The sequence below is a fragment of the Melanotaenia boesemani genome, chromosome 9 (assembly GCF_017639745.1).
Source record: "Melanotaenia boesemani isolate fMelBoe1 chromosome 9, fMelBoe1.pri, whole genome shotgun sequence".
Taxonomy (NCBI): Eukaryota; Metazoa; Chordata; class Actinopteri; order Atheriniformes; family Melanotaeniidae; genus Melanotaenia; species Melanotaenia boesemani.
In genome coordinates this window covers 11753293-11875188 of record NC_055690.1, presented here as the reverse complement: position 1 = coordinate 11875188, position 121896 = coordinate 11753293, and the positions used below count along the sequence as shown (strand labels likewise).

General features: G+C 36.7%; 1 protein-coding gene across 4 annotated transcripts; it reads right to left on the bottom strand.

The window, feature by feature from the left end:
• Nucleotides 1-982: 982 nt before the first annotated feature.
• On the bottom strand, nt 983-109776 carry cntn5 (contactin 5). Of its 4 annotated transcripts, none has more exons than XM_041995789.1 (25): nt 109431-109776; nt 76225-76343; nt 65565-65774; nt 57489-57612; nt 57215-57390; nt 47104-47199; nt 43712-43915; nt 35879-35981; nt 31659-31840; nt 28703-28839; nt 28421-28550; nt 28294-28353; nt 25022-25166; nt 17236-17363; nt 16701-16888; nt 14686-14806; nt 12637-12795; nt 10922-11071; nt 10105-10175; nt 3759-3993; nt 3559-3668; nt 3226-3412; nt 2942-3054; nt 2356-2524; nt 983-1892 (listed from the first exon to the last, which is right to left on the bottom strand). In XM_041995789.1, exons 2-25 carry the CDS (start codon nt 76277-76279, stop codon nt 1789-1791), a joined length of 3357 nt encoding a protein of 1118 aa, XP_041851723.1. In that variant the 5' UTR covers nt 76280-76343; nt 109431-109776; the 3' UTR covers nt 983-1788. The 4 variants fall into 4 exon arrangements, with proteins under 4 accessions (XP_041851723.1, XP_041851724.1, XP_041851725.1 ...); XM_041995790.1 differs by having other exon boundaries at nt 16713-16888; XM_041995791.1 differs by lacking the exon at nt 28294-28353.
• Nucleotides 109777-121896: the final 12120 nt, after the last annotated feature.

Here is a 121896-nt window from a genome sequence, read left to right as displayed (position 1 = left end):
TAATGTTTCATGCTGCACATGAAAATGATCTACAAGTGAGAAACAGGAGACCAACCCCAGAATCCTCCCTTTCTGAATGTAACCAAAGCACAGAAGTCTGAAGAAAGTAACCATGGGACTAACGGTGAAACAGCGTTCCTCTCCTTCTTTGATGTGTGGTGTCATCTCTCATGGTGTCTGAACCTATACTAGTGAGGCAGGTTTTTCTGATACTGTAATGGATTCCACAAAGCTGGAAGGTAAGTAAGTGAAAGGTCTGCTAAAGCAAGAATTTCATCAGGTCTTAAAATTTCCATACTAACATTAATTACACTTCAGGCAAATTCATTTGAGTTGGAGTTCTGGCCAGCTAGAGATAAGGTTGCACTGCGGACAGGGCAGTAGAGGAGTCTGAGATATTCTTCACGTTCCCATATTGGCTCTGCAGTGGTTCTTTCTAGTTAGAAAAGGTTTTGTGGTTCTCTTTTTTGGCACATACTGTATGTGGAATCTAATTTAGTCAGAGTTACTAACATGCCAGGGACAGGCTTCTTAAAATACAGAACTTTGATAGACACTTTAAAAAATGGCATTTTCCCTCTCAGATAAATAAAGTATTTTTCATTCATTCCATTTATTCAAGTCACAAAAGCCAAATTGTATTGTTAGAAGTTTTTAGATGCAGATAATTTGTCCAAATTTTGTGTTAAAACATAGATAGATAGATAGATAGATAGATAGATAGATAGATAGATAGATAGATAGATAGATAGATAGATAGATAGATAGATAGATAGATAGATAGATAGATAGAATCAGAACATGTCATCTTGCAAATTGTAACAGACTCGCCCTTTTTTCTTTGTAAGTGTTGTACAGATAAAATGATTAGGTTCTTATGAAATCATACCTGACTGATCAGCAATGAAAAAATTGTTAATGCAGCTATTGTGTACCAACATAAATATTTTGTTTCTCAGTGTTATAAATTACAAAGAGCAAATTTAAAAATATACATCACATTTATTAGAACTGACACCAGGAGTCCGTACAGAGTTGTCTTTGTCTATGATGTGTTTGGGCACTACAGGTAAAATACCTGTTTTCCTACTTCCATACATCCAACAGTCAATAAATCGTATCACCAAGCATTGCTTAATAGCTACCAAAAACAGAGTTGGACATAGCTGACACACACCACTGTTATTTGTCTAAAGGTAACACAATGTACAAAAAGCAAGTCTGGAAATATTAAGATTCTTGGTTCCATATAAAACATTTCCTTTTTCCAATGTGTGAATAAGAAAACAATGCACTTATCTCTACTGAGCTTCTGCTGCGTTGCTTGTTAGGCAGCCATGGGGTAAATTGATGCAGATAAATAATGAAAAGAAACAGGCCGGCTGATCCCTGTATAAGTACCACAGCAGCCTTCAAGGAATTGTTCATGCTCTGTAGATCCCCAGAGCTGTAGAGGCCGTCTGGAAGTGGTTAGATCCCAGTCAATGAGAAGAACACAAAATGTGAAAGTAAGTAATTAAACAAATCTTTCCACACAAAGTACACTACAGTACAACACCATTGTGATGTTCAAAAGAACTGCAAATCAAATGTCCAGGCTCTCAAACTAAACATGGAACTGAAAAGTATGAGCTCTGCAGAGCTACGTGTCAACCAGCAGGCTCAATCCCCATCGGCACGCCTCGGGCCCTTTGAGATGGGTAAGGCCAAAGCAAGCAGGCAGTCAGAGGGAGTAAGGGAGCAGAAGACTAGTGGCTCCCTTTGTGAAAGCAGGATGGCACAGTTGCCTCACCAGGAAGCTGAAGGCACCAGAGTAACCAGGAGCAGCGCTGTCCATGTTAAGCTCTGTGGGAGTTGGTGCACTGAGCACTGGTTGCTTTTTGCTCGAACGCCTGAGGGAGAAAGGGAGAAAAGAGGTGAGTCAATACAGATGAACACAAAGATGGATTCATTTTGCAGATCAACTCCATTTATCTTTTGAGTGAGTTGATTTAATGGAGTCTGGAGGTGGAAAAAAAAAATAACAAAGAACAATGAAAAGAAAGAAAAACTGGGAGACAAACAGCAACCCGGTGCCCTAAAAAGTATCATTGTTGCACATTGCAAACTTTCTGTTTATCCTGTTGCTTAGAAGTTAATTGGCTGTGCAGGAGTTGAAAGTCTTGTTTGGTTGAGGTAATTAAAACTGAATTAACCAGAGAAAACTTGGCTCACACAACAGATGTGGCGACTCCATTAGGGCAGGACATAAGAGTGGTACAAACAGGAAACAGCTTGTGCACAGAGATTTGATTTCAGAGGTCATGCAGTGAAGTGTGACTATGAGGGAGAGTAGCTAACCAACTTTGAGCGTACCAGAGGAGGTGACGAGTCGCACTTGTGGGCTGACGGCTCCCTCTCCCCCTTCACTGAGTGAGCGCACCTCAATGATGTAAGTACCTCCTTCTGGCAGTGAGAGCATCGTGGATGGGTTAATGGTTCTTGTCACCTGATTGTGACCTCGTCCCTCTTGTTTGAGTAACACCTGCAGTACATGTGTAAACAGCCTTTTCCGGTTTACAGTGTATATACTTGAAAAAAATAGCATAATTTCCTGCATTAAAAGCCAGAGATGTGGAATAAAATGAGTGTAGAACTGAGCAAAAAATTTAATTCAGTTATTTCCTAAAGCTAACTGATGTAAAATTACATTTGCCATGTTATACTTATTGACTTGAAACTTTACATTCTGAATCAACACCAAATGAATTCACTGAACGTTATTTTCAATAAACCAAGTAAAATGCAAACACTAGTATTGATTAAACCAGCAGACATATGGATCTATGCTAAGGGAAATCAAGGACAGCAAATTCAACAGAATTTTAAGATATAAACTTTCACAAGTAGAAATACTTCTAGAACTTGTGCTTATGAAACTGAATAAGTATTAGATCATTACCATGTACCCGATGACATCAGATTCATTGTCTTTTGCCTTCACTGGATCCCAGCTTAATGTAACATTGTTGCCCTCTTGAATCCACATGAGGTTGGTTGGAGGCTGAGTGGGAGCTATGTAAAGAACATAACACCAATGGTGCATACTCAAAAGCACTTTTAAAAAAGAATTTCACACAACTAGGTCAATTAGTGCATTTCTCACAAAGAGATTTGGAACAAACTTAACAGGTAGCCTGTATTCTGAATACAGTGTTACATGATTAATGTCAACGCTGCACTCACGGGATTTCCTGGTCTTGGCTGTGACAGCAGCGCTGGCAGGACCATGGCCAATGCTGTTAAAGCCTTTTACTGTGATGAGATACAGACTGTTCCCTTCTAGTCCTGTCAAGACCATGGATGTTTCGTTTTTTTCAGTGCATTGCTTTTTTCCAGACTCCTCCTGCTCCATGTCTTTCCAGTAGCTGACCTGTTAACAGAAAATAAGGGAGGAAAAATAGTTATTCTCAAGCCTCAACCCATGCACAAAGGAACATACTCATACACAAAATGTCATAAAGTTTATGCAGATGTGTAAAGTGGAAATGCAAACAAACATTGACAGTCTATAAAAACCTCATATCCTCTTGGTTTTCCAGGGCCAGGACTGGGCGGTTTCCAGGTCAATCTGATTTCTGAGGAAGAAATGCTGTAAGCTTTAACATCAGATGGTGCTTCCCTCGGCTCTGTGAAACAACAAAATGGTGACAATCATAAAATCCACTGAACTTTAATGTACTGGACCTTCTAATTGCATCCAAACAAATATTACGCACCTCCCTCCGCTGAGTTGATGATGACAACATTGCTGAATGGTCCATCTCCCTTATTATTGTACACACCAACTTTCACTTCAAATGGAGTCAGAGGAGGGAACGTCTCATCCCTGTATTTGTACATGGTAGCATCTGCTGAGGTTACCATTTTCTCTTTCCAGCCTCTGGTCCCATTTGCACGAAATGCAACAATATACCCAAACCCCTCGCCATTTTGGAACTCCTCAGAAACAGGCTAAAAAATGGAACGAGAGAAGAGTGGTACACTAAGTTTAAATTCAAAACTATAAATACTGAATCTCTGAGATTAAACGTAAACTACTTGCACATTTTCCCATTTGAACAGCTTGTTCAGTACTAGCAGTGATCTTACTGCCACCTCCCCAAAAAAACCAAAAACATAAAAACAACAACAAAAAAAACAAACATACAAACAAACAAAAAAAAAACTTTCTCTTTCCCTTTTCATAATATGTACTGTCACTGCCTGTCAGTGTTAATAAAGTTGCAGCCAGCCTTGAGTAATGGAAACAAATCATATTTGGCTCAGTTGTGCCCATTATGTAGCTATTTATCTTTCCATGTCTGACAGGAGGATGTTTGTTACACAGGGTTTTTTGTGCTGTCTTCAGTGATTTTCTCTGGTTTTCCTGTAGTGATGAAACTGGGAGTTGTCTTCCGCAGCTGCTATGTGCTTAATCAAATCAAACGCCAATTTATTAAGTGAGCTAAAATCTAATTAAAATATGAGCTGCAGGGATTAAATCTTTGGCTAGATTTAATAAATGACAAACACCTGTACACCTGCATTTGGCAACAAGTCTGTTGCTGATGCTGTAATGTATTGATTTGCATAAGCTACAGAGTAACATTGTCCCCTGAAGGCATCACCTATATTAGCCATCTAGTCTACAGGGGAATTGCAGCTCGATGGAGATGTAGTTCATATTTCATTCAACAAAGACCAATCACCATGACTGCTTAATTACAAGGATGATGGGGGAAATAAATGAGCTTTCATCAAAATTATTATCAGTTCTGGTAATGGTTTTAAAGACATGCCAGGGAATATGAGACTTTAAAAGCGTGAATGTACAAATAAGCAAGTAGAGTTGAGAAACACTTGAGGGTTTGAGGAGTAAGATAGTCAAAGATAAGTGCAGAAACAGTGTGAACGGGCTGTTAGGTAAGTCTTCTGGATGAAATTATTGGACCTCCTGGGCTCCACAACGGTGACTATGGGGGCATCACTAATGGCCCTCCCTATGGCTCCTTGAAAAAAAGCAGTCAAATAGTAGACTCTAATGAGACGGCTGAATGAAGCTGCAGAGACTGTTTAGTCATTCATCCTGCTTAATAACCTTGCCCACCATGGCCATCTAGGCTCTGACAACTCTCCACAGATGATTGGAAAGGCAGAACTGCCACGCGGTTGCATGCCTTGACTGCCAAAAAGAGCTAACATTCCTGCACCATCTCCTTTAATATCCATCTTCATTGATCACTGACAGAGTCCTGATTTATTTCAAAAAGCATTTAGCCGAAGCAGAATAAATAGGGCAAGGCAAAAACTATTTTAAATGCCACATGCCAAAAGGAGGGTTCTGCATCTAAGTGAAGTGTGTCAGCAATTGTGATGTAACACTCTTTAAAATGACTAATTCCTGTACCCTAAAATGGCTTGAGACATAAAACATTATTGAAGAACTTTTTTTTTTTTTCCATCATAGCACAGTTACGAGGAAACTTGATCGGACTGCAAAATTATTGAGGTAAAATAGATAAGTACAGTTTAGTAAGAATACTGTTTAATTACCAGGAACAAAAATGTTCCACTTGTATACACTGCATCAAAAAGGTGTACAGTCAGGGATGAATAAAGTTTTTAATCACAGCAAATATGTGCTTAAAGTTGTTTTATTATAAATGTCTTTGCTCATTAAATTCATGCAGGACTTGGAGGATATTTTTCCTTGTCTTCTATGTTCAACCACCATGGTTTTAGGTTTCTCTTGATTGTTCTTTCAACATATACCCCTTTATCACCTAAAAGATGGTTGTTATTGTGTTGTACTGGCCAAAGTAATCACACTCAAGAGTTACAAATAGGAAATGGTTTACTTGCAAACACCATCCCACCTGGAATGGACATTATCTCCCAAAATGTGCCACTGAGGTACACTTCTCCTGATGTGAAGGTTATCTTCCCAGTGGCAGTTGGGCTGCCATACTTAATAACTACAAGAATAACTGTCAGTTGCCTCCACATCTGTTCACGGCTCCCCTGTTAATATTTCCTTCAATCAATCTCAATTGCAAATTATCAGCTTTGCTCATAGTAATTCTGTACATACCCTAAATCTGGCTGAGAGCCAAGCTGTCCTTTTGGAAATGGTCCACACTAATATCCTCTTTACTTTGTGCAAGATTTATTACATTTTCTATAACCACTGTAGCTGGAGATTACAAACACATATTCATAAACAACCCTAGATTTAGTGGGAATGGCTCTAAGAGTCAAGGTTAATCATCAATGTGCTTCTCTAGTGGGACCAAATTTTAAATTCAGTACATCTTAATCACTTGCACCGCTGATGCAGCTCTGTGTACTACAAAGCCCAGCTGGCCTTTGAGCTTCATCAGCAGATTTTACAGTTGTGACCAAGTTGCACATATCATCCTCTAACATTCTGGACGGTTAAACAAATTTCAACAGAAAAAAACATGGGACCCTGTTTAAAATGCTTTGATCTTGAGCCACTGTTGCGCTGTTGTTAATAATAAAGCAGGAGCTCTGCCCTGCTGGTAATATCTCAACAGCTGGCAGTACTCTGACAAATGTTCTATAAATCTTACAATGTGGAGCCAGTAATAGCCACTTTAACATCCTGCACAGGTGCTGGAAATAAGTGCAGAATGCATTTACAGACAAAACATAAATCTGTCAAAAGTAATTAAATTAACTCAAATAGATGTGTTTTGTAGCAATAAAATGACATTAATACACTTTCTTTGTTTATTTGCTTGTTTTTTTATTTATTTTTTGTAGATTGTGTTATTTTCCAATGTTGTGACTTAATTTATCAGAAGGAAAATAAAATTTCATTTGAGCACATCTTATTTCATGCAGGTACTTCCTCTGCACAATAATCATTTCAACCTTTGTCCTTTGGTCTTATGCCAGTGGACTGCAGACTCTTCCACAAGGTTTGCTGTGGGTTTCTCAGTTAGAGTTCAAATTAAATGAAAGCAGGTCAGAGCATTGTATGCAGAACACAGCAGATGGGTTTATCATGTATCCCTTCTGAAATGGAAAAAGGTCACTTTGCCCTAATGGTAAGCACATACCTGAGCCCCACAAGACAGCCTCAACCTTAGTGTTGTCCTCCTGGATATAATGTATATCTAATTTTTTTTTTAATCAAAAGGGTCATAACTTCCTGGGAGTTTTGGGATCATCACTGGGTAATTTTATCTTTGTTTCTACTGCTGTTTGGTATATTGTGCAAACTGCACTGTCCGCTTAAGGATACTGCGGCTGTAGTACCAATGAAGTGTTTCTTTTTTTATTTTCCCAGACTTTAGCAACACAGTTGAAAAGGTTCTGATTTTCAAAAATCTGGCAGGCTTTTGAGTCCAGCCAGCTATAGCTGTGCTAAGTATTCTTCTGTATCCTTTGACCAGATGTACCTACCAGACCCAGGGCACACTTGACAACGACTTGGGATCTGAAGGAATTTATTATCATAAGTAATAGATGTGCATGTAAGAGCTTTTGACACTCGTTCATTTAATCACATTCAATTCTAGATTTTAGGAATCCTGTTAACCTTTTCTCAGAGGAAACGTGCTGTTGTCATAAAGTCACACAAATAGTTTGAAAATATAGTATAAAAGCAACAATTTAAAGGCACTGACAAATGGTGATTTGTGGACAACTGAATAATATCCCTTTTATTGTGGTCTTCTTATCTTAATAATGAAATGTTTTAGCCATCAAACAGTGATTCATCATTGTATATAAGAATGCAAGTATATTTATAGTGTATTGCTGAGTTTATTTGTAATACATACCAAAGATAAATTTTCACACTTTTTCACAGAAAAATGTTTCTGTATTGATTCTTTTTGCTGCACTTAATGTTCTCTGATTAGCACATGGCTAATTAGCATATCAGTACAGACTTGCATTACTGAAGCTGTTTCTTAATCTTTAACAATAAGTAATTGGTAAAATACACAGAGGACATGTTTTCCTTGCATGAATGAAACAACAGCAACTCTACAACATCGTGGAATCGGTGTGAGACAGTCTGACATGGAAGACGGTCCCATGAGGGAAATTAGACAAGAAGTGTGTTCAAAGAAATAAGCGATGCTTTTCAAGAGCTTGCTCCTTAGTGTCCTTAGGGAATATGATGCTGCGTTCAATATCATTATGGAACAATTAATGATATACATTACATGTTCATTTTGCATTTGTCTGTTTTGGGTGTGTTATGACCCCTGTTGCCTCAAAGCAAGAAGGTGCCTGGTTTGAAACTTGGTTGTGGTGTTTCTGTGAGAAGTAACACTGCAGGGTGATTGTCTAGAAAAAAAAAAACAATCAAACAAACAAAAAAGTAAGTTTCACCTTTCTTTTAAAAGCTAAGATGAGCTCCGCTAAAGACATTCAGCTGATATTTTTATCCTTAAAAATAGTCCAGTTTCAGATTTCATTCAGTTTTTCAATAATATTCCTGGTGTTTCTTGAAAAGAATAACATTAATTAATTAATGTTATTAATTAATGCTATGGTTTATGTATTTACAGTACAAAATAAACAAAAGAAATCCTCCTGCATAACAGGGGGTAATAAAGTAAAAAAGGGCAGTTTTCACATGCCACAACCAAGTTAAGGGCAGAAATGTAAGCACTGTCTGGTGACATTAAAAACTGCAAGAATATGGATGTCTGGCCAAGAATAGCTCTGGTCTGACCCAATAAAGGGACTTGGGTCTATATCACAGTAGCAGTTCCTGCATCACAGCAGTTCTCTTGCTAGATGGGCTATCTGTTGCATGTTCTTCTTCTTTCTTCTTTTTCTTTTGTCTTTATCTGTTTATATCTATTTAATGAACACAAAAATAACAAAAACAATCTCTTTGAAAAAAAAAAAAATCTCACTCTGTCAGTAAATGTTTGTGAGATTTTATTCAGATGTTTCTACTCAAATGTTGTCAGTCTTATATGCTCAGTACTGTCCTTTATACTCTTTTTAATCCCTCAGTATTTTAGTTCTACCCCATTTAGAGCATCAATAAACACATTTTTAATTAGATTCAACTCTGCCTGTAGGAACAGGACAACTGGCCCCCAACATATAGAAAATGAAACTACAGTATGTTATCCTATGTCACATGAAGTGAATGCAACTAACTTCAAATGCAATCATCAGTGTAATGTAAAATCACCATTCCATTTCCTTCGAGCTTGGAACCAGTAAGTAAGTGCATCATCCATCAACCATGCTTTATCCCCCTTAAAAATGCATGGTGAGTAGTCCTAGGCAACAAAAAGTGAACGTTTTCTCAAAGAATGACACAAGCAAAAGCAAACCCTTTACCACTCACATTTACATACAGGATTTATTACTTAGTGACTTTAAATTCTGATAATGTGAAAGGTGCAGTTTCAGAGCACATGTTTGAAGTGAACTTTTTCATGGAAAATTTCTTTACACTCTTAGGTTACATTACTGATTATCAGCCTGTTGTTTCAGAAACATCTGGGTGAAGATAAATTTCCTGGACAGGATTAAACTTTGCTTCATATGTTCATTCAACAACAGGCAACTCAGAAATTACAAGATGGAGAATTAAAAATTTTAGCATTTATATTATGTTTGTGACATGAAATAACTTCACTGTATAGCATCATTGTAACGATACTGTGCAGTTCCTTTCATTCAATTGTTAGATGGGGCCTTTAACACTTCAAAATGTACTGAATATTTTGAACCAATTTATTTCTAACAGAATCCAGACAAGAAAACAGTAGGGATTGAAATGGAAATTTGAGTTTCACTACTTTAGGGTTTCTTAAAACTGCAACATAATCATCTTAAATTCTCACTGAGTAATTCTGAAAACATTACAATTTCATTGTCACGACTTGAGATTTCTAGTTAGAAAATGAAAGCTTAGTCATTTGAGTTATATTAAAGTTAAAAACTCTTACAAATGCCTGTTTATTCAAGAAAACTCTTGTGTTTTCTTAACCAGAACAGCAGAACGAATGTGACATTTGTGGTTGTTGCACATGCTGTCACACTTTTGCTACAGAGGAAAGTTGGCAAAAAACCTACCTCCCACGAGATGACCAATTCGTGCCTGCGGCCGTTTCCTCCACTAACATTCGATGGTGCCACTGATGGAACTGTGTGAAAAAAAAAGGTTAACACTGCATCACTTACCTCACACAACAAGCTTGCATAGTTCTAGTGAAAAGATGGTATTTTGGAAAAGAAAAAAAAAAAGATTTAATCTGAATTTAAGATAACTCAGTAAATTCTTGACCACATTAAGTAACACTAAATTCTTTTTATTGTGAAGTTTACTGAAATAACTGAAACGTTTAAAACGTTATAAACAACCTTTAACAGCATTAGTAAACGCACTGAAAGCTCAGATAGTGTTAAGTATCCTTGTTGAATTGAAATGTCTGTCAAGGACATTTGTGTGTTCTGAAATTGAATCTTTTTTGTTGACATTTGGCTCAAATTACTATAATTTTGTGTAGATACAGCAATTAGTCTGTTAATTATGCTGAAGAGATGCAGCAGATTATAAAAGCTACTGTGAAATAACCACTGACCTTTCCAATTATTACATTTACAGATAAGAAGTGAGCAGCTAGTGAAGCAGCAGTGGGAACGTCAGCTCACCATAAATAGTGTATCCTGATGAGTTGTTGCTTAAGGGTATTACAGGACCGACTAACAGAAAAACTAAACTTGAACTTCACGAGGTGGTGTGCAGGGGCTCCAGCTATGGCTACAGTAAAACATCAGGTGGAATTTGAACTCATTGCATTAAATAAAATATTTCTGAAATGTTCCTTAGACATCTGTCAAAAATGTAGCCATGATGTCATGTCAATCCAGCAGTGTGAGGAAACTGTACCTGCTTCCTTAGTCCTTACTCGTCTAGAAGGCGCACTGGGATCTCCGGTCCCAATCGCGTTGCTGGCCACCACTCTAAATTCATATTCCACCCATGGGCTCAGCTCCACAGCCATGGCTGACTCCATGTCACCTGTCACTGGGTCTGGATCTGCAGACAACAGTGTGGCTTGTACTTTTAGTCAGTCAAAACAAGCACCCAACACCTTCTGCAGTTTTGCTCTAATATACATAATGAAAGGTATAATTTCACATAAGTGCAAACCCTCAACTGTGAGGGGTGTCTGATTGTGTTCAGATCTACGTTGTGTAGGAATCATGGATGTTAAATAATTCTCCTGCACCTACTCTGTTACAACAATGTAGCATGGAATAAAACTAGAGTTAAAGCAACCAGGAGAGCATGAAAACTTTAGCAAAATACTCACTGACTAATTTTTTTATTTTGACTTTTTATTAAATTATTTTTAAATGTATTAGCTAAGACATACGAACAAAAATGTAAGATTTCTTATTTTTAATTGAAAAAGACAGAAGGACATCAGACTTGGTATATGGCATTTTAATGCATAAATATGACCTTAATTGCAGCAGAGCACACGTGGGGTTACATGTGATTTCAAAGTTATTCTTCAATCATTTTCTGTAGAACTGATCTGCATAATAAATCCCATTCTAAGAAAAAATAAAATCATGCTCTATAAATGCATGTAAAATAGATTTAAAAGGAGCCAATACTACTAATCTTGTTTCTTCAGGCCTCCCATAATCAAGCTTTGTCAACACATTTGATCTTGCAATAAGAAACATTAAGTGAAGGCATATCCATGTCACAAATGAACCACAGGTCTCTGAAGCAGTGGAGCTTAGTTTCTTATCACCCAAAGCAGCTCACAATGAGACCACTCTGTCAAGCAAGCTGCTCTTCAAACATGAGCTGATAGCTCTGTTTGCAAGGCATGGAGGCGAAAAGCTCCATCGCCTTTATGCAAATCTGAACAAGTTCAGCACTGACAATATATCACAGAGTCCTAATTGTGCTTTATCGAATTAAATGTAGTTGAACAGACATGATGTGAGAGGAGTGTATACAAAGTATGATTAATACATCTGTGGGGATGTATCATTATCGCACCGTAGACTCTGCTATTATTATCACATGACATATTAAGATGGATTACAATGCTTTACAAGTCCTCATCTGTTAATACTAAGTGATAATAATTGATGGTTATTCTGTAAAGTTACAGAAAAAAGAATCTAAATTGTTTCTAAGCGCTGAAATACTAAATGAACATGGATAACTCTTATAATTCAAGTCCAAAAGGTTAATTTCCCACTAAGTGCTGATCTGACAGAGAATGCAATTCACACCAGTGAAACGTGAAAAAGGCTCATATTCATTTTTTTTTAAAAGCTTTTCTGAACAACAGCCAAATTCAAGCAGAAAAATTTGAGGAACTTTCATTCAAAATTCTAAAACAGGCAGAAGAATGTGATCCTTTACTTTTGAGAGGAGACTTAATATTTTTTGTTAATGTTTAAAAATAAACGATGGAAAACATTTCAGCTATCTCTCTTCTGTAAACAGTGATCTTTTCCTGGTTGCCTTGATTATCAGCTTCTGTATGACTTTGGGCAGGATTCAAGTCTTTGTCTATGACCCAACATTAACTTCCTAGACATAGAGGCTACAGTTTGCTCCCTGTTGATTACCTGTTTTGACAGTTTGCCACCCTAATGAAAATGGGCTTCGGGCTTGTAAATTATAGGTGCTGATGGGGCTGTGGTTATCCAGGCCTCGAGTCCAAGACAGGGTTGCTGTGGTGTCTGTGATCTCTTCAACTATCATAACTCCAGGAGGTCCAGGAGGTCCTGATAGGGGAGTAATTTGGAGACACAAATTAAATATCAGGTGTGAACATCTAAACCATAAATATTTCCAAAATACAAGGACAGAAGGTAAAATAACAACCTGTTTGTTTGATTGTTTGAATCAGATCTAGGCAGGAATAAGGAAATCTAGAGACAGCTGTACTCAGAATGACTGTGAGGCAGACTTTCCTGTATTTCAATACAGCTGAACATATGTTGACGTTGCTCTTCAGAGGTACATGCAATCTGTGAGCGCAGTAAACATCTAAGGACTCCAGGGTGCAAAGCTGTAAGCTGCAGGTGATATCCTCAGTAAAAATCTGTGTACTATGTCATCTAAAGGTTCCTATTAGAGGGGTGAAATAAAGGAGCATTTACATATTTGATCCAAACAAACACCACTGAAAATGGCAACAAACCTATGTATTTCCTTGTTAAAAATTCTTGAATGCAAGTCCCACCTGAAGCATTACAGCCCTGCACTAGTTGTTTTTTGACCAGTAAAATCAGCTGACTTATTGGCTTTGACAGCTGGATAAACTGAGTGGATTTAAATAATCTAGTGACCGACAGTACATGTTTAACAGATTTTCAGTGTGACAGCATCTTCACCATGACAAGGTCAATGCAAAGGTTAAGAAATTGCACTAAAACTGAATGGGTTTGATGGTTTCAGGGCTCCCCACTAAGTTACATGAAGTTTATTTTTGCAGGCTATAGAGTGCTCAACCACATCTTGGCTTTGTATAATCTGTTAAAGGTAAAAAGTGGCTATATGATGCTCTAACCTCAAGAATTCTGGAAAAAACCCATGGCCAGTTAGACACTTTATATCTGTAGCTCATACCTTTATTTAGTTTTAATCACAAGTTAAATCATATACCAGAAAAAGGTCCAAGATTGTGAAGGTTTGACACACAGTGTTTCTTGTCGTAAATCTTCCTTAATTTTTTCTAAGGGAAAAGGCCAAAAAAAAAATACTCCAAACCACTTCTTGTCAAAAACACACCTAATTGAAATTGATCATTGTCTGTTATTTGCATAAAATGCATGATCACTATTTTGCTAAGAACAATATCGAACTGCAATGAGCTGATAATTAGGTTGTTTTGTGCATGCCGCATGCTTTGAGCTGGAGGTTAAATCCAAGCTAAAGGAATGTCACTGCCTATTTTCTCTTTTTGCCTTTCCTCTCTATCTTTTCTATCTCCATCAATAAAGGCCCAAAACAGGGATTTAAATCATCACCCAGCCATATAATAAACAATTGCTGAGTTACTCTGAGGTAAACTTTCTTGTATGAGTGTACAAAAATCTATAAATATTCATGTCATCTAAGAAAAAAAAAAACTTAAGGCTAGTAGGCATATTGTTATTCATAAAATAACAAACTGTCAAACTGTCAAAGTCAGACCTGCATAGATAATGGTGAAGACGCTTTAGAAATAACCATGATATTTTATAACTAAACTTTTTAACCAATCTGTTTTACAGCACGTATTAACCTCATTCATGCAATTTGGTCATCTGTTGAGCATGTTCATGGTGAAAATGTTTAATTAGTCCTAATAATCACAATTGGGGCTGTAATGTTGCAGCAGTCCATATAATAAATCTCATGTGTTGCATATGCATTTCTCACATTATTCCTGGCCTATATGTACACTGAAAGAAACAGTTAGTTTTTCATTCATCATTCTTCCAATTTACCTGAAACCTAGTCATTTTTACAGTGTCTTGAACTGAACTTTCCAGCAGTGATTCAGTACGAGGATAATAAGTTAGTTCTGTTCCACAGTCATGGATCACTACATGGAGAGCTGTGAGTGTCTAGTGAAGAGTGTACAAGACATCACAGTGTACTGGTGCATTGACAGATAACAAGCTTACCTCGCACAAGAAGTTCAGCCTCTGCAAATACAGTGTCAGCACTGGTCTGGGCTCTGCATCCGTACTTCCCAGCATGCTTCAACAAAATGCTCCTAATCATCAGATCCACTGTTGAGGACTGCTGCAGTTGGGAAAGGGAAATGTAAAAAAGTCAGGTATCAGGCAAGCCTAAATAAGCGTAACACAAGAAGTGTGATTCCATTACATCTTGTAGGGGCTCATGTAGCTTGAGAAATTCCTGTTTAATACGGGTGGTTACTTGGCGCTGCATTCTTCAACTACTAGTATTTTCTCCTTGCTGAAATGAGAAAAGCCTAAGGCAAGACTGGGAATAATCCAAGGTCTACAGGCAGCTGTTTAGCACAAAACCTGATTAAAATTACAAACCATGCACCAGCTTGGCCTCTGTTGTGCCTGTGAAGGATTGCCACTGCAAATACTCTCTCTCAAGAGCACAGTTCTGGCAGAGGACACCTCTAGATAGATTTGATTTTAACATCCTATGATAGTTTAAAAAAAAAAAGGCATAAATAGGTCTTCTTACGCTTTTGCAGATTTGCTTTTGCATAATATGAGCAAAAAACAAAAACAAAAAAAACAAACAAAAAAAAACATCGATGATATACATCCTCATACAATGACACTTTAATTACAAATTAAGCAGTGAAATGTTTAATGTAAAATTATGTGAAAACCTTCAATTACTGAGATTCCAAGATAAAGAATAGTTTCTATGTCTAATTTATCATTTCTGACAGCAGACTCCACTGTCCTCAGCATGCAGGATCCAGTGTTGCACAAATTCATGTCATTCAAACCCAAAAGTGACCTGCTGGACTAAAGTCAAGTGGCATACTTGCTCAGATCATAGTTTTCATGTTGATCTTTTGAGAGACTGGTTTGGTGTGCTGTGGATCGTTATGTTTATTGTCTTCTGCCAAGCTTCTGAACACTGGGAGTTACAGTGTTTTGATAAATCCACAGATGTGTTGTAAATTGTATTACCTCAACAGTTTTGGCACCATGTCATCACACTTCCAACTCTGTGCATTATTGTCTGGATTATGAATTTCTAGTCCAGAATCTCACCAAAAATACTGGACCATATCTGAATTGAACACATTTATCTTGATTTCTGGCACAGCATTTTCTCCCAGTATTCATCAAGGCCCTATTTATGTTCTTTATTAAAGTCTGATCCTGCACATTTTTATTGGGAACAAGCAATTTTTACTTTCATTTGGACAGTTCCCATAAAGGTTGATGTTATTTGGTGTCATAACTGAAACATAAACTAATTTCTACTCAGTCCTCTGCTCAGTCTGAAGCATTAACTCATCTGTTTATATACCTACTGGACATTATAAAAACAGTGCCCTGCCATTATGAGGAAAGCCGCTGCAGTATTATGGCTCTTTCTATACCTCCTGATTACTGCTTCATCTGCATTTCCTCTGATCTTCATTGAGTGTTCATCTGGCCTTTCTTTTCTATAAGGAGCAGTAATGCTAACATATATTAACACAACTCATAGGCACAACCCCATTTCTGCTTTGTTGAATCTATCAATTTAGACTTTCTTCAAAGTTCAACTGTTTTATGATGACCCTAATTTTCTTTCAAAGCCAGTACCAGTGATTCTCTGTTGACTGTTACAAAATGACTTCTTACACTAAGGTAAATCTTTAATGATACCACAGGATGTCTGATCTTTACCAGACATCAGATGAATGTAAGGGAGGGATCACATTTCTTGTGTCTCATATTAAAGTGGGGTTTATACATATAAGCACTGCAGAGTGTTAGATAAAAAGTGTAAATGGAAACCCGGAGATAACGTTAACCTTAACAGACTGAGAAGCCATTCAGAAAAAACAAAACAAAAACAAAAACAAATGAAGAAAAATAAGCACCAGAAAAATGAGCTATTATACATCTGTAAAGGATAAACAAACTGACAGGAAGAAATGATAATGGTAACAACATGGTAAAATTACTCTTAGTTTTGCTCTTACTCTTGCTCTTACTGTTTGGATGTATTCAAAGTGGCTTCCTTCTTGTTCAAAGTTGATTGGTTTTTGGTTGAAGAACCACTGGAAAGCCACATCCAGCGATTTGTCGTGTGTTGCTTTGCAGCTCAGCACCACGCTCTCCCCCACCGTGACCTCCACTCTGCTCGGGCTAAGCACCACACGCATGGCCTCTGGAAGCACAAAACTGCTGCACTGTCACCTCAGGCTAACCCAAAGCTAGCATTAAGCAGCTGCTCTTGACTAGGTAATGACGCTCACCTTTGTCAGATAAACATCCTGGTTAGCTCTGTTCTAGACTTAGTACACTGCATCTATCATACAGGCTGTTACACTGTTAAAGTCTGCCCTTGTAATATGATTCTTGAATGTGAAAGCCCTTCTTCACGGCTGAGCAAGCACAATAAATTTTCTGGCACCCAGGCAATGGTGGGGGGAAGAAATGACATTGGGGACTGTTTACTGGAGGCTGACTTGTGCTAATTTGGCAGAAAATAAAGGCCTCCAGGGCATCACTTACCTTTTACCCACAGTATGGCAGTCATCTCTGCCGAGCCCAACTGATTCTCTGCCCGGCACACATAGTTCCCTTCATCCGCTCGGCTGGAGTTAACAATTTTCAGAGTGTTGTTCCGTAGCAACATAATCCTGTAAGAAAGGACACAAAAATCAATACCGGTATGAGAAACAAATTCACGTAGCAGCAGTTGCAGTACAAGTTCAAGCATGAGGTCATGTGTTTAGATGTGTAGGGTTACAGGAATAACAATATTCGCTAGGGACGAGCACACAAAAGTTAAAACAATCTCTTGTGATATTTATATATATATTCATCCAGCTGTGGTTGCAGATATCTAAAAAAAATCCTGCTCATAGCTAACAAGTTACAACTAGTGAAGTGAAGTCTTTTGACTCCAGTTATTTCTAAAAAGCTCAAAGGACAGAGGGCGGTAACGGTAAGAACATTGTTTGCCGTTGTCGAGTCTTTGCAAAGACTGTTTTATATTTTAATGTTTTGCAAAAACTAAAATATAAAGATCAATTAACAATTTCGATGTGTTACAGTTTCTTCTTATTCACATTGGCACAAATCTTGTATTTATATATAGAGATCGATATATAGAAATCTATCCATATATTTTTTTTATATAGATTTATATATTTCTTTTAATCAAAATGGTCATTCAAATAAATTAATGGAATCTTGGCAAAAAAATAAAAAGTAATAATTGTGTATAATTTGCATAATAATCATGTGTGTGCCTTTCTGATGAGAACTAATATGCTGATTGTCAGTGGAAAATGTCATCCTCTTCACAAGTTCTTCCTTCACAGTTACCAAAAAGTCTCATGAATCCATGTGTATTCCATAAATACAGAATTTGTGATGTTTGCTGAGATGGCAAAGGCAAGGTTCAGTGACAGTAATGAACCACAGTGAAAACAAGCATAAGCCACATTTTTGTTTTTGTTGACAAGACACGATGCCAGTGAGCCTGAGCCACAACTAGCCCACCACACCGAAGTGGGGACAACATTATTCCGTGAACTGCCATCTGTTCCATAAATAGGGCCCTATAACACCAACATCTCCTGATTTGCCAAAGCACCTTATTTGCCAAATGATGGCATTGTGTGAGATCATGTCAGCTCTTGTGAAGTCATGAGTTCCGGCAAGAAGTCATGAAGTGTGTTGTTAAGAAATTATCTGCTGTGCAAAAATGAAAAATGCAATCAGTAGAGTGCCTTGTGCCATACTCTGAATCATGTAGAAGTGTTATTTTCAGCATTGACATAGACAGTTTATGGACATCCACCTCGATAACCGACAGATATTTCTGTTAGATGCCTTTTGTGCTGTTTCTGAGAACACTACAGTTAGGGGATGCATGCACATTCACAGAGGTTTTCTCTTGTGCCTCCCATAGGAGAAAACACAGGGTGTGATGAAAATCTCTGACAAGACCAAAAACAGCAAAAAGGATGTCCAACCCAAAAATAATAATAACAACAATAAAAAAGAAACCTTTAATGCATTTCCTTTTTCATTTTCTTTCCCTCATAGATGATATTTTGTGACATATTTTCTGTTCACCAAATGTGAGTTAATATAGAAGACCAGAATGGAATTCTCTGCTCACAATAAAAGCAAACTACAGGTGAATATGTGTAACTTCTTCAGTCCACTACAATGTTTTACAGTATGGACCTTTTACTTACTGCTGAAAATAAATTCTAAAAAGCTCAGTGTGAATCACAGCAGCATTCAGCCGAGCTTAGATTTATTGTGTTCAGTAGGAAGTGGAATGAGAGAGATTTGTATACAAGAAACATTTCCAAGGTTGACTTCAGATGTCAACAAACATTTTGACCCATGCAGATAACATGATAACATAATATTAAATATATATCAGCTTTCATCCAATTAACTAACACAATAACCAGTTTTTAAGCATGAATGAAACATTTAGGGCGAGTTACCACTTTTTGCAGATACACACAAGTGTTTTGGTGTTAATCTACAAGACAAAACAAACTTTTAAAACTGAAATCTGTTTCTTGTATCTAAGAAATTATTTAAAGACAGGATCAGGACAGAAAAAGTGTGTTGAGTGTAATGAGACAGAAACACACGTTTCTCTGGCTTTCATTGTGCAAAGGACAATACTGAACCATATCTGATTGTGTGCCTTTGAAAAAACGCAACAAGCTACAATTTGAATAATTTCTGTATAATTCAAAATTCATCAAAGAAAAAAAACAGTGCAACATTTATGGAGATGATGCACAATGGGAAATGAAATAGATGTAGGATTCTTTGTTTCTCTACATCAGTATTTCCATAAATCTAAATAAACAGTTCTTTAATCTTGAATAGTGCTTATGAGACCACCTGAAAAACCATAAATGTTGCTGCATTCACTGAATCTAAAGGAAAAACTGTCAAACTGATGTTTATAACAGCAAGCTGTCTAAACAGAGAAAAAGAAGTGTAACAGAGAGTAAAAACACACTTGCAAAGACCGCTCCTGCATTCATAAGTAGACCCCTTAGACATCTGAAGGACACAAACAATTTGGTAGTAACATTTTGCACTGACTTGCAACAGCTGGGGAATTAAGTGCTTGACATAAGATAGTATAGGACCTAACTATACCCAACAAGCTTGGTTGCAGCTGTGTGAGCAGATGGTTGTGGAACAGGAGCCATGTCAGTGTAAAGCCTCATGATCATGATCATAAGTTCTTATTTCCAAAGTGTCCAATACAAACTTCATTTATTGGGAAAAAAAAAAAATATAATAGTTACATTGCATTTAATTTAATATTGACTGCAGAGGTGGGGAAGAAGATATGCTAATATTTTTTGGCATTTCTGCTTGTATTACAAAGCAGGCAGGAACAAAGCAGAGAGTAAACATGAAATCACAGTGGGGGGTATGCTAAACAGAAGAATCTGACTGAAATAAAACAACAGACATTTAAGTTACAAACCAAATGAGGTGTTACCACAGAAACTCTTTTTAATTAATGTAATTTTAATTCATAGTGTTTGGCATTTATACTTAGAACAGTAAGCTCTTTCATCATGTGCAAGGTGATTGAAAATGGCTACGAGAAGCTCAGGAGGGCGTAACAAAATCCACCTACACATAGACAATTCAGAGGCAATCCACAGCCAGGAGACATTTTTCAAATTAGGGAGGAAATTCACATCCGACAAGGACACTGAGGCAGAAAGGACAAGATAGGGACTGCTGGATATACAGAATATGCAAATCAACTCAACCTTAAGAAATCTGGAGGAAAAAGCAGAAGATCATAGAGAACCTATATCATTTGAAAACATCATTTAATCTGAAACAAGGTTTTCTGTATTAACACCAAACTGATTGCAGGAAAATAATATGATAAAATAGTAAAGCATTACACAAAAAAACCCCCAAAACAACAAAAACATTTGGCAATCATGAAAATAGTTAAATTGCATTTACTTTATGAAACAAAGAGTTTGTGTATTTCAAACGAATCTCCCACGTACTTTCAACCTAATGGGATTATTACCTTCTGTTTAAGAGACAAAAACCCTGAACATTACCGGAAATCCATGTTAATTACAAACCTTCATTAAGTCAGCACAGCTGTCAATGGCAGATAAACGTGAAGCAGTTTCGATTCCTCCCTTGTTCTTCCAAGAATAGAATGTCTCTCTGTGCATGGACTCTTCACCATAGATAATGTCAGAAAATCCTTTCAGGAGTCACCCTGGCCAAGACCCGAAAATGTTCGGCTCCTCTTCTTTGTTTCAGCCGTTTCAGATAGCAATCACCCTTTCACAAGGTTGATCTCCATTTAAACAGTGACTCTCCTAAACACAGTGTCATACAGTTCATTAACTCACTACGGTGCTCTTAAGTTGCCAAAGACAACCAATTAGAAGTGTCAAATTCTAAAAGGATTTCAGTTTTAGATGACAAAAGCACTTTGTATAGCTTCTTATAGGATTACTTATTAAAAGATAACAATAATGTGTATACATCTGTAATGCTAAAACTTAATATTACTTTTTTTCACAACTTCAAGCTCTTAAAACAAATGTTACCTTTAAGTCAGAAAAAATAAATAAATAAGTCAAGCAGGTATGAATCTCTATGCTTTACACATCAACAAAAATAGAAAAAAAACAAATATTTGAAAGGAGTTTGACCAAGCTTAGGCTATTCACCACCATTTGAGTCCGACACACTGACAAACCATCCATCAGCTCCACTGAAGAAAAAGATCCAACTCATCTCAGATTTTTTTGTCTTTTAATGGAAAATGTAATCATTTTAAAATTTTTACTGTCTCACAAGATTACAATGTTAAATAAACTAAGAGGGAGATACTTTGGTTCCATTCACCTGTTGGAGACATAAAGATTTCTTGCTGCCTGTTTGAAGGAGCCCCACACTGAGAATCTGATTATCAACTCGCTTCCCTCGCTGCAAAGCTTTTGAACAGACTGCTAAATCTTAGGTGATAAAAAAACGATCCGTTCTCTCCCTTAAACTTGGGATGCTCAGCAGAGAGTGATAATTTCAGCAGCGTCACTCACTTTGATTGATGGACCCTTGCCCCACTCAGCCCCCTCCAGGTGCACTGGAGAGATGTTTCTCATAAAAAATGATGCATCAAACTGCATGTGAATTCCAAATGCAATTGCAGAGTTTAAATTGTCAGCATCCTTGAAAAGGAGGCAGAGTTCAGTACGAGTCTCCAGAGTTTTGCCACTACCTAAGGTGTTTTATTTTTGTAGTGACACTTAATTTCAGTAACGGTAATGAAAGTGTGAAACATGTCTTGTAACACAGACGCACAGAGACAAGTACAATCCCCCAAAGGCCTGGCCTGAATTGATAACAGCTGAATTTATGTAATTGACATAAGATGAATAACATTTAAAGATGTTTAGGGAAACTAACCTTTCATTCCTTAAATCTTATTTTAAAGGGTTTGTTAATATTCTATAAACTGTACAGTGAAAAACAATGTTACATTAATGACTGAGTCTGCTGCTATTTTCAAAGAAAACACACACCATTCCTCCCATTGATACTGGCAGAAAATGATCCTTTCTCAAAGACTAAAATGTTTCATTTCAGACTCTAAAACAAATCCAAAAGCCTGTTGTCATTTTTTGGTACACATTTACTTTCTAACTCCAAAGTTGTACCAGTACGCAGATTTAAACATCGTGACAGTTTACTGTGCCAAGCTAAGGTTATATTCAGTAGGAGGATCAGTGAGTACCAACTTGGGATCCCTGCCCCCATAAGGAGGACACCAAAGATCACATGAGGAGCACAATGTCACTTGGTCTACAGAGGATGTCAAAATTAGACTGGCATGCATTCAAAATCACAACAAATGTAGCTTTTCTCTGCTGTTACACACCAAGGTGTGTTTGTTTTATGTAGTTTGGAAATGCAGGAAATAATCTGATTCTCAAAGTGGATCATTTCAGTTAATTTATTTTTTAATTTAATAGGGTAGCTCTACATTAGCATCACAACGCCAAATAGGTTGCAATTATTTTAGAATGATAAGGTAAATATGCTCATTACCTGCAGGTGTGCAACAACAGATCTTTACATCGCTGTACAAACAGCTGAGAGATGCAATGTGACTAAAACATTGTACGTTGCAGACACATTCACTCTACAATGAGCCCAACAAGTTGATGCAGGGTCCTACATCAAACAAAATGCAGTGCAAAGATGCTGTTAATGTGCAAGCTGAAGCACAGAGTTGGAACTGTTTTAATGGGGAGCCACAACAACGTCTGCTGGAGATGAAACAGTCCAGTGGCACTGTGTTTGTGTGTGTGCAATTCCCTTGGCATTTGAACACGCTTTGGGTGAAAATCAGGTCTCGTTTTACCCATGTTGCTGCATACTTTTCAAATGTATCATGAGTGTTGGAGCTCTAAAAGACATGGAATACTTCAGCTGCGACAATGTGCTCATTTACCTTCAAGCTAATCATCAGTCAAATAAATGTTTACAAGAGACAGAACAAAAAGTTTTGGACAGTCAAATGACATCTGTTGCATCCAGACTGGCAAAAGACATAGTTCTGGGTTGCTCTTCCATTCATCACTGCACACCTGCAAGAGGCAGCTTTCAGCATGTCAACAATGAATTAACAAAGACAAGATCTGAGAAACATCATACCTGACATGTCTTTGTAGGGTGAAAGAATATAAGCTTAAGGTGATGTAAAAAGGAGGGCTTCTGCCGCTCCTTCATTCCCACAGCAATCAGACTCTTCAATGAGCACAAATAACCTGTAAATTATTCATCTGCACAATTACCAGATCATGGACCTGCTTATATCTGTTTGTACAGCTTGTACAGATATTGTATATAATTCCTTTAGAGCTTTTGTTTCATTCCTTGAGTTGCACTGTGTTGTGTTTCTATTGTTCTTTTTTTATATATCGATATAATTTACCATTCTTCTGGAGCTGCTAAAGCACTTTTCCCCACTGTGGGACAAATCTTATCTTATCTTATCTTATCTTATCTTATCTTATCTTATCTTATCTTATCTTATCTAGAGCAGTCGTTATCGGCTATTATTCTTTTTTTAATTGTTATCTTGAGATAACAAGTTAATTTTCTCTTTTCTCAAGATAATGAGGTCTGTTTTCTTGTGATAATGGGATAATTTATTCTGTTATCTGGAGAAAAGTAAGTTTTTTTATTTTCATAATGAGATGACTTAGGTGTGCTCAAAAGTAAATGTGACACCTGATTTCAATGATCAAAATAGACTGCATGATATTGTTGCAGTTTCAGCCTTTGTCTGACCTGATAGAAGTAAAATTGGATGGATTGATAAGTGATGGTTGTTGCTTGATCAGACGTATCCCAGTATTGACTAGCTCTGTTTCCCTGCCAACACTGACAGCCCTATAGAGCTCCTTCAGAGCCAGACTGCTGCATCCAAAGTGTGAAGAAATGCGTACATACTTAATATATCTTATTTTTATATTTTTTTATATTAACAACGAGTAGGTTTCTGGGGGGAAATGTGTGAAGTTTGTGTGTTCTCTCCCGTGTATGCACTGGTTCTTTCCTGGCTTCCTCCCACAGTCCAAAGACATGCATGTTTCCTAATTTGAGTCTCTAAATTCTCGCTGCGAGTCTGATTAATTGTGGTTCTGTGATTGACCAAGAGCAGCTCCAGCCCCTCACAACTCAGCATTTGTATAATCAGTTTTCTTGAGAAAACAAGATAAATTATCCTGTTGTCATGAGAAAACCATGTTAAAAAATACGTGAGCCCGGTCGGTGCCTATAATATTGATGGTAAGGAGAGCATTGCAACTTCGTTCTAGATACAAATCGGGGTTTCGAGCAAAATAGAATGGGAATCACCTATTTATATAAAGGAAATTTGTCTTTCATACAAAGAATTACATAAGCTATCATGATAAGAATTTACCATATGTTATTATGAGCTTTAGATGCTAGGCAGTCTTTGTAAATAAGAATTTGTTTGACTTGCACATGACAAAAGACACAATTGAGGCAAACAACCATGCATGCTCAGTCTTAGGGTCAATTTAGATCCACCAAATAACCTAAGATCCATGTTTCCAGTCTGTGGGAGGAACGCAAAGCATCAAACATGGCAAGATTCCAACCAGGAACCTTCTTGCTTCGAAGTGACAATGCTCACCAACACATTACCACGCAGCCCAAAATCAGGAATTTAGTATGTAAAAACATTTAAGAATGATCTGCAGAAATTCTGTACCTTTTACTCGGTTGTATCCGTCTGTCTCCTCTCCTCCATGTTATCTTGGGTTTGGGTGATGCCCTTGGTTTACATTCTAGAGATGCATCTTTTCCAAGTGTGGCTATGACCCGTATTGGATTGGGGACAAAGACAGGAGCCGATGCTGTGTAGGACAAACACACAACATCTTTACATGGACTACGAAAAAGGCAATATTATAGTCCAAACATTTTCTTTATATAATTATCATGTAGTTTGAAATAAATATTAATACAAATTTGAAATGTAAGTATAAACCCTGCCCAGAATTATAAAATCGCACACTCTTTTAAGCAATGTAGAATCACTGATCTAGCTCTGATACAAACTATGACCCTGTTGAATCTTGATGAAATTAATGGGCTTGAGCTTGATTTATGCTTTGTCAGATCAATGTTGTCGCATAAGTGACCAGAGCCACTGTGAGAATTTCTACCTGCATGCTGGTGTGCCTGTGTCCCTGTGCAATCAGGCAGCTAAAATGCTACTCGGTGGCAGTGTTTTATGCCTCAGTGATGACTTTCTACATTTACATCCAACAATGATTAGTTAATTACTGGATGTAACTGATTCTGTGACAATGTCAAGGTAAATGAGGATCATCTTTGAAAGATTTTTGAGTTTTAAGAAATTCAAATAAACTAAATTAAATGTGGGTATCCTACATTTGAACCAATACATTCTTAATAGAAGTTTATTTTACTTTAATCACTATAGTTCAGAACTGAAGATGTGAAAGCAGTGTGTAGGTACAGAAATAGGAAATTGTTTATTGTGTTAGCATAATGAGCAAGTTGGACAATTAAACACTATTGCATTTTACTTTTTCCCCCCACAATAGCATTAGCTACATATAAGACCATATTTCAAACCAAATCACAGCCGTGGTCCTTGTCACAGCAAGATGTGGTTGCACTTCCAGAAAGGTGGTAGATTGTAGTGAAGCATACTACAGCATCAGGCACACCACAGTGATTTAAGGCAGAAGCTTGTATTAAGCTCTACGGTTATGGTTATTGTTTCTTAATGAATGACTTGTCCAGTTTAAACTTTTAGTCAAACAAAATAACCCTGTATACATTACATACCTCTAAAACAATTTTGTCTTTTATGAAATGTGAACCAGAAAATAACCACACAGGGCACATGCATGCTACATGCACAACAGAAAATCCCAATGCAGATGGGATTCTTGTTCTAATCTGTGTGTTTAATCTGTTTAATTAACCATCCAACAACACAGCTTGGTCTGTTTATATCAGTGGTTTCATATTAGAAAAAAAAAACAAAAACAAAAGAAAACATGTAGTTTTGATAACTGTGTTGCTGAATAAATGCACAGAAATCACTTATTCTACCTTTTCAATTGTGCTATTTAAGTCTCAGGCTGATGTCATTCAAAACACAAGACAAAAAGACTAGAATATCACTTTCAAGTTACTATTATTTCCAGATATCCAATATTGTCAAGATTGCTTTTATTCATACATTTTATCAAATAAACTGTGAAATGTACCAAACTGTGCCTATTCTGTGCTAATTCAGTATGTTAAACCAGTATATAAATACACATTGTGTTTTACAGCCTAATTAGTAACTGAATGTCATGTTAATGATGACACGGTTGAATGATTTCTACAGCCTTTATGTATATTGGTATTAAACTTTATTTAACCAGACTGCTTGCACGGAAAATAAATTCATGACATAAACACTGTCAACAATTATGACTGGCTCAAGAGAAAAAATTAACTAGCAATGGTCTAACTAAGGCTTCCGGCAATTATGTTGATATGGTACTATAGTACCCAACCATGTTACACATCAAGGCCATCTACAGGCTGCAGGGCATTGTCCACTTTGATTATTTAAATCTTGAATGATGGTTTTTTGGTGACATTATCCACAATGACAATTCAATCCCATTTGTAGCTACAGGCTGACCTCTATCCCTGTAATACTTGTGTATTTTGAGCCTGAGTAGCTGTCTGAGTGGCAGAGGTCCCTTTAGACACAAAAAAGGAGGAGAAAACAGAGCAGTTGCTGTGTGTATTTGTTTTGAACAAAGCAGCAGTAGCCCATATTGCCTCACCCACCACTCTCCCTGAAGAACTGGATCTGGGACAAGATCACAGACACGAGGGCAGACGCTGCCCCCATGTAACCCCCAGTGATCGCTCATCTGCAGGCTGTTATTAGTCATGTAATCTTTCCTGATAGTGTTTGCTTCTGGACATCTACACAGAGCACAGGTCATTTGGAAGATGTGCCCAGAAGGTTAAGTTATGAAAACATTCATCAACAGCTTCCAAATATCATCAATGTGACTGTGACTCGAAGGAAAGCAAAAGTACCTCCTTATCAGTTTGGATCCAACTAAACAGAAATCTACAACTTTTAACACTTGTAGACAAACACCTTGAATTTAACAACTAAAAAGTGGTTGGTTTTTGAACCAGTGCTTTAAACAGCAAAACTTTATCCATTTGCAGGAAGATTTTCAAAATCCCAAAGATTCCTCTTCAAAAAGGGCAAGTCATGAAGACCGTAAATCAAGCTGTACCTCAGGGAAACATGGAAAGGGAATGTGTATCACCAGATGTGTCCTGGTATAGAAGATGACAAGGAGAAAATAGTGCATTGGCACAGTGGACATCTACTCAGTAACACTGTTATGTTTTGTTGCCTGAAGACTTAAGACTGAAGAGTGCATTTAAATGTCTATGAATTTCCTTGTAAACTGGCTGGTTATGCTAAATGAAAATACAAATTTTCTTTTTAAAAATTACAATAAAACGCTATGTATGCAGTCTTGACTTGGAAATTACTGATAATTGTAGTTGATTGTTAAATAATAACAGCTAAATTTGACAAAAAAAAAAAAAAAAACTAGTTGAAGAAATGTATAAAGAGAATCATTGTTTGGATAAAGGGGATTGACAGAGAATAGATAAGACCTTAATGGAGTCATGAAATCCATCAAAGAAAGCACTGATGTCTCTCTGCTAGTATTTGGTCCTATTAGTATAAACCTATAGCTCCAAGTGATGGGTTTTCACTCTCATTGGATTAATGCAAAAACGTTCAAGACTCTCCTCAACCCGATGCTTGCAGACCACTTGGTGAATATAACCACGAGAGTCCTCTCTTATTCATGCTGTCCGCTGCCTGGGTTAAATCAGGGACCATTGATTGGCAATCAGCATATCACACAGCTCAGCGTTCCCCACTTGCATTTCAATCTCCCTTACCTATCATCCTGTACCTTATTCGGACATCAGTGGTTGGATTGCAGAATATCAAGAAAAGTGCTGAAAGGAAAAGTGACCTCATAAAATTAAAGTTTAGTCTAAATTAATAAACTAAAAAAGGAACTACCTAAAATCTTGAGCTCAGCATTGGAGTAGATGGCCCCATATTTGTTTTCTGCGACACACTGGTACATTCCTGAGTCAGTCTGCTGCACTTTGTGAATGGTCAGTTCCCCATTCACTATTTCAACTCGACCCTGAGAAGAGAAAACGGTATTGAAGAACATCAAATCTAGACACACTTTTCCTGGCAATGATGAAAAAAAGTCTACATGTAATTTAAGAGGAATTATTTACATGAGTCGTGGAACAGTTACAGAAAGAAAGGGTAGAGTGCATAAAACAGTACCTGAGATGTCAAGGGCAAACCATTACGAAGCCAGCGATAGGTGGGCCGAGGCCTCCCGATGGCCTTGCACTCCCATTGGAGCTTCTCTCCACTATCCATCTGAGTGTCATTAATCATTCTGACCCACTGAGGGAGGGCTGGGGGATGGGAAAAAAGATATAAGAATAAGTAATATATCCTTGAAACACAAATGAGACCTGAGTGGTTATCTGTACTTTGTTAAGAGAAAATGTGTCTGAACAAATGTACCATTTACAATGCAGGATGCTGTAATGAACTTTAGAGCTGCAAAGGAGGGCTGGTTAATTGATTAAACAGAATGCTATTATTCTAAAATCAAGCAGAAAAGCCAACCATTGTACGTTTGGAAAAATTAACTGCTTTTCTTTAACATGTTACTAATTCAAATATGTTTAGACAGGTACAAAACAAACACAATAGATGAGACAGAAAGACTCATTTAAAATGTTTTGTTATGATGCACTTACAGCAAATGTATGCATCGCACAAAAAACAGAACAGAAAAGAATTCTCTGGGACCAAGAGTTGGACAGATGTCAAAAAGAAAGAGGCGTTTTCTCTGTTCAAATTGCTTTGATGCAGATCTCTTTTGTGTTTTTTATGTCACTGAGTAGCTTGCATGATCTAAACTGTAGGGACATAATTGTAACTATAGAAAATGAGCATGCAAAAAGCAGTCCCAGTTGGTTAACCACTGAAGTATTTCTTGCTTGTTTCCAAAGTTATTTGCCTGTTAACTCATGTTTTCTTTTTTTTCCCTTCCACTATAAGGCTGCTCCAGGATCTATGCAAACTAGACAACTGCTTTTCCTGGAGGCCCCTTTATCATCAAGCTTTTACATTTCTTTTTTTTTTTTTCATGCAGCCCACTTGCTTTCCAAAGCTCCATCCACATGTCCTGCTGAATTCAACATGCTCCAGGACATCTCTGTCACAACTCAAGATCTGAACCATATATAGGGTGTATGTTTTTGCTTTTAATCTTGCAGTCTCTTTCCATCTAGTGGCTCTTATGTGTAGTTGTGAATTCTTTTCACTTTTCACACTTTTGCAAGAGTATAAAATTTACAAAAACTAATTATAGGGGTAAGATCATTCCTTTAGTATTCTGTATTCCTTCTGTTACTCTAATCTCTTATAATAGTGATTTTTTTTTCCTATGCTATTTTTACTTTTGAATGAGACATCTGGAAATGTACACAGCCCCAGCAATACACACTGTATGTAGATATTGGAATGAAGCTGTAAAGCATAATACTTTGAAAAAAATACATCAAAATCTTATATTCAACACAATGTAAGTATACATTTTTAAACAATTTAAATGCTTGATAATGTGATATTTAGACGGAAATGTACAAATTAGGACAAAGCAGATAATGTGTATGCCTTTAAAAGCACAGCATTTGGAACGAGGCCTGCAATAACTTATAATAAGCTTTCCACACAGATTTCTGCCACATTTTTGCTTAGCATTCATGTTCTCTCTAAACTATAAAACCTATTAAAATGAATGTATACAGATCAGTGTATAAAAACACACACTTTCCAGATCTTAGCTGCACAGTCTCCTCTGTGTTGTATTTTTTGTCTGGTGTGTGAAGAAAAAGAGGACACCCTCAGTATTGAGCTGTGTCCCTAAGCAACATGCTGAGGACATTTTTTTCCCTATCCCATGCATATGCCACCTTTGGTAAAGTACTTTTTGTGCAGTTTGATTGAATGATTATGGTCAGGGAGGTCCCCCTCACCACGAAAGTTCAAACTACCAGCTGACCTGTGTAAATTACATTTAGTGTGGGAGTGCTACAAATTAGGTCCCCTATTCTCCTTGTGATGTCAACAGAATGGAGCTTGCCAAGAAGTGCAGGGCCTTGAAAATGTGTCCTACCAAGGTTGAGGCAGTCCATTATCTTGGTCCTGTGCACAAGGCACAGACAAAAAGAAATGGGAGACATGCACTAGTTTCAAGTGGTAAAAGCAGTAATTCAGGTTAATTTCTTTGTACCTTTTATTGGTGGAAAGCCAGAAACTGCTTTAAACTGAAGTCTGCCTTAAAACTGATATGCATTAATGTTCCTTAAGAAATGTACTTATTTGTACATTTTTCTCTTAGCATAAAAAAGTCTACAAGTCTAAAAACTTCCACGTTTGGTGTTGTTAAACTATTTTACCACTGTACACCCTACCTGGATTTAAAGAGATAATTTATTTTGTTAATGCAGATAAGCTTTTGGCTGAACTTATGGCATTTCCATCAAGAGATTTTTTTATAATTTATATTATGCCATTATCATTACTATTTTATATAAAATATGTTGTTGAAAAGATCAGTCTCACGGGAGTTTGGGCCCAAAGCCATAAATAAAATAAATAAATAAATACTTCTTTTTTTCTGACAAAAAAAGAAAAAAACAAACAAAAACAAACAAACAAACAAAAGAAAAAACCAAGTGCACCTTTTATATAACTACTCCTGAAAATATACATTTCTTACAACAAAACTCAGCTGACCTCTGAAGCTGCATTAAAAACAAAAAGAAAAACAAACAAATAAACAAAAAAAACCCTGCCTCTGATTATGTGGGCTGGATGAATAATTAGTCCCTGGTCTATTCAGAAACTTTCAAAGGACTGTTAACTAGCTTTGAATTTGGGAACATTACAACTAACTAAGCTCATATTATGAGAGATGCCTAGAAACTGAAAGTAGAGCACTTACATGAACTGCTATTCCTTGCTCTTGGATAATGTATGATGACTACAAAAGCAAAAAGGATCTAAACCAACCAGCAGGGAAAAAGAACATGAGGACCTGAATAGTCAAATGGTCACATTGCATGCATATGACATGTTTACAACAGAAGAAAAATATTTTATTCACAGACAGATAAAGAACAGAAAGGTATGTAAATGTTATTATACTCAGACTCACTGTAGACCTGTAGATGGCCTTTGAAAGCAGTGCCTCCTCTTGAATTCTCAGCTTTGCATTCATAAGTTCCCGAGTCTTCCAGCTGAATATTGGGAATTTCTAGTACTGCCTGAGACTTCCGAAGTCTTGCCTTTTTAGGGATGTTACCATTTATCTTCCTCCATGTGATTGTTGGCACTGGACTGTGAGAAGGACAACAGCGTTGCAATTTAAACTATGCAATACAGTGTAGAAAGAGCATATATCGTTGTACTGGATATGGTTTGAGCTGCAATGATACAATTCAGCATTTTAAAATATCAGATGCATGGTTACCTCACAAGGTGTTAACAATACATGAACATAATTGTATATTTACAACAGTTTTGTGCAAAGACATTTTAAAGTTAATTAAACCTGTTACAATTTTGCAAGTGCATACGTTTAATGAATCATTAACTAACTGATCAATTTTAAGTTTTAGATTATAATAAATTAAATCTAAGAAGACAGAAACTGCCATTAAAATTTGCAGTCCAAACCAGGCTCACAAGTACTGAGACACTGTGAGGAGATTTTCTCAGTTTTGCTTTAATAATTTATTGACCTTTTGACTACTAGTGGTTTATTTACTGCACCAACCAGCACATATATCAGACCCATTACAACCAATATATCAGTGGCACAATAAAAATGTTATCAAAAAGTCAGAGATAACTGCAAAATTACTAATAAAGTAACCCAAATTCATTCTTTTTTTTTATTAAAGAATGTCTGTGTAGATTAGTATGACAAATAACTGTGAGATGAATGACCTATAATGTGCTCAGTATCAGTAAGCTCTTGTATGACAATGAGATTTGACAGGTCTCTGAAAGATGGAAATGTGACACCAAGCAAACCTCCAGTTAAACTATCAATCATTTAGCCAGGAAGGAAATGTTACGTCACTTCGTTTTCTTATCCATTCACAAGGACACTGAATTGCCCTTCGCTGCAATAGATTCAAATTAGGCCTTGCACCATGTTTTACATTAAACCCAATATAACTTTATTTTGGACGTGTTGAATGACATTTTTCAACTAATTAATTAACTACATGTGTTTCTCTTATCGGCATGTGATGCAACATTATTAGTAACTCCCCGCCTGAAGGACAAACTGGTATTTATCTTAAAAGAGCATTAAATAAGTAATAAAAGGGTTTTGTACAAAATGACTACTGCATAACCTCTAATGCCTGAAGTTGAAACTAATTCAACCAATCTCATGAGGGACTAATTTTTCATACTCTGGATTTGTCTATTTATTAGGAAGTATTTCCTAATAAATAGACACATTTTTATTCAAATGTCTTAACTGATTCTGAGGATTGCAAATACTAAGAAGAGACTTACGTCTTTAATCAGAACTCATGAATTTGGCATGGAGTTGTTGCAAAGCACTTTATACGTTTCTAATGGAGAATGTTGGGACCTTTGCTCTGACTAAACTCTCAACAAGCCAGAGAACAGAGGAAATCTATAGAGACCTTAAGGGGGATGGAACATGACAGTGAATCTTTGACAGTTCATAGCAGGATTCTCTTTGGAGGCTAAGTAATGACTGAACATGCTTGCAGGACTGAGGGGAGCAGCCAGAAGGGAATCAGGTCCCTCGTTTGAAAGCGAAAATTCTCCATGTCAGTGTCTTCCAAAGCTGTTGGCATACAATCCTGATCTTTTGGGTCATTCTTTTCATATAGGCATTTTACACCCCAGGTACGTTAACCTGTTAGATATGTGTTGCAGTTTTCAACTGGAGTCTGTGCCTATGGGCAGGCTTTGAAGATTGCATCTTAATTAGCATTTCACACAATTGCTGTGCCCCCATCTGGACTTGTTTCATAATAGAGGTTCAAAATTAAATCTAATACCAAAATATAATGGTGAGTCAGTTTCCTTCAGATCATTAAGATCTAGATAATACTCCACCATTTACCTCATTTGCTAAGCTCTTAGCTTCCTGGTCCCTTAAGGAAATTCTTCACTATTCTGAAAAGAGCAGCTAAATGAAACACCAAGATATGTTTCACCTGCATAAGCGCAGCACAAACAAGTCTTTCAAACACATTAACCACTGCACCATGAGTATAAAATGGGCTGTGTTAAGAGGCACTTTCTAATGCTGCTGATAATGTGGTCTTGTATTGTTCAATGAGGAGAGTAACTGTATGAATTTAAGAGTTTGATTTCTGCTGAGGTCGAAACTAAAAGTATATCCACTACTCTATGGCTATTCAGATAGAAGCACCACGCACCTGCAATATATAATATTTTAAGTGGGAATGAGTGGGTTGAATGTGTAACACATGAAATATATAAGGCTTTTTGAACTACAGTAATGTGAACTTCACACTCCACTGTCCCTAGAAATAAAAACAACATTACATTTTGGTGCTTTTAGAGCAGACATTTTCTGACACGGTGCATTAATGTGATGGAGAAGATATTTTCCTAAACTTAACCAACAGTTTTGGTTTCTGAACCTAATCAAGTAGTTAACCTGCTTAACCCTAAGCATGAAAAACCAAAAACAAGTAAAAAAAAGCAATATAAACCAAAACTAAACAGCAAATGTATCAAAACAAGGAAATGAAAAAATAGATGTTTAAAGGTGATCTCAAATGCATGTCATGTTTATGGTTCCTTTGACCTCTTTCCACTCCTTCAGCCATGTTATGTGATACTGTACATGTATCCATAAAGAAATTCATTGCAGGGATGTTTTCAGTATTTACTGATGACATTTTATGTTGGCACAGCTGGTGCTTTGGGAATACACTCCAACATAGATTCTTGAAATGTCAGCAGATTTTACAGAGCACTATTTGACCTCTTGGTGATATCATAAAAAAGTGAACACAATGCAAAACTTGATCAAGAGAACAGTCTAGTCCTGCTGTCTTTGCTCTTGTATGCAGTCTCTCAAGGTACCATCACCTGATGGTCCAACAAACTCTGTTGCCAATAAGCTTTGGAAGTAACAAACAAAAAGCTCTGCCTCATACTTAGTAGTAGTGCCATCATACATACTGATCAACAGCAGAACAAAACCCATTTTAACTTCATTTTCAGCACTATATAAAGACTGACATGTCTTAATAGGGTACATTGATAAATCATTAATCTCGACGTAAAAGGGGGAGTCAGTGGGATCACTGTCTGACTGAAAGTCATCATGCACAAATTACTGCAGTAAGGGAAGCAAAAGGTAATAAGTGAAGCAGTTTGGCTCCTCAGCTAGTATCCAGAAACTCCTACTTAGCTTCACAAAAATAGAAAGGGATTGAAGGCAATAATGTAGTGTCCATATGTTTAGGAAATTACTTACCATGATATTGACAATTAATTGAGATGAAGGTGAAATCCTGTGTGGCCCTTAGTCATCATCAGATTAGAGAATGTTTGGAGTTAAGATAAGTGTGTGTCATGAATAATTTATGAGAAATAACAGTAAACAGCTGGTATTCTAAAATACTTTGTTGTAGAATCAAAGTAATTTCTTGTAAAGTCAAATCACTTCAACCAATGGAAAAGAGAAGATAAAGAAATTGTTTTCAAATCTGTTTTACACATAGACCCTATCCACATTTTAGCCATCTGAATATCTTTGATAAAGTAAAACAAAATTTACTAAAACATTTTGACTTTGAAAAGGCAGCAAGTTGAAAACCATGAAGCAAGCCTCCCATTAGCAACTGTGGTAAGTGGTTTGGATTTAGTCTCTATGGGGCAAGAGTGTTTTCCCTCCCCGGTAGGCAACTACTATCAATTTCACTTTTTTTCAACCCCATATCCTTGGCTTTCTAAATTCATAACAGACCCTGAGAGCACCCAGGAAACACAGATACATTAAGGCTCTCAATTATAAGAACACATGTGTCCCGAGGGCTGAATTCCCCATTCAGACCCCCATTCCCACCACCACCACCATGCACTAACATGCCATCTAACAGTGCAGCTACAATGCTGCACTTCCCTACACTCACTTAACATACTGCCCGAAGACAAGATATGCCTGGTTCCCATTCAGGTAATGGAATAATGACATTTAAAGAAGAGAGAACACAGGCAGCATAATCTAAAGGATCTCTCTGCTTCAGAGCAATGGTGGGCTGTATTTTACGGTACCTAGTAAGTAATATGACAGTACAGTAATAAACAACAATCTGTTTGTGTAATATGTCTTTGTTTACTTACTTCCCTAGAGCAAAGCACTCCAGCCTGACAGTCACTGCTTTAGCAGCCAGGACAGATGTAGGAAAATGTACTTCAATTTTGGGCTCATATTCACCCATGACACCTGGAAAAGGTTAAGAAAGAGGGATTGAAGACATTAGAACTCAGAAGATTGCTACAGCTACTTACTGGATCTCCCATTCCCCCATCATGCTCTTGTTTCCTTCAACATAAACTGACTATGCCTATTTCCGTTTCCAGCAGTAGCGGTTTAATCAGGATTTATGTGATAAATGCAAACAGAAAAGGAAACTAAATCTCATTTTGCTGAAGATTCCTAATGTTCAAATTTCCCCCAAATACACACAGTATAGTAAATTAAATCATTTACTATAAAAGTGTGGAAAAAGCACATTATGCACACCATCTGGCATATTTAAACTCTCCATCTTCATTTTATATTATTTACAAGAAAATGCAAATAGCAAATTACAATATAAATAGATTTAACACAGTAAATTAAATTTCAATAAAAGTATTCCACTTTTTTTGTAGCTGGAAAATGCAAAAATGTAAGCTGAACACTGTACAGACAAGAAACTGGCATCCATACACAATGACAAACTGTAAAAGAAATGGCAGAAAAGCTCAAAAGCAGTCAAAAGAGATAGAATGATGCAGTAATAAATATTCTCCAGTGACAACCGGGAGTAGGACTCTGTTGTTTTTATGAATTAATAATCCACTTGACAATTCACAAACACACTGTTAAAGACACAAGCCATAGAGCCTATCAGTCTTGTTAAGTACCACAATGCTTAACACCTTCACTGTAAGTCATAGCCAGAGGACATGCTTTCTTTGTTTATTCATCAGTTTGTTAAGCCAACCATTTATTTTCATTTGCCAGGATGATATGTCAGATGGCATTGAGCAAATTTAGACTCTCAAATGCAAACACCATCATCTAGGATCTAATTACCATTATCCATCTTACTAAATAGGAGGTTACGTGAATATTACATGAGAATTTCACGTTTTTGCAAAATATTGCATGTGAACACCATCACTGCTTACCCTTCTTGCTGCATGAATATGTGTCAAAACACATCATGACACATAGTTGGCAGTTCTACTCCATATGCATGATAACGTAACATGATCAAAAAGACAAATGACCGGCATGACATTTCAGAAACCATAATTACACTTTTTACGTGTACCTGACACTTTTTATGTTATAAAATAAATGCAGTTGAGGAGTGGAGTTATTGAATTGCAGCCCACTATATATGGAAAGAGAGTTTTATGATATTTGTTCCAAAGAACTTTTCAATTTCAATCTCATTCTCAACATTTATGGCTCCAAAGCAGCCCTTCACATATAATGAATTTGCAATATGTCATTGCCTCTTGCTATAGTATATTCAATATGATATTCAGTCTCAGTGCCTGGACTTGATAGAACTGTAAGAAATGTGGCCAACAGTCAGTATGTCCAAATATTACCACCCCTAAATTGCAGCAAAGCTATTTATTTTATGTTTCAATTTTATTTATTAATCATATGAAAATTATATTTGTCTGTTGTGCTTTGTTCTTCTTCTGACCAAATTGTAAGCCTGAGATAGTAAAAACAACAAAAAAAAAAACAAAACAAAACAAACAAACAAAAAAAAAAAAAAAACAAGTAAAAACACAGGAATACAGACAAATAATTTAGCTGTTTTTTTTTTTTTTTTTTAAATTCATCCAGCTAAATTCTGAACAGTCCTACTGGCTATCCTTTGTGTGACCATTGTCTCATACCTCACGAGGTTCCATCTAAACTACATCAACAGTGTGTGACGGTTTACATTGGGAAAATTAATAATATCACAGAAAATGATCTAATGAACCATGAGTTATCTGGTAATGTGACTTTAATTGATTTTGCTTTCATTGATCTGGTCTAATCTTATAATTAGATGTTGGAGGCAGGGAAAATTACACTTCTAAAACGGCTACATTATCTGTATTATACATTCTGTTATAAATTTGTTTATAGATTGTAAGATGATGCTTTCCTGCTCTTTAAATGTGTCGAGAAGCAATACTTATTAAAAAAAAAAAAAAAAAAAAAAGTATGGTGATTAAAGTAAGAGGTTAAATGTGAATTAAATAGCCAGGAGAGTGCATTTTTTTTTAACTCTGTGCATTTAAACATTGCCTTTAAGAATAATAAACAGATAAAAGAACTGTACAAATGGTACGTGCTCACAAAATATTATGGGTGGTATTACTGAATGAACTTTCAATATTATCTATCTACTCAGTATAACTGAAAATATTAGAGAATTTTACTCTGGCACTAATGACTGTTTATTGTTAAATTGTTGATTAATTTTTCAATCTTTAGTCGGCTTGATTATTTTATCAGTGTTTTTACACGTCTACCTAAAAAATCAGTAAAGTGGACCACATCAGTCCAGCTCTGAGGTCTTTACACTGGCTGCCTGTCCATCAGAGGATAGACTTCAAAGTTCTGCTGCTGGTCTAAAAAGCTCTGAATAGCTTATGACCAAAATACATCAGTGACTTCTTGACCCAGCATGAATCTACTAGAACCCTCAGGTCATCTGGATCCAGTTTCTTATCAGATCCTAGAGTGAGAACTAGACATGGAGAAGCTGCATTCAGCTTCTATGCTGCACATGTCTGGAACAAACTCCCAGAAAGCCTCAGATCAGCTGAAACACTCACCTGTTCTGTGCTGCATTTCAATAATTTTTATTTAAAAGTTCAAATTTTTTTTTTTTTTTACTTGATCATGCTTTAATACTGTTTTTATTCAGTGTTCTTTCATTTTCCTTTTTATTTTGTTTTTAATGCTAAATTATGATTTTATTTTCTGTAAAGCACTTTGAATCACCCTGTCGATGAATTGTGCTATACAAAAAAACTTGCCTTGCTAATCTCCACTTTATGTCAAAACAAACAAAACGAAACATTTAAAATATTTTTTCACACACACGCATTCACACACACACACACACACACACACACACACACACACACACACACACACACACACACACACACACACACACACACACAGACACACACACACACAGCAACTTAATAATTCAGAAACAATGCAGGTTGTTACGGCCCGCAGGCCCTTCAGCCTGTGGACTAATTGAATGATTGCCAGATTGCCTGGCTATGGAGATCTCCTCAGGACTCCTCCTCTCCGGCATGCTGATTGGCTACCACCTACTCCAGTTCCGGGATCCCCCCGTCCAATCAGAGAGCTGGAGCTGCCTCAAAAGAGACGATCACCAGTCATTCGGGGCAGCTGTGGACAGTGGATGCAGACTGCCTGTTTGGGAGATTTCGAGTGTGTGTGTGTTCTGATATCCAGTGTGGACTTGCGATTTGGATTTAGTGTAAAAGATAAACTTGTGAACTTGTTTGTTAAGACCTTGCAATCCCTGTCTGAGGTGATCTGCTTTTGTGTTTCCGCCAGTGTGGGTGTTGACCAGTTATTTTGGGACTCCTTTAGTTATCTTATCTGCTTTGTTGGTTAATTATGGTTTATGTTTACGTGAGCTTTTTGTTGTAACTTGTTGAAGTTTATGTTTTGGGACAATCGAAGTCTGGAACCCTATTTTGAACCCGTTTATGTGTGATTATATGTAAATAAATTGTACTACTTGATTTACTTCCGTGGTTCCGCTCTTGTGTTTGACCCCTTCATACCCGTAGACAAAAGGGGTCGAACACAAGGTATTAAAAGACAGATCACATAGACGAGAGCCACATATCAGTATATCACCATCAACAAATTATGAGCATACATCAAGTGATTATATTGTTATTATAATCATGGTAAATTAAAGAGAAGAGAAAACATCTCTGAGGCTTGCCTTCTTTTAAACAAAATCATAAGTGTTAGAAATGGACAAAACATAGGTGCTAGATGGAAAAAAGAAAACACGGTTGTGTATAATATCAGTTTCACTTGCATTCATTTGTGCAAATTTAAGTTTCCTGTCTCTTTTTTTAAATGCCGTTAAGACACTGGGAAGCTCTATAAAACCATCACTACCACTGGTAAAAATTTTTTAGTTGATTCTATTTACAATGAAGCAAACATCAGCAAACTATGTAGAACAGCAGTGCACTAGTCTGGAGTTCAGTGTTTGGCCTGAACTCCAGACAGGATTGCAATTTGATGATCAATGGCCTCCAGCTGGGTATAATGGAGCGCTGATGCTTGTTTTGATTAAGAGAGTGAGGGTTGTAACTGACAGTGGCGAGTCAAACAGATCCAGCCTGAACTGTGTGCTGTGTAATAATTGCCCACTTCCACTGAGGCACAGATTGCAGTGTCTAATTGGTCAGACTCCAATGACTGAAGGTCTACTGCTGAGGTGCAGCAGTGTAATTTTCAGATTTTACACCCAAATTCCCATCATAGACAGCTGCTGACCATCACAAGGTTTGGAAAGTGTGGAGATTTGATTTGGCTGTGTTGTGTTGTGACAAAGTCCTTTTAAACACATATGAAAAAAAACAAACAAAAAAAAAAAAAAACAAACAGAAAAAAACTACATCTCATGGTTGTGGAAACTTTTATCTTTTTGACCATTTTGACCAAGTAAACATGATTTCCAGTTTAAAACCTTTATAATGCAAAATGGAAAAAACTACAATTAGGGAAAATTAAGGCTGATTTGAATTAATCTGTTTGGAAAAAATGATTGACTGTAATGATTGTGGTAAATCTGTGTCATGAGTTGCTGCGCTGGAAAAAAAATCAATATTTGATTCCATTTGAAAAAAACAAACGAAAAAAACAAACAAACAAAAAAAAAAAACCTTTAAAACTGGTGTTAACACACGTACCACAAAGCAGGTGAGTAGTTTGAATCCTCTGTAGTCATTTTAGCGGGAGGAATAAAGTTGTTTAATTCACTATCTTAGTATAATATACCACAAAATCCAAAGTACATGTTCTGAATCCAAGCTGGAGTCAGTGATCTGATATGTCTTATATATTTATATATAAATTTCCTTTGCAAGACAATCAGATCTGGCTTTGTATTCATTAAACAGAGATTAGTTGTTCCAACAATAGTGATTAAACAAATGGGTCATATTGTGTTTTAAAAAATATTACAGGACTGCCAACAATGGAGAGGATTTTGCTGAACATCATAATTTCTGCAGCCTGGGCATTTCTGTATTGTTGATATCAGGTTTCTTTTTGCACAATAGTATTTTCCCCTTTCTTTCTTTGTCACAGTTTTTAATAATTTCGTTGCATAGCCTGAATATCACTTACTAGAATAACAAAAAATCCATGTTTCTATTGTTAATTTTAATAAATCCGCTTATCTATGTATCTTAGAGTCCTTAAGTCTGAGTATATTATATTACACTAAAAATTAGGAGTTTTTTTCTTTTTTCCTAAACTTGCTATATGACATTACAAGTGCACATCAGTGCCAGTTCTGAAACAATATATTATGCAGCCTGAATTGCATTATATTTTACAACAGTGCCTATAAATGTAGTACTAAACACAACATAAAATAAATTTGCTTTTAGATAATTTCTAAAAACAAAAAGATATCAAGATATAATTTGTCACTTAAGAAAAAACAAAAAAAACAAAAACAAAAAAAAAAACATGAGCCCACCTTGGCCTCAGAAGCTTGTTTGGCTCTTTTGTCTTTTAAGCCTCAGGAATAATTGTCCACTAGTCTCTACAGCAAGCTAACAACAGCTTGCTGTAGTTTTGGATCACTCTTCCATGCAATATTCCTTCAGCTGCAAAATGCTTGAGGGGCTTCTTTTATGTGCTGCCTCCTTCTTATTCTGACAAGATTTCTATAGAATTTAAATCTGCTTGGCCTTAGTCATTCCACATCCACCAAATTTTGTTTTTTGAGTCATTCCTTAATGGACCTAGTAGTTTTCTCAGCATTATAATTCCATTGAAACATTCAGTTCAGGGTTAAACTTAAACTTCTAGATTATAATAGATTTCTCTTTGACGGTATCCAGAACTCAGAGTTGCATAAGTGACAGCCCGATATTCACTTTCAGAGGCAGTGAAGCAACTCAAACCATAGAATTTCCACCATCGTGCTTTGCAGTTGGTAATGGGATTCTTGTCCTGAATATTTGGATTTGGTCTGCACTAAACATTTCCACTCTGTCCGTCCACGGTGCATTGTTTTAACAGGCCTGATCTGGTCTTTGTCTAAGCTTTCATTGGCAAACTGTAGCTTTACTCTGATGTTCTTTCGTGGTAGCGATATTTTTTTCTTGGCACGTCTCAAATGTAGGTGCAGTGCGTGCAGTGTCGCTGACTGTAGAGGCACGGACTTTGACACCAACGTCTTTTTACATTAAAGCGTTTGCTCTTGGGCTGAATTTGAAGGGGCAGCAAGTCCTGAATAAATTGGCAGTATTCTGGAATTTAATCATTTGTAAGTGGTTTTCTTTCAGTGAATATTTATTTTTCAATCTGAAATTATTGACAGATCTTTTAAATACTCTTTCCTGATTTATAAGCATCCACAACTACTGTTTCTGAAATTCTGAAAAAAACATTTTAGATATTTGTAAAAACAGACAATTCATAGATCTCAATAGCAAAGAGAGCACAGTTATAGATGTCAGACTTTAAATGAGAACAGTGGCATCTGCCACTCCCAAAGGAGTTTCTAATCATTTGTGCTTAATTTGAATCCCATTATTCTCATTTCATGGATTTGAGGGTGTAATAAATGCAGGGGCATAGCTTCTTTTAATTATGATTGATCCATCTTTTATCTATTTGGATAATGTAAATGACTTTTATGTATTATGTTTCATTAAAAATCACAGTTTCAAATGGCATTAAATATTTGCTATTCCAAATAAATCAATAATAAAAAACTATATGGGTTATGGTTATATTTCCACAGTTGCATCCCATCAGTGCTGCAAAATTGAATTCTTAATTCTTAGTTGGAAAAATAACCACAAGGTCCCTTTCTGCACATTACAGTGCTGATAGCAGACTGACCACATGCCCTACTGACTGCATTTTGCATCTCATTTACCGAGAGACACAAAACAATTTAGCATGGTTATGTGCTAAGTATTATGTATGTCTCAGAGGGCAACTTCATACGGCGTTATGCAATTATGGAGCAACAATCCTGCTGGAAGGGATGTAATCCTTAAGAGTTGTGTTGCAACATTTAAAAACAGGGAAATAAAAGAAAAAATGAGAAAGCTTGACAATGACCAACATTTGTATGATGGACATTTTTTTTTTGTGAAGTTTGACAGAAAAGCCTGTAGGTGAAATCCACACCTGAATCCAACAAACAGCTCTGCACCATCTAACTCCTGAGAGACAAGTATAAAAGAACAGACTCCCATCCACAGCAAGGGCCATTGATTCAGTTAATTTTATGCAGGAAAATGATTTCCCTGATGGCCGGTTTCACTAAACACATTGTGAGCAAAGAAGCCTCCCCACACAAACGTTAAACGCATTGCACACCATCTATTTACAGTGTGTACGGTATTCAAAATGTCTTCTGCCAACATAAGGCTCAGTGGAAAGAAGGAGTCTGTCCCATTTTTATTAACCAATCTGATCTGAAAAATTCTCTCCAAATACATTATCATAAAATAAAGTGCAACAATGTAATATAAAATCTACTCTTAGATTTTCATCTGTGTTAAACAAGTTCATTGGGGGAAGCCAGCTCTGCAATAGATAAAAAAAAACCCATGTAGACTGATGAGACGAGCAAAGAGAGGACTGCAGTTTTCTGTTTATGATTTAACTGATGAAAACCTCACCGTCAGTTTTCAATGTTAAAGGAGTTGGTGGACTCAGAACTCTTGCATTCGTCACTGTGTTCTTCACCAGACAGATGTAGCTTCCAACGTCTGAGGGCTGCACCTTGGAAATATACAGGTTTCCTGTATCCTGCGAGATGAAGCGCCGACTGTCCTCAGCAACAAATGAGGGGAACTCATTAAACACCCAGCTGTAAATAATATCTGGAAAAATGAGGGAAAAAGGGGTGAATGTATATTTAATACCCATTTCCATGCTGACCTGCTTTTTACATTTGTAAATGTTACCTAACTTGGATGAAAATCATGTACAGTATTTTCAGTTTTTCTGCTGATCCTTGGAGATATAGAGAAAACATAAAAAAAAAAAAAAAAAAACATACAAGCAAACAAAAAGAAAAGAATACTTTTGCACTTTTACATCCTGTCACTACCTTTCAACTATCAATAGCAGTCTTACTGGTCAAGTTTTGTGAACCACTAATAGGCAGTTGTTGATTCACTTTCTGGCAAAGGATGGTAAATAATTACTGAAACATCGAAAAGGTTCTTTTGTTCTTATCTGACATGTGGACTATTTCTTTGCTCTGAAATTTTACAGCAAATGTGCAGCAACAAAAGATCTTGCTTGTCATTACAAAGTCTAGTAAATTCATATTGAGGTCCCCTCTGATAAAAAAAAACAAAAAACAAAAACAAAAAAAACAAAATAAACAAAAAACTGAAAAGAGGTTATTTTAATTAACCGGTGATAGCATCAGGAGGTAAACTAGCATACAGATAAATTGATTCCAGAAAGCTTGTTTGTGTATGGATGTGGGCGCGCATGTGTTTAGGGTTATTAAACGGCAGATGCAGCTTTCTGGTGTATAACAAGACCAACAGAAACATGCACAGAAAGGGATTATTTGACTTCCTATCTAATAACCTTTGAATAATTATGAAGGTATTTGGGTAGATAGAATCCTTTATATTTTATTCATGAATAAAAGTTTGTAGGAGCCTTGCATATATCTTGATTCCTCCAAGAATAAATATGGTTTTGTGTTTTGCATACTTCACAAACCATGGTCAGATACAAACTGAACATGAGTAGATCTAAGAAATTTGATCACTTTAAAAATAGTAGGAGTGTCTTTAATATTAAGCTGTTTGCCTTGAGACTGCTGAGCATGTGTCTACAGAGCCACATCCATCATTGTATTAAAAGCAGGATGCTGTCAACCATAGAGAAATTAATCTGTTTACCATTCCTAACAAAATGTCACAACTCTTTGATCTGCATTCATAATCCCTTACAATAATTATAATAATAAGGAAAAATATCAACAGACATGCTAACCTCTCATCCTCTTGGTAAACAATAAATAAATTAATGGATTTTATAGCCCATATCTGGATTCGGTTCAACATTTAATTTATTATTAAAGTTAGGGAGTGCAATAAAAAGGACATACATAGAAATAAATAAATAAATAAAAAAAAAGAAAGAAAAATAATAAGAAAAATAAGATAAGAAAAATAAAAAGATTGACAGATTTTCATCATTTTGCTCAGTCTACTGAGAAGACTGCCCAAATTTCCCTGAGGACTCTCCATAAAGTATTTCTATTCTATTCTATTCTATTCTAATAACTGCTGCATGTTAACTTAATACTGACAGTATGTCGTTCTTAAAAATGTCACAAAGACATCACAGTTCTAATAGTTGTTGTTCAAAGCTCATTATTTTTCATCTTCATAGAAGTGAAAACTACTTACCAAAATACACATGAAAAATAGAAAGAAAAAAAAACAAACAAACAAAAAAAGGAAAAAAAAAAAAAAAAACGACCAGAGCCATGGAATGGAAAATAATAAACTTTTCACATCTCAGTGACTGCAAATCATTTTCACTCATGAGACCTATCTAATTTAAGTGGTGTTTTAATGTCTTTGAGTCCTCCGACAACCAATTTAACCCACAAACAGTTTAAACTCCAAATGTAATATGAATTTCAACAGTGATTCAGCAAAGCATTCATCAAGGCAGCAAACTCTATGCCTGTGGCATTTAAAAATAGAAAAATTTATTTGATTCTGTACTTGAAATCATTATCCAAGGCCATGTCAGTAATGCTGAGGAGGCAAATTATAATCTCACCAGTGCTGTGTGTTTGAGAATTAACTGTACAGATGAAATTGTAAGTATTAAAACTTAAGCTCAATAGCCATTTACCAGTTCATAAACTGTTCTATCACAGCATCACTCTGCGATAGTGATGGTAACAAAGATATTTTAAGTGAAGGTGATTTATCAACATATAATTTGAATCATATTGATGTTTGCAGTTAAATAAATAAATAAATAAAAGCTAAGATGTTGTACATGTGGTTGTTTCTAGGTTTAATCTTTTTTTTTCTTTAGGTCCTTTAATGCCTATTTGGCTGAATTAATCTCAAAACTGTCTGTGACTTTCTGTAACAGACAGCATGGAATTGAAATCTACTCTTCCTATTCTAAGCTCCCTTTTATCTGTTTAAGTGATTTTATATGTATGATATGTTGATCCAATTAGCCAACATAATGCAACTGATGTAACCTAAAGGTCTTACACTTAGTTATTATGGCTGAAATCTGGGTCAGTTACAGTTTATAGGTGCAGAGCAGCAGCAAAATACAAAAGACAGAAAATCCATATTTCCATCATGCTGCTCTCACTCTACATCACCTCTACATCTCCAGAGCTTGATTTTTATCAAAACACATTTCTAACCATTAAAAAAAAATCATGTACATATGATGCTGTGATTTCTAAATTCTGTGCAGAGAATTGTTCATACCTAGCCAGGACAATTTATGTAACAATTTTATGATTTAAAGTAATAAACATCTGTGCTACAGTTTAATCTGTCAGTCATCACATATTCTAGTTATTTAATCATTGACCTTCATGTAAAATGGCATCCGGAGCATGGCCAGGGTAATAAGGGGCCCTTTGCAATCATTCCTAGGACACCTGTAGAGGGAAATATTCAAGATGTGCTGCTGAAGACGTGCCTTCATTCTATCTTTGTGAAGGAACAGGCTGTGTAACATTTCTTTCCGTTTCTAATGATCCAGGAAATTTCATCTTCAAGAATCTGCATTCTGGCTCAGCTATTTTCACTCATTATCACAATAAGCATCTGTGCGTCATGGCTGGGTGGACAGGACGGCTACAATACTTAATCATAGAATACAAAACAATGAATGAATAAATAAATAAAGAGGGCAATCATTCACCTTGGCAGTGCAAACAGAACACATTACCTGATGAGATAAAAGCTGTGATCAACACTGATGAGCTTCTTCTTGATAATGAAGAAAAAGTGTTTTTCTTTTGCTCTTGATTCAGTATCTAAACTCTTACCTGGTGAGTGAGGAGGAGGTGTACACATAAGAACCACACCTTGGCCTTCACGCACAGAAACTCCACCCCGGTTCCTTGGACTGAAATCACCAAGATCTGAAAGAGCATGGAAATACCAATTTTCTCAGTCATACCGAGTTAATAAGAGATCACATACAGAGCTTGAATGCTTGTAATCTCTGCTGAGTCCTCTGCTTTCAAATAGTTTAATAACAATGTAAACAAACAGTCGCACATGCTCCTGACAGAGAAAAATCTGCAGCCAGACACTGCCTGGGGGTCTATGATTTGACCAACTGCACAATTATGACAGCAAGTCCATTTAGAAAGATTCTGTTTTTTTTCTGTTTATTAAATAACTGTGAAATTATTATTTTTCTCTTTTTGCTTTTAATATTTTTTTATACTTAGATTAACGTCAAAGGGGTTGTACACCTTAAAATGTGTTTTTAGGTTGTAAACAACATAGTATTACTTAATTGTGATGAAAACCATTTTTACTTTTGATAAAATTAGTAACTTTTTTAATTCCCTAAAAAAAGAAAAAAAAAAAAATGGGATTTTGCAGGTCAAAAGGGGCTCATAAAGTCCCCTACTGGGTAAAACCATGGTTTTGTTTTTTCGTGATGTAGAGCCGTATTTGAGCTGTACTGGTGCTTCTCTACATCACAAGAAACTTTTAAAAGCCCCTCCCTCCAGATGCAGATAGACGGGTCCTCGCCTAGCAGGCAGAGAAAACCATGCCCACCAACGCATATGATGTGATGCAAACTCATATGTTGTAGATTTGCTAGTTTCAAAGTTCTATTCTTTCACGGATTTTCTGATGAAATATTCCTGCAATGGGACGGATTTGTGCGTTTGAGGGATGTAAAAGTAACACCAGCCTTTATGCTTTACCTGCTGATCTTCATCTGGCAACAGAGCACCTCAAATCGTAGCAGAAGCAACTTCCAGCGGCACTTCCTGCAGCTGCCACAACCTGCTGCGAGTCTCCACAGCTTTCCAGAGCTGCTGGAGCTGCTGGAGCTGCTGACAGGTTGGCATAACACCTCTAACGGCTCAGATTGATACGGTTCAGGACCACCTTGTTCTTGTGTAATTGAGGTGATTCTGGAGGGTCAAAGGCCGCTCTGTGGTGTAGGTGCTTTGCAAATCTCACTTTCCATCTTGCAAGTGGCTAGTTGCTGTCTGTCAATCATATCTGCCTGTGTATCCCAAACCGCCCACTGTCTGCTCCCTGATCACCACAAACCTCCTACCCCAGCCCTTGCAGTTTCAGAGGCAAAACTGTGACAGCACATGGAGACCACATGACGAATACAAGACATGGAGACTACAATGAAATGATGAACTGGTAAGGTGAAAAGGAAACCAAGGGGTATATACAGATGGAATAACGAGGAACAGGTGAAGTGAATAAGCAAATCAAACCAGATGTACCAAGAAACATAAAGCAGAAAGCAGAACACAGTACAGGGAAAACATACAAAATAAAACAAAAAACAGAACTAAACATGAAAAGAAAACCCCACAGATCATGACACAAATAAATAATAAACAAAACAATGTAGGTGTTTTTACTTCAGATACAGTTTTGTGAGAATAAAAGAAACTGACATGTTAGGCATGTTGTATAAACTGCTTGGCCAAATTGAGGAAATCAAATAATGGTCTATTGATCCTCTGTTGATATTCATGTCTCCACCACATTACTCAATTACTTTGAGGTGTAAGATCTACTGTTGTCATGGAACTGTAGGTAAAGCATTCTTAAAAAACTCTCAAATTTTGCATTTTTGACACATTTAAGATTGCAGTTTATGGCCTTCACTTTAAAGACTACCATACACTACTGCGTGATGGTGAGTGCTTGTGGGTATGGCACAGGGGAGTGTGTGAGTGTGGAGTTATATGGGGTGCAGATTAGAATAGGTGGGGGGTGGGGGTCGATGGCGCCCTGGTTCCTGGGGTATGCGGCTGGAACATTGGGGTGTGTGCTAGCCCCTCGGTTTGGGCTGACCCGGGTGGCCGGTCCCTGGCGGGGCCGGCGGCTGCTGATCTTGGCCCACTGGGACCTGTGCCCCAAGACTGTTGGGGGCTCTAGCTAGGACTCTCCTCTGCCACCCTGGAGTCATCTTCGTGGTGGGGTAGCTTGGGATAGTGCTTCGGGGCTGCTGCTGAGGCCCCGGGTCTCTCTTTTTTTATTCAATGTAATGTACTGATCAGAGAAGCATTTTTATATTCAGCTCTTGGTAATTCAATTCTATTCATCATTATCTTCAATGAATAGAAAATCTACAACATAGAGAAATTTAAAGCACAAAGGGTGAACCATTAGCAAAAGAAAGAAAAAATGGAGTCTGCAGTTAAAGGAGATGGAATATGCTGAAAAATGATAGAAGGGAATAAATATTTCATTTGGTATGTTGCACCTTCACAATAGACTCAGCTGAGTAGCCAACCATGCAACCTGGATTTGCAAGCAATCAATCCATTCCACAAATCTATTTGCCATGCTTACAGCTTCCTGTGCTTAAAACAAACCAAATGCAGCACCAAGCAGACAGGTTAGCTCTTGATTGTCGGAAATGTTGAAGAAGGTGTACACAGGCTAGAAGTCTGAAATGCAGATTAAATGAAACTCAAGTAGACGTTTAATGATTAGATCTTTTTCCTCATATATACCCTGATTGTCTGGTGTTTGGCCTTTAACTGCTGCATTTTGTCACATCCATTTCCCACAATGTTAAAGTCACTCAGTCACTAAAGTCACAAATTCTGTTGTCATGACTCTGGTCCAATGGTTTCCTTGGCTCCTACTTTTCCAACCAATCAATCTGATCCCCATTCTTAAAATAGTCATACTGCAAGTTCCCTTTCGGGCTGACACAACCTGCCTCCCTATTCTTACCTTGTCCTGCTGCCAGGTGAACCTCATCAGAAGTATTTACCACATCCTAACTACTAATTCACTGCCAGTTTCTTGATTTGGAAGGGACTTCTGTCCCTATACCTTCCTTTATGCATGTAACCATTCCCATGAGTTGACGTCTAATGGCCAAACAAAATAGTTTCAAATTCAGTTCTTGTAGATCAATAAAATATTACATTTTTTTGATTTCATCTCTCCTTATTGAGCTATCTAAAACTTCTCTTATGACACTGAATGAACCTCCTAGTCATGGTTGATTCCCCACACACTAGAGTGCCAATCTAATGTCAGCTGTTACAACTCAAATTAGGGCCAGTTAGCTTGTCAATATTACAAAATGAATTCTTAAATTTTGGCTGCCTTTCTGTTTTGCATCACAGCTGTGTTGGATTACCATCCTGCAGATACTTCCCATCAACTTGACCCATTTTGTCTATTTGTGCTGACAACACGACACCAGAGTAAGGATCGAAAGCAAATGATTGTCACCATGTTCACTAATGATTTAAAATCAGCCATCACCGCTCTGCCATTTATGTCAGTGTAAACTATTTGTGCAGTGACTCTTCTTCTCTTTCATTTCAAACACACAATATGTGCTATCAATGATCAATATCTTTAATAAAAAAAATGGATAGTAGGTAAGCTATGCAGATTTTGCACTGATTGATAAACAGGGTAAAGCATAAAAAATAGCTTAACAAATTGGATTGTCTTTCACTGTAGATATTTCTTTCCCTTAAGCTATTCTGCATGGTAAAGAGTCTTCATGGACAGGTTGGCTAATTTTAATAAAAATTAAATGTTTCTCACTTCATGCATTTCCATTGTGCATCCACATAAAGCTGTTATAGCATGATAAGAATTCAGATGGCTGCACAGTAGCTATATCCTGTCTTAGAGACTCATTAAAACAGCCAGTAATGGATGACATTTTTTTCTCCTCGCAAACATTTCCAGGCACCAAGAAAATTATACATTTTACATTTAATGTAGCAACACTGTTAATTAGAGAATGCTGACATGATGATCATTTATAAAATGTCTAAGTAAAATAAAAGCCAAGTGGGCATTTTGGCAATCAAAAAACAAGAGAATGAGAAAAAGTTATGTATTTTTTGAGTTCAAATGAATTCCTTAACTAACCAAGAAGTTTGCTTTGCAAACCAAAGTTATGCAGCTGAATTAATATTAATTACATTTTAATAATGTAAAAACTGCATGATTATTAAATCTTCCTTACAAGTTTCAAGTCAACATATGTCCATATAAATGTAAAAAAATATTGTGTTAAATTTTGAAGCCAGCATTTGAGAAAATGCTTAATACAAATCATTAGTTTCAGGGTCTGTATGAATTTAAAAAAAGACATTAACAAATGATGCAAAAGAACATATCAGATTGGTTTGTGTATGTGTGGATCATTCAACACTTAAGTCAAAGCATCACTTCAATTTTATTACTACTGTACTGCTCGAAGTGGCTCGATACCTGAGCCTTAGCCAGACTCACGTCTGCAGAGAGAACTCTTTGGGGAAAAAGATCAGAGGCCCTCCTTTCTGCCTGCTGCCTTCAAAGTCACGGCTGAAAAGCAGCCCAAGTTTGAGTTCAGCAGCTCAGAATTTCAAAACAAAAAGGGGAAAAAAGTATCCTACCGAAACATGTTCTGAGCAGAGTACACGACCCAGAAGGTTTTTACAATATAATATGGAGAGCCTTGACTGAACCTTTCCTGATGGACTCTGTTTCTTATCTTGCATGGAAAAGGTGTGTGCAGCACACTCATCTAGACCAAATGTTATAATTAAATACTTCTAAAATAATTTCAGTCATTTTCTCACATGCTTTAAAATAGGACCATCAAGATTCAGTTTACCTTAAATTTGGCATCAGCTCCAGCTGAGAGAAGGCAAAATATTTGAAAACCTCAACCAACGAAATGGTAATATAGTCTTATTAGACAATATATTAGACGTGTAAAGAAGGAAAAATAATTTATAATCCTAAATAAAACTTGAAACTGCACTATTTTCTTTTTTTATAAAAAACTGGAAACTGCATAGCAAACTTCTAGGATTTCTGTGTTTCATATTCTAGTAGATGCAGTTTGTAATTGGGGCAATATTACTCCCCATCTAAAGCAGAGAAACAAGAAGTCTGCTAACTCTGCATAATATCTTAATTTAGATAAACTGCAGAGTACAAGTCAAAACTTGTTTTAAGTCAAAAGAGCATGCAATTACTGCTTTAAAATATTCAGAGGAAACATACTGTTCATGTGTATCTGAACTAGGTAAAGCAATCAACCACTGTGCAACTGCATTAAAATGTGCAGCGCCGACATAAAAAGGGAAGAAAAAGTTGGACTCCATGCTGAGTGATAAATACCCACCATTTGATATGTGGAAAGAGCGAGGGGAGGTTCTGCATTCAAATGTGTGCTGCAGGGCACCTTTCTTTGTTTCAGTGGAAGCTTCTGAAGAGTCTCGTTTGAAAGAAATGTAGACTATAGCACACTGATGCTGCTGAATACTTGTACAGCATGAAGCTAAAAAAAAAAAAAAATTACACAAGTGTGTAAATTCAAAGGATAAATGTGGAGAAATTTTTGAAAAAAATAGATAAGATTAAATTTGCAGATGCTTTCAGCATATAAATATGTAAAGCTCAAACTATTGAACTCTACTGTCAAGTTGAGCAACAAAATAAACAACCCCTATAGGATGTTTGTTAGATTTTATTTATTTGAACCTTTTTTCTTATTGCTGATTTGCAAAACAGCCAATGCTGTTTATACCAATGACGCATCCCACGACCGTTTCCTAAACATACATGTATTTCAGGAATGAATGATAAGACATGAGTGGCAGATAAAGAAGATAATTACATTAGCGTTACTTTTCTGATAATGGAATTTGAACTAATAATTCATTAAATGATGCAACATACGTATAACCATGGACACTAAAAACTGCTGTGAGTGTTGACTTTTGTGTCTCTACCCTCTGTGTCTATATACATGGGCTCTTCACAATCATCCAGAGTAGAGGACACACAATTGAGGCAGAAAAGCTGACATGACGTTCAATCTCAAGAATTTAGCACTCGAGTTAAAGCCAGCAATACTTGTTATCCCTTAGTCCAACAAAACCCAAAAGGAAGCGCCAACACAGGCAATTTATCAAACAACTGTTGAACATGCAGAACACAAACCTCCAGTAACACGATGTTCCTTCTACAGTCAACCCACTGCTCCTTCAGCATCCACAACCCTTTTGTTTGACACATAAATATGAATGAGCTACAGAGGAACACCAATTACATGGCTGAGCTCCAGTATGTATCCCACACATAAGCAGTACCTGCAGAGCAGTGTGTCTCATCATATCAGCAGTAATGCAAGCATGATGAAGAGGATGAAAGTTGCCAGAGGGCTGTCTAGACAGTGAAGTCCAAGGATTTCAGCTCTTAATCAGTTACCTTAAGTCAAAAGTTTGTCTTGTAAGTTTTCCATGGCTTACATATGCATTTCAGTAAGATAATATAACACAGAAAAATACCTGCATTGGCCCTAAATGAAGAGTAAATTTTCTTTAATACGGCGATGACTCTGTTTGCTGCTACTACACAAAAAATAATCAATTCTCCCACATGGACCTTCTTGGATCCTTTTTCTCTTAGCACCATAACAACAGTTGTGACAGGTGAGCCGTGGGCTTTGTTGCTGACTCCACAGTCTGACTGAGCTGCACGTTTACTCAGTGAATGATATTTTAAGGCTGTGGTCCCAAACCTCAAGGCCACAGAACATTTGCTACAGTCCAGCACAGCAAGTGAACATAGAGTTTGGTTAAAAAAAGTTGAATAATAACCACTGAGCATCGTAAGCAATTTCTAGAGAAACAATGGGATCTTGGTGCAGTGTTTCTCCTGTATCTTTCCACATTACTCCCTGTCAGGCCTCCTACAACAAGATACCGGCTGACCTGTCTGCCAGAAAATGGCCTGTCTGCTAGAAAATCCAATTTTGTGTAAAGGTGGCTTAGGTGAAGCTGATGTGTGACAATCGGCCATCGTATGGGCTGTCACGCCTGTCAGTCAACCAAGCATGACCGCAAACATATCTGCACATCCCAGCATATGCTCAATGATTTAATTTCTAATGTGTGTACCAAGGAAAAAGACTCCAATAACTGCAATCACAACACATAGATGTGTATCTGTTCGTACACACTTATATGGTCAAAAAAATAAGCTCTCGAATGGTAGTACTTAATGATCTACATATATATATAAAATACTAAACCAAAACATTTCTGTACATTTCAAACCTTCTTACAGCAGAATCAAACCATTTTTCTGTAAGATGACCACCTCACACTCAGTCAATATTGAAATTAAGTGGTTAAGTTTTTATGAAAGTACAGCTGATGTAAAGAAACTTAACATCCACTAGTATTAAAAATGATAAAAACAGCTCAAACTGAGACCCTTATCAACTGTAACCACTATCTTCCAGACAGATGCAGAAGTGACACTTATCCAAAAGTGGTGAGTGGTGACTGCCAGTATCTGATGTGAGTTGCAGCTTGATGTGAGCTGCCCATGCGTGTCAAAATCACACATCAACTTCAAGCAGACTGACGAAGGAGATATCTGAGTGTTCAGCTCAGCCAAAGACAGAACTGAAAAACTTCCACAGAGGGTGTAAACAGAGCACTAAGTACATCCATTTTATATCCCCTGTATACACAGACCCCGCCTCTACCCTGCTTCTCGCCTCCAGCTTCCCTGCGACCCTGAATTGAACTAGGCAGTATAGAAAATGGATAGATAGATGGATGGATACACAGATAGTTGTGTGCTTTTGTAGTACATGCATGTGTGCAGTATGAGAATTCCACAGTGCAAAATCTGATAAATATATTGTTGAATAAAACCAGAAAAATAAATTAAATCCAGTAGTTTACAGATAGATGCCCATTAATGTTGTAAAGCATTTAACCTCCTGAAGAAACAAATCACATCTAGCAGTGGCACACATCAGGATGCAACAGTGACTCGGCCAGTCCAGAAAAGACATAATGGGAAATGAAGGCTATTGCAACAGCCTGTATTTATTACACTGCCCATCTACGGTCTCAGGCTGTCCCCCACCCCTCACCCAACATTTGTCTGTCAGGTTGGAAATGACGTCTTGTGGAAAGCTACGGGTTGCATGGCAACTAGAAATCACTTCAGTCCTGCCAATAATACAAACACTGTAAGCTAAAGCTATCTGTTTCAGTGGATAACTCAGCAGTTTCACAGGGAAATCAAATAAAAAGACACTACAGGAAAAAAAAAACACTGTGTGGTTGGGAGGATAGGGGATTTCAGGGAAGAATGGATGTACTCTTCTTTTTTCTGACCTCATGGGGACAGATAAAGACACCTGCCTGATCTGCAAAAAGAATTTAATATTAAATGCAGTTATAAGACGAATAAATCCTAAAGTTCATGAGTGCAAATGTGATGTTGGACAGTTTGAACAAGACTCATACCAGTCAGTCTTCACAAATCATGTGAAAAGTAGTGACACAGGCGAGCTGTGTTGCAGCTCATGAAATCATTAAGTGCAGTAAGCTGTTTCAGTGATGAGAACATTTGTATGAGCTGGTTTATGGCTGCATTTTTCCTGGATTTCAGTCAAATGCTGAGGTGTAGCTGAGCACTAAAATTTTGAGACTCACTGGATTAAACTGTGGAATGAATGAATGAATGAATGAATGAATGAATGAATTGGTAATTACTGAGACACACACAGTAAAAACTTCCGGTATTATTCAAGTATATTTAGGAATTTAGTGCAAACTTTAATCATAATAATGATTACCATAATTAGTTTGACTGAAAAATTTAAAATACCTACCTCAAAGCTTATCATTGAATCAAGAAGCGTCATTGTAAAATGTATACTGTCAGTTAAATCACATAAAATATTTCTTAGGTCTAACTGTAATAAATTTGATGGATAATACAAGTCAAGCCAATGCATAATATTTATGCTAAACTACAAATAGCCATGTCTTAGGCTGAGACTAATAAATGAGGGTCCTAATGTTACATTGCTCATTTTCAGGCAATTTTTCAAGCTCAGTTCTTCATTATATGCATATGCAACCATTAAGGAGAAAGAGGGGGAGGAAAAGATCTGGACAGTTGAAAGGACAGAAGTGGGTACATGTTGAAATGGGACTTATGTTGCTCATAAACTAGCAGAATTTTTTTTTTTTGTAGCTTGTGTATGTGCTTTACCATCTGGGCATTTCATCCTGCCAGTGTAGCCTGGCTTACAAAATACCAAATTTTATCTTATTTATTTATTTTCCCACTACTTCTAATTACATTGACATACTGTACATGAATGAAAAAAAACAACAAAAAAAAAAAAACTCCTATTCTGGTAGCTTTTAGATAATAATGGTTTTACTGAAGAAAAGTCCATCCCTTTCCCCTGCCTGTACAGTTTCAGGCTAATCTGGCCATTTGTTTCCTAAGTAATGCTATTACAACTGTAAGTCCCCATAACGACACAGGAGACCATGTACTTTTCTTTCTAGCAACAGCTCAGTGACTGAGAGCAGTAAGTTCCCTGTAGACATGCCAATAAGGCTGTTATGGTCATTGCTCCCTGAGAAAACTGCAGCGTACACCAGCAATGCGTTTTCCTCTCAACATAGTACACTCATTTTTTCCGTGTGTCCTGCCTTAGCTTGAGATGATGCTTTGGAGGTAAGCCAGGGGATTACTGGGAGAAAGAAAATGTGCTTTTTGCACTCATTTAACACTGAGAAACAGCATTTAAGGGCACAGACCCTGTTAACAGTACTATAGAGTATTAAGAAGAGCCAGTGCAAATTAACTTCAGCATCAAAACCAAACTGTGGACAGCGCCATGTTTATTTACCCCAGAGACAATACAGATTAACTTTGAATTAAAAGGACAAATGGGTTAAAGCTAATTATTTATTTATTATTTGGGCTATGTCAGTTTGAAAATAATTGAATAACATTTTTTTTAAATTTCCAACACAGAATGACATTAGAATGAGTTTCTGCTTACTTTATATTGTGCAGGCAGAGCTGCAGAAGTACTGAAGAGGAAAAAACATCATTTAAAAAAACTCTACTTACATGCAAACTGCAGTAGAGCATCTCGACTAAGGATGGTTCCAAAGCTGTTCTCTGCTCGACACTGGTACTTCCCATAGTCAATGATTTCACTTGCATTGGTAATAATTAGGTCTCCATCAATGAAGGTGTAACGGTAGTCTGTCTCTGAATCCACCTTGGTCCCATTGATGTACCAACTGAAAAACATAAAAAGCAGATTTTATTATATTTGTTAAGAATGGCAAACTAATAAGCTTAGAAAGCTGAGGTGGAGACAGTCAAATAAATGTCCCACCTGTATGTGGGTGGAGGATTCCCCCTTGCCTCACAGTGCATCATCACTTTCTTTTCATCAGAATTCAAAGGAAAAATAACATCATCTGGCTCCTGGATGAAAACAGGCCCAAACTCCTCGCTTTCTGTGAGAAATGAAAAAAAAGAAAGAAAGAAATTATTGCTAGGATGATTGCAATATTCACAACAGCAGTAATGTTCGGTTTTACAGTCCAATTATCTTTTCTATTATTAGCCAGTTGGTGCATGAAACAACAGAAAAGTCACACGTGCAGCATCACAGTGCGATGGAATTTTAAACTATATATATATATGTATATATATATACATATATATATATATTATAACCGTCATATCTGATCTGGTTGCTTAACAGTAAGATACATGGAAACACCACTTAGAATCCAAGTGAGAATCCAAAGGTGAAATAGTTAATTTAAGTGTGAAGTATACTGCAGAGATCTTACAACTGATCCTATTGTATATGATTCAGATGCTAAAAACTCCACATTGAAAATAACACCTTTGGGTTCAACCCTAAAGCTATCATGTAATTACTTTTTACACCTTTTACACCACTGTTGTTTGCCTGGAGGGCCAACTGATTCAAGTGAGATAAAAGTTCCAACTTTGTAATATGTCTTGGCCAGGTTTGGGAGTGCAGTGTATGGAGTGGACATCTGCTCTCTCTCTCTGGCTTGTTTCCCACTTCGGCTGACTTTCACATTTTATATTATTGAATGACTCAAGGCATGGTTAAAGATAAGAATAGTTAGAAGAGTGATGACATCAGTGAGATACTGATATCTTTAATCTCTTCTCACTGTTTCTGTATATTTGTAGAATAATTTGATAAGTCTTCCAATGCAAGGCCCCTTACTAAAACATGTTCTGGTCAGTAAGTAGTTGCAGTTTACAACAAAATCTTGGCTTGGTGGTGATTTTATAATACATTTATTCATGCAGTTCTGAAACCCCACAACCATCTCTTGCTCTAACTCTCTATCTCCTTCTCTCTCTCTCACACACACATAAATAAGGTACATCGACCTATCCCCTCCTAATGCTTACACACCACATCAATACTTGATCATGCACATGAAGAATGATTGTTGGATACTGTTGTTGACAAGGTTAGGAGAGTACCTACAAAAATATGGTAATTTTGAACAAGCTGTAGCAGCTTTTTCTATAAATCCATTGCTGCAAACATCGAAAAAAAGATTTCAGGCCATTGCTGTCATTATGATAATATTGGAGTGTTCCAAACTTAGCGGCAGCTAATTTGACTGAGTAAAATTGGTGACTGATGCTTTGAATCCAGGTCTGCTATGTTGTTAACGGACAAATGAGGATACGAATACGTAAATGTGAGTAAGGAAGAATAAAATCAAGGCAATCTTCCACTTCAAATATAATAAGTGAAAAATGAACTTAAATATGAACCCTGAAAGATACCAGATCCACTAAAATGACCAAGTAATATAAAATTTTCACTGACAAAGATTTTTCTGATTAGCGCGAAGGTGCACTGTGTAAGAATTACTGACATCTGGTGGTAAAGATAGGCATAGAAATTACGTCAAATCCCAGAAACGATTGTGAAAGAATGCCGGCTGTCAGTAGCCAAAATTTTTCCAGACATGTACATATTTTCATTTGCAAATGGAACCATTGACCTCGTGTGCAGTGATGACTGCACTACAGGTACTACTCCCCCTCCTCACCCTCCTATTAGATCATCTGTCCTGATCAACCTGCTTCTCCGTTAGGAAGAGGTACATTAATGAAAGAACAAGTCCTAAGTTTGTGGAGGCCATAGCTATGTTACCAACAACCAGTGCAGAGTCAGTTGATGGACTCCTGGATAATTTCAATCTGAAAATCTTGAATGTAATGGATGCTGTTGCACCGATAAGAATCAAGGGCAACTTGAGCAAACAGAAAACACCATGGAGAAACACCACTGTGGTTACCAGCCTAAAAAGAGAATGCAGAAAAACTGAGCGGAAATGGCGGAAAAATAAACTTCAAATTTACTATGAGCTGTACAAACAAAGCCTGCATAACTATAACAATGAGCTGTGCAAGGCCAGAGAGCTGCATTTATCTGAAATGATTAACAGGAATGTCAACAATTCTCGCACTCTGTTTGCTATGATTGAAAAACTTACTAATCCTCCTATACAGATAAGCCCTGAGCTCCTTTCCACTGAGAAATGCAACCAATTTGCAAACTTTTTTAGCCAAAAAATTAAAACAATTAGGCAAAATATTAATTCCACACAGTCAAACAAGAAAATTAGTCTGTGTCTAAAACCCGGAAATAATTCTGATGTCATGTCGCAATTTAAAATGGTGAATTTAAAAGTCCTACAAGAAACAGTTTGGCATTTGAAATCAACAACATGCACTCTGGACATGATACCATCCGACTTTTTAAAAACAGTTTTTACCTCAGTAGAAAGTGATCTCCTACTGATAGTTAACAGCTCACTGGCATCAGGCATTTTTCCCAAGTCACTAAAGATAGCTGCTATTAAGCCACTCCTAAAGAAAGGGACTCTAGATGCCTCTATAATGAACAACTATAGACCTGTCTCTAACCTCTCTTTTATTTCCAAGATTATTGAAAAAGTTGTATTTCACCAGCTTAATGACTTTTTAAATGAAAGTGGAAATCTTGATAAATTTCAGTCCGGCTTCCAACCTCATCACAGCACTGAAACAGCTCTGGTCAAAGTGTTAAATGACATTAGGTTGAATACTGATTCTGGTCTAGTATCAGTCCTGGTTCTGTTGGATCTCAGTGCTGCGTTTGATACTGTAGATCACAGAATCCTGTTGCACAGGCTGGAAAACTGGGTTGGACTTTCTGGAGCGCTTCTTAACTGGTTCAGGTCCTATTTAGAAGGCCGGAGTTATTTTGTTACGATCGGCAGCTATGAATCCGAGCGAGTGGCCATGACTTGTGGAGTCCCCCAGGGGTCAGTCCTTGGACCTCTTCTGTTCAACTTGTATATGCTCCCTTTGGGTCAAATATTACAGAACAATAGCATTGGTTATCAAAGTTATGCAGATGATACACAACTTTATGTGTCTCTGTCACCAGATGACTGCAGTCCAATAGACTTAATGTGTCAGTGTCTGGAGCAAATAAACACCTGGATGAGGGAGAATTTCCTACAATTAAATGACGATAAAACTGAGATTATTCTGTTTGGTAGCAAAGAGAAGAGGGTCAGCATTGGTAAACACCTGGAGACTCGGGCTCTTAAAATCACCGACCAAGTTTGTAACCTTGAAGTGTTGATAGACTCAGATCTGACTTTCAGCAGCCACATCAAAGCTGTCACTAAGACAGCTTTTTACCAGCTCAGAAACATCAACAGAATTAAAAGTTTAGTCTCCCAGAAAGACCAGGAGAAACTTATCCATGCATTCATCTCCAGTAGGCTGGATTACTGTAATGGTCTTTTAACAGGACTTCCTAAAAAGAGCACTAAACATCTGCAGCTCATCCAGAACGCTGCTGCTAGAGTTTTAACCAGGACTAAGAGATCAGAACACATTACACCAGTTTTGAAATCTTTACACTGGCTTCCAGTCAGTCAGAGAATAGATTTTAAAACCCTTCTGCTTGTTTACAAATCCCAGAATGGTTTAGGCCCAGAATACATCTGTGATATGTTCAGAGAATATAAACCTAGCAGAGCTCTTAGATCCAAAGACTCTGGTCAACTAGTCCAGACCAGAGTCCAGACTAAACATGGAGAAGCAGCATTTAGCTGTTATGCTGCAAACAAGTGGAACAAACTGCCAGTGGAGATTAAACTTTCCCCAAATGTAGACATTTTTAAATCCAGGTTAAAAACATTTCTTTTCTCATGCGCCTATGCATGAAATCTGCACGGTAACTTTTTTAACTTATCTTGCTTTTAATCATTTTAATGTAATTTATTATTTTATTGTGATTATGTGTTGATGCCTTTTGCTATTCTAAATATCTGTAATGTCTTTGTTTTATGTAAAGCACTTTGAATTGTCCTGTACATGAAATGAGCTATACAGATAAACTGCCTTGCCTTGCCTTACTTCTTCTATGTGCCTTTCAAAGGTGCTGCTTATCCCAAACAAATGTGGCAGCTGCCATGTTCACCTCAGGTAGACAGAAGTGTCATTCTAAGAGAATAAAAACATGACACTTTTTTTAGTAAAGTGATAAGATACCAATAGAAGCACATTTTTTAACATATACATTTTTTTTTCTTTATCTGTCCTTTGATTTTGCTACAAACTACCCCTTAAACTGTACCAATAATCAGTAAGTAGTCTAATTATCTAATGATAAAATGTTAAAGTTAGTTACAGTTAGAATCTTTGGCACTTAGCCAGAAGATGTTACACAATGCAAGAATTAAAATCTGGGCCCACTGAGTTTCATACTCTTAAATTTACTCAATTGGTTCAACATGTATAGGTATGACTATGCTCCACTCTGATGTTTCTTGAAGTCAGGTGCTCCTGATAATGAATCTTTTTCTGAAATCTGTACTGTCTGTGGCACAAATGTACCCTTACACCACAGTGTTGGTCTATTGTTTCCACTCTGAAAGTTAGGTTACTATTTCAAATCACTCTTGTTTCTCAGGAGTCCTATGCTCTTTGCAGCCTTCTGAGGTGATGCACCAAGCAGACTAATGGTATATTGCTATTTAGAATTTTAGAACAAAAGAGAGCTGAGCTTTGTGTTTTACAATGAATTGTTTCTTTGTGTGATGATGAATTCACAAAGATGTAAAGCCCAGCAAGCAGAAACACTAAATTTGTTTTTGAGGCATAATTGCACACAATGATTTGATTTGGCATTGCATTTGATCTGGTGCATATGCTTTTTGCTTTTTGTCTGTTCACCTGATGCTGATATTCATCAGATATTGCTCCTTCTGTATTTAGAAGGAAGCAGCTTCACAGCTTTAAATTCATCCAACTGACTTTTTAACCTTTAGTTAGTAAATCCTGAACATTTCATCCTTCTTTGTCATAAATATTTGATTTTATAATTTTAACGGTTGCTGTTTAAAGAGAAAACTGCTGCTAAATCTGTTTATTTGTTTAGTGCAGGGGTCTGCAACCTTTCTAATCCAAAGAACCATTTTCCCTCAGCCAGGTAAATAAAACTCCTTTAGAGCTGCAAATGCTACGAGACTTTTCAGAAAGGCAACTTTTTCAATGAAGAGCCACCATAGAGTATTTGTTATGTTTGAAGAACCATACTTTTGTTTCCATTCTTAGCTTTAAAATAAAGAAACCTTTATAAAGAGAGTATAAACAGACTTTCTTCTAAGGGATGTAGATATTTGTGGAAAATGATCTAAAGCAGAAAAAAAAGTCCCTGGTTTCCAAACTGAAGACAGGAAAGATAGATCCTAAAAAATATTTTAGCCACGTATTTAGAGGCATTGTGGAAGGTCCAAGGAGCCAATTGCGGCTCCAGAGTGGCAAGTTGGGGACCACTGATGTAGTGTTTGTAAACCAAAATTTACTACATTTTCTTTATATAGCTGTAGGCCTTCTTTTAAAGGAAAGAGACCTTTTGCGTGTAACATATCATGCAATTAATTGTGATTAAAAATTTTAATAGTTGCCCAGCACTAGTGAATATTACATATTACAATTTCTACCGATTTAAAAAAATTCTACTTATTAAATTATTGCTTATAAAATGTACTTATTAAATTATTAGTATTACCAAGGACGATATGACATTGCACACCCCTACACTGAGCCCCATTTTTTCCTGGTATGCTCATCAGTGTGTGAGTTACAGAGAAAGAAACAATGCATATAGTGTAAATCTATTACAAGAAGTGCTGTATGAGTGAAAAATGCTATTTAAAAGTGCTTTGTAGAACCTCGATAAGGTAAAAAAGTATAAATGCAAACAATTCCATTCCAAGATAGCAACAGCAGTTCAAAGTGCTTAAAATATGGATCGTGTGAAAAGAAGCTACAAAAACACACTTCTGGGTAGACGAAAACATCTTTACGGTTTCAAGGTCATCACTGACAACCAAAACTTGATCAGTTTATCCAGGAGTTGAAGCAGACAGGATTCCTTAGATATCACCTTTAGAAAAATGGTGCAAATGGACAAATTTAAATGCTTCCATATAGAGAGACAACCAGAAAACATAATGCACAGAGACAGTGTTGTCTTAAGGGATGTTAAAATCAGGAAGTGATGCTGGATGATATCAAAGCCAAGCTGGGGAAACTTATTACTTTTTGTTGATGTTCCTGGGTCACAGGCTAACACTAGTTAGCATATGCAAAGAATGACAGTATAAGTCATTAGCTTTGATTTGATCAAGTATAATTAAACTCTAAATTGTAACCCCCCCCCCCCAAAAAAAGGGTCTGATCAAACAGCCAAAAGAAAAGGTTTAATATCAAATATGGGTTTGATTAACATAAAGGTCTTCCATATCTGGTTTAATATGACAAAAAACTGAATCGTTTTACCAGTGAAGACAATCTTTATCCACCTGCAATTCATTTTTTGAATAATCTAAAATAGAAATATATGAAGTATAGTTTATGAGCATACGTGTGAATACATAAAAAACAAGCACACACAGAAGTCTACAGGTTGTATAGATTGCTCAAATTGAAGTACCATGGCCAGGTGTCAGTCACAGAGCCAAAAAAGCATTACTTCTTTTAAGGCACCAAAAGCGCATTAATTCTTAGCATCCATTTAATCCACTGAACATTAATCCTGTGCAGTGGTATAATGGGCTTGTCACCACTGACAATAGAGAGGCATTACCCCTACCTTGGCTAGAGAGGGTATGTTATTTTACAGCTACATAGAGATAATAGAATTGAAAAAAAAAACAAAACAAAAAAAAAACAGACTGGATAATAAGCACAATGATAGAAGAAATGATTAGTAAATAGTTTAGAGCAAAAAATAAATAAAATAAAATAAATAAAAAAAAAATATTGTCTGCCTGATTTTTAATGTAACTGACCGCATTACTGCATTATGTACTGATCCTGTCTCCCAATTATGCAACTCCTTCCGATTTACATTATTAAGTACTTCAAATGCTACAAGCATGAATATGATCAATCAGATATTGATGCATGGCTGTCTCATTATACCCTCTGGAAAATTCATTCTTTAAATTTGGACAAAAATTGACACACAAAATGTATGATGTTTTCATGCTACATGTGGTATACTGAATCTTCCGTTTTGACAAAGATATCTATGAAATTTCTACCCTCAATACTGACAGGAACAGAAAAATAACTGCCGGATATTGTCCTGATCCCACTTCAATTTCACAAAGGGCTTGATCCCGGATGCTGCAGACCATACACTGTTTAACATTCATTTTCAGAGCAAATCTAAACAGACAGGACTGCATACAAAACTTGAAAGTAGAAAGGGCATAGTTTTAGCAGAGTGCTGAGATAACGGGGAATCACACCAGTCATATCTGGAAGAGTCCAGTTAAATTTTGGAGTGTCCACCTATTTGGATTTGGTCACTTAAGCAAGGGAGGTCATTATAATCTGAACCCATATGAAACCATTTGCACTAAAACCATAAGAACATTTGGGTCTCAGTCCTGCACCACATGGCTACATGGTCAGGGATGAGAATTTAATCCCTGTCTAAAAGCAGGTTTTAACACTACGAGTTTAAGGAGATTCTGATAACTAACAACGCAAACTACTCGTTACAGATAATCATAATGAACTCTTGTGTTCAGCTTTTCTTTTCTTCCTGTTTTATTAACTTAAACCAACTAAAAGGACACCACAATGTGTAAATAATGTTGCTATAGTGTTCTAGTGTTCATTATCCTTGGTCAAAGTTGCAGATCAAATCTACACGGGGGGACATGTTTTCAAGATAGCCCCATTATAGATCTGGTTTACCTATATTTTCTTTTGTATACATTTTCTTTTTTTATCAGTAAAAGTGTAGAAGCAAAACTTTTCCACTTTGGTTCAGACAAGAGCAAACAAAGCAGGCGCTCAACCACAACATTAATTTTACCTTCACTCCTGTAGTCCTCCTGAGAGCTGAGCAGACTCAGGGCTGACAGGGGGTGGCTGGAGAAAGCAGGCCAGCCAGGAGTCCCCAGCCCACCACTGTGGTGTTCTCGAGATCTGCCACGCGAGTTGAGCACTGATGATGAGCTGTCTTGCTTCATTCGTAATACTGCTGCATATGATAGAGGCCGTGCTGCAACAGCTCTTGAAAAGTCTAGAAAAACAGATGAAAACAATGCAAATGCAAGTTCATTTAAACACACTGCACACTCTACTACAGAGAATAGTACTCTAGGAATATTCTATGTCCTATCTTATTGCGTTAAAAACTGATGAATGAAGGTTTCCATTCTATGAGGAATACAAAAATAATAAATAAATAAATCAACAAATTAGCATGCAAAAGACAAGCACATTAACCAAACAAAAAAGTAGAGGCAGCTCAATAAAGAAGGGTCACAATTCAGACATAGCTCTAAAAAACAAAAAAAATAAATAAATAACTGACTTTGGAGTCTAAATACAGGCCTGTCTAAATCCTGAATCCACTTAACAACACATGATTTTTCCAGATCACCTTCAAATACTAGTCAAAAAAACAAAACAAACAAAAAACTTTAAAGAGCCAAAATTGTTTTGTTAAAATGTTTCCTCCTCCAAGAACAATACTGGGAGTTTTGTATTTAGCTCTCACAGTCTCGTCTTTATCTGCACCACCACCAGTCATTTGCTGTGCCTGAAAACATCCAGTTCCTAAAAGAAACCACAGATTCACTCAGTCTGTCATCAAAGTCTCAAACTGAATAAAGAGATAAATATAACAACACAGGAGAACTGCTTCCGTATGGGTCCATGGAGGTTCTGAACATTATCCTCTATAAAAAAAGCAAACTGTCACTCACCATCACTCTATACTCCTATTACATATTCTTGACGAATTCAAACTGCTTTATTTGGGTAGTAGGACGTCTTGTTGGACCTTTGTAATGTCTTAAATAAAACCAGTCAAAATCAACACAATTTTTCCCATGACAACTGATAATACGCAGCTATAAAATGATCTGGAGCAGTTTCTATGCACTTACAATGCTTAAACTGAAAAGAAAGACTAAACTTGAAGCGCAGGAAGAGTCTAATCAGAGTTCAGCAAAGGGGGATGGGAGAGTTTTGCAGCACATGATAAAGTACTATAAAGGAACTGAATAAAACTGAGAAGTAATTATGTGTCCTTGGGGACTTGTCAGCTGCAAAAATACTGCTATCTAAAAATGGAGTGTGGCAATTACTGTATAACATATTCTCCGGTACAGCAGGATATGGAGCTCAGTTTGAAATTAAAAGTATTGTGAGTTTGAAATTGAATCGCAAAGCAGCTGGTAGTTGGTTGTAGTCATGGTAGTCAATTCATTTATCATGTTAAAAATCAGCTCAGCTGGGTACAAACCACTTTCCCACGGCTGATGCTCATAACAGTTACTGCTGGAAAATGATCTTCCACAGCAAGAAAAGCTAAGAAATGTTCGCTTCAGGTATTAAAACAAAATAAATAACATACTTAAGACTTTCCTAATTCACTCCTCATCATCTCCTGGCAATATCAGCATATTATGCTTATTTCTATGTATTAATTGTATTCTATTCTGTTGTTTTTATTATGTAAAGCACCTTTGTGAAAAGTGATTTATAAATCAGAATTTGTTTTAATGAAAAGCAACTTAATGTAAATGAATTCAAGCTCAATCCTGAACACAAATTAACTACTTTTTTTAAAACACTAAATCAGTCAGTGGTGTAGCATAGCTTCAACATATAAGACCTATTACAGAAAGACCAGCCTGATTGCAGCAAACTCACAATAAATAAATAAATAAATAAATAAATAAATAAATAAATAAACAGTGTTATATATAGCATAATAAACCAATGGCTAATGACAGTTTTTCATCATTTCCTTTTAATTGCTTGGTCTCAGCCTAGAATGTTTCGCTAATATACATTTACACATCCAAATGCATTTAATTTGTTGCATACATACACAAATGCAACTTCTCTCTGAGTGACAGCTGTGCTGTGACAGTTTCAGTGTTGATGAGAAAAGCTGAGAGTGATGACATGGAAGAGGTTTATTACACAGTAGGTTGATGCTGGTAAAAGATGACAGCTGCGCTGTCTTCATTTAGCCAAGGTTCGAATCACTGTCTGTGCAAAAGGCTCACTCCACTCACAGAAAATGTATTGTACATGCAAATCTCATATCTCATCATCAGCAGTTGACAGACTCGTTGTGATATTAAATTGTATTAATAATACACACATCAAGTTTCACTTTATTAATAGTTGTGACAATGTTATCATTAACATGATTCTTCAGAAATTAATGCATATTTGTTTTAAAGGAACTGTCAGATCTGTTTAAAGTCAAGTAATTTGGACAAAAAAGTACTGAATAAAGCAAAAATGTGCAAAACATTCTAGGATACAAATCCTTTTCATAACAGTTAAGTACAAACACTAGTGTGCTGATTCAGTCTGGGCCAAAACCATAAAGAATACCACAGGAGTGCTTGCAGTGGAACGGATGTGCGGTGCAGAATGATAGTCATCTGTTGCTACTGATAAAGAGTTTAAAATGAAATATCCAACTGACCCAAAGTGAACATTTACAATGGTACCAATTACATTCATTTACGTGTTTTGTTTTTATACGACTGCCATTGGGTTATAACAGTAAAAATAATGACATGTTCATTTACCTAATGAAGAGACAGGATGCTGTCTGCAGTAAGGCTGATCGAATGTGTGCTGATATCAGTAGTAGCAAGAAAAAAATGAGTTATGAAAAAAAAAAAAAAAAAAAAATAGGCACGCTTAATATTAGCAAAATATAAACAGATGTAGTGCTTCTCTTTTAAAAATGTCATATACTGAATTCTGGAGTCAAGCACAGTGATCTAATTGTTCAAGTAATACTATTAAATCTTTTCAAAAGGCATGGCTTTATGGTTACACAGTCAGAATTCACAAATTACATATGTATGAATGTATGGTGTAATACGTCATAATTGTTTGCTGTCCTTAGTCGGGAAGAGGCAAAATCCAAAAACTATTTAGCTCTCTCTCTCTCTCTCTCTCTCTCTCTCTCTATATATATATATATATATATATATATATATATATATATATATATATATATATATATATATTTATTTAGACCTTGGTTTTACCCAAACAGCCTCTGGATATTTCAGGGTTGCAGTAGATGTTGTAGTGGACTAAAGTTATCTTTGAGTACCAAAGCAGCAAGCAAACAGTGGTCCCTAATGGCTGGGTTTAACCAAAGAAAATCATCACTTGGATAGAATCCTGACATTTCCCTTTAAGTTTACAGAATAGGGATGATAGCAACCATGCAGGGATATATTTGGCCACCTTCTATTACTGCAATTTGTGTCAAACTCTGCAATAAACTGGCATACCTTAAGATTTGCTTACACTACTTTTCTTATGTCTGTTATGGTTGCAAAGGGGGCTGCAAAGATATTCAGTCAATAAAAACATACACATTTTGTATTCTGTTTTGTCAAGTGGGGCTTATAAATGTATCATATAATTTCCCAGAAAAAAAATAAAAACACATTCCATTCTGTTGTTAAATCTTAAAGACATACAGCACAGAAAAAAGAAAGTTTCTTTTGTTTGTCTGACTACTGAAGCCGACAGGCACTTGCTTTTGTCAGCTGTCACCTTCATCTGATAAAAGCAATGACCCTTGCAGATCCCACTGATCCCTATCTTTTAGAGGGCGTAAAATCAGAGGCAGTCATTGTTGCTAAAAGGGCTGCACCTGCTGTATTTCTGAGAGCTCCAGCACAATGCCATCAGTTATCGTCTCAGGTCTTAACACCACCTTTATGATAACATCAAAAAGGCAGCAAAAGTCATTATATACTTGAACGTAGAACAAAAAGCCAAACGATCCTGTTACCTTGTCCTTATTATCATACTTATGTTCAACTATTAGACTTTGGTTTGCTTTAATGGAGATTACATTCATTATGCAGGACTGTCTGACCAACTTAGGTCACTCGCATGGCTTTGAATCAAGGAACTTAACATGCAAACAAATCCTTGACAGGGGTGAAGGTGAGCTTAAAGGAGAATGACAATTTTTTACGCAACAGAGGTAAGTTAAGTAAGGTGAGAGACATGAAAAACTCATAGTTTCACTGTGTCATATGGCTGACTCTGCATAAGGGACAATGTGTGAGTCTTGTGAGGTTTTGCCTGCAGCCTCTGGACTGTGATGTGAAAAATTAATTAGAATAACATACAGTAAGTAGGTGACGCGCTCATGGGGGCTCAAGTAGACGGACATGATTAGCCATAGCCTGTAAGATTAATGAAGACCTTCACAGGGAGATTATATTGACTGAAGCTGATTATGCTTGAGACCATTTATTCAGCAGAATATCATTACAGATGGAACAATCCATACATCACATGCAACCTCAGCTCACCTCCTATCACAGTGGACTACTTAGAAAGCTTTATCCAGTCTTTTTTTTTTTTTTTTTTTTATCGAGAGGATTGAATAAGTTGCTTCAACCTTGCCAGAGTAACAATGAAACCACAGTGGTGGTGTATAATGCATGATATTGATGTGTCATGCCTTCTAATGGGAAGTGTGGAAGTCTTCAGCATACTCAGTTTAACTGCAGCTCATTTTCTTACTTATTGGGTATACAGCGTAAAAAACACAAAATCAAAAGGTAATATTTGCATGTTTTGTGATTTTAAAATATAAAAGAGTAGCAAGAAACATTCTCTATCTGGTTTAAGGCTACATGATCTGAAATAACAAAGCCATTTTGAAATCTTTGTCACCAAGATGCAAACTTATTGCATGTACTCATGTAATCTGAAATGCCAAATGAAATATCCCTGGATGCTGATTAGAGTGTTGATCACTAGGCACGCCGAAGGAGCTTGACTGCCAAGACTTGAATGTTTTGCCCAACTTCACAGAAATCAACAATGACTTCTTTTTTTTTCCTGTTTCCCCAACCCAAGTTATGAGTATAAAAGAGACTATCACAAGTCAGGTTTCCCTGCCAGCTGGAGGAATTCCACCAGTCCCTGATGGTAGGATCAAAAACAGAATCCATATTTTGTGTATACAGTACAGTTTATCTGCCCAAGCACAAAGAATCTTGGCCAGTGAGCCAGTTAGCTTGCTCCTTGTTGCTGGCATTAACTTTGTTATTGGGGTTATAAGGATGATAGAAGATTGGGAAATGCAAAACCTTTATGGCTTTGGAGGTGACTTTTTACCACAGCCAGCTCCATATCTTAGCATTTATTTTTCAAGGTGTACAATCAAAGCAATATATTCATTGCATGGTCCAGCTGTGTGTAGTGCATGCAAATACTTATTCGTTTCCCCACACACAACCATTTTTCTGGTGTCTGACTCTTTTGCCCTTGGTGAAAATGACTTCATGCATTACTTATACAGCACTACACTTCTATATTCCCTGCAACCCACTTGTAATATTTAGATACCTCAGAGTTAGCCGAGGAACAGCTGAATTACCATTCCACACTTAACACTCCAAGCAACATTTTATTTCAATCAGTAGATGACTGCAGGGGAGAAAAAAAAGGTCCCAGACATCATGCCTGCCCAACCCACACTTAAACATGAGAGAAATATAATTGTGCAGACCTCTCTGCCTCTATGTGATTTAAATATCTATAGAATGAAAAAGGACTCGACAAAGGAGACGGGTGAAAAAAAAAATCGGACAGGGAATATACTGTCTTGAAAGTGAGGTGAGGAGTTTTAGAGTATTCAGAGTGAACAGTAGGTCAACGATCCATTACATAAACCATGATGTCAAAAGTATTTTAAGACAGCATTGTATCAGTGGGAACAGCTGCTCTTAGTCCCTGCTGCTAATGACATTGAAAACCTGTTTGGAGTGTGGCACTCCTACTATAATGTGGAATACTTCTGATAACTCTAGTGCTAAATGCACAACCATTTCTCTGCACTGTTGTGAAGAAACACTGGTCACAAATATCTGGTTGAAATAAACAACTTCTCCACATAAACACATCCCTCCATCCATCCATCCATCCATCCATCCATCCATCCATCCATCCATCCATCCATCCATCTTCTGCAATTTTACTAATACAAGGTGGTTTGACCAGTTCAGTTATTAAAAGAATTAAAACCAACATTGTTATCAGATACATACTAGTACTAATGGATTGATACTTTAGTGTCAATCCCTCTCCTCAGGAACCAAATGTGGACCTAATGGCCCCAAGAGGGATTTAAGGCAATAGTCCAAAAACTAAAAAAAGCTAATAGTAGTTTGTCTTTTTAATCAATTATTTACACCCCACTTTTTCAAAGATCACAGTGTGTATTGATAAAATAAAAAGATGAAGAAGTATTCTTTGTTAGACAAAATGTAGTATCTGTATCAGTATTTGTGACAGTATCATATACCGTTGATTCTAATACTTATCTGGTGCAAATTGCAGCCGACTAGGCATAAAACCCCAGACCTTCCCCGAACCGCAGCCCCTTCCATGAGAGCAGAAGTGCCCAGACACACCTCTGAAAAATACTCCTTTCATTGCCTCTATCCTAGAATGTTCAGGTCACTGAAATGGAATGTGTTCCCCAGTCACTACTAACAACCAAAAAGCAAACATAAAACATTCCAGGCAATAAAATGTTTTGTTGATACACATACAGATTTATTTTCAGTAAATTCTAGACAGTTTGTTGTTAAAATGTTGTTAAAGCCAAATGATCACATGGCATTTTTTTAATTAATATTTTTTATTTAATGCAAATATTTCATTAGAAGAATTTCCTAAGCTAAGAAAAAGTCTTAACTATAAAATTTCAGCCAGTCAAAACTGTCTCCAATTTTAAGAAATTAAAAAATAAAGAAATATTGCAAGTCATCTAGATGGATTTTTAAAGTAATAAAAGTGAGTGTTTTTGAGTTGTTATGATGAGACATTGACATTCATTATGCACATTCCTACAGTCATCATTGCCATGCAGCGTACTGGGGTTGAGAAACTGCATTTCACACGTTTGTATTCCAGTTCAAACATCACGTGACGTTTGGGCTTTGCTTTATGGAACCGTGTAGGATTCCAACAACTGGATATCACACTTGCCGTTTTTGACATGAACCATAGTTGATCCAGCAAAGATATGCTAAAGAATGCAGAATTAGCCATGGTTAGGGGGCAACAAAGTGGGGAAATCTGCCAAAGTTCAGTAGTGCCATTTCAAGTATTCAGAGATTTAGGTTACTTTTCAATAACTTTCAAAAGTACATTTAGTTTGAGATGACACTCATGGGTTTATCAACTGTAGACATTAGACACAAAGCAAGGATCCTATGGAACTTTGTTTCAGTCATTGTGAATAAATGTGAACAAACAAGAATGAATAAATAAATAAAAGCTATTAAATAAATCCTGAAAATCCATAGAGCTAACATGATTAGAGAAGTTGTCATAGCTTCACAAAGAAATATTTCTATTTAATGTTTTTACTTAAAAGCCTATTTTAATTTTTCTAAGCGATTTTTGGTCACCTTGCCACGCTAATTAAATTTCAGCGAAATACTTTAATAACTATCCATTTATTTATTCCAAGGCAATTTTATTCAGTAAAGCAACACTCATGTTGGATTTCTAATAATTTCCATCTCTTATGCTCAAATGAAGGTCAGAAGTTACCCAGTGAGTCAGACAAAGTCAGGCTGGTTCAGACAGCAGAAATAAAACTGGCATTAAATAATAAAATTCCCTTATATCAAATAAATGTGGCATTAGAAAATAAACGTATGCTGAAATGAACAAATACAAGTTCTCATTAGAAAGATATAAAAAAGCTTTTAACAAGTCCATGTATTTTCTGTATGTCAATGCATTATGCAGCTGTTCTGTCTTGTATCTTGTATCTGTTCATCACTCTTCAATTTCACTGCATTAGACTAAATATTTTAACATAATATTAAAGGAAAAAAAATTTATTTGAATTTGGATTATCCATAAAAATACATAAACAAATAAAAAGTTTTCTTAATCGATGCATAGCAGCACAGTATGTTAACAACCTGATAACAGTACCTTTTGTTTTCTCTTGAGGAATTGACTGTAATTTCACTTGATTGTATATTGATCTGCTTCAAGTACCACAAAGGACCAACAAATTGAATCTGAAATGTAATTTGCTAAGGAGTGCCAATATCCACCAAACTGAAGTGTTTTCTGCTCTTCATCAGAGGCAACAAGACCTATGATATTATAATCTGAGGTTAAATGTTGACCCAGTGATTAAGCCTGATACGTCTACTAAGTAGAAGTGCCTTGAGCAAGCTATGGCACTGCAGAATAGTAAAACAAGGAGGGAAATAGGATACTATTGTACAGTGCCAGTAAAGTTAATAAAACAATTAGTGTTTTTAAGTTTCCATTTGTTTTTATCAGAAAGGTTAATTGCTTTTACATCTGTAGTAAAATATGAGTAATACTCAACATTATGTTTTTGTGACCTTTTCTGGGGGTAATAACATATAAGTTCTTTATATTGCTCTTAAAACTTTTCGTGATATGCTATTTCTAATGAAGAAAAATGTTTGATTATAAACTGCTAAAAAGCAGCAGTGATAAGCTGTGAGTTTATTTAGCTTTTCCATTTTTCTCATACATTCCCACGCATACATGAGTCATGAACACAATCCCTGGGGATGTGCTCATTACACTTTGAAGACAGTAGTTTAAATTGTTCATGATTAAATTACAACATCTCCCAGTGTACTTTTGCAAATAAACAAAAGGCCTGCCGCTGGGTTCTACACTAACATTATAAGAGGTTTGTTTAGCCAGCTTCCTCACTAATGGTAGTGCAAGCAGCTTTAGAGGCCAGAATTTGGCTTTTTTGTGCACTTGGCGGAAGGCTTGAGTTTTTAATGATGATGGAAAAGCTTGTTTTATTTTAGCATAACATTCACATCTTTTCAGAAGGTGGAGAAACTAAGAATCTTGTCTCTGTCTGAAAAGGTTGTGTGCATATCTTGCTGTAGACACTACCCTGCTGGTTGCCTTAAGAAAACTATAAATATTAAGTAACTACTCTATGTGATTATTTGCACCCCTTTGAATGCTCATTTTCCTTCCTGGCTTTTTTCTTTCCCGCATGTCTCAGCTCTGCATCCATGTTGCTGAAGCTTAACAGGCTGACTATAAGGATAAAGGGTGACCCAAATAGAAATTTATCACAAATGACTCATTACTTTGTATGTCATTGTCACTGTGCGAGTGTTCTTGTTATAAGTACTGAGACTGCTCATAATCCAGCCCTACAGGAGACTACAATGTTGGCTTTTTTGTTTGGCATTCACACTGGCAGTCATAATTCCAGTAGTTATCTTTACCTCTTGCACGGTTCCCTCCCTTAAATCAAAGATTTGTCAACCTAAACCAGTTTTATATGTTGATGCTGGGTTGTTGCTTTGTCTTCTGTGCATTGTGAGAAGCTGGAATTTAAAATAATAAAAATGATATAAATAAATAAAAATGTTATTATTGTTATTTATTTTAAATACCTGATAAAGAAATAAATAACTGCTGTTTTTTTCCTTGCAGGGTGTTCCTAAAATGTATTCTTTACTATATGTTTAAGCATTTTCTTTGTTGCTATAAATAAATGAACCAACAAAATAAAAGTTGAGTTTTTCCATTGCATAACCATCACTTTGCTTATGTAAAGTGTTATACTTAACTTAAAAAAAAACGTTGTCTCTCTCTGCTCTAAAAATAACTTAACTAAAATTTACTCAACAGTCCCTAAAGACAATGGCTCACAAGTTAAGAAACAGTTGTTGCTATAATAGTATGGTTTAACAAGCAGACAAGTGAGGTCAGTGCTGTTTATTAAACTCCCATAAATGAAGCTCGGAAAGAGCCACAGAGTGCATGAACCCTTTTCTGGTGGGCTGTGAGAACTGTTAAAAGGGCAGAATCCATTAAACTGGCTAATGCATGCTCTGGACTGACCAGTGGAGAAATGTGTGCATAAATTTGTGCACTCACTGCCAGTGGACACTTCAAAACACCAGCAAAGATATGCTACCAGAAAATTAAGCTCTAAGGGGCTGCTGTGTTGAAGTTTTGATTGCTGCTGGGTCACAAAAGCAGAAAATATGCTTTCAAGGTATTTGTCAGATTAAGGGAGTTCTGTTTTCTTTTTCCAAAGTGAAAAAGTATTTCTCAAGCAATACTTGTCAGTCAATAAAACCACAGCAAAATTGCATCAGGCAAATACAGTAGTTGACTAAGAAAAAAAACAACTGGCAAAGCTCCTCAGACAAATACAAAACTCAAACTTTCAAAGATACAGATTCCTTCTTTCAAAGTATAAAAAATTTCTCCATAATTCATTTATGCAAAGGAAACTTCAAGTCTTGTCACTGTCACTGTCTTGTAAACTGTCAACTGCCATGTAATTACTGTAGATTTTAACAAATGCCATAGTTTCTTGTAAAGCCAGCATTTATGTGCATTATTTACTACATTCATCCCCTACTGTAATCTCCAGCAGAACATTTTGATTTCCTTACCTGAAAGGCCACTGATGACGGACAGGAAGAGAAGTGGTTTCCATGGTGACCCCATACTTGATGAAGAGGGTCCCTTCTGCAAGAATGTTAGCAAGTCAGCTTCTTCATTAAAGCTGTGCCTACCAACAAAGTGAGAAAAAAAAATCAGGTGAGAGGCTATACTGTCACTTATAATATGCATATGGAAGCATTCTGCACCAGCTGCTAATCCAAATCACTGGACTGGCTCACTTTTTTCATCACTACAACGATGTTCAAACCAAAAGATCTGGTCCACAGGGGAGTCACACATAAAATATTCGCACCCACATCACAGTTTCATGTAAAATTATACAGTGAGTTACTCTCTACTATCACTTCCTGGATTTTCCACATGCTCCCTAATTATTTGAAGTCTACAGAGTTATTCATTTCCCATTCACTGCATGTCTTTTGTTAAGAAAAATCAAACATGCTTCATGAAATCAAAGTATGACTGGCACTCACATCACTAACAAGGCTATTGAAGTGTCACATGTATGCTTCAAATACACAGTGTGAATAGTTTGTGACTGGCAGTGCAGTATCTTTGATTGCAGGGTAAGGAATACACTGCTGCTGTGCATAAAGGACACTGAACAAAAAGTATATTTATCTTTTCCTCCACAGCTGATATTCATTCAATTAAATATTTGTTTACCTGAATTTTAATGCACCTCCCACACTTAAACTGGTTAAACATTTTTTTTCACCTACAAGAGAGGCTCTTTAGGAAGCTGACTTATCCCCAAACACACCTCCATGAACTTACACTCACAACAACAAAATCCAACTCCTTACTGACTTCACAAATGCTGTCGATCATTGTCCCAACACAGGAATCCTGCTGCATAGAAAATTTATTTATGCATTTGCTTTGTATGACAGCTGGATTCTCTTGAGAACTGTAAAAACACAACCTCCAAGTTAAAATACAAAACTTCATATCATGTCAGCTTTGGATGGAAGTCAGCTTTGACAACAGTCAACAACGGGGCCTCCTGTTTGCTGATTGGATCCACCTGAAGCAAAACTATTTTGGTCATTTCTTTTCTTTTCTGCCCTTAAAAGAAGGAAGCAAATTCTGAGCTAGAAAAACCTTTTGGCCTACACCCAACCCCTTAAAAAAAACAAACTGCCAATTCTTTTGATCCAGTGAGCACCAACAAGAAACACTACAACATAATTTATTTCAAATAACAGTTTTGCCCTAAACAAGGGTCTTTCATCGCACCTTTTATCACTGTAGTTTTCAATATTACTATCATTAGTACAGAACCAAACATAACCACTAAAACAAATTTTATTCTCAGGAGATATCGATGTATAATGCAGCTATGCTTATGGATTATTTCCATAAGTCCATTTAGAAACTATGCTGATGCTACATTGCTGTTTATCTAGGCTCACACTATAAAGGGAGTTGTGCTGACCTTGTTATTCTGCCACAGCACCATTCATCTCTATGAAAGAGAAGTGTTTCATTCCATTTATCTAAAAAAGAGCATGCATTCATTTGAGCCCTGTTTTTATTTCTCTGTCTGTCTCCTCTCATTGACAGTGTGTCTCATCTTCATCCAAGTTGTTTGTGCCATTTATATCACAAATGCAGTGACACAGACAGCTCTAAGGGTTGATGGAAGAATGTCCAGAAAATGTCAGAGTCACTAACCATGCATAATTTATTCTTCTTTGGATTTGCCTCATTATCTAGTGCCTTGTAATAAGAAAAACACCTGCATTTGGATGGAAGTGTTAAGACAAAGAATTAAAACAAAAAGATTATTTAAATGGATTTTATTGCTATCTCAATTTATATTATTATTATTTTATTTTTTATTTCATTTAATTTTTTTAAGTGGACCTGACATTTTAATTTACATTCAATTAATTAATAATTTTGGATACCTTTAATTAGCTTTGTACCAACTTCAAATAAGTTGTAATTATTTCGGAGCCTGGAACAAATTTCTCCTCTGGGTATTGTCTCTCTCAAACGAGCATATTGAGGAAGTTTTCCTCAGATTGGTCAAACTGCATAGAGGGCAAGCAGTGAAGTGGGGAAATCGTGAATGTGCCCTATCAGTGGAAAATTACTGTGTGTTGAAACCCTAAGGGAACAGAGGTACATTTTTTTCTTCTAGATTTCTATTGTAATCTCTACTACATTTGCATGATTGGAGCATGTTTTTCATAACAAACTTTGTGCTGCGTTACCTTTAGTACTATACAGCAGATTCACAAATATCACTTTTTCAGATCGAGTCCAAGTACTTGGGAACTTGCAGACAATGAGCCCTGATAGAAACACATAATAATCTAATATTTCTGTCATAGACATTACAATTACCATCAAAGTGCAATGACTTTGAAGAATGCAGCTTTGAAAAATAGCTTGGTGAATATGTGATCCATGCAACTGCTCTGCTTGTAGTAACATTCACTGGGGAGTAAAATTCACATCAGTCAACTGCACAGTTAAGCTGACGGGAAAATAGGTGTTTAAAAAAAAAAAAAAAAAAAGAAAAAACAAGCGCCTTCATTAAGACAGCTTCTGTCATGTGCTGATGGCTAGAACTGGCCAGAAATATTCTATCACCAGCCAACAACAAACAGTCATCAAGAAGAATCAACTAGGTAAGAACTTCATGCACATTTTTTGTCTCATGACGTTTTTCCTTTCTCTCACAGTGTGGGCTGCAAAGATGTTTGTTCTCCAGCTGCTGGTTTACTAAGCTGCTTCAGCTCCCTGCTGTGTTGGTTCCACAAATGTCTTATCAAAATGCTTGAGCTGTTCATTTCTTTTCCTTTTTAAAATTTAGCAGAGCTGTAAAAAGCTTACCGTTTGATTCACTTCTGCTATCATTGCCTTTTGAAAGATAGCTTCAAAATGCTGGCAATGTTAAATTGCCTCAAAGTGCTATTGGTTTGTTGCACGAGAGAACTTAATTTAAGTTTGTGTACATTTAAGGAGCATTTAATAAGTTCCAAGTGAAAATATTCAATCTTCTATATAATTTCTAATGTCTCATTAATGTTTGGAAACAATTGCCACTGATACAGTATCTCACAGAAGTGAGTACACCCCTCGCATTTCTGCAAATATTTCATTATATCTTTTCATGGGACAACACTATAGAAATGAAACTTTGATATACAGGACACCAAACTATAAAAACTAAACTTTGACATTCTTTATGTCAAAGTTTAATTTCTATAGTCCCATGAAAAGATATAATGAAACATTAGCAAAAATGTGAAGGGTGTACTCACTTCTGTGAGATACTTTTCCAGTCAAATATTGGATTAGCCATATTTATATTCAGTAAATAATTTCAGTAAAAAGACTTTATTTGGACCCTTTAAATGCTTTCAAATGTTGTAATTGTGAAATTTAGTTTAAATTAAAGACAAAAATATACATTAGCGAATAGGGATAAATCTGCTAAATATTTTGGGAGCATGAGCTGACCTGAAAATACAATTCCTATGTTACATTTGTCTTACGCTAAGAGGAATGTCAATCTGTCTTGATTATTGTTAAGTTTTTATCATTTTGAGTGAACGTCGGTCCTGTGTGTATATCAGATAAAGTGTGTCTGTACCTAGACCACTTAAATTTCAATCCATTTGCCTGTTAAGCCTCACAGAATCTGCCTGGTATGTCATTTCTGGACACAGTTTTCAGTTTCCCATCAACCACAACACTTACAGCCCTTCACTGCATACCCGAAAAAATGGCAACAAGTCACAATAAACATGCACATAATTTTGATTTGGTTTTAAATTCCAATCCAGTCCAATTCTATTTTTTCATAGAACACTTTTAAAACACTGTTGACAAAAGTGCTGAACAATAAAACATGAACAAGTCATGTTTAATAACGCAGCTGGTTCCACAGCTTGGTGCTGCCGCAGCGAAAGCCCGATCCCCTCTAAGTTTCAGCCTCGTCTCTTAATGACCAGGAGCTACTGGTCAGCAGACTTTAAAAGTCGTGACAGATTGTTGGGCTGAAGCAGGTAAAATAGTGTGATGCTAGACCATTCAAGGATTTATATGTTAAAAGAAGAATTTTAAAATGGACCCTCAAACCAACATGGAGCCAGTGAAGTGAAGCCAGAACAGGTGAGATGTGCTCTGACTTACAGGTGCCCATCAGCAAGCAAGCAGCTGCATTTTGGACCACCTGCAGAAGAGAGAGCTACGTGGCTAACCCAAACATACAGAACATTACAGCAGTCCAACTTTATTGTTATAAAAGTGTGAAGGAGTCTCTCAAAATCCTTTTTTTTTTTTCTTTTTAGTATATCTGAATGCTAAATTGGGTCCCATAGGTGGTGGCATAAGGGCTCCATCAGCAGCTGGTGTGTACACTCTTGTGATGGTTAAGAAATACATGAATGTGGTGGAGTAAATTGCATTTTTTGATCTTCTATCCTTTTAATTAATACAAAGAAGATATTTTACTAGCTGTAGGAACTGAAACTATGTGACATATTTACTTGTCTACAAAACCAGCAGAGTAAATTTCTCTTTTCTACAGTTCCCTGCAACTTTTGCAAGTGTGTGCTGTATGCCATAAGGGACTGTGGGGTTGGGTTCAGTCAGACAATTATTAATGAGGTAAAGCTGAGAGAACAACAAGGTCTACTCATGGTTCTTAATGTGATGCTTCTACTTGGTCTCATTGCTTCATTTCTACATGATGTCTTACACATAAAACAAATGTAGACAATATTTATTCACGCAACAAATATCTCCTGAGAAACATTCCCACAGTTCTCATAAACCGCTTGCCTGCAGATACTTTGTACTTTTAAAAGAATACTAGTTAGTTTTTTTTTTTTTTTTCAAGTACAGTATATGGTAGTGTGACACAAACTGCATGAGGATATTTTTAACTATGTACATTTACATGTGCCCTTGCAGAAAATGGTATGTGTACCATGTTTGTCAGAACTCTGATTTTGTGTATTGATGGGGAAAGTTTCCAACTTTCATCTATGCATATTCTATACCGCTTAATCCATTCCAGGGTCACAGGGAAGCTAAAGCCTATCCCAGCATTTATCAGGCAAGAGGCAGGGTACACGCCAGTCCATTCCAGAAGTTTCCAACTTGTAACTTATGTAATAGATAGACTGCATTCTTTTTCAGACATATATATGAGTTATTAAACTTAAAACTTAAAAAATGCAAAAGGAGGAACTCTAAATAGTGGAAATGCAGCACCTGGACACATTCTGTGTCCTGCACACAAAAGTGTTTCACCTACCATTATGTTAGGGGACCGCCCTGCCCCCACCAAAAGCAACTCCCGCCCTCCCAAGAAGGACAAGTTGATTTCATCCAGCTGTCAATCAGTATTCACCTAATATTCTGACAAACTTTTCCAGATTAAACTGGGATTAATGGATACACCACTGGACTTAATCTCCCTCACTCGTGTCTCTAACTTATTCCACAACTTGAAGGTAATCAAAATTTCTAATGTCCCAAGTGTACATTTGTGCTGATCTGAGATCAGTCAATCGTGGTGTTGTACAGCCTCATCACCAGTGTCTGAGAGGAGAGAGCACACTTGATCATTGTTGTAGATTTTGCTTGCCTGAGTGGTTAACAACACATGTGCCTGTGATGTATCAAACACGAAATGGAGAGTTATTTCTCAGACTTTATTTATTTTACTCCTTCAGAAGTATTGCCTAATACATTTTGCCTACTTCAACAACAACAATAACAAAAAAGAAAAACCGGTATAACTTGTTTTTTTTTTTTTCATTGACAATGTATTAGCAAGTGAAAAAAGAAAAACATAGCCATGAGACAAGGAAGCATTTGCACAAGCTTTGAAATCGTTATTTGCCACAGTTACAATTTACTGTAGTATTTTCTGATGTGCTCATTTTTACTGGCATGTTATTTTTTTAGTTGAGATGAAAACTTGAGATAAAAACAGATTAAAGAAATTGATGATCTATATATTTTTTTAACACAACTTAGAGATAAAACTCCTTAGTGATATGTGTTTTCAGCCTACACAAATAACTAAGCTCTTGACATTAAGTATTTTCTGCATGGTGGCGGTTTTTAATCTGAGTGCTGGGGTTGAAGTTAAAATTTGATATGCAGGATTAATTTTACTGCAGTTTCGCTTCTTTGACCAAGACAAGCCCTTTATTAGCAGGACATCTTTTTATTTATTTATTTTAGATAAGCCTGTTGTTGAGTCATGTTAAAGCCAAAGCAATCTCTTACTAACAACTAATATAGAACCAGGTTTGCGAAGAGGATTAAGTGAGAGACGGTGCTCTTGATTTGACTATAACAAGCAAAAATGAAGTTAACATTGTAGATGAGCTTCTTTTGTCGAGTTTCCTCGTCCTCCAAGTGCTACTATTAATCACAGCCTTAAACAAGGCACTTTGCTCTAATTTGTGCTTAAACATATAGATACTAACTAGCAGTTAAATCTCCCTACACCTGACTAACCAAGGAGCTGCAAAGCTAAAAAGAAGCATTTCTATAGGAGTAAAGGAGGTTTAAAATAGAACTCAAGTTGTGCAATTCTTTTTTGTGTGTTTCAGTGGATTGTTCGTCCCACCATATCCACCCCCTCAGCTGGTCAAGATTTCACCTTCACTTGTCACTCATCACAAAGAGTTGTCTGCTTAGAAGTGCTGTTTATCCTCAGGCTGACGTAAAGAACATCCATAAAGCCATCAAAGGTGAAGCAGGTGTTGAATGCAGCAAATGCAACCAATATGTGAGCAATGTCCATGTTCATGTTATTTTCTTATGGTGCTGCACAGTTATACATTCATGTTCCCTAAATTATAGCCAACAGATGCCTTGATCGTCCCCAGAACAAATGCACCTTTTTTTCATTTTATTTTAAGGCAAAATAAGAGATGATGTTATTTTATTGGATAATTTATATGTTAAAGAGGTTGAGATATAGAAGTTTGATAAATAATTTTCAGAATAAAAGTATGCTCTTGTGGGTTCTATCCCATTTATATTTCCAAACTTATAGTAGCATACATAATGGTATGTACTCTGACATCCTCAGGCGGAGTCTGAAAGGGAAAAGAGCATTTGCAATCAGGGCCCTGAGGCACTATAAAGATCTGCATGAGCAAATCAGGTTGACAGGTTAGTGACTTCCTGTGTGTGATGCATTATAGTGTTTTATCAAACATCCTTTCCTAAATTTATTTGTGTTAATCTTATTTGAACTGTCTTTTTTCCATTTAAGTTTCTCAACCTTGACGCACCAATTTCTTTTCATTTAAAAACAGCTCTTTTTATCACTTGCCTATTTCATTTAGCTGTTTTTGCAAAGTACATCATAAAAAGGATATTAATAAGTAGTCTAAAAATAAAGACAATTATTATTTCATATAACTGCTTCACAGATTTTCAGTTTTCCGACATCTCAACAGTGGGAAAGAGATCTAACTTATCAATTAAATATACCACAATTTCGATGTCAACTTCATTCATTATTTTTTCATTATATTCAGAACATTTCTACAGTACATCATGGTCTAAAGTTATTAAAACACATTCACAAATGCATTAAGACTAGAAAGTCCTGCAAGAGTCATATTAATGCAAATCTCCACTATGGAATATAAACTAAATTCTTATGGCAAAACCCAAAGATAATTTCATGCTAAACCAAAAGAATTGTTAAGAAAATTACTCCTCCACCTTTAGATTTGATTACAAACACATAATTGCCTCAGCATCATTTTGTTGAACTTGTGCAATGTCATAGCATTTATTTCTTTATTTCCATTCACTTTTGCATACATTTTTTTTGGCCAAAATCTTTCAAGATCTTGATGATGAGAATAAGACAACTACATAAACTGTGCTCCAGCACATTTCAAAGGGTTCTTAATGGAGTTCAAATCTAGACTCTGCGGTGGCCAATCCATTTATGAAAAGTATGTCTCATTCACTCTGAATCACTCTATTACAATGAGCACCAATAAGTCCTTCCATTATCGTCTTGGAAGATGTGCAAAACCATCGGGGGGGAAAGTGTGTCAAAGGAAAATCTTGCATATTCATTGTTGTCAGCTGATCAGATTTTTTGGCCACATAACATCATTTGAAACTATACCTGACAAACTGAAGCCACCCCGGTCGTAGACTGCTCCCACAGGCATTCATCTGCTTCTTTTCTGAGGACCACTCATCCATTTTTTTGGCCTTACTTCTACCTTTGTTTTTAATCTACCTTTATTCTTCTTCTTCTTATTGTTATTATTATTATTATTATTATTATTATTATTATTCTTATTATTATTATTGTAGTAATAAATATACATTTAAGAATGATAAATGATAAATATCACAACAAGTATGTATAATTTGTAACACATTTGTTCATTTGTATCCAGACTCTGACTCTGAATAGCAGGACTCTCCCACACCTACAGACAAACAATACACAGCAGTAAGATTTTTGTGACAGAAAATATTCCAGATGATGCAACATGTTCCTTTTAAGTGCAATAAATGAAATAAAAAACTAAGCTGTTCCACATGTGCAGTTTATTTTCTTGACATACTTTTTGACATACTTATTTTATTGACCCAACATACTGCACTTAACCTACCACTCTGTTATTATTCTTATATAAAAAAAAAAAAAAAAAAATCTAATTATGAATAAAAATGAGGCAAACCTACTCTACATTACAGTAAGACCCAACTCAGGGTGGAGGTATTTTTTTAAGAAAGAACATAAGACAAACTGAGCAGTTGTGATTGTGTGAGTTTGTTGGAAATAATCATGCTCTCAGCTGCTTCAAAAGCCTGAAATTGATGTCTCTCCTCTTTACTTCTATTGATGTCCCTCTTCTTTACTGGGAGAAAGAAAGTCAAACTGTCTGACAAATAAATGCTAGACATTGAAAATTAAACTCGGACACAATGACGGCACCCACACGGGACTTTACCCAATTCATAGAACTACAGTCAAATAAAACTAATTTGGACACAGTGACCGAAATCCTCTGAGATTACAACATAACTCATTATTTCAGTCTCACCGGATCAGCTCCAAAAAGGTTACCGCACAACATCATGTTTCAAGTATTGATGCTGAGCTTTACAGCCTGGTTACAGATAGTGATTGAAAAAGCTCCACTGTCTTCTCAAAATTGTCTGAATGCCATAACACCGAGTTTTCTTTAGAAATGGTTTTCTCTTTAAGGATGCAATCTGCAATCAGTCTTCATAAGTGGCTTGTTTTTCTGTAATTGTCTACTGTACCCTCTTCAGTCTCAGTGCCTGTGCCAACTGACACTGAAGGAGAAACATAACAGCATCCTTCAAGTGTTAAACAGTAACGTGGATGTGTGGAAGCATTCATGAAATGTTTCCAACAATAGCAGCTACCAGCATTCTTAAGAAAGGGCATCTTCTCATTCCATGGCTTTTATTTGACTTCTATTCAACAAAATTCAACATTAACTGTGACATTTACAAAACAGACACAGGAATCATAAAACAAGCGTTAAAGGAAATATTATTGAGCTCATGATTCATTCAAGTTCCCATTCTTGGTGTCAAGATTAGATTCAGAATAAAATCTGGATTCAAAATGATTTTTCATTCAATTAACTAAGGGAGATAAAACTAACTCCACTTTACTGCATATTAAAAACCAGTAACTCTGCAAATGAATCATGACTTGTAGGTTTTATTAACTACATAAAATTGAAATTCTTCGAAGCTAAAAATAATAACTTAAGCTATATAATCTATTAGCATACATTACACCTTTATGAAAGAGCATTAAATATTCATAAATAGTTAACTGTTATCCTATGAAGATAATGGTTTCTTTGTGTGTTTGAGATTATGTGACATCCTCTGGTGAAGTTGCACAATGCAACTGAAATGCCTTTTAAGGCTTTTGTTTTTCCTTGGTAGGAGTATGTCACACGACAGGACCCACAACCAGGTAGAATAAAAGTTTTTAGCCTGTGATTATTTATTTTTCTAACCCCTAACCATGATGTTGTATTCTGAGATCTAAACCTATCCACGTCCTTTCAACTTCTAAATGTAACCATTGGTAGGTGGGAAGAAAGTAGAAAGTTAAGGTAAATAAATAAGAAAAATAAATAAAAAAGGAGAAAGTACTGAAAAACAGCTCTACTTTGTTGAAGATTTGAAACACAAACAACCCTTGTCCAAGTCAAAAGTATGGATGTCACAATCAGTTGATTTCACTGTTGTATTAAATGACATGATAAATGAATCCATTGATATAGTCACTTTACATAAAGGATTATGCATGAACCACAACAGCAACAAAGTTAGACCATATCTGTGTGTTGCTGCTTGTCTTGCTTTGTTTCCGTTCCATGTGAGATGCAGAAGAGGTGTGCCCAAACAGAAGAGTTATTCCCTCCAAATATGTATTAAGTCTTCTTGTCTGATTTTTTTTTATTAATAGAAAAGACAAAAAACAAAAAACAGAAAGCCCAAGGTGTCACTGTGGAGGACAACTCACCAGCCTGTAAAGCATCTCATAAAAAGTGAAGTTGGGGTCAGAGGAGGAAATACATTAAATATGCTTCACCACCTGCAGGAATATCACAAGCTTTGTATGCTAAAGTAAAAGTAGATACACAGCAGTTTAGTTAAATTCATAAACCTAACACTAAACATAAATGTTATTGTGTCATTTGTAATTTTGTAGTTATGTACAACTCTGGTTGGATTTACAGACCAATGTGCTGGATTAACAGACTTTGAACATTATAAAGGTGAAGAAAAAAAAAAAATAGAAAGCTTTTTTTTTTTTTTTGACTAATAATTTTGCTGTTCAAACTTGTGACCAGCGTGAGCACAATGTCCTTTACAAGTCCGTGTGTTCTGGGCTATCAAAGAATCGTTTTTAATTTCAGATATAGTCTGTTCTTCTAGTTTCAGCATTATTTATGTTTCAAACTTCAGCTAAACTGCTAAAGGGCAGCTGGAAGTCAAAAGCTATAGCGAGATGTTTTCCTTTTTTTTCTTTTTTTTTTTTGTGTTCAAAATTCTCAGCTTTATTTCAAAAGAAATGCTCAAAAACATTTTTATAATGTGGTTTACAGAAAGAAGCCTCACAGGTCCAGGTAAAGGTCCTGTAGCCTCTACATCAGCTTTTTCAAAGAGAAATACACAGTTAATATTTAGTATTTATTTATTTTTAACAGAGCAGAGGTGATTTTGGTGGAATGAGACTTCTTGGTTACTTTTGTTGCATTGGCATCAAAAGATAGAAAAGGAACTTAGAGATCTATAAAGAGTGTTCATGTGATTCTACTCATTTATAGTGTGAAATTGATTGACATGTAATAAATGTTAACATAATTACATTATGTATATTTGGACATGTAGAAACCCAGACTTCCCTCTTCCCGGCCACATTCACCAGCTCATTCGGAGGGATCCCAAGTGTTTCCAGGCCACCGAGAGATGTAGTCCGTCCAGTGTGTCCTGGGTCTTCGCTGGGGCCTTTTTCCGGTGGGACGTGCCCGGAACACCTCACCAGGGAGGCGTCCAGGAGGCATCCTGACCAGATGCCCGAGCCACCTTATCTGGCTCCTCTCGATGTGGAGGAGCAGCAGCTCTACTCTGAGCCCCTCCCGGATCACCGAGCTTCTCACCCTATCTCTAAGGGAGAGCCCGGCCACCCTGTGGAGAAAACTCATTTCGGCCACTTGTATTCACGATCTTGTTCTTTCGGTCACTACCCACAGCTCGTGGCCATAGGTGAGGGTAGGAACGTAGATCGACCGGTTCAGCTCCTTCTTCACCGTGAAAGACCGATGTAGAGACGCATCACAGCAGAAGCTGCACCGATTGCAGTTTTAGTGCACTTAAGTTGAAAAAAAAATTTAATTGGCATAAAAAAAAAACAAACAAACAAAAAAAAAAAACAATAATTAAATTAAATTCTTTAAGTCATCAAGTATTGATGTAACTCTGAAAAAAATGTTATTTATACACATCCCTGTTATATGTCCATTACTAAAGAGCTATCAATTTATGTCCTTTACTACTGTATCTACTGTATCTCACAGAAGCAGAAAAGGTAAACTTAGTTCTGTCAACTCCTCACCAACACACATTCACAGAGTTGCTGTAGTAGATAAAGAAATAAATTGTCACTGTCACACAATACAGGAGGGATTTTGGGATGAGTGCATATTTTCCAACTCTGGGCTCACACCTGACATTCAGATGACTGTTACGGATGAGGCAAACGATGTGTGAATGCACAGAAACAGCTTCCTATTCATTATTTGAACAGTTTATCCATCTCTATCTATTTCGTCACAAGCAGCATCCCAGAAACTACTGACCCAGCTTTGACACGGCTCGGCTGATTGATGTCTTATTTCCAAGAACAACTATTACACACATTTACAATCATTTGCCTATAGGTGTCAGCTGCAAATGAACTAAATTAGCTCTTACATTTTGTTAAACCATGATGAGTTTTTCTAGATTATAACAGAAATTAATTAATTTATCATGTGATCTTCTTTTCCATAATAACTGGTGTTTCCAGATTTTGGAAGCAAAGTTGATGTTCCCTTTATTGGTGCTTTACATCCTTTTTTTTTCTTTTCCTAACATCTGGCATTTTATAATAGAGAATTTCACCACATTTTGTCTTGGACTTTTACACATAATTGTTATGTTTATATAAGGAGCAACGCAATGGCACTTTTGGAACTAAGGTCTAACTGCATCCATTACAAAAAATACATTAAACCTTAATAACAATCACACTCCATAGTCACTAATAACACCCCCTGCTACCTTAACCAGATTTTAAAAAGGCACACAATTAACAAACTGATAAAGCAACTCCGTACAGTGTCTTCTCCTGAATTCACTGTCTCTCCACACTCAATTATCTCATCTGTACGCTTTATTCATCCTCTCTACTACCTAGCATAGCTGTCTAAAAGTCTCTTGCTACGACTTTTCACCCCTCAATGCTTTTAATTGTGCTGATGACCTCAATCAAAAGACAATTACAAAAGGGAATAGCAGCATGGGTAATTATTGTCTTCACAATGCCTTTCACAGTGATAAAATGACATGTGCTGCCTGGGTGTCGGGATGACAAAGTGAGCATTAAGTGTGTGCTCGAAAATGCTTGTGTGTCCTTAGTGAAGACTGAATTTGAGAAGACACTGACACTTCAAAGCCAAACCAGAAAGGTGGCACTCATATAGAGTTTTATGGAGGAATTCAGGGCAAGCAGAGATGAGTTGGAAAGTAGGTTATGAGAGACTTGAAGCATACAGACATTTTTCACTTTAACATTTCTATCCTGTTAAGTAAATGAATTTTTTTTCTGAATTTCTCAGTTTGATGATTATTGATTGTGCACATTGTCATTGCAGTAAAAATGAGGCGTATTCCATAAATCTATATCATCACAAAATGTATTGTCTGACTGTGCAGAATCCATCATTGCTCTCAGAATCAATGCAGCACTCAGGCTGGTGAAATGATATTTCTTGGAAATGGAATGGAATTGTCATTTCTTGGACTGAGGGAGGAGTGAATCACAGAAGTGTCATCATCTCTGCAGCTGTTGGGCATCAAGGCAAGGGCAAAGTCGTCTTTTGTATATTCATGAAGACACAGACAAACCATTTTAAATATAAATCAGCAAAGCAAATCCAAATCTTGGATAATATATTTGAGGCTGGGCAAAACGTTAACCTCTTCTGGACTAGAGCCCCCTGTATTAGAGGGTAGCTTGAGATACGTGCAGTTCTGACTATCTTTGCACACACTAGGAAGCACCAATCTTCAAATGCATCTAACAAAATCACAGAGAGAAATTCAGCTAAAAGACTCTACTTTTTAAATTGGCATCCACATAAAACACAGTTTAGACCTAAAACAATTCAGCTTAAACTATTTTCTCTAAACCACACACACAATATGTTTATAAAAGCAGAGACTCTGCTGGTTGTAAACATGTTTGTCTCATTACCATGTGACAAAAGCTCTGAAAGCTAGCAGCCAAACAGTAGCACAAAGAGAAAATTAAAAAAAAACATTCATTCATTCATTCATTCATTCACTAGACCGCATAGTCCAATTCACGGTTGCAGGGAAGGTGAAGCCAATCCCAGTATTTAGCAGGCGAGAGGCAGGGTACAACTTAAACAGGTCACCAGTCCATCGCAGGGCCAACAAAAATCACTACATCATAAATCAAAATTTTTATTCTACCTCAAAAAAAAAAAAAACCAAAAAAAAAAAACAAAAAGACTTTGCTAATGTTTTCTTCTGTGACTGCCTTTGTTTGACATGAATCACGAAGGTCCTGGTAGTTTCTATGAAGATGAAGGGGGTTTATAGTGAAGTATTTACTCTTCCTATAATATACCATCTTGGGTTTCAGTTCTTTCTGGATCCTCATGGTGTTTCTAAGATCAATTTAGAAGCAATCCCTCGATTCTCCTGACTCTGATGATTGATGGGGTTTCTGAAATATCCACTTGTGTATCATCTCTAATAAAATATCTGTAAAACTGCTCAATTTCCCTTTTTGAGCTACCGTTGTTGCACTGCTACTCATAAATGAATAAATAGGCTGCTGTCAATAACACACATCTTGATTCTGACATTTCTAAAGTAATCTCACATGTCCCAGCTTTCTCATGAAAACAAGATTATACATAACAGCCGTTGTAGTTGTGAAGACATACTTTATATAGTTTAAGTATGTCATTTTGTACATGAGGCAGGAAAAAATCGGCCTTGTCAAGAAGTAGGTAATGCAATGGCACCTCAAACTCATGATTCTATGTCAAGCAGCACATGAGCCAAGTGAGTATATGAAACAGTAAAATATCTGGTCACTTTTAAGCATCACCTGTTTTTCTCTCTTCCACCTAGTCTTCTGAGATCCATTAAATTACACAACAAAAACAAAACTGTATTCATTCACCATGTCACACCTGATCAAATTAACTCTCACACTTAAAAGAATTGCTTTCTAAGACAGCTTTTCCTGAAATAAATAAGATGTCAAGTTATATTAACATTGGATTCCCTGTAAAGGGAACTTTGGGAATTACACTGATCTGTGGCAGTGATGGTTACCAGGGGAGACCTCACGCAATTACTAAGCCTGAAAGCATGAAAAGTCGAGTTAATTGGCAAAGGCTTGTGAATTCAAGTGTTTTCTCAAAATATGATCAAAAGTAAGAATAATAAGTAAGAAAATATTTTCCTTTGTCACAACGGTGAACCATGCAGTTTAGATGTTATTGAGCACTTGAGGCTTAAGCATCAAATCCACAATCCCAAATTAGTCTAGATGCCAAACTGAGCAAGAAACACTAAAACGTATAAACTGCTATTAGGAGGGGGCATCAGAGGAAAGGTGCATCTTTTTTTCCACTGCAAAATGACTGACAATTAATTTACTACGATACTAAATCCTCCTTTCCATTATAAAAGAAACGCCACCATGGAAAGTGAATGAAGCTGACAATTATGATACTGATGAACAAATCAAACCACTTAACAAGTGAAAAGTTACACTAGTAAAATGCTTATATTAGCCAAATCTAGGAGAGTCCACTGATTAGCATGAGTCCAAATGAGGTGTTTTAAATCTTTTTAATTTGTTATGTTGGTGCTTATATTTCTAGATTGTCATATGTGACACTGTGAAATTAGACTGTAATGTGGTGGGGGCTCCAGAAAGCACTCAGAGAGCTGAGAATGACTTGTGTTGACCTCCAGGGGCAGCCCAAATACACACACCTGAGCTAAACCAAGGTCCGCCTCATTGGATCAAATCATCATCTGGTAATTTGTTCACATTGTTCTTTATTTTATGTTATGTTATGTTAAAATTTCATTTGAATAATTCACCTGTCTCACGTGACTCCCCTCTGTACCTCAGTTAGCTGACCAAGATTCCTCACGGTTTCCTTCCTCTCCTTGTAGGACACATTCTGCATTTTTCTTTACTTATATCCAAGTGTATCTACAATTCCTGTTTTTGAAAAGAAATACAAGTTCATACTGTAGGTTTCCTTGATGTGGGAGAGGATAGTGAGTAGAGCTGTGTTAATGCAAGCATCCCTTCAGATGGAACACCAGAGGGTTGACTGTGTTTACTCAGGCCTCAGTTTTCATCCTCAGCTCAGTGGGTGCAGCTGTCCTGGCTGGTGATGGGGCATCATGTTGTTCTTTCATTGCTCTGTAGTAGGGTACACTCAGCATCTCTGTGGTTTATTAGATGTATTTCCATCCTGTGAGGGGGCTTTTCGTTTTTTTATGATATTTTTAAGATATATCAACATTTTCAATAGAGAAATCAAACTTCTTTTCTGTAAAGCTCTGTTAATGTTTGTATCTCCGCCGTCACTTACATCATACCCTTTTCCACCAAGAACTGTAAGCAAGCCCAGTGAGCTATAGACTTTCTGACTGCACTGAAAAAATGAAAGAAAGAAAAAAAAAAAGAAAAGATTGGCCTATAGAATCTGCTGCCAATGTCCTTGTTCCAGGTTACAGACACCACGGGACACCCTCAGAGGTGTCGTGCTCATGCCCTGTCAGGTCAGAACTGTTAAGGCTGCCTCTGTGGATCTCACATGTTTTGACACGCTGGATCTGTATAGGATCTTGGGATTTTAGAGAGACCAGGTCCATGCCTTGGATACTTGGTTGTGATTGCCAAGCTGTTTCAAAGCAATTGTTGCAGCGAAAAGGGGAGATCTGCTTCATCTGCAGCAATGTTTAGGTAGGTCTTCTTCAAAGTTCATATAAATGACCATTTTTCCCTGCAGGATGTTGCAGGAGATAATTATTTTCATTCACTTCACGTCAGTACTGTTATTGATGAGGCTGCTCTCTGCATGTTAGTACAAATTGGCTGTTAAACCTATGAATTTTAATTTCCTGATTTTTTCCCAGCTTGTTTTTTGTCATATCATATCAGTCTTAATAATCACTGTTTAAATCAACTGATTCACTGCATGTCAGTGAGGTAAAACAGATTTAACCCATTAACACCTGGATTTTTTCACAGTTATATAAAAGCAAAATAAATAGAGGAAAAAATCAGCAAAAAGTTAAAGACTTGAATGAAAGAAAATACAATGAAATATTAAATAAGTTAACAATTACGTACTAAAATAATGAATAGAAAATAATGCATAAATACGAGTAACTGCTACTGAAAGATAAAATAAGTCAGTTTAATCAAAAGAAATAAAACAAACAAAGGAAAGGAGGGGTTTTTTGTAAATTTACGTCAAGAGGCATCAAGGGGTTAATGGAAGGCTGCTAATGGAAGATCAAGACTTTACTTTTGACAGCAGTGTAGTATACCCATCATAGCTTGATTGAAATATATGAAAACCTGCTGATCATTTGCATTTATTTTGCCAAATATCTATACTGTGTATCTACACTCATTACTTCTGTGAAACACGACGCCCGGGAGGAGACTCTACTCTCTCATGTCTGATATTTCTCAACTTTTTCTCCCACTTCTCTGAACAGTGTACATCTCCCTGGGGATTCCTGAACTTCATATTTACTAGTTTCTGTAATGTGAGTGCTTGTCTTCTGTTAATCTGTGTATTTTAAATCCCATCAAAGCTTTATTCTGGTGTACTGTTTGCCTCAGTGCTAAGTGTGGTTTTGGCTGAGAATTAACCAAAAGGTTTTCCTATTCGCTAAACAGCATCAGACTTTGGCTTGCAATGAAATAAGTAAACAAAGAGTCATCCCTTTTTTTTATCTCATAACAAATGTACAGTGGTGTATTTTGAAGGTTTAGTCAGTCTGATTGATCACCTTCAGAGAAGAAAAAAGAAATAAGCCCATAACAACATGCTAAACATTTCTAAGAAATTGTTTTAGTCTCTTTTGTTTTAGCACTCAAACAATAAATCACCTCACAACATGTGTAATAAAACAAATTGCACAGACTCCTTTGGTTAACACCAACATTCTACATCCATTACTCACAGACGTTATTTACTATCTTATTTGTAATATTAGGTTATCCATTTCACTATTGGTTTTACTTATCTAAATATTTTTTCACATTTGGTAAAGGTTTTTTGAGAAATAAAAAACTAAGTGAATAGAGACAAACAAAAGGAAACATTAAGGCAGACATGATGATGAAAACGTGACAGGGAAGAGTTATATAAAATCAGTTATCTGGAGAAACTGTGTGTGACGATGCTCTAGTAAACGGTTGGGTGGCTGTTGTGTTTGACTATTTTTAAAAGAAGCATTAAGTATTTCCTGCACCTACTTTACCATGAAAGCTTGGCTCTTCTAAGTCTCCACATGAAGACAGTGCAGTTGTTCTCTACATCACGTTCTACGTCTTACTCTAGGTATGTTTTGGAGAACATTCTCATGTGGAAAAGAAATGATGTACTTAAACTGCTCAGGTTATCAGTCTGGATACTTAAGTTCACCCACTTAAATGTTGAGAGCTGTTTAGATTGTAATGCATGCAGCTGTATGGTTGCCTAATAAGAAGGCAAAAAAGTGTTTCTTTTTTCCTTCTTACCTCCACAAATTTCAAGTTCACACATAGATGTACCTGTTCAGTATAAACATGTCAGTTGTTGGATTGTTTTCATGTGCAAACAAGACAGAGCAGAATTACTGCCTCATGGTTGCATGCCTACACCTCCAAATCAAGTAGCATTGTACATCCAACAACAAGAGGCAAGCAAAAGGCAGATTGGCTGTCTGTCACAGAGTTACACAAAGATAAATCACAACAATCATGCCTGCTCACACACACAGACACTTATGGTCAATTTGGAAACCCCTCAATAACCCAACTTCCATGATCGTGGCCCATTTACCCGTAGAGAAAACATACAGACTCCATTAACACTAACAAGGAACAATTTCTGTCTCTCTCTCTCTCTCTCTCTGTCTCTCTCTCTCTCTCTCTCTATATATATATATATATATATATATATATGATTTTGTTGGTATTTGAACTTGGCAAAACACAGCCGAGATATTTCAACGTCACAATTTAATCAAATAACAAGAAGGTCAATTTCTAACAAAAATCCCTTCAGTGAGCTCCTGAACCATCTGAAAAGGTTCTGTTTCATTCTATTTCTCCCATCAGATTAGAGGGGCAGAGACATTAAGTAATGTTGTGAATTAACTGGATCTAAAATGACTTGCTGAGCTCTATCTGCCCATACTCAATAAAATTCTAAGCATGATTTGCAGATTATGCAGTGTAAGCCTATTATAAATTACATTTTACTATTGCTTAATTGTTGTAATTAAAATCATCTCCCTCTCACCATAAATTAAACACATTAACAGTGTGAGACCTATCCCCATCAGCATCTAGTTACTGGATTTTAAGATCTGCCTTTTTACCAAGTACATGTATGACTTAATCAAACCTCAAAACAGTGACCAAACTCTGCCTCGTCACAGGCGATAGCAGAAAAATTCTGTTTGTCCTGAATACTTTTTGAGAAAAAAGCTGTTTGTATCCAACAAACATCAATATATGATGGATACATCATAATAATCATATTTACATTCATCATTTTAAGCATTTATTTACAGATGAATTCAGTTTTGCAGATGACTGCAGTAAAGCCAGTCCGCTGCACCTAAACATCCACACACACACATATATAAGGATATTTCTGGTGGATTTTCATGGATTCACGTGCACCTTAACCTGAGGTGTCTTACCCCAACCTTAACCTAATTCTAATCTTTATCCCAAAACATCTCTTTCTAAGATCCATTGGCAAAAATATCCCCACTACAGTGGCTTAAAACTAAAGCTTGTCATTACTAAGATATTTGTGCAGAGACACACAACAGTCTCAAGCACCTGCAACTTTGAACACTTCACTTTATTCCCAGCAGAACACAGTTATCATGTGGCACATAATTAGGTTTCAAATGAGCTTTTTGAAAGTTGAGATTTAATGAGTGTGTGATCTGGCACATGGGGAGGCTTCCTTAAAAACCCGGTGTTTTATCTCAGTGCTGAGCCAGTCTGCAGCTAAAACATTCATTTGCACAGTCAACAATGAAATCAAGGCACCCATGATCTCTTATTCTATGAATTAATGCAACTATTTGTCATTAGCTGCCTTAATGTTTGCTGGTAAGAGGTGAAGATAATTAAAAAATAAAGTCCAGTCAGAATTCTTGTTTTTGTCTTAATTGAGTAACATAATACAATATGTAATATAACAGTTTTGTTGTTGACTAAATGTAGACAGTTAGTCATTATTACTCCAACCCTGAACAAGTCTCCTACTGTTTCCCTTACAAATTTGCTGCATACACAACTGCTGTTTACAAGTGTTTTTTCATCTGGTACACCACTGGAACTGCAAAGTTCATGTGATTCACAGTATGTGCAATCAAAGCCAACAACAATAAGATTACAAAACCAATGGAACTCACATCTCATGCCACTTCGTAATTAAATGATCAGTTTTACCCTAATAAAACCAGTCCAGAGTCCAATAGATAGAATCCAGTAAAAATATTGACTTCATCATTAAATCAATTGATTTCCATCCCAGCTGTGCCTAACTTTCCAAATATTCTCTGTATAACTGATACAATCTCAAAATGATTGACAAGTCACTTTAGCTAATAGGAGCATGCCTACAATGGCTAACATGAACCTGCAAATAGAGGGATTGCCTGGGCTCCTTTTTTCCCAGCACACACTGTAACGATTACAATCTTACTGATAAGTGATGCATGAGAACGCCAACGTAACCTTCAAAACAACAATATTCCATTTGAATGTGTGGATTTACATGGGGATTAAAAAAAAACAAAAACAAAAAAAAAACAAAAACGAGTGATTTTGAGAATTTCGGTTTTTCCTTTTAAAAAGGTACTAAAATTTTAAGCATTTCTCTTCTGTAAAAGGTTTAAAAACAGCTTTTAGTTTAACTTGAGTCTGCCACACACACACATGTTTAGCTCGTTTTACCAGGGTCACAGCATAAGAAATGGAGATGCAGATATAATAATGGGCAGGAAAGAGGAAACCAACTAAATCTGATATATGAAATAAAGGTCACATCTCACATAGTAAAAATCTGACCTGATTTCTTCTGTTAAAATCAAAAGGAAAGCAGTCACTATGGTAACTATAATGTGGTGCATAGAATGGAAGCTGGTGGTAAAGGTGCTTTTGGAAAACCCTGGTCTCATAGAAATGTGATAGTGTTTGCAACTGTGATAACCATCTGTAATGAGTTTTTGGTCTGAAAATTCACAGCTGCAAAGTGGAGCGCAACATCCACTGGAATGTAGCTCTGGGTTTCTGTGCCACATGCTCATCCAAAGCACAATTCTAAAAGTCTCATGGCACATCTGTGGCACTGATACATAGATCTAATTAATTGTCTGTTTATTTGAGAGGGATCTCTACAGTCTGGTGTCTTAGATGATAAAATGTCTTCATTTTTCAGTGGAAAAGACAGTGATGCCACTTGCTGGTTACCATCAGTGAATGCGATGGGGATTATCGTTTGACATAATTTCTTTAATCCGTGATCATTAATCATAACTGACTAATTAGAGAGAACTGTTAAGGCAACTGCAATTATATTATGATTAGCACCATCATTAGACAAATGCAGTCAAAATGGCTAAAGATGTAACCTCTCATTTGAATTACTTTAATCGTGACTTTTATTTTTACCTAAACTTTTTATCATTTATTCTTAGTCATTTAAACAATAAAATGACTAAAACAGAAATCATCCTGCTGAAATATGGACACAACCTTAAACAGTGATTTTATTGATGTTTCCACAAGCTAGAAAAACTGTTATTCAAATATGTTTTTTCATACTGAAATAACAAAAGCCTGTTCACTTTGAAAAAAGTAATTTCCTAACAGCCTCAACCACTAAAGCTCCTGATGCAAACATTAAAGGTTATCCTCTTAATGCTTTGTTCCGATTTCAAAGCTTTAAATTGGGAGACCATGCTGAAACTAACATTGTCAGGTAAGCTGTTTTCATTCATCTCTTTGGTTTTTGAAGTAAGACATTTAGTCAATCTTAGTAGAGTTCCAGAGTTATGCTTACCTTACCCAGTCTTTGAGTTAGTAGAAATACCAACAGTTTCAAGGCTTTCTCACATGCTTTTTTTTTTTTTTTACGAATAGTTTTATTGAACAGCTGATCAAGTTGGTGAGAATGTACATAAATGTGTACAACATGTGGGATCCCTATCCTGCCATGGATGGAGTTTCTTGATAAATATTAAATAACCTGGTCAGCTGTTCATTGCACATAAAAACACAGACGTCCCCCCTGCAGTAATCCCACCCTGTCGCAGACAAAGCTTCTGGTGGAGTATGAAATGACCGGACCAGTGCAAACCCTTTTCTTGTTCTTGTGGCATCAAGAACAAGAACAAAGTTCTCGCTTCTCCGGGTCCCGGGGTCGCTGCGCTGGTGAGCTGCTGGCTCTGTGGGTGTTGGGTTAAGGGGGGGTGCTTGGGGCTCGCTGTCCTCTGGTCCGCCTGGGGTGTCCCCCACGGGGCATGGTGGGTGGGTTGTGTGTGGCGTGACTGTGTGGTGGTGAATGCTTGTGGGTGCGGCGCGAGGGAGAGTGTGAGTGTGGGGTTATATGGGGTGCGGACTGGAGTAGGTGAATGCACCCTAAGTGTATATAAGAAAATCTTACATCATGTGTGTAACGTATTTCCACAAATAGTCCAAGGCCTTTATGCTGGCATAAGCTGCTACACACTGGACAGAGGAATGGTGGCCTAGAGCTAGTTCTAATTTTTGTGAGTCTTGGTGTTACTCTCCCCATCAGTATGTTAAATTATTCCCTCATCATCCTGAAATAGACCTGCAGGTGATCATTGTGCAGCTGCTGGATTAACCTAAACTCTCCAAACTCCTATTTTGCCATTAAGATGTTATGAATCCTGCTGCTCTTTTCCTCCAACTCAATTAAAGTAATGAGAGATACATCCTGCATCCATCTCAGCATCACATTTGAAAATAACATCTACTTCCTGGATATGTTTTTTTGTTGCATCACAACTGGCACTGAATCAGGATGTTATTTGTATGTCTGCTCCCTGCTCCCCTGCTCCGCATCGAAAACTCCTGAGACAGTGATATCTCTGACTTTCTGCAAATGTCCTATTTGTTTTTTACTAAATGACATTACATGTAATTATACAAATGTTACACTGAGAAAAATAATCAGTCTAAAGTTTGGAACCAATTGACAGAAATCATATTGATAAACTTATGCTTGGGGGGATTCACTTGGAAATCCATTCAGGTTGTCAGTTAATGTTTGTATTTCTAAAAAAAAAATAAAAATAAAAATAACTAATAGTTGACTAGATACTACACCCTACAGCAGAAACATCTTAACAACAAAGGAGTGCTATTTGAAATGGCTGATAAATTATGGACGTTAATACAATAACATATATGGAGAGTCCTGTAAGCCATTCAAGACCATCCCATAAATGTTCACTTTTTGAAGCCTAAATAATTAAATTACCAAGAAACTGTAGATGTATGCGTATGTGCTCAAACCAAAGAACACCAAACTCTCCTGTGCAGCAGATGTTCTGTAGCTGATTAATTATAAACCTCCCACTGCTGAGCAATTTCAAGTGGTTATCAAATACTCTGATGACAAGTCAGCTCAATAATTTCACAGCTGTATTGTTATGTGAATCAGTTTCTTTTTCAAAGTTAGCTATGGCCTTCCTGGTTGCTCTTAATTTGATAGATCACATCTCCCATTAATCTTGCATGAGTAATCTACTGAACTACAGGAAAATGCAAAAATTCAGTAGCTTCTCTCACATTATTTAGATGTTGCTTATTAAATAATTCTATCAAGAGTTAGAAGAGACAATTTGAGGAAAGCTGAACTTTGACTTGTAAATTAAAATGTCAACCTTGCAAAGAAATTATTCCACACAAAAACATAATAGCATTACTACTGTGAAATATATGACAAAAAGAATTCACACTGAAAATCATCCATGCTTCACACACTAATGTCTTAACCTCATTTGTAGCCCAATAATGTTACATTCTCCTTTTGTTCTGTTTTGTTTTTCCGCCCATCACTGCTGTCATATCGCTTTACCCACAGCAAGCTGACAGCTGATATGACGAAATGGTTTAAACCTAAACATCAGCATTCACCACGGAACAGTAGCGCAGAAGAAAAGCTTCAAAGAACAGCTTTGTTGTTTTTATTTCCAGTAAAACATGCCAGTGCTCCTGTTTTATCCCAATACGTAATGAAGCTTCACATCATCTTAATATCTGGAGGACATTTCCTGGTATTAACTTCTATCATGCTTCTATATACTTCTTTATCCTTTTAAATAGTATTCATTTGTTTGTGTATGGATGCCAGATCATATAATTAAAATGGTTATTGCCTTTGTATTAGATTCAAGTATCATACCAATACATTTGCAAGAAGACACTTGACATATAATATGTGAACCACTGCCCATCAATGTTTATCCACTGAGGTGACTACTTCTCCATCACTGTCTAACAAAACTATACTGAAGATTAATACATCTACTTCACTTAAGTAGAATGAATCTAGTGTTTGTCACACTAGACTTAACAAGGAGGTATGGCACGAGCACAGCTCAGGATAGCAACCCTCTAAGTTGCATTTTGATAAATTTTCCCATACACATTTCGTCTCTCGGGAGAAAGCAGGCGTGAGAGTGGAACCAAGCAGAATATCATGAGCCTGCGGGATGCATGACTTATCATCCTTAGCACAGGTGATCCAAAAACCCTGCTTTTATTCTTTTTAATACACAAGATTACTCTTTATTCTTGAACAGCGCTGACCTAAAGGCTACGTTTTAGCCTTAAAGGCAACAAGTTATCTTCAGTCTAATGCATTAATAATGCCACATAACTGCAAAGCTTTTATCTGTAATTTAAAAATAAAGCTGGTTTACATTAAAAATAAATTATCCAAGGTAAGCAATGTCAAGGTCATCCAAAATTTATGTTAAAATTCTATAGATGTACGCAACAAGCAAAGAGAAAATACAGTAATATTGAAAAATGTGTGAAGAAGCAATTTAATGACTAGAAAAAATAACGTTGGTTGCTAAGCAGCACCAGTAGGCAGAAGAAGTGAGAGACTGATATAAGAAAAGCTTATATCATGTGGAGTCCATGAAAGTATTGTGCAGTGATCTATAGTGCTGCAGCAGGGGAGAAAATGTAATGTTTAAGTACCATGGTTAGTACATAGGCAAAGACAAAAAGACATGACAGCACTTGCAGGAGGGATTATCTTATCGTTGTAGTTAACTATAAGTAAGTTAACTTTGTTGGAACACAATTCAATTCCGTGTCCAATGGGATTTTGTGTAATAATAGGAAAAATAAGGATTGATCTATATGTTAATTTGTGTATCTGTAAATATGCATTAATCAGGGGTTCATCAAACAAAAGCTTTTGTTTCAAACAATTATGCCTGACTGTGAAACATGCCAGCAAGGTGGAAGCTGAATTATTGGTTTCTATCTCTGGAAAGTGCAGTCAAAAAGACTAGTTTTGTGAGGTGAAGGCATCTGTTAAACTTAATGACGTAACCCTTAAACACTCCATACATAATGATGAAGCTAATTTTTATTGGTAAGCTTATACACCTCCAATCAAACATCTGTAATAAGACATGTATATTTAATATGTATTTTTAAGATGACAAGTCAAAGCTATGATCCCAATGCAATGAAAAAAGACTTAAAGAACAATCAGACATTCAAAGAACTTCACATTAGTAAAAAACGACTGCTAAGACATGTGATGCAAGGGTTTGTTCATTAATGGTCAAAACAGCAAGACCTACAAAGTTGTGACCAAACAAAGAAATAATTATAAATGAAGATTTGGGCAGGAATGATTGTTAAAATAAAAAAATAAAAAAAATAATTTAAAAAAAGTCCTGTTGAAGGAGCTGGGAAACAGAATATCAAATACAATGTGTGATCTCTAAATAATCTGAAGGGTCATAAAAGGGACAGGAGGATGCTCTAAATTTAACTACAGATTGTGACATCCTCTTTTTGGGCTGTTGCTACTTCTTCTTCCCAAATTTAGCCTCTGCAACAGAGAATTTTAATTAATACAAAAATGATCAAATAATACCAAAAGATGAATCATATTTTTTGACATTCTTGAATCTAAAGGTCAAATGTGTGTCACTATTTCCAACTAATCTTCCATTTTGTACTATCAGCGTGATGCAGATATAGCCTTAGACCCTGTATTTGACTCCACTGAAACTGCATAGCCTGATTTCACACCTTCATCTCACTAATCTGTCTAGAGCAGGAGATTGTTAGACTTTTGGAAGATAACAAATCAAAGAGTGTTGTGCTTTATCATGGCCATGGTAGATAAGGCCCTTTACTGTCACATAAAATCAGGAGCTGCCTTCTGAAAAACACTCCATCCTTCAGCTATTCCCTACCATCACCATCATCTCAAGTGTCTCCATACCATCTATAAAAATACTGACAAACCATCTCCACAGACAAATCAAACCTACTACCAACTATTTAAAGACATAGGGAATGTGGTGGAGAGATTTTTATCAAGATGAAAGGCCTTAATAGTTGGTCCATTAACTACCCCGTCTTGACACCTTAACAAAAAAGAGCCACATGACTTTAATCACGAGTTTGCTTTTACTTTTTACTTTTTGCTAGTTGATATACTGCTCTAACCTACTCTCTGATTTCATGCACACACTTAACACTTTCACACCTTTACACTTTCAAACCAGCCATTTAAACAGTGGCCCAGGGGAAGCCTGCAGCTATCTACAGATAGCTCAACGTTAGCACAGTGAAGACAGCACGAAGACAAACAATTACAGAGGTTGCATAATTAGAGGCAGTTGGATATTTTCACTAACCAAAAACAAGATCTTTCAGCCATTCTGATCAGATGCTAGAAACTGCAAAAACTCAAGCAGGAAAGGCCAAACACCGATGCTGTCATGCCACTTGTGTTAATTACTATAGAGCTTAACAGATGCACACATTTGGCATGGTACAAGGATTCATTGTACAATCTGACTAGACTAAGATCACAACACTGACAAAAATGCAAGATGAAGATCGGCTGCTCAACATGTTTTCCAATTTAAGGATGCAAAGCTGCATTCTAATTAACACTTTTATTTTGCTCACACATGCTATACCATGACGTTAGTGCGACTTCAGAAAGCCTGCTTGACTCATTGGACATCAAATTCAAGTCATTCATAATAGTGACAAGTGGAGGAGGGTGCTGAAAGTCGGTCTTTCTTCGGCAGATGTTTCAAGGCAATTATATAAATTAAGCTGTCAGATGGGTCATGAGGGACGTTTGTCTTCCAGGCTCTGCTAGACCAGTGGGCCGCCCTTACAAACAAAATGCTTGATAGGAAGGCAGCTAAGACAGGGTATGCCTCTGTCAAGATTACCAACACTACTTAAAATGAATTTCTTTAATCTAACAAATGCATGCCATCTCAAATCTGAGCAGGGAACGATTCCCAGGGCACACATTCTCAGTCACTGTGTTTTGAGAGCAGAATTATACCTTTGTGTCTTCTAGCCACAGAAAGTAATATTTACATATTCTAAGATGAAATGTATTTATGGTTACTTACTTTAGTCTTGCAAGACTGAAAGGAAGTAAGAATGACTGTAAAGTGCTGCAGTATAGTGTGGCAGCAATTTGTCTTTTTTCAGCATTCTTCAGGGACATGCTGAGCGCCAGCACTTCTGCAACACATTTATGTCCATTTTCACTTTATTATAGTTGTTGTATATTTGTCAGTGAAACGGGATTCTCTTGGGTGCCATTGTCTTGGTGAGACAGTTTCTGCTGCTGGCCTCTCTTGTCACAGTAAATGCATTTTTTTTTACAAGTTTCCTTAAGGGCTTGCCTTCATCAGAATTGTCATTTTCAATTAGCTATACTCTAAATTCCTGTCTGTTGGCCCATGTCAATAATAATTTACCTAAAGAGGATGAGGCAGCTGGAACTTTGAGATTTTTTTAATTTAAATTAAGGTTAGCAGTTGTGCTAATTTGCATTTCATCTCATACCTGTCCCCTAGTGAATTGCCCAACATTTTAAAGCATGCATTGCTAGAAAATAACTGATTTACATCAGATAAGGACAGGGGTAAACTCCAATTTGTGTCAAGTGAAATAGGCACAGCTGTGCATCTCCTCCAGCTACTCCCCTGATATGCAGGTGAATGTCTCTTGGATTATTGCATCTGGTGACTTTAACTCTATATAAAAAAGTGAGAGGAGCCACTTTCAGATAATCATCTTAGGTTAAACTCCACTTGATATGACATCATTTTAGTATATCACAGCTCATGAAACACACACACACACACACACACACACACACACACACACACACACTATATATATATATATATATATATATATATATATATATATATATATATATATATATATATATATATATATGTATGTATGTACTGGTTTTTACTGTATTGTGTCAACATAAAGAGCAAACCAGTACTTTCAAACATTTAATGTCAGCTGACCTTCACTTGGGTAAACATCAAATGTTCAAGGGTCAGTAAATGCAGCATGTAATGTACTTCTATATCAGGGATCACTGACTCTAGACCTCTTGAGCCAGTGTCATGCAGGTTTTCAACACCTGCATGTTGCAACACACCTGACTCTAATAATGGGTTGTTAAAAGGCTGGTGCAGTCCTTGACAACAAGCTGTTGGACAACTATTTCATTTGAACCAGGTGTGTGGTAGCAGGGACACATTGAAAACCTGCACAACACTGGCTCAAGAGGTCTGGAGGTGATCCCTGTTCTATATGTTGTTCTGCATCATCTCTACCATATTCTAGATCAGTGTTTCTCAATCCTGGTCCTCAGGACCGACTGCTCTGCATGTTTCAGAGGTAACCCTTCTTTCTTTTTCCGATTGTTGCTTTGTTTCTTCTTTGTTATTGTTGGATCACGTTTGATCACGCAAGTGTTCTAGATTGGCTGCGGGACAGAATCGTTATGTGTGTTGTGTTCTGTGCTAAGATTATCGGAGCACACCACACGCAGTATGAAACTGTTAAATGCCTGATTTTTTATCTTTATGTGTGAGGTCTCTTAACATAAAAAAATCTTTTCAGATTTAGAAAATCCTAATGTGTGTACCCAGTTTAACCTGCGTTGTCTGTTCCAAAACACTGGCAATGAAGTACCTATCAAAAACCCGTGTTGGTTAAGCCAAACCTCTGAAAGGCATCACCCACTGAGCTCCGAAATTAGGATGAAAATGACTAAAACAGGAAAAGAGCTGTATCCGCCACCGCCCACTGTGATGCTTGCCGCAGGATTTTCAGCAAAGTTAACGCATAAGTGGATATTAAATGCATGGTAGCCTATAGTTGGCATTGGTTATCAAATCACTAAACTTAATAAGCGTGTCATATTATATTATATTATATTATATTATATTATATTATATAAGCAGATGTAACCTATCCGCCCCCAACCTGGGTACAAGTAAAAGCAAACTATAAAATATTCTTCAGACTGGTGAGAATTTCCCATCTGTACCTTATAAAAAAATTCCTCTGGTAGCCAATAATTTCCATATTGCTGTAGGCTCAGCACTAAGGGGTACACACAGCCAATAAGAAAACATCGGAGGGATGGAGAGCGATCAGCGGATTAGCCATCATGATTCACAACAGCAGTAGAGGGAGCAGGAGAGGAGGAAACAGCTGAACTGCACAGACACAGAGAAGATCAGACAGCAACTACACCAGCAACATTTGTACAAAACTGCTGGAAAATTTTTTAAAACTACAGGAAAAGTGTGGGGGTTGAACCCTCTCACCGGGATAAGTGTGGTCCAACGCCCATGGGTTGTTCAATCAAAGTTCTTAAACTGAAAAAGTCACATGAACTATGTCAAAAATAAAATGTCTGAAACTTTTGCATCACTGAATAAAACAAAAGAACATTTATGTCAAAAATCTTTGTTTGTATTATATCATTCATTCATTTTACCATATATGATCCATTGTGTGCAGGTTTGGGGAAAAACATATAAAACTAATAGTAATTCCTTTTTTTAATTACAGAAGAAAGTCATTAGAAAAGTAACTAATAAACCTTACCATGAAAAATCGTTTATTTGTTCAAGTACGCATACTGATATTTAATAAATTAAAAATAACGCGTTAACGGCGTTAACTAACTTCTGTAATTAATTGAGTTAAACATTTTAACGCAATTAACTTATGTGCGGCATGACAAGCCCCATACAGCCGTCATTTCTCTATTATGATGGTGGGACGTGGAGAGGCACGATGGAAAAGATCAACTGAGTGATTCTATGGATGGATTTACTGGATGATAAACGCAGGATTAATGGAGCAACCATGGACATTGCCTCTGTGGAGAATGGAGCTGTTTTAACACACACTCTTTTCACTGGGAAAGGGTTCCACACCTGCACTTCCCCCGTATTTTAAATGTTTTTTAAACTTATTCTTTAAACTTATTTGTTAAACTTAATCTGCTCTAGTGGCTCTCTGGTCATCTCTGTTTGTGACGGTGATCAGTTGATTGGTTTAACTCTCTTGCTGCGTTCATCATTCAGATGAGAAGGAGAAAACTAGCGGTTTGTGGTTCATATGTCACGTATATACCTCAAAGTATTGTTTTTGGCAAGGCCTTCTCTAACACAGTAGTTGATGACAGAAAGTAGCTGTAGGATTTATACTTCAACTATGCAGGGGAGGGTCTAGAAAAGTTCTGTTGGGGGGCCAGGCAGGAGCACTGGGCAGGAAAAGAGGGGCACAAATGAGAAATTTTTTTAAGTCTAGATTTTATGAAATATTGAACTGATTATTACAACTAAAGTGATCATCATAATGTAAAAAAGTTATGGAAAACTTGTTAAACAAAACAGTCAATTATATATTTTATCAACAGGTGCTTACTTTAGGTTATGCTGCGATATGACTTTTATCACTGCTGCATCACCATGGAGACGGTTGGTGAGATGATGATATATGAATTCTGCATTATGATCTAGAACATGATAAAGATGATTTGAGAGCTGTTCAAAATGAGAAAAAAACAAATACATTTTTAATTTTAATTTAGAAAAATCAGAGGTAAGAACCAATGTTGAAAGTCCCTGCTTTTCTGTTAAGGTAGTAAAAATCTGAAATAATTGTCCAATATATATAATATATATATATATATATGCTTAATTTATCACTGACTTAAACTGCTCTTTGTTAATCAAAGTCATTGATTAGACATTTAAAATGAAATTTATTTAACAGCTTGTCTCCATATTAAAGCATTAAATTAAAGAGACTAATGACTGTAAAGAAAAGAAAAAGAAGAAATCAAAATATTTAGCTGAACCTTTTATAATTTCTTGACATAGCAGGAAATCTAACCATTGACCTTCCATTCTGTGAACCGTCACGGTAAGTACAGAAAAGTATAAAGTGACATACCAGTGAAATAAAAATCCTCACATTCCTTCAAACATTGCATGATGCAAAATGACTCAGTAGGCTTCTTTTCTTTTTATATAGCTCTTTCTTACACACAAACCATGCACACACCATAGCACAACCTGCAGGTCAGCATGTATTACAAGATCATTTTGAACATCACAATTATTGGAACAATAAAAAAAGCATTTCCACTGTGCAGGAAATTATCATTACACCTCTTATGTGTCCTTTGAGTTCTTTTAAAACTCCAGCCTCCACGCTGTACAGCACATCTACTTCTTTCTCTGACATTGTTTGCATCATGATGTTTTATCAGCAGTGCATCTAAAGTACCACTTGATCTGCATATAATGCAATGTCATATTCTAACTGAAGCATCCAGACCACAAACCAGTATCTTTATTTTTAGAAAGGAAAACTCTTCAAAGGTTTATCATTAAAATCTTCAGCAGTGTTGGCTATTGTAGTGACATAGCTAGTGACTTTAAATTAGAAACCTCCCTAAAAGTAGTGTAATGCTGTTTCTTAATGTCTTTGAGTGGACCTTCATTAAAAATGAAGGAACCCCAAAGCAGCAGGGAGATTTCCTGACAGCAGACAGATCTTTAAATGCTGTATTTTCATTTGGCAGACTTGATTCTCTCTGGCATCGCTTCACTAATTGCTGTCATTGAAAAAAGTCACACAAACTTCTCAAAGAAAAAGATGGAAACAATATCCCAATTGAAAAATGGGTTAATAATACCCCTCTCTCTCTCTGTGTACTCTCTAAACATGGCTATGAAAAAGCCAAATCAATATGATCAAACAAGAGTCTGAGCCCCCAAGCCACAATGCAGAACCCAACTGTCACCAGCATTGTCAGATGATAGCACTAAACATTCAACCGCAGCAAAGCCACAAAATTAGAGTTTCTGTAATTTGCATATCTCTGATTAGAAAATTCCTTTGGGTCCACTTGTGTGGTGAGTGGTGTTGGACGCCTCCTGCTCTGCCAACCAAAATATGCACTTATAAAAACAAAAAGAACCAGCATCTGTCCTCACAGCAGAGCTTTTTTTTTCCCCCTCAAAATTTCCTCTTTCAAAGCCTTTTTGTTTGCAAGGTTGCTAAGGGTTAAGAGGATGCCTTTAATTTAAGATTGAAACTGAAAAGATTATTTGAACTTGCTCAAGGCGTGATAAATAGCAGAGATGTTTCATTTAGACACTTTGCAGGGTGTGCATTTTGTCACACTCACCAGCTCCATCGCCCACACGCTTAATTCTTCCTCCACTCATAGGGAAAATAGTTATTCAAACAGTAAAAGGGGGATAATCATAGATTAATAATTAACTGTGGCCATAGCTGATTAATCTGATAAGCTAAAAAAGCCCATGAAAAACTCTTCTTTTCTCTTGTTTATTTATTGTTATGGCGATTATTTTTAATTTGGGATTATAGCAAAATTATCGCCAGCAGAACTTGTCCGTTCAACCTGCTGTTACTACAGCCTGAAGAGGGGGGAAAGGAACTAAAGTAAAACACAGTACTCACAGAAATCTAAAAAGTCTTTCTTCAGCTCACGTTCTTCTTTTCTCTCTTTGGGTGATGCTGGTTGTTAGACCGCCGTACTGCCTCTCTTTCTCCCGACCCAAACGGCAGAATGGCAGCGGTATTACCAATATCCAGTGAAGTCCGTGTCCTCCTCTGACGCTCTATCTGGTTAGCCAGCGCATCCTCACGTGAAAATACCAACAAACAGGGTTATATCTCTCTCTGTCAACCTGTTTCCTAATCGTGCGCCAAAAGCAAACCTTTCCTTCACTCTTCAGAAAGCTCCTTGCGCGTATGGCGCGTCGTGGTTTGCTTATTTTGGTCTGCTCACAGTCTGCCTCCTCCACCGCTGCAGCCGGCCGAGGATCATTCTGCAGCGCAGCATCGCATCTCACTGCTGCTGAGGAAAAAAAGGTGGCCCTCAGTTAGTTATAAGGAGTGGCATTGTTTCCTTTTTTTTGTCCCCCTCCAGAATGATTGTGTTAAATCTGTTTTCATTCAGGAAAGTTAGTTATATCCAGAAACTGTTTTGTCCTCTTGTTGTCGGACAATTAGGCGACATCTGCAACAACTGAAATCCGTTTTAGCAATTACATTCACACTGTAGCCTAATTCACATTTTGTTTAAATTAATTAGTCAACAACCCAGAACATTTTCTAAGGAACAAGTCTTTCAAATCATGGTCTGATTGTTTCAGCTTTGTTATTTAGTTTTGTGCAAACTGAAACATAAAGCTACATAAAAAATACTTAATATTCTGGCTGATGGTATTAAATAGGTTGCAGATAGATTTCTGGTCAACAGTTTCCTGGTTGTTCACTATGCTAGTATTAGCCTATTCAGATATAGAGTGTAAAAATCATTTGCAATGTGCTCTAACTTGTGTACCCACATTACACACATTGGGCCCAAGGCTGGGTGCATGTATTTTTTTTTGCATCCACATGTGATTGGGACTACAGACACACACACCCAGCCCAGTTTATACTATCAGGCCATCTGTGGCGGAGCTTCCAATGAACATATTCAGTTTAAAATACATTTGTAGCAGTCAATCAATCTTTGCTATGTGAACAGATTAGAAAGTTGTCACAATGCTCAACATGTTCAAGTCTGGCTTTCCTAAGAATGACCAAATAGGAGGTAGGAAGGGTGGTGGAAAAGTTCATCAGGATTTTGTTTAACCTTTTATAGTCATGTGTATATTTGACACATAAGGTTTCTTTAACTTATTGCATCACTTTATGATAAAAATGTTGCTCAAAACTTCTACCCCTGGTGGATACCTTTTGCACTACAATAATTGTGACATATGGTCAAAGGGTATGCAAATTAATGTTGTTTATTTATTTACATTTTGTTAGATGGTTAAATAAAGACTTTATTTCCTAGGTATGGCTTTAAAGGGGTAAAAATGTCTCAAAGTTTTTTTTTTCTTTTTTTCTTTTTCTTCCTCTTTAGTATGTTTCAGTACATGTACAAGATTTGCAGAGTTGTAAAAAAAACCTCCTAATCCTCAACAAAGGGAGTTGGCCTCTCCCACAGAGAAAACTGTTCCTGAATTGACTGAGATATCGTATTTGTAGTCGTTTCCACTGTAACTCGTCTATAACACCTTGAAATTTATAAGTGTAATGCTTTCTTAGAAGGTATTTTGGCCTGCCTCAATAAACGAGTAGCTGTCACTCCAGCACATTTTATCTACCTAACCTTTATTTTCAGTGAGTGCTCCTGCCCTGAAATTTTCTTGAACATGCTGCATTTGAGACTGTTAGCCAGTTTTAATACCTAGTAGGAAGTACAGTAAATTAGTGTGAATACAGCAGGAAAGTCCCCAGAACATTCATGGCATGTATACATGCTGAAAACAGTTACCTGCCATTATTTTGTCCTGACATTTTTGTGTCGCTACATTGTTTGGTGAAATTGTTAATTAGCACATAACCAACATTAAACCTATTACCACCATCTATATTCAAAAAAACACTTCCACATTGTGCATCATATTCTTTGTCCTCTGTCCTTTTTCTCTGAAGTGCATGCATTTCTGCAATTGCAAAGAAGATCTGGACCTAATTCTTTGCACATTCTATATAAATTCTGATTATAGAAAACGGGTTTGAGTTTTGCTTTGGAAATTATTAGTTTGCATCTCTTGTGATGCAGGGATCATGCCATAATGTTTTATTAAGTCACTGGTTGGTTGGTTTAAGGCACCACAATTGTTTCCATTCAGATAGGCCTAGTCAGGCTTAGCCACCATCAAAGTTTATACCTAAAAGAAAGTCCTTGCATAGAAATACATCTAGTTTAGTGTTGTATAGTTTAGTATTATTGTTGGCTGCTTAGATGCCTGGTGACATATTCTTTGACACTAAAAAGTTATCATTAGCCTTTACTGTCCATATTATCCATGAATGCTTATACATACAGAGGCTTGGTGCTTTTATTTTTTGATTAAATAATAATAATAATAATAATAATAATGCCTAGTTTTTCAGGGATGTAACAGAATATTATATCAGCACCATGAGAGAAGTTTTTATGCAAAAAAGGAAAAAAAAATCATCTGTCTTTTTAATTCACTCAACCTCTGAATGAAAGCAAGAAATGTCCTTTTCCACCAATGTTTTCTCATTTCAATTTGGTTTGGATTTAAGACATCAGGAGATGCATTGATATCTTTGTATGACATAATCAGCCATTAACACATAACTAATTCCCATTCTTTACTTGCAACAACCCTGTAACTGAATGACAATGTTTAGAAGGACCTGCTTACTGGCTGCAGAAATCAATCAAACTTGCATGAAGAATATCTTTGGATTAGAAGGTATCTGAAGCTTAATGTTGGTGGTGGCCCCTCACTGAGCCGCCACCTTATCTTGGTGAAGGGGCTTGCACATAGATCCTGGAAGAGCTGTGTTGTCAAGGGCTTTATATCCGTAGTAGGTCATCCGTGGCAAACAGGTCTCTAGGGACCAGACCAAGCACAAGACCCCTATGATGCAGAAACCCATTGGAGCTAAATTTATCTTGCCCAGACATCATTGGGGCACCCCTCTGGAGCCAGGCCTGGGTGTGGGGCACGGGGGTGAGCACCTGGTGGCCAGGCCTTTTGCCCGTGGGGCCCTTTTGGGCTCAGCCAGAAAGGGTAACATACACCCCCCTCCTGTGGACTCACCAACTGTAGCAAGGGCTGCAGGGGTTGGGTGCAATGTAAGCAGGGCAGTGGCTGAAGGTGGGGACTTTGGTGGTCCAATCCTAGCAGGCAGAAGCTAACTCTAGGTATGTGAATGTTACCTCTCTGATGGAGAAGGAGCCCGAGTTGGTGTGTAAGGTTGAATGGTTCCAGCTAGATATAGTTTGACTCATCTCAGGTCCCAGGTTGGGCTCTGGAACGAGTGTTCTCGAGAAGGGTTGGATTGTCTTCCATTCTGGAGTTGCTGCTGGGAAGAGGTGCCTAGCAGATGTGGGCATACTCATTGCCCCCTGACTTGGTGCCTGTACATTGGAGTTTGCTCTGGTGGATGAGAGGGTAGCCTCCCTCTGGCCGTTGTTTGTGCTTGTGCATTGATCACCAATTCAGAGTATACCCACCCTTTTGGAGTCCTTGGACGAAATGTTGGGGAGTTTCTTCTCCAGGTCAGGAATGAGGTCCTGCCCCAAGTGGAAAAGTTCAAGTATCTAGTGGTCTTGTTCACAAGTGAAGTAAGGATCGAACAGGAAATCGACAGGTAGATTGGTAATGTACCTGCAGTGATCCAGACTCTGCATCGGTATGTTGTGGTGAAGAAGGTGTAAGGCGAAGCTTATGATTTACCCGTTGATCCTACCCTCACCAATGGTCACGAGCTGTGGGTAGTAACCGAAAGAACAAGATCGCAAATACAAGCAACTGAAATGAGTTTTCTCTGCAGGGTGGCTGTTTCTTAGAGATAGGGTAAGAAGTTCACTCATCTGGGAGGGGTCAGAATAGTGTCACTGCTCCACATCCATTGGAGCCAGTGGAGCCTGATAAGGTGGCCCTAGCATCTGGTCAGGATGCCTCCAGGAGGCCTCTGTGGTGAGATATTCAGGCTATGTCCCATCGGGAGGAGACCCTGGGAAGACCCAGTACATGCTGGAGTGATTACATCTCTCAGCTGGCCTAGGAATGCACGGGACCCCTCGGACGACATAGCGAATGTTGATGAAGTCTGGACTTCCCTGCTTAGGTAGCTGCCCCACGACCCAACCTCAGATAAGCAGCAAGAAAATGGATGGATGGTATCCGATTAAAAGGTGGAAGAGTCATTTTTAAAATTTATGTTTAACTTAATATTTTTATGATCAGTAAGTTAGTCCCTTTGCGAAATGCTGGGACATTTCTCCAGTCACCATGTGGTTTTTTCTGTTAAATTCTCTTCACCATTTAAAAGACAAACTGACTTAGTCATCTGAAGGAGGCAGGGCGGATTTCAATGCCTTGTCCAAGTACTTTTGACAGGACAAGTGCTTACCGATATAACAATTGGATTTTGACTTCCCTAATCAATATGCCGCTTTGCTAGCTAACTGAACTTCAGACTGGGGTTGGGAAGGATCATGTATGAGAAAGGACTTTTTGAAGCTTTATAGTGACCACTTATCTATTTATTTATTTATTTTTATTTTTGTAACCACTGCACTAATTTATTTATTTTTTCTTTTTTCAAGAGTAGTTCTTATCATACTCTGCCTTCATTTAAATACTGGTAACTTTTCTGCTACTTAAAGCTGGATACCAGGTTTTTTTCTTCATAAATTTTACATAAGATTTCATGTTTTTACCACAATGTATAGTGTTTGGTATTTGGTGCATTAAAATATTAGGGAGTAAGTGTTGTACAGCACTATCCCCTGCCCTCTTTGCAGATCATTAATGGCTCTAGACTAGAGAATATGGATTAGTTCCCTCTGTTTCTCATATCAGTTACATAGCTCATATTGCCACCCTTAGCTGTGAGTCTTTGACTGACAATATGGAGCTAACAGCCTATCTCTATCCTCCATCATTAATTAAACAGTACCCATGACTGAGTGCTCTTCCTCTTGCGCAATTGATCCATCCCAGTGCTTGTAGCTCTTATCAGCTTTTAGATCATATCATTTGAGAAGCAGTATTTTAAAGGTCCTTTTAACAGATTGACTCAATGGCACTGATATTATTTGGAGAGCTTTACAAGGAAAATCATTCTAGAGGATAGGCAAATTATGTTTGATGTCTGTTACATGAAACTATGTAGCTCTAGTATAGTGTTTAGTGAACTTAGTTTTCCTTTTAAAGCAGATGTAGATCATTGCTTCAATCTATTTGTTTGCCTGTAAGCATAATTGCCATGTAAGGATTTCTGAATTTCAGCCATAGTGCTGAGAGCCACTGTGTGGTGTGGATAGTCTGAAGGGCAGGCCTAAAAAGGGTTCTTATATATGTTTAGCCCCTTTTGGGAGAAAATGCTGAAGGAGAATGGGTATGTTTTCAGTGACATAGCACTTTATAAGAAACACGGGGTTGAAAGTGAAGCTGAAGTTTCTCCATCCTGGCTCGAGCTCTCTCCAGACTCTGGTACAATATACCGAAGCTGTAATTCTGATACAGGCTTTTGTTTAAGTCTGTGTCAGTGGAGTCATTTTCCTAGGAGCATTTCCACATCGGCTGTTTAAAAGTGACACAACACTAGTGCCCTAGTGTTTCCCATTATTTTAGATACCGAAGATTCAAGATTTAAGATTCAAGATCTTTACTGTCATTATGCAAGCATAACAAAATTTTGAGGAGAGATGATTTTCATGAAACAAGGTTGAATCACTTCATAGATGACTGCTTCAACAGGGAGAAAACCCTACTATTATTATTTAAAAGAAGTGTCATTGTTAGATGGGAGAGATAAATTACCAAATGGTCAAAATACCTTAAAAATCATCCTGCAAAGGGTCCTCATTGCACCCAAACTGCAAATACACTTAGAATAATATGAATCAAAGAAATGTACCTCATAAAGCCTCATGGTTAAAGCACAAATAACTGCCAATTTAATCTACTGGGTCAAAGGCAATGATGGCTGACTTGTGCATGCTTTAGTCATAGAAAGCCTCAAAGCGTCAAAAACCAAAACAGTGGTGCAAAATTCCCAAACAAAATTACAAAATAGCCATTTTTAAAAACCCTTAAATTGTTTTGGTAAATGGTAAATGATAAATGGTCTGTATTTGCATAGCGTTTTACTGTACCTGGAATGATACCCAAAGTGCTTTACATTATACATCACATTCACCCATTCATACACACATTCATGCACTGATGGCGGAAGCTGCAATGCAAGGCGCTGACCACAACCCAATTCGGGGTTCGGTGTCTTGCTCAGAGACACCTCGGCATGAACTCGACAGGCCGAGGATTAAACCAGCAACCCTCAGGCTACAAGACGACCACTCTACCCACAAATTAAACACAGTTATCATCTCTAATACGATATCATAACATTGCCAACTATTTGCCATTTGCAGCAAGAACACAAGAGAAATCATTTGTTTAAACAGATATTTAATAGATACAAATCAACTATCATGCTCACAGACTTTAGAGTCACACAGTGCACTCAGCACAAACCTGACCCTGAAGAGAGCTGGCTATTTGTCTGCAGAGAAATCAGGTTTTGACTGAGAAATTTGACAGTGTTTCTCTTGTGTTTAGTTAACCAGTTTTTTTTTACAACTTATGCTGTATGCTTTTGAGTACTGTCTTTCTTTAAAAGATTATGATTGTGTTTAAATTCTGCAACCGTCTGATCATCCTCTAGATATTTCATGTTTGGTTAAAACTGACTCAAATAATTTAATATTTCAGTTTATGTCAAGAATTGTTTGATGAAATTCATATTCTCATACAAAGTGAACTGACACGGCTGTTTTGAGTTGATGCTTCAAAACATATTTTTACATTTTCTGTCCCTTTTCTGTTCTTAATTGTTTTATTATTATTATTATTATTATTTATTTATTTATTTATTTTAAACAGTGTAAAATAAGGATATATTTCAAACCCTAATCTCATGCATTATCTATGCAGTGACACACAGAGTAGAGTAGTGGCCTTCCATATACAGGGATATACACACAAAGAGCTTTTTAGAAATAATAGGAACTGTTTAATTCTTGTGATGGTTGAGGGAAGCCTTGTAGTTGATGACTGAACATGACATTGTTCATAAAATGTAAATAAAAACAGGAAAAAAAAAACCTATATAATCCACATTTCTAACCTTCTATCATTTTTATTTTACAAGTAGATGAGATATGTTGGAAAAAATCACTCTAAATCAAAGATTTTGGGCTAAATTACACCCTTTTTCAAAAAGAACAGCATCTGAGTGGCATTTAGATGTTATATTAACTTTTCTAAAGCCAGTTAATGTGCTAACAAGTCGAACTGTCTCTTAAAGTATTGGGTGACAATGCAAATTTATCCTAGTTTAATTTTAGTAAGTCCCCATCCTGACATTACTCACCTTTCCCCTCATTATAGATGTTTATCTCTTGAGCATTAGCAGACTCTGGTAACCAACTGCAAACACTTATTAAATGCAATTATAACTAAGAATGAAAACATGACAACGTGTTTGGTATGAAGACAGCCGTCACATACAATTAGGGAGGTGGTTCTTTGGAATAAGAAAGCAGAGGAAATTATGGCCTGACAATAAGTGTCAGGCAGTGACATGAGTTGTATAGCAGAATGCAAAACTGATATTGGCAGGTACAATTTGTGAGTGGCTGGTTAAGCATAGGAAAGCAACACAAATATTTTTTTTTTCCTGTCTCCAAGTCAATATTTAAATGTGAGGTGCAGGCTAGAAAAATCTGTGGACTTGTAGTATATATGTCTGAGAACATCTGAGAGTGGAATTGTAGAAATGTTTTAACTGTCTTCTCTTATGGTTAAGATGCCAGGAAATCATGACTTGAGCTTGCAGCAGTCAGTCATACACGGTCTTGGTGTCTTATTTAAATCAATGTCTTTGCTATAACACGTCTCTGATCAGTCATATTGCTTGGCAGAACCTGTTCTTTACATAATCTGCTGTCACTCAGGTCTGTCTATCTTTCTGGCATAGTGTGAATGAACACTTTTACACTTCTAACAACCCAAGTGTGTTACATCTGTGGTTTGCTGGGTAGTATGTGATGTTGCAGCTGACTGAATCTTAATTTCCCAAGAAAGGCCTAAAAAGATGGCTATCCTCTGCATTTGAGCTAGCACAGCAGTATCCCTGAGCCAAACGTCCCAATTTGTCTTCATTACATACTGAGAACTGCGTTGTGCCATGCTGCTTTCCACTTCACTACTAATCAAAATGCTGCAAGAATGTATGTTTTGACATAAAAGGTAGCTCATTTTTCATACAGTTCAATAAAACGTGTGATTATGTGATCTGTCTGTCAAATTGCTGTTTGATACTTCTAAATAGGCAAGAATGCTGATGGGACTTTTCATACAGTGTTTGTTTGTATGTATATTTCTGTGTGTGTGTGTGTTTTATTTGCTGACTGGATGTCTTGAATAAGTGTGTCTAGTCTTCTCCCATATGAAGGTGTACTGGTACAGACAATGAATTACATGTGTGCTAAGTATGAGAGTCTATTTTGATTTGTATATATTATTTATCTTCATATGAGTGAGTGTGTGTAATATTTGCTTAGTGGAAATCTTGCATTCGTCTGTTTTCAATACCTCTGCATACCATACTAAAAAACATAAAGGTGTGCTCATACAGATGGTGACTTACATATCCAGCGAATTTAAGTAATTTGTATTCATTGCTCAGCAGATGCTGACTAGATAGAGGTGGTAAATTGTAATTTGGCTGGTAGACTGATTCTTTTCATTATTGGTAGCACCAACATCTGCTGGGTAAAGCGTTACTGCATGCAAGTAGCTGCATAAAGTCATGCAGTCATGGATGAAAGATTTAGTGTGTTAAAAGAAAATGCACAAGTTTGAAGAAAGATATCAACCTTGTTAGACAGTGTACAAGTTAAAAGGGACTATGTCTTTAAAAGGAAAGTTTTCACCTGTTTTAGAAAAGTATAATTTATAAGACACAACCAATGGGTCTTGTTGGTGTTGCCTCAGAGAACATGGATACTTTTTTATTTTTTTGCAATATCATATTATCTTGGAAGGCAGTCGCAAATAGTCTGTATACGTAACTTTATTTTTACCTTAGCAGACCCCTTGTTGTTGCAGGCTGTGTTACCAATGTGTACCATCATTCTTGGGTATCAGGGGATAATTTAGAGACACGCTGGAAGGCAGGAGCAGAAACACACAAAAACCTTCGAGAATCTTATTGGAAAAATAAGGGAACTGCAAGTACAGGAACCCAAAAGAAAAATAAATGTAGACAAAACAAGTTGGGCATAACAAGAAACAGCTCAACAAAGCCAGCAAAAAGGTGAGGGTCTGGCGGAGAACAAAGGGAACTGGGGAGCAGAGGTGACTAATGGGATGTTGGTGAAGGGCAAACACACCAGCAGAACTTAGGTCTGCAGAAAACAAAGACAGGAAGCAAAACCAGCAGAAAAACACAAAGAAAAAGCCATTTCAAAACAAAATGAGAAGAAAACAAAATACAGAAAAAATATTAAACAGAAAAACAAAATAAAAATCACTGATCATGACACGTGGTTCAATATCAAATCAACTCTGTGCATTTATTTTTTCTTGCTGCTGGTTTAATAATCATATGAGTCAAATACAAACGACTGGACTGGGGAGGTAGATCATTACATTAACTGTTTTCTCAGAAATCATCTGTACATCCAATATGTATAAATTAAAAAAATAAAAAAAAAATAAAAACAGACTTAAAAATTGTGAGGTGACAGCAGTTTGGTAGAGAGCTGTTTTGTGTCAGGTTGCATTTCCTCAAGCATTATCTGTGTAGTCCACATTAATGTAGACAAATCTGGGCAAACAGCAGAAGCAGACCCGTCGCCATTGCTGAGGAAGCATTTTTGTGTATGTCAGAGCAGAACAAATGAAAATTGAACTATTTTCTTAACAATGTCAAGGAAATCTAGAAGGACTTTCATATTCCTGGCTGTTGGAACTTCAGTGGGAAATTTTACTTGTGGTAAAAAGTGAGAGCAAAGATAACAGACGTTTACTTCATGAAGATTGCTGCTGTTTGTATGAAACTGAGGGGTCAGTGGTTTACACTGTTTTCCTCTTATGGCGATGTGTTTGCATTGCTGAGGAACACTGGACATACAGAGAGCATAGGAGAAATGACATGCTGTCATGGCAGAGAAAACACTGGATTTTATTCCCAACAATAAAAACATAGTTGTCAGTGTGACACTAAATTGTGTGGATCAATGTTGCCGTCCAGCTTAACATGACACAACGGGCTATGTTTGCTATGCTAGTTAATGCTAACGGACTGAGAGACAAGACACTGGGGTGCTGCTGAGAGTTAATATAATTTGAGAGATATTGTGAAATGTAATTTTATCTGCTCTTATCAGAGCAACATTGTGACTAGAAAATAAAAATCATTCAGTCAGTAACACAAATAGATCACATACACTTTCCTGGTTGCCAAATATATGACAAAAAATAAACAGCCTTTGCGAAAGTTTGAAAGAATTTATTTACCAACTTTTGCTAAACTTATAATGAGATTTGTGTGTTATATTCCAATGTTGATAGTTAGTTATTACATCAACTATTGTTATTACATTAATGCTCTAATGTCTAACTAATAAGGAAAACAGAATAACTAAGATCTCCAGAAAAGACACCCTTATCAGTAACTGTAGATCCCTTTCTGATGTTGTTAGTTCAGATATGCATGTTGCTGTCCATGTCGGCAGAGACGAGGTAGTAGGGACTGGTTACCTCAGTAATAGCACCGCTGCACGATGGCACAACACACAAAATGGCCACCGGATTTGTCAATAGTGACCTAACCTTACAGTAACCAAGTATTTGTCAACCTCTAACTTTAACCATATAATTTTAACTAACACCATTAACTCCTCATAGTAACCATTAGCAGGTGGGAATGAAGTGAAAGTAAGAAATAATAGATTAGTTTAGTAACACACACAAAGAATTGTTGAATATACAGGGCACAATTTTTGCAACGACATGAGTGTGAAAAGGTTACCCCAAAGAAAAGACTTAAAGCTGATAAAAGGGGTCCTGTTTTTTTACAAATAAAATGGTAATAGACAAAATGTAGGCCGATTTTTCTTTGGTCACACATTCTGACCATATGAGATAGGTATTCTTGAGACATAACAGAACATTTATGCAACGCTAATGAAGAGAAATTATCAGAACACAATGAAAATCATCTATAGGTAAAGGTCATTATATGATGAAGAATCTGCACTTAAACAGTAGTACAATGATGGAGGTTGCCTTTTTAGTGGAAGTAGAGAGAGAATGTGACTTTTTTACCGTTCCATCAAGCTCATTCCAAATCTGCAATCCTCCATTTTTTTCCTGTAATTTAAATTTCATTCTTGGTGGTATAAGTGTGTGTGGGAAGGAAGAATGGAATTAGGCTGCAGTTTACGGTTGAGATTGTGAACAACCTGGCACATTACACAAGCATTCTAAAGATAATTATACTCAGCAAGCTTTCAGATGGTGTAACAATGAAAAAGAGGTCTCATAGGAGAATTATATTTAGACCATGATAAGGCATGCATGACTTTTCTTTTGGAGAAATTCCAGCTTTTTTTTTTTTAGGAGTGTTGGAAATGTGTAACACCGCATAATATTGCAATAATATAAATGAGGCCCAAATAAATATAGATGGTGAGAAATGAGAGTGGATGAGGATATCTCAACCTAAAGATCAAAGCTGCTTAGTTAGAAGGCTTGTTCATGGAAGTACAGCAGATATAGAACAGGATTTAAACCAATCAAACTCAGAGAGAAGTTTAATGGAGTCATCAGTAGTGCAACACGCACTACATCGTAGTAGAAAACTGAAAAAGGAAAAGAAAGTTCATGAACACTGAACATAATGAATGTCGGATCATAACAATTAACTTACATGGCAGAAGGGATTGAAGGTTTTAACCAGGAGATAGATAAGAGCTGAATGATGCTAAAGCAAGCTAGGTTACATTAACAGTGCAATCCTCATGTAATACTACACATAACCAATTTAAAGGCTGGACGTTGGATCCTAAATAGAATACACATCATGATGATGAGAAGCAGTTTTGAATAATCATCACACTTCATCAGCTTCACAGCACTCAATTGTTCCCAAATTATCTTTGACTGAGTCAAAAAGTCAAAAACTGTACCGGCAGGGCTACATGGTTCCATTAAATAAAATGAACCTGCACTCATCCACAAAAAATGATGAGCTGTCATGTGTGTTATATTGGCAACCAATAAAAATTGATTTCCCTGTG

What these genes read in the sequence shown, in the direction of transcription:
- cntn5 (XM_041995789.1), bottom strand. Translation starts at nt 76,279, where the DNA reads ATGGGGTCACCATGGAAACCACTTCTCTTCCTGTCCGTCATCAGTGGC. An exon ending in AATAAGGTACAGGATGATAG is followed by an intron (nt 25,167 to 28,293) that starts GTAAGGGAGATT and finishes TGTCCTACACAG; the next exon opens with CATCGGCTCCTGTCTTTGTC. An exon ending in GCGACTCGTCACCTCCTCTG is followed by an intron (nt 1,893 to 2,355) that starts GTACGCTCAAAG and finishes TTTCTCCCTCAG; the next exon opens with GCGTTCGAGCAAAAAGCAAC.